This window comes from Leptosomus discolor, unplaced genomic scaffold (assembly GCF_034619465.1).
Source record: "Leptosomus discolor isolate bLepDis1 unplaced genomic scaffold, bLepDis1.hap2 HAP2_SCAFFOLD_71, whole genome shotgun sequence".
Lineage (NCBI taxonomy): Eukaryota > Metazoa > Chordata > Aves > Leptosomiformes > Leptosomidae > Leptosomus > Leptosomus discolor.
In genome coordinates, this window is record NW_028237910.1 from 132880 (window position 1) to 254775 (window position 121896).

The 121896-nt window shown below is 49.6% G+C and overlaps 1 protein-coding gene across 1 annotated transcript; it reads left to right on the forward strand.

Annotated features, from left to right (window-relative positions):
- The first annotated feature begins 65341 nt into the window (after positions 1–65341).
- LOC147412381 (acrosin-like) lies at positions 65342–118315 on the forward strand. Its single transcript, XM_086481424.1, has 6 exons — positions 65342–65424; positions 65737–65937; positions 66276–66541; positions 66828–66973; positions 67465–67714; positions 118212–118315. Exons 1-6 carry the CDS (start codon positions 65354–65356, stop codon positions 118313–118315), a joined length of 1038 nt encoding a protein of 345 aa, XP_086337550.1. The 5' UTR covers positions 65342–65353.
- Positions 118316–121896: the final 3581 nt, after the last annotated feature.

Here is a 121896-nt window from a genome sequence, read left to right on the forward strand (position 1 = left end):
TGGCTGGTGTATTTGTTAGTTCCAGCAACTGCCCTCTTAATGCAGAGATTGATGGCAGTTCTGTGATCAAAGCTGGGATCAGCGTCCCTGGTTACGTGTTCTTACTTGCTTTTTCTAACTCTACGGCAGGGCAGAAGAATCACTCTGCTGCCTCTACTGAGGGCAGAAGAATCACAAAGCTAGACCAGATTTTGCTCAGTGGCCATAACACGGCAGTGGTAAGTCGTCGTTGTTAAAGGCCGCGAGCATTTATCTTCTGTACCTGTAAATCCATCGGCCGTCGAGTTCAGCTACTTCAAGCTGAGCTTTCCGGCAGTTCTGTTACAGAAGCTGTTTTCAAGTAGTTTTGGGGGCGTGTGTGTGTGTCAGTGATGCTGGGAAGGGGATCTTACTGCCTCACTTGGTACATGTTACAGCGAACATGAAAGGAGCGTGGCCCTTATCTTATTTTGGGGAATGTTTTTCTGGTCTTCAGGTGCGCGAGGGAATCCCCGGCTTTGCTGCCCACTCTGTGGGCTGGGTCGTACGGTGGCTTTTAAGTGGTGAGCAGATGTTTGCCTGCAGGAGCGTGCAGGGTGGGATCCAGCTGCGTTTCATCCACCGCCTTACGGATCAACACATTGGCAGCCGTTCAGATGCTTACAAGCTCGCCAAGTCATCTGGCGGTGATGATGATGCCACGTGATGCCCGGAGAGATGTACCTTCGTGTGCTCTGAAAGGAAACCTGGAGGTCTGCTGGGTCACAGCAAATTGGAAGTGCTGTGATTCTTAGTTTATCCTGTGCCGATGCATGTAGATGGGTACTGAAATGGGAATGAAGTCTTGGAATTCTGCAATTGCGGAATTCTGCAATTTCCTAAATACCGCAAAAGCGGAGCCAGGGTCATTTTTTGCTTGTCTGCAGAGATGGCTACAAAATCTGGACTTGTTGCCTGAGGGCATGCGTGATTATGAGGGAGGAGAAGAGGAAGACTGACTTGAGTCCGAGTCAGCTCTGTGTGAGTAAGGAATAATCTCCATTTTGCTGTCTTCCCTGCCTTGCACCTCCTCCCAGTGTGACTGAGTAAGTGCCATCCTGACTTAATTTCAAAGCCTTTCTCCACTTTGGTTACCATTCTGCAGCCTTAAAGGATAGCGCATGTTCTGCGTTCTTGGGGGGGAGGTAAAATTACGACGACGCAGTTGAGCTGGTGCTCTGCTGCCCCTGGAGCAGAAGCTTGTGATTCTTGGAGTGCGAATTTTCAGCCAGACACAGGTCTGTTCCCGTGTTAGGGCTTGTGTCTCTTCTGGGGACGCATCTTCCTGTGCCAGGAAGGCTCTGCTTTAGGCTGTTCCTTACTTCAGTCCCAACAGCAGCAAAGCTCTTTACCTTCCGGATTGCTCAGCTCCAAAATCACTTTCAGCAACACAAATCAGAGAGGCTGCAAGTGGAAACAGTGTTTTGTCTTTAGATTTTATTTCATTTAATTTTGTGTTTATTTTTGTGAATCTATTACCGAGCCAATGCTCCCGAGCACTGACACAACACCCATGTGTCACCAGGAGAAGGCTGATGCGCTCTTCAGTTCGGCTGTAAAAAACATCCCTTGCAGCCTGGTGGTCCAGAAAGGAGCAGTGGGGGGTTATGTCATTTCACGTTTGGGTTATGTTTAGAGTTTAGGTTTGGATTTTAACTTCCTATTTCAGGGTGAGCTTTTCGGTTCATGTTCTAGCCCATGTTGAGGGTTTGGGTTTGCACCTGAGCTGCCTGTTTCAGAGTGAGATTTTTGGTTTCGCTTTTAGTTTCAAATTTAGAGTTTGGGTTTGCATCAGACCTTCCTGTTTCAGGTGATGTGCGGAAAACGCACTCCCCAATCTGTGAGACTGTAAAGTAGGTATGTGTATTCAGCGCTGGGCAGCACGGGGAGCAGCCCCACCAAAATCGTGTGCACCCCAACACGGCAACTTGTCTCTGATTTAAACGGTCAGATGCTACATATACCTAAGGTTTCCCAGTACACCTATACATAGGCATAACCTGTCCCTGCTTTGTATTAAAATTAGTTCCAAAAGGTCATTTCCATAAACTCCTCCTAACTGCGCTTGCGCAGTGCCTCCTTGTGGTGGTCGGCGGGGGGGCGGGGGGGGGGGGGGCACAGGTAGGGGGGTCGTGGAGATGAAGGCTGATGGCTCCTCTTTGCCACCGCTACTAACCCCTTGAAGGCTGATGGCTCCTCTTCATCACCGCTAGTAACCCCTTGTTCTTGCGCAGACTCAGTTGCTCCTTGGCTCTTGCTCAAACCGTAGGGTTGGTTTCAGTCGGTTCTTGAGGCATCCCCCAGGTTCTTATCAGGAACTATCCTTGTGTGGAGCCATAAATCTTCATGATTCTGTGAGTTTATCAGGAATTGTCTTTTGTAAGGGGCCACAACATTCCTTGCTTCAACTAGTTTGTACAATAGTCAGCAAAATATTAAGCGGTATCCATTAGCCTGATTCTTTGGGTTACACAGTAATCTAGATCATCATTAAGCAATAATATTTTCACCAAGATTTCCTTAGCCCCTTCCCTCACAGGAGGAGTTTTTTGGTTCGGGTTTTAGCTTCAAATTTAGAGTTTGGGTTTGCATCTGACCTGCCTGTTTCAGGGTCAGCTTTTTGCTTCGGCTTTTAGCTTCATATTTAAAGTTCAGGTTTGTGTCTGATCTGCCTGTTTCAGGGTGAGCTTTTTGTTTCAGGCTTTAGCTCACCTTTAGACTTGGGGTTTGCATCTGAGATGCCAGTTTCAGGGTGAGCTTTTTAGTTCTGGTTTTTATTTCACTTTTAGAGTTTGCGTTTGCATCTGACCTACCTGTCTGAGTGACCTTTCTGGTTTGGGCTTTAGCTCACCTTTAGACTTGGGGTCTGCATCTGAGCTGCCCGTTTCAGGGTGACCTTTTTGGTTCGGCTTTTATCTCAGAAGAAGCAAACAGGTTTGGGTTCAGCCTGATGCTGAGTCAGCTGAGTGCACCGCAGCTGGCAGGGTGGCAGTAGGCCTGTGTCCCTGGTTTACAGGCTGAAAATTCCCAGCTTCCTTAACCTCAACTGTTGATTAGGGCTCCTCGAGAAGCCTCAGGTCAACTGTGAGGAAGGGAACTGGATTTCTTATCTCTGATCAAATTCACATTCAGCGATTCCTGCCCTTGCCCAGATTATTTGAGATGCTCTTTTTCTTCATACATGCCTCGTCTGCTGTGGGAGTTGAGATCAGCACTTGGAGCTTCAAGGCATTTTCAGGTGTCTGAGTCAAACTGCAGGAGGTTAAAATCAGGCACCTGGAGTTGGTCCCATCTGTGTTCACTCCTGGAGTCTTGGGCAGAGGCTGTTGCCCCTGAGCTGGGAACAGTGAACAGCTTGTGATGGATCACCTGAAGTTCCCCAGTTCCCAGCTGGTTTTATGAAGGTGAATCATCCCCAGCAGGGACAGGATCCTTCTGCTGTTGTGTGTGGAATCACAGAGTGCAGCGAGAGCTCTCAGCTGCATCCAGACAGGAGAGCTGATAAGCAAGGCCTGTGTTTGCAGGTCAGGTTTTAGCTGATGGCACACAGTAGCTGTTGGGTTTAATAGTCACATTTAGACCCCATCCAGGGAGTTCTGCGAAGCCTGGAAACCAAAGGATGCTCTTTCACATTTTTCTGAATGCTTGTTTAGTGCAAGGAACGCAGCAGCTTCCGTTCCTGACAGGAGTTGAAATACCTAAACGTACTCTAAGGGCATTAAAGGATCGTTGATCATAGAGTTAACACCAGTCTGAATGTAGATATGATTCTCGTTTTCCACGTGTAGAGCAAATGCATCCCCTGTTGCTCACGTTCTTTCCAGCCGAAGCAGAACTCACAGGAATGAACCATTTTCCAGCCAAGAGTGGCCTGGATATTTCTGTGACGGTGTTTGTTTTCTCTCACTGGGATTTCCTTCCACCAGGCATATGTCTGGGGCCTGAGGGACAAATACTGGTGCGATAAATATCCTTTGAAATGCTGGTTAGACCTCCCCAGTTCCAGTTTTAAGAAAACCCAACAAACCAAATCCCAGGCATTTCTGTTTGCTTTTGCATTTATTAACCACCCTGCATCAATTTTCTTCAAAACTGTAGCCATTTTCCAAATGCTGCGAATCTTTTACAGTCTCCGGCTTCTAAATCATCCATATGTTGTTCTGTCATGTATCTGGGTGCCCCGGATGACTTTAGGGTCTCATTTTCACAGACTGCAGCTGTATGCCAAATCCCTTCTTGTTTCTGGGTGCGTTAAAGAAATCCATGAGCTTGTTGCCCCTTTGCAGCTACTGCAAACACTTCTTTCCTTTGTACTGTCCTTGTTTTTCTCTGCCAGCTGGATCACAGGAAAGCAAAAGAGACACGGCAAGAAGGTGCTTCAGCTTCCCCTAGATCTTTTTCTGTGGTCGTAGAACTGTTTAAAAGGTGCAGTACCCAGCTACAGATGACTCTGCTGATTGGAGTTCTGTGAAGAAAGGAGCAGCTGAAAGAGTTCCCTTTGTCCTGGCACTCCTGTTTCACAGCCAGGTGAATGGAGCTGGAATAAAATTCCCAAGGCTGGCATGGGTGCTGTGTTCCTTTACCGCAGGAGAAGGGACGTCCCTGGGGCAGCACCATTTAACCGCAGTGAGGACAGGCCCTCCGGCTCACCGCTGTGCCCGGTGCCTGAGGGCAGCTGCAGAGGGACGGGACAGGACTGATTTTGTGACACTTCTGTTGTGGGAAAAGTAGAGAAACTTCCTTTTATTGTTTTTACTCTAGGATAGTTCATTTGCCTTTTTAGGCCTGGAATTTTTCCTCTGTGTTTAAGAGGATAAGAGCAAAGTCCCTTTGGCCACTGTCTCTTTAAATGCCAGTAGTGCAGAGCTGTTCTTGTCATGGCAGACGTTTTTATGGAAGACTCCTAGATCTATTTCTGTTATTATTGCTGTATATTTGAGACATATACTGGAAGTTTAGGTGCAAACGGTTCAAAATGTTTTTCTTGCGTTTCTAAAGAACGTCTTGCAGAAGCAGAATGAACTCATCTGTCCAGCTTCTCAGCATGTGAGACCTTGGTTCCAAGTGAACTGCCCTGGATAATGCTCGCTCCATGTTTTGCAAAATTCTGTTCTAATTCCTTGGCCTGAGGTCTGTCAGGAAGACTTGCTGATCTGGAATTTGGAGACTGCTGAAAGACATAGTTGCGGTGGCTCCTGTCTGCCCAGTTACGCTTTTTCTTCATAGTATATTTGTGTACGCAGCTTACACGTTTGTGTAGAAAATGAGATTCCAAATGTTTCTGTTTATCCAAGGAATAAGCTGATGGATCTACTCTTTTTTTTCATCTGGTTACCATTTTTATCTAGAACAGGGCAAAAATCTGGACTAGGTTTGTTTTAAGGAAGCTGTACTTTAGGGAGCAGTGAGTACTGCAGGGATGCATTTTATGTAATCATCCTTTGAAATAATACAGCTGGCCCGAATTCACTCTTTAAAATAGCCAGTAAAGTTGGTGTCAATGCATGGAGAAACAAAATGTGCTTTTGCTGATGGAGTTCATACTGAGTCAGCCACTGCAATCAGCTGTCAAGGCAAGATCATGTTGATGTTGGAGTAGCTGTGGCTGCATCAGTTTTTTTTTTTGTAGGTATAGAAAAATCATCTCTAACCCTCTGCCAGGGAAGAAACTGGCACCGAAGACTGGGCCTTAAAAAATGGGCTCTCTGTGAGCAGTTCTGGGTAAGAAAGAAACAGGTGGAGTCTCGTGTTTCTGTTCTCTCTAGGTGACGTATCTGATAGCGACCAACGGGACACCAGAGCTGCAGAACTCCGAGCAACTGTGCACTGAGTTTCGGGCCTTTTTGAGCTGCTGCCTGGAGGTGGACGTGGGCAGGCGAGGGTCTGCCCAGGACCTTCTGCAGGTAAAACGCGAAGCGGCTGCAGGTGAAAGAGCTGCGCTGTGTCCTGGTTTTGTCATCAGCTGAACTCGAAGGCATCAGATGGAGCCCCCTCATGCAGCCTGGTCTGTACTTGCAGGCCGGTAACGGGCTTTGGTACCGAATGGAAGAGGCCTCAACAGCCCTTCCTGACACCAAACCGGTGCTCAGTCAAGGCGCTTACGTACTGTTTTGTCAGGTGATAACAACTACCGGTCGCTGGGCAGGGCGGGACCTGCACCTCTGAGCACACTGACGTATCTGGTGCCCACGTGGAGGGGACAGCAGAAGTGACCCTGGACTGCTCTTCCGGACCTGCCTGGGTATAGCCCGCGGGCATCTGGAGAACCAGCGTGCTTGTGAGGTCAGACATACTGCATTTGGCTCCCGAGGAAAGGCACAAAAGATTTCAGCCACGTATTTCAGCCATTAACTTTGAAGTGCACTGCAGTTAGACAGGTCGCTGTCCTCGGAGTCTCACCATCTGCTCCAGCCTTGCAGGCTCTTTCACCAGTGGGTTCCTGAAGCCACACTTGAGAAGACAGGCCTTGTTTTCCTAGATTTCTTAACGCAGAAAGCAAACAGGGTATATAACTCTCCCTTAGGAGAACTTGAATAAGCAAAAATGGGGGGGAAAAGATTTGGAAACACAGATTTATTAAAATACAGGGGCTGAAATATTTTACCTGTTCATGTTATGAAAAACCCCCTATTTTATAGGAGAGAAGAGAGGGCACAGAGGATAGATTATGTAGCTCAACATACTTAAGGGGCGGGGGGCTTCCAGGCCATGCTGCAAAGGTAAAGTTTGAAGTCAGTCTGTGGCCTCAGTCCTTCCATCAGTGGGGCTAAATCCTGAGGATTTTTGTTGTTGACGATTGCAGAGATTCACTCCAAAGTTGAAGCAAAGAGCGACCGTGTGTCTTCCTGTAGTAAGTGGTGCCTGTGTAACAGCCAGGATCTGACTTACTCTGTGTCTCGGATCTCCTAAATGTGTGTTCAGCCTAGAGGATGATGACCCATCTTGCTAAAAAGCCTCTTTAGAGTAGAACTGCTGCTTCAGGGTGATGACTCGGGTTAAATGGTTCACAATTTAAGAAAACAACCTTCTGAACACCACTTGAATTCTTGGAGCTGAGCATACATTTTTATTTCCGCACTAATGTGCAGTAAGCTTTGGTTCATTTATTTTAGGGGAGAGAGCGGCTTTGCAATGGCATCCGCCAGCTCCCTCAACACTTGTGGGTGCATCCCATCAGGGCCCATGGATTTGTGGGTGTCTAGTTTACCTAGAAGATCCCTAACCCAATCCTTCTCAACCAAGGGGTAGTCTTCCTTTCTTCTGACTTCTTTCCCTAGTGCCAGGGTCAGGGACTCCTGAGGGTCAGCTTTAGTAGTAAAGACTGAGGCAAAGGCAGCACTTAACAACTCCACCTTCTCCATATCCTCTGTCACCAGGGCACCCGCCTCATTCAGCAATGGGCCCACAGTTTCCCTCGTCTTTCTTTTGCTGCCAATGTATTTGAAGAAGCCCTTCTTGTTGTTTTTGACATCTTTGGCTAGCTTTAATTCCAAGTGGGCCTTAGCTTTCCTGGTTGCATCCCTGCGTTCTCTGGCAGTGTTTCTATATCCCTCCCAAGTGACTAGCCCCTTTTTCCACCTGCTGTACATTTCTTTCTTCCCTTTGAGTTTTACTAGAAGCTCCTTGCCCATCCAAGCAGGCCTTCTGCCTCCTTTGCTCCACTTCTTCCTCATAGGAATGCACCCATCTTGAGCTTGGAGGAAGTGCTGCTTGAATAGCAACCAGCTCTCTTGGGCCCCTCTGCTTTCTAGAGCCCCAGCCCACAGGATTCCTCCAAGTAGTTTTTTGAGGAGTGTCCTGGTTTGGGCTAAATCAGAACTAATTCTGTTTTAGTGCTTTAACTTTTCAGTTAAGTCTCCTCTAACTACCAGCACTTTCTGAAACAGCAGCCTGTTTTTCCAGACAGTGACTGCTCCTAGCAGTGATAAGGCCTGGTGTTTATAGTTCGTACCAAGGAATGGGATGCAGAGAGGCCCTTGCTTATACTTGTTCTTATGGCGACCAAGGTCACTGCTAAATCTTGTGCCCCATGTTGGGGTGCCAGGAGTGAAAAGAGTCGCACCTACAGGGAGGAGCGAACTGGACAGGTGACCCAAACCTGACCAACAGAGTATTCCATCCCATAGACGTCATATTCAGTATAAAGCTGAGAGATCACGAGGGTCTCGTCCTTTCGCTCTTCTTCGATGGCCGACATCTGAGGAGGACTGATCTGTGCATCCCTGAATCCAGCGCCTGAGTCCAGCTCCTGCATCCTGTCCCTGTCTGCTGCCGAGTCCAGCCTGGGACTGCCCCAGTGTCAGCCCTGCGGTGTGGTGGTGACGTATTGTCATCAGGGTGGGGGGGAGTTGGGTTCGGTATTGGTTTTGTATATATTTGTACATACTGTATATATTTCATTTTTTTCCTTATTCTTATTATTATCTTTTCTTTTATTGTTATTGTTCCATTAAAGCTGTTTTAGTTTTCTTTTCCAAACCGTAAAGTCTCTCTCCCTTGTTCTCTCTCCTTTTCCCTTTTGGGAGGGGAGAGGGGTTAGTAGAGAGCGTCTGTCATTCGTTAGTGGCTGGCCCAGCCTCAAACCGTGACAAGGAGGCTGAAGTTGGCTCTCCAAGTCCAGGGTTGCCATCCTACTTAGTGCCCTGCTTCTTCCGTGCAGGACCCTGAACTCCACCATCTCGTGGTCACTACAGCAAGGGTGCCCCCAACCTTCACATCTCCAACCAATCCTTCTTTGTTTGTCAGTATGAGGTCAAGCAGCGCCCCTCTCCTCATTGCTTCCTCCACCACCTGTGTCAGAAAGTGTCCTCAGTGCTCTATAGGAACCTCTTGGACTGTGGCTGCTTGGCTGGGTTGCTTTTCCAGCAAATGTCAGGGTAGTTGAAGTCCCCCATGAGACCCAGAGCCTGTGATTGTGAGGCCACTTTCAGCTGGCTGTAGAAGGCCTCATTGACTTCCTCCTCCTGGTCAGGTGGCCTGTAGTAAACACCCACAATAGTGTCACCCACATTAGCCTGCCCCTTAAGTCTCACCCATAAGCTCTCAACTTGTTCCTCCCCTAGGCAAAGCTCGATACATTCCAGATCCTTTTTCACAGAGGGCAACTCCCCCACCTCGCCTGGCTGGCCTGTCTTTCCTGAAGAGCCCGTAGCCATCCATGACAGTATTCCCGTCATTGAGCTGTCCCGCCATGTCTCCGTTAGTGCTATGAGATCATGGCCCTGCAGCTGCACACAGATCTCTAACTCCTCCTGTTTGCTCCCCGTGCTGTGTGTGTTGGTGTACAGGCATTTTGGGGAGGTAACTGAGCATGCAGGTTTCCCTGGAGGGACGGAGGAGGATCTACCATAGCTAGACATGCCCTGGAGGCAGCTGGCCTTCTGGTTTTCTTCTGGAGAGGCAGCTGTGGGACACTTGTTGTTGCTCTGCTTTGCCTGGTCTATTCCCCAGTCAAATGAAACGGCAGGGGCATTGCCACCCTGGACCCCATGCCTGGGCGCATTCAGTTTGAAGCCCTCCTTACCAAGCTGGCTGGCCTTTTACCAAAGATACCCTTGCCTCTGCCAGACAGGTGAACTCCATCCCTCCCCAATAGGTTAATGCCAAAGGATGCCCCACTGTCATAAACCCCAAACCCCTCACAACGGCACCAGCTGCACAACCAAGAGTTGATGTGCATTATCTGTTGATTTGCGGCTGCCTCTTTCCCCCTAACTGGTAAAATGCAGGAAAAGGTAACTCGGGCACCTGAATTTTGCACTGTTGACCCCAGGACTTTGTAGTCTTCTTTGATTCTACACAGGTTGTGACTTGTTAGGTCATTCATGCCCACATGAAAGAGGAACAGTGGGTAGCAGTCCATGCTCTTGACAAGCTGTGGTACCTTCTCAGCTCCGTCTCGGATCTCACCCCTTCCCTTTTGTTGCTGCTAGGTGTCACTCCTTGGCGCAGATGGTTTAGAGCGGGATGCTGATGGAACCGAAGAGAAGTCCTCAGAGCAACGAGCTCGCCGACCAGTGAATGCGTTTTTCTTGTTCTGCAAACACCATCGCGCTCTCGTGCATAAAGAACACCCTTGGCTCAATAGCCGTGATGCAACCAAGGTCCTGGCGGGTCGGTGGGCTGTTGTAGAGACAGAAGAAGAGCAGAAATACACTAACATGGCCAAGGAGGTGTGTTCTGCCGGGATGTAAAGGGAGTTCATTACCTATTTGCCTGTTTTCTGTTTCTGTGTGTATTCAATGTTTTCTGTGAGGTCTTCCTCTTCCCCGAGTTCCTCAGCTTCCCCAGTGGGATTCTGGTGCCCAGAGCAGCTGCTGTTCTTGCTTTGAATCACGTGGTCCTTCGGACCAGAATGAAAAGAAATTGGTCTGTGTACACAAACTAACCTGGCTCTAGTAGTCATTGGCACAAATCTACGTATTTTGTGGTAGATATCACCTGGTAATTCCTGCGGTACGAGCATTAACACGGGGATAGTGCATGGGCAGGGGCCACTGAACACAGTAACATACAGTTCAGTGTCAGCTGACCAGTGATCCTTCGCTCAGGCTGTGCATTTGCTATCGGTAATACAGGTTGCTGTTATAATACAGGTGGACAAAAGAAAAAGCGTAGTCAACAAATGTAGTTGCTTTTTACTTTTGATGCTAAAGAATTTAAAAATTCTTAGTGTTTCATGAAGTACTCTCCCTATGTATTGTTCCCCAGTTTCCGACAGAGCAACGTTTCGTGAGGCAGAGTCCGGTGTCTGAATCAGAGAGCAACCCATTGTCAGAGTCCTTTAACTGGGAGCAAGGAAAAGAGATTTATCCCCATATTTCACAAAGTATCTTTAGGTCAACTTCAAATTTAAATGAGGCCTTTTAAGAAATAGCTTGCTTGGTAAGCTGGCCCCAAGAAGGCTGCAGATCTCAGTAGCAGAGTGAGGGGGACACAGCCAGGCACTCAGGCTGATAACATCACCCCAGAACAGATCCCTGTAGTTACCCGTGTGATGTAGATTGTGGGTAACCACTGAACTCGATCTTAGGAAAAATGATGGAGGGCCAGTCAGAAGGAAGGACATCTCTCATTTGTCCAGCAACGGTGGAGCGCTACAAGAAGCACAGAGAGCTGTGAAATGATGGAGAAACCATTCTCTGTACCTGTACCTGTCACCCGAAGTTGTCTGTTACTGTTAACACACGGGTACAAGGTTTGGCGGTTCAGTACTTTGTGTGAGAACGGAAGAGCCCACAGGGAAATTGAAGTGTTCTGCATGGCAGGTCATTTTTGAAGCGGGGTCTGGAATGCCTCTGTAGTTCCCTGTCTGTGACACAGTGTAGAAATACTTGAGTATCAGCTTTGTCCAGCTGTTCCTGGTTTGTTCTGCATTCCCACTCACAAATTGGTGATGCTTCCTGAAAGGTGTGGGAAAAGGGCAGTTAGGAGATCCATCACTATTTTTCTTAGCCTTTTGTCTTGAATGAAGGAAACTCATTCATTAACAAGGAAAATAATTGCAGGAGTTCTGCATGGAGTGACAGATTTGAAACTATTAATGATACTGCTGTAGAAATCATTGCTCCTGTAGCGATTTATTTCTTTTTCTTGGCATGAAGAACAAATTGCATACTCACAGTCAAAGCAAAACAATAAATCTAAGTAGTTTGCATCATTACAACTGGTTCCAAGAACATGTAGAAGAGAGATAGCATATAATTTTTATTCTTTAAACACCTGCCCTGGAGAGCTCGTGCTGTGCCTGTAGAACTCAGTGTTGGCTTCTGTTGGTGGTTTCCTTAGCAGCAGGCTTTCTATTTGTATCCTGCAGACTCCCTTGATCAACTTAACTTTTAAAGTTCCACGATCTAGGATATAAGCCCATTAGCTGAGAGGATTTATCAAGTGGAACCACAAGCGTTCCTGCCGTTCGTTAGCGTTTCCCTTCACCGAGGGGAAAATGAAATCTGGCCACTCATAAACATGCTCCAGCGTTTTTAGTTACTCCCATAACAGGGGTAGTGTTCTTCTGTTAACTCTCACAGGGCTTACTGGGAATATCCAGCTGCCTTGGAAAATCGCCAGCCAGGTTACGGTTGCTCAAGCCCCGTTTCCCTTGCGAGAAAGCCCGTCGTTTTTAAACACGGCCGTGCGTCAGCAAGACCCCGGCAGTGGGGATTGTTCCTGCAGGGAGCAGCCTGATGAATCCCGGCTGCTGCTGCTCAGTGACGGAGCTGGACGGGTCTGCCCGTGAGTGCTCGGCCAGCGGTTCCGCAGGTACAGGCAGCCCAGCTGGGAGCTCCTGTCCTTGCTGTGCTGCTGCTTTGGCAGCCGCCTGCGGTAGGAGGGGACAAGTGTTGCCCTCCCGCAGTTTGCTCCCTCCCCTTTGGGGAGGGCGGTTGATGTTCAGCCCTGGCTTTGCAGAGCAAATCCATTCATACAGCAGCTCACGTGAACTGCTCCTGTTGGGAACCGATGGAAAGCTGATCGCTGCCTTGTCTGGCGAACGGCAGGCGTTCCGTTCTCCTGTGATGGACAGCCTGTCAGCTCGTTGGATTTCTCTGTGGAACAGTTCAGTTACTCGAAGCAGCAAGGCTGATACGAAGAGCTCACTCACCTCATTGCTAGCGGTTCTGTGCTTTCCACTCTGCAGGCTGGAAACGTGATTCCTGCGTGGGCTGTGGCTTTAACGAGGGGAGGCAAAGCTGCTTCGCTGTGTATTTCCCTCCCATCTCTTCCCTTACCCCCTCCTCTTCCCTTCCCTCCACCAGGCTATTTTTGTGGCGTACTGAGCTCCCAAACCGAACTGAGGGAAAGGGGAAAGAGGCGAGGTGAGAAGTGTTGCAGTCCTCGGGCTGCAGATTAAAGACACGGGCCCTATTCAGAAAAGGCGGGGGGTGTGGGGGGGTCAGCGGTCCCTGCAGGGTTTTGTTGTTTACAGCCGTTCCTGTAAATCCAGGCTTTCACACGGCTGGTTCACTCGGCGCTGAGCTGCTTGGCCACTGAATAGTTTTCCCCCTTGCTACAGCCTGCAGGCAGCAAATGCCGGCTGGCAGGTTCAGATGGAAATGAAAGCAAGCGACGCATGTGTGATGGTGATCCTGCCGCAAGGCGTGCGGGGTGTTGGGCTGGGAACCACTGCAGGGACTCCATCAGAGGGCCAGGTTCCCGGAGCTGTTTCTGTGTGGGACACCCAAGGGGTTTTCTTCCTTCTGCACGTGTTTCTGTGCAGGCACACGCGTGAAACGTAGGTGCTTCTCTGTGCCGTGGTGGGGCCTGGCGGCAGCTGGTGGGTGGGAACATGTGCAAGCCCAGGAGAACTTCCTGCAGCTGCCCTGCCGTGTGCTTCAGGGTAAAACCGCTCTTCTGGTCCTTTGCTGCCATCGAGAGCTGCTGAGTGCCCGGGAAGGTGTTGGGTGTTGGGTTCCTCCTCCCTGGGGTCAGCACTGGTCCTTGCTGGGTGGCCTCCCACAGCAGCCAGTGCTGTACACCCCTGTCAGCCATCAGGCAGACATCTGCAGCAAGATCAGCAAGATACTTGGAAAACATCGCTGTTGCAGTTTGTGAACGAAATAGGTCCCCGTCCTTCCCCTACTCCCCAAACTGTTGAGAATCCAGAGCTTTTCCCCCACCCTGCTACGTGTAGCCTGGCTTTGTTTGTTTTGGTGCCTGCTACCACGAATATAGCAAACAAGTGAGATGTGTGCGGTGTGCTCTGGGCCAAAGAAAGTTTTAAATGGTCCCAGTTTATTGTACACAGCCATGCAGCACGGTACATTTGGAAGGAACGCTGGGATGATGTATCAGAAATTACTGAAAACAAAATGATACTGGTAGTGGTTTACATTTGGTGCCTGGTTTGGGAAAGCATATACTCAAATATTCTAAAATCAGATCTATTAGAGAACAATGAGTGCAAGTTAAGGAGCATCATGATGCATTTATTGCTAAATGTATGTTTTAATTGCATTCAAACTAGAAAGTAAACCAAGATTGTACCTGCAAAATTACTCAAATGGTGTCTGTTTCCCAGAGTGAGCGTACAAGCACTGGAGAGCAGCTTGCAGGACCAGAACTTCAGCCTGCTCTGGGTGATAGAGCCTCAGGAGAGGGAAGAGAAAACCCACTTTTTTAAATACAGCTCTACTGATCTTATTATTTCTTCTTATTAAATTGTGTTGTCAGTGAGACTCTCGGCATGTGATTGAACTGTTAAAAATCAAGATATTTAAGGATTATTTACTGTATTAAATCCTCTTACAAGGGGTGCGCTCTGTTGCCCTGTGAATAGTATAATGCCATGACTGGCATAACGCGTCCTTTTCCTTTTCTTTTCTAGCACAAGGATGAATTTATGAAGGCAAATCCCGGGTACAAGTGGTGCCCAACAACAAACCAACCTCTGAAAACCAAGACATCCGCTGTTAGAAACAGGAAAAAGCTGCGAGCCTTGGCATCAGACTCTGCAAAAGATTTACCAAGCCAGAGGGAAGTGACAGAAAGTGAAGAAATGCCCCAGTTTAACTGGGGGATGGCGGGTGAGATTTCCATCCATGTTACTCAGACGCAGTGTCCTTGTTTTGTTGGAGGGTGGGTGTGGCATTGAAACAGAACTGTGACACCGCTTTGCCTTACTGCACATGGGACTGCCGTGCAAATACCTTTCCTGTCCCTAATTAAGCTGCCAGGCTCTAGTTAAACCTCTGCATAACAACTTTCTAAAATTTTCCTTCGTGCATGATTGCTGTCGGGTGTCGAGTCCAGATCTATGGCGGCATATCATAACCCACACTGCCTTTGGGGTCCAGATTTGGTTGATTTTTAATCCCAGCTTATCTGTTAGAGATGTTCATTTTCTCATCAAAAAGGAAAATGCTGGTTGTGTGCATTCTGTTTCACTGTCACAGAGCGGTGTTCTGTCGTTAGGAATTTGCGTTTACGAAAAGAACTTATGGGTGTCTGTGAAGTTGGAGGTGTTGACATTCTTGTGGATGAATGTACAGGTAGAGCTAACCTTTATTTAACCTGTATTTAAATCAAGAGAAGTGTAATTTAATTTCACTTACAATATGCTCTTTTCCCCATTATACCTTGGAGGGGCAGATTCGAACCTTTGAAACATTTAAAAAAAATAATAATCTGTGAATAAGTGTAGGTGAAGTGCCTGAACTGGTGAAAGGCAGATCATCTCTCACTGATACCCACAAATAGAACTGTTGCAACCACGACCTGGAAATACAGAGACATTAATGTTAAATACTGTCAGCTTAAGAACATAACGGTCAAGGTAGAATATAATTTTTCCCCCACCATCCTTTTTTCTTTTTTTTTTCCTTTTTTTTTTGTGCTTTAAAGTTTGTGCTTTAAAGTTTCTGATTTTATAAATACTGATGTATTTGAAACTTTGACGTATCCTACCTGGTTTATGACAGCTTATGTGGCAGATAGGACTTTTCTGCTTAGAGAGGTCATGGGCTGGAGGGTGGAAAATGCTTTTCTGGAATAGGTGTAAAAGGATAAAAAGGCTTGTAAGCCTTTTTGCTAGTATAGTGGTTGTGAAAATTCCAGTCATGAAATTCCTTCTGGCTATGAAGGAACTGGGAAATGTGATCAAAATAACGTTTTTCATGATACCTAGTTATGATATATGGGAGACCCATTCTAAAAATCGCAGTCCCCTTCATCAGGCCTGCTTTTGCTCTCAGAAAGTAACATTTATGGTCCTTAAGGTTTATTGGCATAACACAAAGAACAAGGAATAGGTCCTGATCCGCCAGTCTGCTGTTCCCCACTGCTCCTGCTGGGCTATCCCAGTGTAGAGTTTCTGAGTACAGAGAGGTCTTGAATCAAAGTAGAGGTCAGAGAACGTCAGAATTAATTAGAAACTAATCTTCTCCGTTGTTTTATCTACAGAGCCATTCACTTCTGAAGACGGCCCTTTTGTGCTACATGTGATTTAATTGATTGATTGATTGATTGATTTACTGCAGGCTGAGTCAGAGAGTGTAGTAATTGCCAGGGTCTCACCCTAGCCCTAATGCCAATGAGTGCTGGCTACCGCTTAGGGATAACAACAGCTCCTGAAGTCACGGCAGCTCCTGACAGAGATGTTGGCACATCCAAATCACGACCAGGCTGCCACGCCAAAGGGATGAGCGTTTTGTCAGCTGTGTGCCAGTTCATGCTGAATCTGGTTTGTGGTGTTCTGCTCCCCTCAGCTTCCTGTGATAGTGCAACTCAACGCTGACTCTTCTATCCAGCACAACCTCTTTTAAAACCCAGGCTGTATACTAGCTGATGAGCTAAAAGGTAGCTGAACTACCTCAGAAACACTTTCACCTTTGACATGTCACTGGCTGTCTTGCACCTTCAAGGCATGTAGCTTCCTTAGGACAGGGATTATATGATTCCAGAATAATTCCAGGAAATTTGTTTTACTTGTTGGTAACTGTTAATCCTGTCTCGATGGCTTTTTGCATATTGCATTTCATTTTGTAAAATAGAATAGAGAGAGAGTAAGATCTTGCTTTCTTTTTTTAAAATCCCCCAGAGGCCAGATCTCTCCTCTATTTTGGCATTCCAACAGGAACCACTCCACCTTTAAGTTTCTCATGCTGACTTATCATTGTGTCAAGAACCTGAGGTGTGGCACCAGCACCGGGCTTCTGACCTGCAGACCTGCTGGTGGTGTCCTTGCTCGTCCGGCCCAGGAGTTGTAGCTGAGCAGGTTTTCCTCATGACGTGGCTCACCTGTGATGTGTTGGGGCAGAAGGCAAAGACCATTGCTGTTTGCAGGGGGGTGTTACCGGTGCAGCATCTGCCCTCGCAGCTGCAGAGCTAAGTGGGCAACAGCTTTCCCATATGAATGTGCAAGATTCCCAGTGCTTTCACATTTCTGCATCAGGAGAAAACCTTCTGGGCCAAAAAGCTTTCTAGTGAGGCAAAGAGTGGAAAAAACACACTTCCTAGAATAGCCAATATCCTGAGAGAGATGCAGTTTTTGTTTGTAGAGAGAAGCTTCATTCTGCTCCCAGGAGGAAGTTAGTTGAAACTGGTACCTGCTGGCCTTCTTTCTGCATAGTTCTTCCTCGGTTCTTTCTTTCCTCTGATGGAAAACCTGCCGTGATGGACAAGCCATCCTGCCGAGTTTCTAACCAGACCAACACTAACAGAGTATGTCATTCCCAAACAGTGAGGTGCTTCCAAGCTTCATCAGTAGGAAAAGCTGTTGAGAAAGTCACGAATCATTTACCATTCTGCAACTCAAGTTCTTGACTATTTTCTCACTACTGTTGCTTTAACTGTGAATTGCTTTAAAACAGCACTTAAAGCTTGTAATTTTTCATACCAGTAAGTTCTTGGTGCCATAAGAGAAACGTTGTGCTGAGACGGCCCTACAAACAGGTGGCAATGTTGGTATGTATGCGTTTTGTCTTCTCTTAGATGAAGTTACTGTGTCATTTGAAACCTTAGTGGAAGGATGTTTGGTTTTCTCAGGATCAGACATCTAAGTGCCAGCCCTCTGCTACAGCTGCAGCAGAAGTATTCAAGTTGCTTACGCACCAAAATAAACTTTCCCTTCCCACTTAGCTGTCATTTTTTTCTCCCTTCCTCTTAATTTTTATATTTAAATGAACAGTTTAAGTGTTTGCTTACTTGGGGAGACCCCCAGTGCTATGTTTGTCCTGTTACAATAAGCTACTTACTTGAAGGGCAGAGACCCCCGAGAAAACATTTAGAAGGGGGAAAGAATTTTAGAGCCATAAGCTGGATGTGCTTCAGCTGGACAGAACTGAAGAGGGGGGAGGAGACCTGCAGGTTGCTGAAGGGAAGCATTTGAGAGCAGCCGGGAGACACCAGTGTGCTGTGGGGATAAGAAAGTGCTGCCCTGCAGTGTGTCAGGGGGAGTGTTTTCTGGAGCCCTTGAGAAGAGTTATTGCCCCTGAACAGCGCCCAGCTGGGCTGATGTGGTTTCCCTGCTGACCCTTCATGTACCAGCAAGACGAACTCCCCCTGGAAAAACTGGAGAGGAGAGCTGCAGGGATCGCTGGGACATGGGGGATGGACCTGTGTGATGACACCAGGAGTTCTTGATTTGCTTAGGCTAGAAAAGCAAGTGGAAGAAGAGTGGGGTGAGTGCTGTAAATGCAGACGAGGGAAATAACGCTTTAGGGAGAACAGTTACTAAGCTGAAAGGTATGGGCACCAGAAAAAATGTGTACCGCCTGGCCCTGAGTGAATTTAAGCTGAAAACTACAAGAAGACTCATAATGGTTAGAAGATTTGGGTTCTGCAACGGCCTTCCAATGGGAATAAAGAAAGGAGAAAGCAACCAGCCAACCCCTTCTTGCTTAATACGGAGTTCAGTAAGTCTATGATGAGCCTGGAGGTCTCTTCCAATCTCTCCTTCCTCCGAAAGAACTGTCTCTTCAGGCATTGTTTTTCAAGATACGTGTTCCCTTTTCACTTTTTCATTGCTCGGATGTCCCTTGTTTGAAGGACTGAACTGTTTGCTGATCAAGTATTTTGATGGCAAAAAGTGCTCTGCTGACAGGATCACTTCACTTGTGGATCGTGCTTCGGGACTTGCTGAGCCTTCCCATTTTCTGTCTCTATTTCTTCCATCACTGCTTGTTACTAGATCCTACTCTTCTGACAGTGCCTTGTCTCTTTGTAGACACGTAATACCTTTTGTTCCCTTTTTTATTTAAAAGTAAAAGGTTTAAAAAACCAAACCAAACCAACAAAAACCTGTACACCTTCTACCTGTTCATCACAGCAGCGGTTTGAAGCCAGATGCTCTTTAGGCTGTGTTCTTAAGAGGATGAGCCACTCTTCTGTCCTTGAGACAATGGATGAGCTTGGGTTACTCACATGGCCTTCCTCTGCTGCTGTTCACCGCTGCTCTAAGAGGGTATGGAAGAACCTACCTGGTGTCTGTGAGCGTGAGGTGCTGTCTGAGGGAGCCCTTTTGGCAGCATCTCTGGTATTGAATTAAACAGCACCAGCGAGTGCTCCCGTGAACTGGACCTTGATCATCTGCAGCGCTAAATCATTTGGAGGTTAACAGTTACAGGTTTGGCCAATGTCATTTAAAAAGCTCAACAAATTCCCTGGCACCACTGACGAGTGGGAAGGGGCCCAGGGATTTCCCAGGGGGCATTTTCAACACAGCTACTCTGCACCCAAATTTTGCACAACAAAATGCCACCAAATGGACAAGAGTAACACCTTCAGGAATGTCAGGCATCACGAGTTACAGTACTGAAGGGGTACACAAGTTCCTTCTGAGCCCACTTTGTTTGGGTGCCTTTTCTAAAGATGAGAAAAAATGTTCTGCCTTCATCCCAGGAAAAAGAATGTCAGGAAAAGGCAAATCCTCAAATCGTGAAGAAAAGTGGCCTTTTCCACGAAGTGGACCGAGTGGGAACAAAAACCAGGAAAAGCCATTCAGATTCAGTCGAGTTGCGGATTAACACTGTCCGAAGCTTTAGTTAGGTCAGTGTGGTAACTGAAGTGTGAGCTCTCTTCATTGCAGCCAAGGGAACTGCATCCAACATTCAAATAATCACAATCAGTCAGAATTCCTGAAAATTACCGACCCCACTGGGCTGAGCCATGTTCTGGGTACCTGCTGCTTGTGTACCAAAGTAGTTCCTTTGAGATCTTTCCTGGGTTACACTACCATAAACAGATTTAAATGACATTATTTACTCACTTTAAAAAAAAAAAAAAAAAAAAAGCACAATATTTACCCACTCAAGAGGTGGTGAAGAGGGTTACTTATATTTTGAGAGCACTTTGCAAGCAGCATTTAATGTTCTGTGTAGGTGTTCAGTCATCCTAAACAGAATTAGACTAGAAAGAATGATCTCTCTGCCTGCTTGGAAAGATTGCATATGGAGGAAGAGTAAACAGCTTTCTAATACTGACAAATAATTGTGATAAATATATAATTTTTCCATTGTAGAGACAAGATGTTTAAACTGCTCGCATTCACTGTGAAGAAATTAAATATATTGGAAGAATAATTAATGATTACAAATGCATTAAAACTTAGCAAGGCTCCACAGAATTACTTTTCCATTATCTAACTTCTCCGGGGTGTTAAGTGAATAAAAGCAGAGACATGTTTTTGTTTGTTGGTTTTGGGGTGTTGTTCCTCGCCCTCCTCCCCAACTAGGGCTGTATGCTTTAGTGTGGTATATTTTGGAGTAAAAGGTGCCAGAACAAATACAAAGCTAATTCCCACCCCAAAGCATCAGGTTTTAGAATATCCCCAGAAGATTGAATCATTTGACATTTGTCTTCTGGTTTGAATTGTTGTTGTTTTCTTTCTGGTGTAAGGACTTGTGTGTGAGGTTTATTTACTGGGTTTATTGTCCTTTTTTGTTTGTTTCCCTCGCAGAACAGACACATTTCCTGTATGAATCTGTGCAGCGAACAGAGCTGAAGTCACCAGTCTGACATTGATTTTTTTTCCCTAATTTTAATATATGCAGCTGATGTAATCCATGTGTACTGACTGAGGAAGGCAGAGGCTGCAGTGTACGTTCTCATCACAAAGCTGGATTAACATATACTAGTTTGGTGCTTACAGTGTGTTTGCGCTGCTTCTTTCCCAGACTCATCCCAGAAGGGTTTGGGCTGGAAGGGGCCTCCAAGGCCACCCAGTGCCACCCTAGGCAGGGACACCTCCCACCAGCCCAGTCGCTCCCAGCCCCGTCCAGCCTGGCCTGGAGCCCTGCCAGGCAGGGGCAGCCCCAGCCGCTCCGGGCAGCCTGTGCCAGCGCCTCGCCGCCCTCCCGGGAAGAGTTTCCTCCCCGCATCTCACGGGAGGGAAGCGCCCCGCAGCCCCCAGCCCCGCCGCTGTCCTGCAGGGCAAACGCCCCCGCAGCAGCCCCGGCCCCGCGCCCGGCGCCCCGCTCCGGTCGGAGCCGTTTCTGCCCGCGCTGCCGGTGCCGCCGGGAGCGCGGCCGCGCGGTTCCCTCGGCTCGGGGCCGGCGCCGTCGGGCCCCGGGGGCCGCGGGAAGGGGCTGCCAGGCCGGGCGGCGGTGCCGCCGCGGGGGAACCCCCAGAGCGCCCGGCCCGCCCCCGGCCCGCCCGTGCCTTGGCCGAGCTGGGCTCTGCCCACGGGGCGGGGGGAGAGAGCCTGGGAAGGGGCAGTGTCCTCCTTCCCTCTCACGCCGCTCCTGCTCCTTCCCCCAGCCCCTCCTTGCCCTCCTCCGGGGGGGGCAGAGCGGCAGGACCCGGGCGACAGGGCCAGAGCCCCTTTCCGGAGGGGCCCGGGTGGTGAGCGGAGCGGAGCGGAGCGGGGAGGTCGGGGCGAGGGGGCGGGGAGCCGCGGGGCCGCCGGCTGCGGCGCGGGGGAGAGGGGAGAGGGGGCCGACTGCTCCCCCCTCCCGTGGGGAAACCAGTGCTGGGGACACGGGGCGAGGAGGGGAGGGGGGGAGCGCCGCTCTCCCGGGCTCCGCGGCGGCAGTGGCCCCCGCGAAAATCAAGTCCCGGAGCTGTCTGGAGATCGGGCGCGCAGCAGCCCACCCACCTCCCGCGGCCCGACCCGGCCCCCGGCCGTTGCCCCTCCAGGCGTTTCCCGGGCCGGACCGGGATAATCGACGGCGGGGCCGGGAAGAGGGGACGAGCGGGCGGGGAAGCGCCGCTGCCGCTAAAGCTCGTCACAGCGGAGCGCCGGGTCGGCACGACAGCGCCGGCGAAGCGCTGCCAGCGGGAGGGGAGGGCTTCGGCCGGCAAGTCGCGGCCGGACGGGATCGGGCCCCTCGCCGGTCCCGGGGAGGCCAGCGGCCGCCCTGCAGCAGTCGCCTCTCGCTCGGGGGCACCCGCGCCCGTCCCCGCCGCGCCCCCTGCAGAGCTCCGCCTTTTACGGCGGCGCCGGGGGGGGCAAAGAAAAGAGGGGGCTGCGAGGGGTGCAGGGGCGAGAGCCCCCCCGCCCGGGGCGCGGCGGGAGCATCCCCGGCACCGGGCAGCCCTGGCGGATGGTGTCCGTCCGCCCCGCAAAAGCCCGGGAAGGGCAGGGTGGGCAGCAGCGGCAGCCCCGAGACCGCCCGCAGCCGTCCTGGGGCGGGCGAGCCCCGCTGGCGCTGCCCCGGGACGGGGAGGCGAGGACGGGCGGGTCCCCCCGCGGGAGCTCGGCCGCCGCCGGCCCCGCCGCCCCCCTCCCTCCCTCCCCCCGAGCGGCGGGGACAGCCCGGCCGCCCGCCCAGAGCTCGGCTCTCCCGGGGGGCTCCGGGCCGCCCCTGGCAGCGGGGCTGGAGGAGCAGCGGGGCCCCGGGCGGGCTCAGGGAGAGCATCGCTCCGCTCCGCACCCGGCCCCCGGCCCGGCCCCGAGGAGCGGCGCTGAGCGCGGCTTCCCCCGCCTCGGCCGGAGGACTCGGGTCTCACCGCGCCTCGGAAGGGGCAGCGGGATCCGCCGCCGGAGCCCGCGCGCGGTGCCGGCCTTGCCCGGGACAGCGAGCCGCGAACGGCCGTGGGAGCCGGGTCCCGCCACCGGCAGCCAGAGGAGCCGCGGGGGAGAGCGGGAGGCCGGGCTGGGAGGGCGCGGGCTGCGCAGGGGGAGAGAGCGCAGCGGCTGCCGCCCGCCGGGGCTCCTGCCGGCCCGCCGGGAAAGGAGCCCCGGAGCCCGGACAGCGCGCTGGGTGCGCCTGACGTCACCCCGCCGGGCTGTTCGCCCTTTTTTCCCCTCAATCTGACCAAGCTCAGCAGCAGCTCGTACACAGGAGTTACCCTTTTCCTCCAGCTGTCGAACAGTCGAATACTGTTTTGTTGTTACCTTTGTCGTTGAACTACGAATTCCCGTGGATCAACGGCCAGAAAGTTAGAAGAATTGGTGATTCGGGACTTCAGTACCCCTGGGGAAATAAGGAAAAAGGACGGTGGTTCAGCCCGGCTCTTCCCTGTCTGATTCGTTACTATTATTCTGTCTGGTGATGTGGATGGACGGGGAGACTCACTCCGAGCCCAAACGAGCCGGTTTATAAACACCACCGCCTGAAGGGCTTCGTTTATACTTTGTCAAACCGACAAAACGGTGGAGACGCGCGGGGACAGCGCGATGGCGGGACCGCAGGAAAGGTCCTGTAAGAGCACGACCGGCTTGTTAATTGATTAATGTTTATTGAGTGTAAATATTTGGTAAAGTTTTTAGGAAAACTAGCTTTTCTAAATGATTAGACCAGTCAGCAGGGCTTTTGAATAACGCATCCCATTAAATACATCTAAATATCTCTGTAGCGATTGCTTTATTCGCAGGGCATCCCTCGCACCTTTCTCTCCCGTTCATTTGTTTTTCCGCCGCCGGCAGCCGGTTTCTTCTTGGCGCGTTCGCCTGAATATCAGGATCCCCAAATACGTGTTTCTCCCTGTACTTATAAACCGAACGTTTACAGAAAATGCTCTTTCAGCCTTGAAATCGGAGCGGTAATCACTTGGAAATTTCGAGTCGGAAGCGAAACTATAAAACTAAGGGGAAACCGAACTGAGCGCGTATACATTTTGCTGGTTGGTGACTTCTGGTTTGTACACAGCATTTAATTTAGACAGATTTGATTAGAGACGTATTTTCCCCAATAAAAGCCTTTTCTTTCTGTTTCAAATTACAAACGCTTTTCTCCTCCCTCCCTCCCGACCCCCCGGCCCCGCGCCCCAGTGCATGATTTTCACGTTTCCTTATTTCCACCGGAAAAAAGGCGATTATTTCCCATCGCTTTCCCCCATCCATCCTCAATCTCGCTACAAAAAGAACTGATATTATTATCACTAATGACGCACCTGAAAGGCGCCTGCGGGGCGCGGGGTGCCGGGGAGCCCGCTCCGCTCCGTCCCCGGCCGCGCTCCCGCTCGGGGGGGGGGGGGCGAGGGACGGCCGAGCTCAGGGGACACACCGAGGGGGCAGGGCCGAGGGCTCGCACCCCGAGGCCCGAATCCTTTTAACGACGGCGCGGCTCGGCAGTGACCGACTCCGGGCGGAGCGGCTGCCACCTCCCCCCAAACCGCGCTCGGCCCCTCACAGACACCCCGCTCTCTGCCCGCAAACCGCCCGCGCCAGCGCGCCCCGCGGAGGCGTGCGGAGAGCGGAGCGCTCACGGCAGCCGCTCCCGCTGGCCCTTCCCACGGACGCGGGGCTCGGGGGGTCCCGCTGCCGCCCCCGCCTCCCGCCCCTGCTCCCCGCCGCTCCCGGGGCCGGTCCGCCCGCGGCAGAGCCGAGCCCGGTCGGCGGCTGGGGGCGCCGGGCGGGACGTACCGGGCGCCGGGCGAGTCCCCGCCAGCTGCGGCTCCGCTGGGAGCGCGGAGGCGGGCGGGGCAGGGCGGGAGGGAGGAGACCGGCAGGGCGGGGGTTGGGCTGCGGGGGCTGGACCTGTCACTGCTGCGGCCGTTCGGCACCCGAGGCCCGTGCTCAGCCTCCGGCCCGGCAAGGCTCCCCCCGGGGGAGCGGGGACGGTCCCGCAGCTCCACCGCGGCGGGCGGCAGAAACCAGCGCTCCGCGCTCGGCACGGAGCCGCCGTCCTGCCCGGCACCGGAGCGCCCCGGGGGCAGCACAGACAGCTACCGCGGCCCTCGCTCCGCACCCTGGAACGCAACAGCTCCGCTATTTCAGTCAGAACTGCTGACAGTGAGGGAGAGTTCAAATCCGTGACAGACAGAGGTGCCTCTCTCAAATCGTCCTTCGCCGGCACAGCCCGGCTCACGCACGGGCAGACCAGGCGCCAGCAGGGGCTCCCCGGGGGCCCGCTCTGTCCCGGGAACCGCGCTGCGCACCCCTCTCGCTCAGACGGACACGACCAGCGGCAGCACCGCGGGGGCCGGGGCGTCTCTGCGCGTTCGCCGCGGGGAAAGGAGCTTCGTCAGCGCCTGGGCTCTGCCCCAGCCGATGCTGAACCAGACCCGACGGGACCTCCTGGGCTGCAGCATCTCCCCCCGCAGCGAGGAGCAGGCGAGGCGCAGCGGCTCCCGGCCGGGCTCTCACGCAGAGAGTCGCGGAGAGCGGCTGCAGCCTCCCCTCGCCCCGCGGGGAGAAACTTGACCAACTTTCGCAGTGTCGCAGTCCGGGGCTTCTTCCAAAGCGCCCCCACCCTCCTTCTGCCCTCGCAGTCATAACCCCTCCGTTACCCTTCCCCGCTCTTTGAACAGCAAAACCCACAGCCCGCGCCTCTTCCAGACCTAAGCCCCGCTCCCGCTCGGCCGAGGGCTCCTGCCGCCCCGCGGGCACGAGCCCGCACCCCGGGCAGCGGAGTCCGGCAGCGCCCGCCCGCCGGGAGCCCCGCGACGCCGCCGGGGCCGGGGCTCTCCAGCAGCCCCCAGCGAGCAGCCGGTGGCTCCGCCGCTCTCCGCCGCCCAGCCCGGCCGCCAGCCCAGGCCCGGGCCAGCCCCGCTCTCCCCAGCGGCGGCCCCCGCCGCGGCAGCGCCGCCCCGCCCCCGCCGGCCCTCCTCCAGAGCCATCAGCACCGCTGGCACCGCACGTGACGTCAGCTGTAAATTCCAGACCCGACTGCCGAGCTGCAGGCATTCCAGTCACAGCCTTGTCAGGCTCATAAGCCTTCACGGGCTGTTTCACCGCTGTCCTCGGCTCCAAGATCCCTCCCAGCACTCCCACCAGCACACCCTTTCTTCTTGAAGGCTGCTACAAAGGGAACCAAGGAAAAAATCGTGTTCAAAAGCCCAACCTAAAGAGTGAGCAGTAAAAGCAAACCCCAAAACTGTTAAGATAATCGCTGTTCAGAGGACAAATTAGTTTGCAAGGTGCCTCAGGCACCAACGGTTTGGCTCTTCCCATAACTACCAGGAGCAACCCCGAATGCAGGCAAAGCTCTCAAGGGCAGGGTAAACAGCTTGTTGTTCTTTGTTCTCATCAGCCCCACTCACCCACTGGTTAGATACCCTTGTTAACTGAAACGGGACTTCAAGAGTTAACTGTTCATTCTCCTAATGGTAAATGCTAAAGGAACATTGTCATTTAAAAATCTTGCAAATATTCTTTACTTGAAGTTTGTGGTTTACGTTAAATAGGTGTATGCTGGTGACTGGCTAATTATTTGAAAGAGCTCCAGGACATATTTATTACTTCCTTACCAAGCAGCCAGCAGACACCTCATATAAAACGAGAACAACAGAAAGCAGGTCAGGGAGTTTCATCTCCCGAACCAGGACTCTTTTTCTGGGAAGACATTCTGCTCTACAGGCAGAGGAAGAATGAAGTGTTACACACAGATAATTATTGTTTGATCCCCAAACTGCACAAGTAAAACACAGTTGAATTATTGATTAAATGAGCCTTCAGTGTACATGAAAGCATAAAGTGTAAATATTTCCTGAACTGCCAGAAGTTCAGCCGTCTGACAAATATCAAAAAACATGGGGAAATGGGAGACTGAACCTCCCCCCCTTCTGTCCGCTCGTAATGCAGCAAAAGAGAAACCACAAGATCAAGTTGATCTTCAGCTGCTCGGCCAACAGGAAGAGAAAGTGCCTGTCACAGAGCCCTGATATCGTCACCTTGACAAAAGCTCCTCCACTGGGTGACACTGGGGTATCATCTCTAATCTGGTACAGTCAGTCAAGAAGGGCTCTGAGAGACGCACGGCCAGATTGGAATGAATCCTATCTGATAAAGAGGAAAATGAAATATGAAGACAACTCATTCATTTACAGCCCGAGCAAGGAAACCCACCAACTCACATTAAATGCTGGTAATACTACCAAGGATACAGTCACAATTATAATCTCAGCCATAAACAAACATACTCTCATTCAAAATTTCTTAGCTACGTACAATTACAAATAACACGTTATAATGACCCATGAGATTTCCAATGAACAGAATCGCTGTTAAGCTCCATAAGAGAGGCCACACAGAGTAACTCATTGTATCTTTCCATTTTGCATAGTTAAGACCAGAATGAACTACAACTGTCAAAAGAGAACAACAATCATTTACTAACATACAGCCGAATAATACCAGTCCAGTTTGGAAAACAGGGAGTACATTTATGTGACATTCTAACTATTTCTGAAAAAAAACCGGCCTCACCACAAGAATGGGACAGCCCTACACACATGGACATACAGAGTTGATTTTTTTTTTTATCAGAACAGAGTCTAATTCTCTGTTTAATTAAAAACAGATATTGATGTGCATAGGAATATGTGTGTGCATACACCACCCCCTTACCCCACCCCCCACCCTCCCAGCATGGAATTCAAGTTTGTGAGAAAAGATGAACCACTTACTTCCCTAAGCTTTCAACCTGTCCCAGGCAGGCTGAAAACCAGTAGCTGTGTGCTATCCCAGCGGAAGGCTCTAACGGCTGGAAGGCTCACACGAGAACAGCACTGCCGCAGGAGCGGGATTCTGGCTCCGGTACTGAGGGAGCACGTTGCAGGGCTTTCCCTTGAGCTTGCTGCTGGATGCTGGGTGTCCCAGGAACACAATTCGTTGGCTTTGCAATACGCAGCACCAGGGACTCCACACGATACTGCACAACAGGTTGGATACAGTCACTGTAATTTCAGAAATGCAGAGTAAACACGGCTGTATCCAACTGTGCGAGTACACACTCACATTTCCTGAATTTAAAGTACGGACAACCAGTTTTCCAAAATAAACAGCCACGCTCTCGCTTTTAAGGTACATTTTCTATCACATACGGTGGAACTTTTCCATGTGTTTCCTCATCATTTAGCCCTAATAACTGAAAATCAAGTACTTCTAATTTTTACCTATGGAAAAATAAACACCCAACAGGCTGCAACAACATGTGCGGATGGCCATGCTGCAGTCAGGGAACAAGCGTTTACTAAACTGTATTTTTGCTGGACTTGCAGAACACTGAAGAAAACACAGTATAACATGCAGCTGGTGAGCATTTTCCCGGTCATCATTCCAGGAAAGAGGCACTACATTATTATTTCAACATCTGGGAAAACAGGGAAATGACACGGGAGCTGTGTCAGCTGGTAATTGTGCCTCCAAGCTTTTAACCGTGAGGAGTAACTAGAACGTGCTTTGCAGCAAGAGAACTAAGGGAAGAATCCAAGTTAGCCCAGTTCAAAAGTCTGCTGCTTTGCTCTGGGTATCGTGCTTTCTGCCTGAGGATGCCACAAGTAGTATAGGAAGCATAAAACCCCAAAAGTTTAAGAACTGTCACCTTGTTCGAGACATCACAAAATGTTGCATGTGGAGGTAGCAACATGAGAAAAACCAGCCCTATTTATTTATTACTCAATGCTTTAGTAAGGCTTTAAAAGCCCTGATAGTCAGGTATTCACTGTGTCCATTCACAAGAAAAAACAAAGTAGCTGAAAATTACACACATGGGTGGCAAAGGACTGAAAATCCCAAAATATCAAAGAACAGCCCCATGTAATCCTGGTTCTGTTCTTTGTAAGCAACTCAATCACTGCTCAAAAGCCCTCTGCCTGACGCACTACACATTCAAGTATTGTACTGAATGGCTTCGGTATAATTTCTTTAACTCTGACGTTATCAATGAACTCAGAGAACCAACAGCTTTAACCAGACCCTGCTACCTCACAAACAGGTTGGGGTTTGAAAGCGTAGCTCTGCAGCAGCATGAGCTGCTGCTGCTGCCTTGTACTAAGCTGTGTCCAGTGCTGAGCTCAGGTGTGTGATGAGGTGCTCAGGGACTGGATCTGGCAAGAGCGAGGGGTTTGGGTTGGTTTTGTTTTCTTTTTTCTAGTGTTCAGCAAGTTCTTCAGTCATCTGACTAATAATCCCTAGGTGTATGACCATCTCCCTGTTAGATTTGTTTAGTCTACTATGGAACAGTCATGATAGCTTAATAAAAGAAAAATCCACCTTTAAAAAAGGTCTTGTAAAACTTCATATGAGATAAAAATATACGGAAAACAAAATATCTGAAATCTGTTCTTAGTGCTATTCCGTTTCACATCTTTTCCAGCTAAGGAGAAAAGGAGTATCTACATAAATGGCAGTGATGATTCTTCTGAGAAAAAAAATTATTTGAGGTGACTGGGAATTGCTGCAACTGCTATTGTTGTGATCTGGAAAGTTTCAGTGGGAACAAAACCTGAGTGCACAGAAGGAAAGAGCAAAGAGCAGTCAGGACAGAACATGCAGCCTGTTTCTGTGCTCACCCTCACGCAAGGCCATCTGAGAAAATGACAGGAAGGACAGGCTCTGCGGGCTGCAGCCGTGACCGCTCAAGCACCCCTACGTCAGCAGCACGCCAGCCTCCCCTCCCTGGCCCTAGCTCCATGTTTCTCCTCCCTCGCTCCAACAGCAGCACTTTTCGGGGAACGTGGTGAACCGGGTCAGGGAGCTGAACTGGCAAATACCAACTGAACACCACCGGGGTTCTGCGGCCAGGGCCGCCCCTCGCCCAAAACACAGGGCCAGCACCAGCAAGACCAACAAGAACCTGCACTGGGGCATGAGGTGATCCAGGCAACTGCAGTCAAAGGGATAAGATGGCAACGCTCTTGAGTTGGGTTGGAGTGTTAAGGACCGGCAGCTTCAGACACTCCCGTTTCGGGCTGGCTCAGGACAACGCTGGTCTGCTCAGGACAGCAGTTTCCAAGTTGTCTTTTTGTCCACAGAAGTTGGCCAAATAATCAGTCCTGGTCAGCTCAGCTACAGTCTGTTAAGACAGAAAGCAGAAGGAGGGTAGGAAAGAAGGAGGAGGGCAGGAAAGAAGACAACAGCAGCGCAGACCACATGAGTGAGAGTAGTTGTCTCTCGTTTCAGGTGTGGTTCAGGGCTCATGAGAAGCCATGAAAACAGTCTAGTTGGTCCAGTCCCTCGGAATCTGGGCAAGAAAAGCCCTTGGTATTGCTGGAAACTGCTGGGGTCTCAAAGGAAGAGCAGTGTAAGTATCACTCTGTCCTGCTCCCGCTCCCTCTAATGCTGGTATCGAAATAACAGAACCACACACGACTTGCATGACACATGTCCTTAATAAAGCCAGAGCCCTTCTTGTCTTACCATCAGACCTCACCCAGAGGTCTGCTTCACAGCACATGTCACTCAGAACACACTTGATGCAGCTTTGCCTGCCCTGGAGGAAAATCATCTCCTCTTTCTAAGACGCTCTCAACTTACTGGTTATTGTTTTAAAAAGCATTCATTCTCAGACTCAGTCAGTAGAAGAGACTCACTGGCATGATTACCTCTGGGGCACTCATTGTTAAAAATAAACAGCTATTTTTAACCTCTGAGACTAACCATTCAGTCCATTAGTACCGCTTTTGAATGCCCTTCCTTTACATTTCATGTCATGCGAAACAGTTTTCTGTCACCTTATGAAAATACACACACTAACTGAAAAGATACTGGAGAATGATTGTATAAAGACTGTTTTGCTTTTGTGAAGTGTAAGGAAAACCAGATCTTACCTGGGAGCCCCTTGTTCATACGTGTAAGAACTGAATGCCAAAAAGTCTCGCCATCTCACGCGTTCCCTCAATCCAATCCAGTTTGTCTGACAACTGCAGATCCCCACGGACCCAGCCAACAGAATGATCAACCGCTTTCCATGTATGAAAGGCAGCGCCTCGTTATAAACCATCAGGACAGTGTTGCTCTTTCTACTAGTAACAACGTGGTTTTATGACAGCTTGTTACAAACCAGCAAACAAAATTCCCCCCAGGACATTCTCACACGGCTCTTTCAAAAACGTGGCACACACAAATAAACACTTATGTATTCTAAAGATAGACACAGACTGTGCTACAGCAAACTGCTGTTAAGGCCTATCTCAATGACACACTTTGTACTGTTTTCCCCACTCCCCCAAAGGACTACTGAAACAGAAACTCCAGTTGCTCTTCCCCTGTTTACATGGTTTTTTAACTGAGCGGACTTTGGTGGAACAAAACCCTTCAGTATTAACAATCCAAACAACTGTTAATATAACACCTTCTGTATTAACAACACCTATCTCAGCTGAACATAGATTTATAATTTCAGCACTAAACCAAGTTTCCACCGAGTTGCAAAGTATTTAACTTGAACAGAAATCATCTGTATGTCACAAATGACGCTCAGATCAGTACTCAGCTTTATGAGCTGTTCACACCACACAACACCAAATCACTCCAGCAAAGAGTGAAGCCCAGTGTGATACATGTCATATAAAGGCTGTTTTTAAGCCGCTGTAGTTACTGCCTTAACATCTCGCACACTGTTTTGTTCTCCTTTGGAGCCTAGCTTCGTTGGCATGCACCGTGAAGTAAAACAGAAACCTGGCAGTTCATTAAAAGTCTTTCTGAGGAATAGTACATACAAAATAAATACCTTCCAGAACTTCAACATGGTCCATCTATTCAGATACCTTGGAACTGGGACTGAGCATTTGCTTTGGTTTTGTGTACTTTAAACAGAAAAATACAGAGAGATGAAATATTGAGGGTACAACGACACAACAGAGCACAGCACAACAGCAGAGTAAATAAGCTCATGTTGCTGCATACAGACTGTTCCAGTACCTGAGCTAAACTGATTATTTCTCCCTATGCTCACTTTAGCTCACACGTATTCCCATGTTAAGAATCTGGCCTTAAAAGGAACAAACAAACTGGATCAATAGCTCCACCCATAGACATCTGCCTTATTATCAAACGAATCAGACAACACTCGGAGAGTAAATAAAGGAAAACGGTGATGAAGAACATGAAAGCCCACGTTTTCAAAAGGGTAATTCATTAGATGCACCTAGAAAAACACAGAGGCTGCGTTAACCTGCGTCATGTCTTTCATAGTCAGAGAAATCCCTACTTTTTAAAAACTGTGACAACTCAATTTATTAACTTTGTATTAGGATTCTTTGCTAAAAAAGGTAAACATACATACGTAGAAGTCCCGAACTATTTACAAGTCAGGAAAGAATAACCCTCATCAGTTGAAAAGAATACGCTGAATTAAGCAAATCACAAAGGTCAGGTCTGAATTTGGTCAGAACAGGACTTCTAAGGACTGAACCATCTGAGTATTAAATGTAAGGTCTTAAACAGCAAAGCAATGAATAAGTCTGACAGCTTAAAGGAAGTTCAAGTAGTTAATTTCGTAAAAGCACCACACTTGACAAGTTGCGAAAACGGGTAAGTTGTTCTCAAAACCCAGAAAGGAGTGAAAAGGAACATCATCACGTAACATGACTAAAAGGTAAGGGCTTCAGTATTTTACATCCCAGTGACATGCAAAACCCAGTCTGACCCAGTGGTAGAATGCTCTATTTGAAAAGGTGTACAAACAGAGAACAGACAGTTACACAAGTTACATGAAATGTTCAACAAAATCTACTACAATTAAAAAAACCCCAGTCAGTCAAATACATTAACCTTTTGAAACTTTACCTCATTTCTCATCGTTCTCCAAACATTTAAGATAATTCACCCAACAACATTGATTTCACTCACTGTATCTGACCCAAATTCATCCAGCTCAGCCGCAAATCGGTTCTCTTCATCTAAAGACATTAAAAGAGAACAGATTTAGGCAAGTTACAGGACAGTCAAGACCAGACCAAGCTATCCTTCTTCCAATTTGAGCTCTCTAGAAAAATAAGAATTCATAAAGACTGTCACCGATTGCTCAAGATTGTGTATTTACCAGTCTTCCACACAATCTCCAAATAACACTCCCCCCAGGTTTTCCTGCTCTTGCACATCCAAGATAACGCTTCCTTCGTTTTCATTGAAATGGTGTCCATGGCAATATATTTTCCATAGCAAATATATTGGTTAAGCAATGCCCAATGTTACTTCAGAGCTAGCTGCATGCACATGAGTGCACAACATAAAAAAAAAAAAAAAAGTTATTTCTGCCCTGAAGAATTTCTAACTCAAGGTTTTACTTGTAAAGTGAGTTCTGGATAGCCCAGACGGAAAGCAAGCTCACACTTACGGCATGACAGTTTTGAGAGGAGCTCCTCAGTGTCAACATTTCCTTGTCTTTCTCCTGCAGCTCAGGCAGAAAAGAATACTTACCTTACAAGAACATGAGTTCTTAGAAACATTTTAAGCGTTACACATTCCACTTCTGGGTGTGCATCTACCTCCTGTCACAAGAACACCAGTCCTATGAATACCAGGGCTGTGGAGATCACACCTACGTCCTGCAGGCCCACTCCAATTTTATGTCCCAAGATGTTAAGGGCTACAACCCTGGTTCCCTTCGCTAGAACTGAACCCATGTTGTGTGGGACTTCACAACTGCAGGGAAGGAAGCCCAGCTGTGAAACACACAGGGACATCGCCGTTAAGAACCGTGCAGCTCCCAGAGAAGTGACCTTTCTTCTTTGAGGAACTCTTCATCTGCACCCCAATTCCAGCATCTTGAACAACGGCTTCTGTCACAAAGGCGGGTACTATGGAGAGCTTTGCTGATGGAACTAAACGCATCAACTGCAGTGCAGACACAGCTGTCCTGCAAGGCACGAGCTGCGACTCAGCCTTTGAGATCCAAAGCAGAGACACATTAGTTACCTGTCCCAAACGGAAGAGATTGCTCAGCTGTACTTCTACAGCAGAGCAGGAAACCTTGGTGATCACTGGAGGGCTAAGAAACTTTTGACTGCAACACTTACCATTTCTCTTACCAAAGAAAAGGCAAATCTTGAAGTGTGAGGGGTGTCACGGTTTGAGGTTGGGCCGGCCACTAATGAATGGCAGACGCTCTCTACTAATCTCTCCCCTTCCAAAAGGGAAAAGGAGAGAGAACAAGGGAGAGAGACTTTACAGTTTGGAAAAGAAAACTAAAACAGCTTTAATGGAACAATAACAATAAAAGAAAAGATAATAATAAGAATAAGGAAAAATGAAATATATACAGTATGTACAAATATATACAAAACCAACACCGAACCCAACTCCCCCCACCCTGATGACAATACGTCACCACCACACCGCAGGGCTGGCACTGGGGCAGTCCCAGGCTGGACTCGGCAGCAGACAGGGATGGGATACAGGAGCTGGACTCAGGCACTGGATTCAGGGATGCACGGATCAGTCCTCCTCAGATGTCGGCCATCGAAGAAGAGAGGAAGAGACAAAGAGCGCGAGACCCTCGTGATCTCTCAGCTTTATACTGAATATGACACCTATGGGATGGAATACTCTGTTGGTCAGGTTTGGGTCACCTGTCCAGTTCGCTCCTCCCTGTAGGTGCGACCCTTTTCACTCCTGGCACCCCAACACGGAGTACAAGATTTAGCAGTGACCTTGGTCGCCATAAGAACAAGTCTAAGCAAGGGCCTCTCTGCATCCCATTCCTTGGTACGAACTATAAACACCAGGCCTTATCACTACTAGGAGCAGTCACTGTCTGGAAAAACAGGCTGCTGTTTCAGAAAATGCTGTTAGTTAGAGGAGACTTAACTGAAAAGTTAAAAGCACTAAAACAGAATTAGTTCTGATTTAGCCCAAACCAGGACAGAGGGGTCACAACTTTTTCCGAACAGCCTTCAATACCTCCGAAGACTGTACCAGAGGCACTACTATTGCAATCAGTGCATCATCTCCATTTGAGCCATCAGGGGAAGGTAATAACAAGGTTCATGCAGTCAGTTATTATTCCTGAAGAACAAATTGGAGACCTTTGTGCTGGAGGAAATTTGTGACCTTTGACGGCCAATTCATATTTAAACTGCCATGTGTTCCTGTTTTCATATATTAAACATTTAAAAATTCACCAAAGTCCAGTTGACAACAACTTTCAACTGAAGATGCAAATCCGTTCTCATGGTTTTCTGTCCTTGGGAGAAGTCTACAAGTCAGACCTTTTCTGAACAGGTCACAGGTATTAAAAGCACCAAAAAATTCTGAAGGCATCAAAAGAGTGCACAGATGTTCAAACCTCAAGGAAGGAGTGTGTGAACACAGCTCTTCTGAAACACCGTGTTCTCCTGGCCAGGCACGCAGGATGCCAACAGAAGAGATGCTGTTGCTCTGCTGGGGAAGCCCAAAGATGCAACTACCCCTGTATCGGGTTCTATCAAGTACCCAAAAGCCGATGCTTCAACAACAGGGTAAGCAGCCATTGATAATCTCTCTAGAACTCTCCCAGCTTCTAAGCACTTGCAGCTTCCTGGGCCAGGCATGATTCTGACAAATTTAATAGTTCCCAATGGATTTTTCTTCAAAGACTTTAACTCCTCTTAAAGCAACACACACTTTAAGCATTTGTACTGTCTTGTGGCAAGGAACTCTGCAGTTCAACAACCCATGGGTGAAAAATCAGCTCCTATTCGGTAGCTGCCATTTGCTGCCTTCATTTGATGAGTTCTGGCGCTTGCATTGGAACAGCCAATGCATATTTCCCTTTAAATCCCTCAAGATTTCCCAGGCTTTTACCTTCCTTACCCAGTTTTGTCTGCTCTGGAATCCTAACTTACCAGACACATTTGGATTACCCGTGTCACCTTTATCAGTTCTCCTATATCCATTTTGATGGGGGAAAGGTTATGAAGAGGCTACAACTGCAGTTCTTTGAGGTGCGAGCACACTACAGATTTTTACATTTACATTTATTGGCTTATATTTTCCTTGCTCCGTAATTCCTAACATTTAATTTTCTTTCTCAACCATTACAGAGTAACAGGACCAAGTTTTTAGCAGGATCACAGGAAAGCACTTCTTATTTCATGGCTGCTTAGTTTCTGTACAGATCTTTGGCAAGAGCCCTGACAAAAGCAGCTTTTTCAGTTGTTTTGATTTTTAAAATCCTATCTCCCTCATCACCATCATCTTCATGACTGAAAAAAGCTACAAAAAAATTTTTGTGACAGTTTTTAATTTTACAAAGTCATCTTGAATCTTCTCGGGTGCAACACATTTCTCTAGCTGTTCACTAACTACATTCTTCAGAATGAGAGCTTCTGTTGATTGGCTAAGTACAGACACTAGGCTTAGCACTCTCCTAGATCGCTTTCCCCACGTTTTCAAGAAAAAACCCAAACAGAGATTTTTCTGAATGCTGGAGGAACGCAGCGGCACTTGGGCCAGTAAAATTTGCCCACAGTACAAGCGTGGCTATTGAAAGTAAGGATTTTATTGCAAAGCTGCTGACCAGGACGAGGGCTGCTCAGCAGCATCTTCATGTCCTCGTATGCCAGACAGAGAAACCACGAGTAATGTTTATAGCAGGCAGCCTGAACGACATCTACATATGGCTGAACCCAAGGAGAAGCAAGAGAAGGTTTGGTAGCAGAAGCACCTCCAACACACAAAACCTAACACACATGACTTCCAAAAATCAGTCTTGGTTCATGGATACAGGACACACACAGCAGCGGCACACACAAGGAATTTAAGAATGCAGAAAACACGCAAAACCAGAATCCCATTGGTATTTCAAAATTTTCTCTGTGTGTGTGTGATTGTACCTACAACAACACAACAGCAACAACAACAGAGAAGAGGTCCTTCTGTAGAAATACTCGGCATTGATTTTTTCACTTTATTCCAGGGTAACACCATTAGAGTGGTGCTGCAAAGCCAGTGAGCTCTCCTAAGAGCTCCAAGAGACAGAAAGCACAATCCTCCCCACAGATTTTACCTAAATCCACAGTACTTGGGGTTGTAATGGGTAACTACTGATAGTTTGTTGATCAAAGGCAGTTGACCGAGAAGAACAAGCTCTTTGTATGTAGAGAAAGATATTGTGAAACGTTAAACCTCACTGTTATGTTCCTATGTTATCGCAAGAGTACAGCTAACTGCGAGTTTGAACAAGCCTGGAGGGGTCACGTAGACAGAAGCAGCTGGAGGTTTCAATAAGCCTGGAGAATCAGCCGCCACAAAGATGAAAGGGGCCCCTCAGCTCGCCTGAATTTGTGAGCTGTAGGTGAAGCTGCGACTTCCCTCGGCCGCCCAGCGCTGCTTTGCTTTCCTACCTTAATCAATCGGAAATGAATAAGTTATTGCTGTATTGATTGACTCTTAGTTTGACTATAACAGGGTCAGCTATTTGTATACAGCGCAGATCAGCACAAGTCAGTAAGCTCCGAGGTGACACAAGGAGCCTGACAGGGAACTGGTACTCAAATCTTTCTGCTTCACAAGTAGGGTCAGCACTCCGCGCTGCTGAGACTGAGCTAGAAGCAGTACTTGCCACCCAGACATCACCCCGCACCGATACAGAACTGAATCAGATTGATGCCGTCGGTTGATATTTAATGTACTTTTTTTTAGGTTATGGGGGAAGATCTGATCAGTTTACCTGCCCTCCAGGATGTTACAGGCCTGGAAGTCAACCTGGTCGTCCAGCAGCTCACATGACCAAAGCAGCCATTCTAGAAAGATCCATGGCTGGCTGTAGGAGGAGGCTACCACTTTAACAGGCAGTTCAAAACCACTTCAGATCCCCTCTCCAAAACTCTTCTTTGCTTAAATATTTGTTTGAGCTGTTTTTTGTTCTTTCCACGGTCTTCTTCAGTAGACTACAACTTCTCATCACTTCTTCACAAGCTCCTAACACAACCTAACAAAAATATATCTTATTATCCTCCAGAGGAGCAAAGTGCATCTTTGGGCTCTCCTCTGAGCCTTCTCTATTTTTCCAAAATACTTTAAAATACATTGGAGCAGGAGTCGGACACAGCGCTGATCCCATCTGTTTCACAAACGCTACCTTCAACCTCCTCAGCATTCGCCTGTTATTAATGTAACCAGAAACGACATCAGCTCTTTCAGCATCACTCTGATATTCATTGAGCTGCTTGTCTGCAACGTCCCCAAATTCTTTTCACAGTCACTGTTTTCTACCCCAGGGACACTGCTTACATTCTTTGTTCTCACAAACAACATCCCCCTTTGTTCGAATACCCAAACTCTGTCAAGTGATTTACATACCTATGGATGACTGCTGCACTGTTTGACTTTCTGCAGCTCTCTGCCTTGCTATAATGGTGAATTCTATCAACATTATACATTACCGATACAAACTAATTTCACCGTCAAGTATAAAGAAATATTATAACCCGTAGCTTCTCATGTGAAATATTTATGTTCTTTAAAGGGATGAAAAACCAAACGTCATTAAACTTTTCTAAAAATCAAACTCCAGCTCTTACTCTGCAGCCACATAACTCAAAACAAGTGAAAGCACATAAGTGAAAGACATGCTCCGAGTTATCAGAAAAGTTCTACTTTGAATTCTGTACATTGCCCTCAGGATTTAAAAAAAGAAAAAAAAAAAAAAATCACCAAGCAGCTCTTCTGTGTCCCCTACTCTCAATAAATTACTTTCATTAATTTTATTACAGCTAGAACGAATACTGCTGTTCACCAAGCCAGAAAGAGCCAGTACGCTTATACTTCATGGCACATGGCTAAAGAACAATAAAGCTATAAAACAAACAGTAGAAGAATACAAACATAGAAATGCATCAATAACAACACCAAAAACACATGTGCAAAAGCATGCAAGAATTAATTTGTATCACAGAGCTCAAAACCCCTCAAACTGGACACAAGACACATTGTATATTAAAACCGATAACATCTGTAACTACGTACATTTTATCCAGATGTATGTTGGTTACAGCCCGTGGGGGTGTGCGTTCAAACAAGGAGCACTCCAGTTGAAACGTCTGCATTCTAAAAAGTTTCACCTGCAGGAATAAAAGAGCACTGTCAAACTCAGATTTTTTCTTTTTTTTTTTTTTAAAAAAAAATTTTCACTTGTGTTGAAGTATTCCTAGTTTAGAATTCTTTGGTGCTCACTGCAATCACCAGACCTGACAAACGCAACCCTGCTGCAGGGATACTCTGCATGCTAAGTGAGCTGTGAAACGCCCGTAATAAAATGTAACTCAACCCGAACTATGCAACTAAACGTTGCCTGTTTCCCTTTCTTCTATGGCTGAAGCTTCTTTCATCACTTACTGACTTAATAGTATGTCTCTCCTCAGACTCAGACAGTTCTTAGCAGGCTGTAATGCCTGAGGGCAGCAGCTGCAGTCCATCAGCAGGAGCAACCCGAGTGCAGCTCTGTCAGCTGTACTGAATTTAGCCCTGAATTTCACCCAGGTAAAATCCCGGTCCTTTATCCAAACACTTAACTGTCACCATTTCCCTCTTGGAAAACGGATACCAAAAAACCCTCAGCAACTGAACACCACAAAACGAGTAAAACTTTTTGATAGGGTCATATTAGGAGACAGCCATAAACCTAAACTGTTTCCACTTCAGCAACTTGCAAACAAACCCTTTCCTTTTAAAGTAAACCTCTTAATGATCCAATTTGAATGTGTAACAACTTACACTGAGGTTTATGTTTGCTGTAAGCCATTAACATCATTCCAATTAAATGCTTTTAAATGTTAAGGAAACCATGTCTAACACAAACCTTCGTAAAGAAAATCAAACCAAGGAAATGGAAAAGCAAACAGCCTAGAATTACAGAGTTTTTCTAAATCCAGCTTGTGACAGAGACCATCTCTCCCAAGCAGGTGCAGAACAAGTAACTTCACTTTGGTTTTGTCAAACAGATCAATGATATTCATTCAACACTGAGGAAGAGCTGAAAACTTGGGTTTAGTTTTGATTCCATTAATTTCTACTACGTGGAAATGACTCAGGTATTCCTTCTTGTCATTGAAGACAACAGAATGAGTTAAAAAATTTCAACAAAACAAGGAACAAAATCTGAAATAGAAACTAGTTGGATAAACCTATTTTAATGCAGGTTTATTAAATGCAGTTCTTCTGTCACAGAACAGATTGACAGAACAGTCGAGTTTGGAAGGAGCTTCTGGAGACCATCTAGTCCAACCTCCCTGCTCAAAGCCTATGACCTCGTCTAGTCTTTCAGTTGGCTTTGGATTTTTTTATTTGACTCCAGTTTCTACACAAAGGTATTCTGACAAGTGTTCAAGCCATCCAATCACAGTTAACCTTAAGCCCAACAACAAAGAAGCAAAAGAAAAGGTAAGTGAAGGTAGTTTTTCTTCAAGGCAATAAATACTATTAAACATCACCAATTAACATGTGTACGCCCTGCAACTGAAGCATCCTGAATTGACAATAATTATAGCAGTAAGTCTAAAGTTTTACAATACTTACTTCAGAAAAAGCAATTCCAAACCTAAGACTTTGAAGCTGTTTAGTTTAATATCCACCTACACCTGTTCTTTTACTCATTTTATTGACTCTATCAGCCTGTCAGGGCTCTACGTTTTTCAGAATGCAAGATGTATATAGATATGGTCCTACTTTCTATCTCAATGAACAGTGACACAGTAAAGTACTCGGACATTTCAGATCATCACTCCAAGCTGGGCTAAAAACTGGCTGGATGGCCAAACACAGAGAGTGGTGGTGAAGGGAGTTCAATCCAGCTGGTGGCCGGTCACAAGGGGTGTCCCCCAGGGCTCAGCATTGGGACTGCTCTGGTGTAACATCTTGATGGATGAGCTGGATGAGGGGATCGAGTGCTCCCGCAGGGAGCTTGCAGATGACACCATATTGGGTGGGAGTGTCGATCTGCTGGAGGGCAGGGAAGCTCTACAGAGGGATCTGGACAGGCTGGATCGCTGGGCCAAGGCCAGTTCCACGAGTTGCAACAAGGTCAAGTGCTGGGTCCTGCACTTCGGCCACAAAACCCCCAGCAGTGCTACAGGCTGGGGAGGAGTGGCTGGGAAGCTGCCCGGCAGAGAGGGACCTGGGGGTGCTGGTCAACAGGCAGCTGAACGTGAGCCGGCAGTGTGCCCAGGTGGGCAAGGCGGCCAACAGCATCCTGGCCTGTGTCAGCCATGGTGTGGCCAGCAGGAGCAGGGAGGTGATCGTGCCCCTGTACTGGGCACTGGTGAGGCCGCCCCTCGAATGCTGGGTGCGGTTTTGGGCCCCTCAGGACAAGACAGACACGGAGGTGCTGGAGCGTGTCCAGAGAAGGGCAGCGAAGCTGGTGAGGGCTCTGGAGAGCAGGTCTGATGGGGAGCAGCTGAGGGAGGTGGGGTGGTTTAGTCTGGAGAAGAGGAGGCTGAGGGGAGACCTTATTGCTCTCTGCAACTGCCTGAAAGGAGGCTGGAGTGAGGTGGGGTCGGTCTCTTGTCCCAAGTGACAAGCCATAGGACAAGAGGAAATGTCCTCAAGTTGTGCCAGGGGAGGTTTAGATTGGACATGAGGAAAATTTTCTTTACTGAAAGAGTGGTCAGACATTGGAACAGGCTGCCCAGGGAGGTGGTGGAGTCACCATCCCTGGAGGTGTTCAAAGACGTACCCATGTGGTGCTCAGGGTCCTGGTTTAGTGGCGGGCTTGGTAGTGTTAGGATAACGGTTGGACCTGATGATCTTAAAGGTCTTTTCCAACCAAAATGATTCTTCTATGTTGCGCCAGGGAGCTTTAGATTGGACATCAGGATAAATTTCTTTACCGAAAGGGTTATCCAGCATTGGGACAGGCTGCCGAGGGAAGTGGTGGAGTCACCAGCCTTGGAGGTGTTCAAAAAACGTGTTGATGTAGTGCTTCTAGACATGGTTTAGTGCGCATGGTGGTGTTAGGTCAACGGTTGGACTTGACGATCTTAGAGGTCTACTCCAGCCTAATGATTCCATGATTCTATGATCACTACTGGCACAGTTTTAAGAATGGGTCAGTTCATACCTCAGAGCTATTGTTTTAAGCTCTCTGACAGCTCAAGCAGACAGTGTGTTACTGGATTGACTTGGTTTTGGTGTTGAATGTTTCCTGGCAACTACAACTACAGAACTGGTTCTCATTTGAAAACAAAATCAAAAACACAGGTCTACCTCTGTTCCCAAGATACTTTCTTTTATGTCCCCTGGGATTGCTGCTATTATTCTAAGAAGTTTGGCTTTACACAAAATCTTGCTTAAATTGAAGATGGCAAGGAACAGCATATATTACACAAATCTGCACACAAAGTTCCAACAGAACTTCATTGATTCAGGTTGTGAAAATTTATGGCTACTGATCACCATGTTCAGAAAAAGGAATCAAATAGCTACACAAGTTCACTACAAATATTTCAAATCTTACTGTATTAAGCCTTTGAGTGGAATGGATCATCAAAAGCAACAGGACTGCTTAAAGAATGGAAGAGAACTTGCATTTCCAATGCACTGAGAAAAAAATTATAACCACCATCATCATCATTTAGTCGGATCAAAGTAAGTCCTCGCTTTTTATCTGTTATCTGTTTAAAGGCTCCATATTTAATAACAGAACGGAGGACTTCCCACATTTAAGATACCCAGAGGACTTCATTAAGCTCCTCAGTACAACCTGACAACTGAAATAACAACATCCAAACAAAACACAGACATCTCACTGCGTTACTCAAAGGTCCATGGGGACTAAGGGTTTCTGTACAAAAGCCGGGGTAGTACAGATCTGGAAAAAACCAAAACCCATAAAGCACACTGGAGACTTTTTGGACTAAATAGTTGCCAAAGGAAGGTGCAATGGAGAGGGGATAAAACTAAACCAAATACAATCCGTTTAACTCCCAGGACACTCTACACTTTGTAAGTGAACAGGACAAAGTCTCCTTACCACAGCAGCAGGTAAAACTTGGGGATAACACTATAGATTAGCCATGAGAGGTAGTTTTATGCATTTTATGCATATGAATATAACTTCTGATGAAGCTATTACAAAGTAAACATTTGAAGCCAGTTTATTCCCTACTAGTTGGTTTTCTGTAGTGGTTTTATTGCTTTTTACCCAAGGGCTTACAGAAATAAACATTAATTAGGTCTTTTTTTTTCCGCTGATGGCAGAATACACACATGGTAATCTGCCCAAACCATTGTTTTCCCATGCTACAGCTACTGGCATAGTAGAAGCTAGCCCTAAAAGAAAAAAAGAGAGGACTAGAAGCTACTGAATATATTTTCCTGTTCATTGTCAGAGAAGTGATTGTCTCGATCTCTTTCAAAACAGACTTTGCTTTATACCCGTGTGTTTAGATACCCTTGCAGCTGGTTACCCTATGGAGAACTCCAAAGATTAACAACCAAATCTGAAGACCCAGGTGAACCTTGTAAAACACCATTCAGTGATTCTGCACCTTCCATACTGGTTTTGTTCAGCCATGTGCCTCTAGTGGTATATTCTACTTTTTGTAGTGAGATGCTCTAAGAGCTTTTACCGGCACATTATGTCAGCTTACGTGCCCCGTCATGACAAGCTTGAGTAAGGAATGCACTTGAACGCCAAGCTATGACTTTTCCTAAAGTCACTGGACGCGACCAGATCCGAAAGCACGCAGGGTGTTAACGTCAACGGTGTGATACACTTTGCAACAGCCCTACTGCTCATTGCTTAGTGAAGACACACCTCAAAAGAGCACTTAAGTCTTCCTCAGAAACTATCACTGACATTTCCAAGAACTGAAAAGACAGGCTGTCTTTCTGAAGCCGTGCAACAACTTCATGCTAATCATCCAGTGTCAGGAGACAGATCAAGAAGTTGTACAAGTTCAGAAGTACAATGACAACTCATACCTCCAAGTTTTTTGTCCCCGAGGTCGGTTGGAGAGTTATCGCTGCAGTGAACTCACAGTCCACAAAGATCACTAACTAGTAAAATGTTTTGGGGCTGTTGAACTATAAAGTTGCAACTGTCTCTCACTCAAAATAAAAAGACTGTCAGGACGCACCCAGTTTTGTAAAGCAGTCAGAGTACTACTTAACTAGAGGCTCTAGTTTGAGACTGGAAAACTCTCTGTGAACACCAGTACCACAGAACACAACTATTCCCATTCTCGTGTTTCAGATTTGGAAGTATTTGCATTTTATTTCCAGTACTAATGGCATCACTTTTGTTCTAGCCAATTTTATTATTTTGCTGTCCTGGCTCCCGGTCCTTTTGAGAGAAAGGTTTCATTCAATCCTTTGAACAATAACGATGAGGTTACTAACAATGAGTTTAAGAAAGAACTGACACACATAAACTTGTTCAGGCATCCAGAACAAAAGAACCTGGAAGTGTTGAGAGCAAAGTTCAGGACGATGAAGAAAAGGATCTATTTTTCATTTGTAATTAGACCAAGAAGGGAAAATGCTATAGATTCAAATCATTTAGATCAGATTACCAGTGCAGCACTGTGCCAAATTATAAATTAGGACTTTACTTCATTTGACATTTTTATCGATATTAGAAGCATTTTCCAAAGCCTCAGTAGAAATTGATGGAAAAACCAAAATCTGAACTCTCACACCCTAACCATCAGACTGCTCTTCAGTCAACACTTACTCTTCCAGTGGTCATTCCAACACTTGGGACAACTGAAATAAACAGACTGTAACCAGGAATAAAAATCTGTGCTTTAAAAGTATTTTGCATAGTTAAGGCCAACACTTGACTGATTATTGCAAGTCCTGGCCAATTAACTTGAGTATATCAAAAGTAAAATAAACACAAAGTGCATTGAGAGCAAAGCACAAACCAACAGGAACTTCTCACACAGGTGACCGCCACAGCATAGTATTAATAGCGATGGCTGGGGCTGGGACAACCACCTGAAAACCTCCTATTGACGGAAAGTAAGACTAAGGCTTGTGCAACTCTACAGAGAAGCTGACCATTCAAATCCCTGGGGCTCTAGCCCTTTAAGAGACAAAGAATTCCTTTATTTCTAGGAAAAGCAGAAAAGAATTGCCATCGAAACCACCAGAAGACCTTGAGATCTAAAACCACAGGTCAGGCTATTTATTTTGTCGTGGCTTTGGTCAGAAACTCATTCATCAGTGTCACCGGGGTGTTTCTGCACTGTCCTGTTCTAAAATGTCCTCACGCGGGGAGGAATAACCCCATCCCTCACTGCGGGCTGGAGGCAGACTGTCTGGAAAGCAGCTCTGCAGAACAGGACCCGGGGTCCTGGGTGAAGCAGCCAGCAACGCGCCTCGGCCACAAAGGCGGCCAACAGTGTCCCGGGCTGCATTAGGAAGAGCACCAGCAGGTCGGGGGACGTGACCCTTTCCCTCTGCTCAGCACTGGTGAGACACATCTGGAGTGCTGGGCCCAGGTCTAGGCTCCCCAGTACAAGGCAAACACGGACATACTGGAGCCCAATTAAGGGCTTGGAGCATCGGACATACAAGGGAAGGCTGTGTGAGCCAGGATTTTGTAGCCTCAAGAAGGACGGGGGGTGGCGGGAAAGAATCTTATCGATGCGTATAAAAACCTGATGGGAAGCAGTAAAAAAGAGTGGGTCTGACTCACCCAAGTGGTGCCCAGTGAACGGACAAGAGGCAACAGGCACAACTGGAAACACAAGAAACTTAAAAAGGAAGTTTTGGGTGGGTTTGGTTTCTTTCTTTCGTGTGTGTTTTTTTTTTTTTTTTCCCCCCTCTTGCTGTTTGTTTTGTTTTTCTGTGAAGGTGGTCAAACACTGGAACTTACCCAGACAGGTTGTGGTGTTTCCATCCCTGGAGCTGGTCTAGGTGACCCTGATTTGAGCAGGGCACCTGGACCAACTAAATGATCTCTAGAGGTCCCTTCCAACCTGAACATTAATCTGAGGGTAAAAAACCCACTTCTGTGGTAGGAAACAGAGGAACAGATAATACTCACAGCAGAACTGGGTTGGTTTTCCTGCTGCTGTTTACACCTAACAGTAAAGATGATTAAGCCTCAGTACTACAAAGCTAATTCAAACAGCCTAAAAGTCAAAATAGTTGATACCAAGTATTTATAAAACCAGCTTTATTTTACCTCAATGTAAGAAACTGCCAGACAACCTCAGGCTCTACAGTTTTTAATAATGAATATTTACTCATGCATTGCATAAATATTATTACATCATATCTCGTATGTATGCAAAATCAGAACTACAATAAAATAGGTTCCTCTGTTTCAATATTGTATCAATTAACCCACTCATCCACTTAATTTGGAGCTGTAGATGCATCAGGTCACAACAGCTTTAACATCTCACATGCCTCTGTGCCTAAACAGGAACAGACAGACCATTCTAAATACAAAAAAACCCAACCCACCAACAACAAAAACCCCAACAAAAAAACCTGCTCTACCATAATAACTGGGTGAGAGGGAAAGATACCATTACTGCGCTTTTCTATTATGTTTTTGTCCTGCCTAACATCTAACGTACATATCAACACCTCACTTTCAAGATGTAAGTCAATAAAACACGCAGAAATACCTTCATCCCCAAGGTCGGCATTACACAACGTGAGTATAAAATGGATCACAACAAGGACACTGAACATGGCTCACATCTCAAAGAACACGGCTTTTTTTCCAACTCGGTAATTAATGCATGAGTAAACTACAATAAGTATTACATTCATTTTCCTAAACATTAAACCCGTTAGAAATTTGTTCTGACGGTCAGAAACACACTTGAGACATGGGAAGACTGTAACCCTGAGCCCATGGAGAAGGGGCAACGAAGAAGTGGGATGTGACATGAGGAAGTCTTGGGGGCAACACGGGCCAGGGGTTAGGACGTTCCCTTCTGCAGTGCAGCACCAGTGCCCGCCGTTGTAGGCAGTTTGTACCACGCTAGCGTAGGACCACCATAAAACCCCCACTTTGCAAGTCCTGCACAAGTCTCCCTTGTGACTACGCCCAGAGGTCTCCCCTCGCACGCTCACCCCTTCGCCACCCGCCCCGCAGGAACACACCTCCTGCTGTGCCGCCTCCACCCCCGCACCCACAGACTGACCCCCCAGGTGACAACCCAGGAATCATTTACAGCCACATGAAACATCTGAATTCGAATTACTTCACATCTCCAGCTTCTGACTAGCAGCACGAAATTCAGTGGCTTTAATTGTGAAACAACCTTTCCTAATTCTAAGCTGCTGAAATAGGCTGCTGAGTCAGCACCGTATAAAAACTTAAGTCTTACGCTAAAGGGGGAGATGAAAACACAGGAATTTGTGCCCCCCTGTGCTGCACAGTAATCCCACCCCGAAATTCCACTCCCCGTGGCTGAGCGTAGGCTGTATCTAACAGACCCCAGCCTGGCACGAGCAAACCTGTCCCCACGGCATTCCAGAAGTCTGGGCAGAGACGGACTGCTGCTCCTGGCCCCGGCAACTCAGACCCGGGGGTCTCCCTCTTCACCACCTGACGCTGCCCTTGGCAAGCGAGCCCTGGTTTGAACACCTCCCCAGCAACCCACCAGCACAACTGGTCTTGTACCAGAGAGCTGCCCTTTTTCCTGACAGAAGCAAGGGGCTCGAGGAACTGGAAGACCAGCAGCCAATTATCTTTCCTAATCACAAAACAACCCCGCAGACCTTTACTTCAGCTGATGGCAAACTCCTTCCGTTCACAGCTCAGTCCCTGCACAGTCCTCACCATCCTCCAGGAAACTGGGTGGGCCTGGAAATAACTGGGTTCTCTGGACATACACACACTCTTCACCTTGAAGGTGTACTGATAGCTACACCCACAAGGTACTGCAGGGGTCACAGCATACAGGCCTGTTCTTCTGCCAGAATAAAACACACAGCGCATACCTAGAAACCTGTACCGTGAACTCTGATCTGAGAATCAGAGCTTTTAAAATCCCCAGTTGCTGACACTGCTGAACTGGTAAAGCACGGTAGAGGTGTAAAGCTTTTCCAAGAAACTTCTCTGCCTACATTGTATTTACGTGCACAGGCTACAGGTATTTAGAGGTTCTTATTCGTGAGTGCCTAAATTTTAACCAAACCTTCTGAAGCACAGCAAGTTCTCCACTACTTCAGGGTTCTTTGTTTTCGAGGAGACTTTCACACTTTGACTCAGCCTGTCTCTAGCTAGATGAAGCTAGCCATTTCTCTCCCCCTTCATTGCCAAAAAAAACTCGTTTCATGACCCCCCGAAATGGAGGTGTTTGTTAACTGACCTGCTCCCGTCTCTCCAATCCCACACGTGGGACCAGTCCGTAAGTATTGCCTCGGGGTTGCTCAGCCACAGCTTTCCAGGCTCAGCTTCTCCTCGTCCACCAAGCATCTCGTAAAAAAAGACGTAATTACAAAAGTTACTGCCTTTGCAAAGTTGTGGGATTCTAACTGGGCAGAAAAGTTCCTCAAGTCATCATACTACCCAGTGTTACAGCACCCTCAAACACAGGGCTCAACTGGCGGTTCACAGGAAGGCCAAACACTCCTGCCTCGAGCACAGCCACACTCAGAAGCACGAGGAACACCTTTGGGGGCTGTAGCAGTTTGGGCTGTCTAATTGCAGTCCACGGGCCTCAGTCCGTTAGAGTTTGCATCCAGCAGCGTGCCTGCCTGGCTACATCACCCCTGAGCCATGACTCTTCCCAGTCCTTCTCCCTCCACCTCTACCAGGAGAGTTGTTTCAAGGGACATAGGAAAAGTTGTGTTTAAAAAAATCCAAACAAAACCACAAAACAAAATAAAACAAGAGATAATTCTAAAGCCTCACTGATTGATGTGAGCGAGCTTAAAGCTTTGCAGAAATTTCAGGCAAAGCACCTAGAAACTGAAATGGCTATTTTTATCTTCTTTGCTGGAGGCACCTACACAAAACTGTTTAGAAACTCCACCCAAAAGGGAACGATTCCTAGGTACTGCCTTTTGATTTGGGTTGAGGTTTGGGAAACTGTAGAACAGTAGGTACACCAGAGACATCAGAGAGGACTTCTCTGAAGGAAGGTGAGGCTAAGAACGCTTCTGAACACACTGCGAATGGTCAACAGAGCATCAAATTGTGACTGCAGACAGTAAAACAGTGTTGAGTCCTTCATACCAAGTAAAATACCATCTCCCCTCAAAACCCACGCCGACAAGCAGCAAGGGTTACTGACACTGGCATTACTGAAGCTACAGAGAACTGTGCCTGCTGCAGCTCAACAGCTGAAATTTTTACCTCACCTACAAAGCCAAAAGCTAGAACATTATCTTCCCATAGAACATGTTTACTTGCCACTTAAGAGGCCACCTGAATTCAAAACTATCGGCTCTGTTCCCGCAGCTTTCAACAGCGAGGGTTCTCCTAAGGAAAACCCACTGTGTGCTGTAAGAAAGCACAACCAGGGGCATTGATTGTCATTTTGCTTCAGTTAAACACAACCGCATCTCCGAGTCCAACGATTCAGCTCTGCCCTCCCTCGCTTCCCGGCGAGGTGACCTCGAGTACGGCGTCAGGGCCAAGGTGACAAGTCCCGAAAGCTGCGGCTTCCCAGTTCAGCTCCCAGCCCCCACGGTCTGCAGTTACGGCAAGGGCCGTCAAGCACTTCCCTCCCTCCCTCCCTCCCTCCCTCCCTGCCTCCCCCCCCGGCAGCGCCGAGATGAAACCCTCTCACCTCCACCCCGCCGCGGCCGTCCCCGGCAGGCGGCTCTCCGAAGGCACGGGGCGGCCAGGGAAGGGGAGCGGTCCCGGCGGCAGGGACGCAGAGAGCGGGACTGGAGGCCCCGCGGGCGGACGCCGCGTTACCTCGCTCCCCTCCGGGGCCCCGCAGCGGCGCTCCCGCCGGGAGAGGCCTCCCGGCCGCGGGGCTGCAGCTCCCTCGGCCCGGGCCGGGGCTGGTGTCGCGCAGCCGCAGCGCCGGCCCCGCCGCCGGACGGCGAGGCGGCCCCGGCAGCGCCTCTTCCCCCGGGCTCTCACCGCAAGTGCGAGCGGCGCAAGAGCGCAGGCGCCGGCGCGGCGCGGCGAGGGCGGCCCGGGGCGGGGGGGGTCGGGGGTCGGGGCCGGGGCGGCCCCTCCGCTGCCCGGGGGAGGGCGGGCGCGTCCGGGCCGCGTCTCCCGCCGTGCCGGCGCCTGCGGGAAAACGGTCCCGGGGCTGCGAGCGTCCCGCCGGTTGCTTCCGCCTTCGGTCCCCGCTGTGGCGATGAACGCGCTCGCGGGGCGGCGGGCGGGAGGCACGCGCGGCTCCGAGACAAAGCCGCGATCGGGCACAGGGTCATCGGCCACCGCCGGGGCTTGGGGCCTGACCCCCCCCTCTGACGAGGCTGCAGAGCTGGCAGGTAGGAGGTGCCCTTGGGCCAGCGCCTTGTAGCTCCTTTTTAGCTGTTTTTCATCTCCAAACGGAGCGCGCGAGCTGGGGAGGCTCGTGTGGCGCCGTGGGGGATGTGGCTGGGGAGCTGACGTAGGCAGGATCTCCCTGCGGTTCCTTCCCTCGGGCAGAAATCAATCTGAAACTCGACTTTCCCGGGTGAGTTCGCCTTCCCGGTGGCAGCGTGGGATCCAGGAGCAGCGTCGTGAGTGATAAACCTCATGTTCGCCTCCGTGGTCAGAGCTGAGGCTTCTGCTTACCCGCTTCAAACACCACCCCCCCCCCCCCGCCCCCCGTTCTTTTTTACCTTCCAATCTAGAATTTATTTTCGTCTGTGAGAGAAGGGGAAAGTACTGTTTCTGTGAGGTACGTAGTGGTAAGGGGATGGCACGACTTGCAACTGAGGAAACGGTTTCAACCATTGAGTCTTGACGGTGCTGTAAGCCTTTGTGTTCTGTCTTGATGGTCACTGCTTTTTAAACAAGATCGAGCTCGTTTTATACTTTAGATATAGGGAGGAAAGGATTGTAGAAGAGTTGGGACAACAAGAGGAGGTACCTCATCCTACTTACGGGAGAGGGAGTGGGGAGACGGAGTGGTTTGCGGGGGTGTTTTTTGTACTTGGTATTGATGTCCTCAACTTGATTGTCATTTAAAAATGCAGCCAACAAATGAACCAAACCCAAAAACCACAACCAAAACCAACCAACCAACCAAAAGAACCCCATAAAAAAAACCAAACTGGTTTGGATTTTGCGTTTCAGTGGGTTTTTTTTCACTATGGTGAAAATTCTTGTTTTAAGACAGCTTATAGTAGCTTCTCAGTACCTCCCTACTTCTGGCAAATTTGGAAAATTCAAGCCTTGTTCTACACCTATTATATTCTTAAGTTTAGGCTGTAGAAGTTGTAGGCATTTGAGCATCTGAAACTTGGGCCATTTTTTGGTTTAAGTATATGTTTTAAGAAAGTTTTAGTCATGTGTTTAGTGCCATTTGTGTTCAGAAAAATCACAGAATCACACGCTCTGCTGACTTGTGCGTCTGTATATCTCTTTAAATGTGTGTTTTGAGGCTTAATTTGCCTCTGCATAGTTAAAATCTTGATGTTTACCCAAAGTGAGTTTTTCTTGAGGCCACTTCACCTCCAGAGCCTGGGAAGCATTTGCTGAAGCAGTGCTGTAACTGACTCAAAGAAAACTCACTGACAACTCAGTGTTATTAAGCAGGGATTCTGTATTACGGTGCCGGGCAGCACGGGGGATGGCTCCTTCCACCCGTGCTCCAACGGGTTAGCAAAACACATCAGTTCCTATACACAAAAATCATACGTTTGTGAAAATGAATTTGTGAAACATACCTTTGTGTAGAAAGTGGAGTCAAATTAAAAAAATCCAAAGCCAACTGAAAGACTAGATGAGGTCATAGGCTTTGAGCAGGGAGGTTGGACTAGATGGTCTCCAGAAGCTCCTTCCAACCTCGACTGTTCTGTCAATCTGTTCTGTGACAGAAGAATTGCATTTAATAAACCTGCATTAAAATAGGTTTATCCAACTAGTTTGTATTTCAGATTTTGTTCCTTGTTTTGTTGAAATTTTTTAACTCATTCTGTTGTCTTCAATGACAAGAAGGAATACCCGAGTCATTTCCACGTAGTAGAAATTAATGGAATCAAAACTAAAACCAAGTTTTCAGCTCTTCCTCAGTGTTGAAAGTTTTACAAGACTTTTTTTAAAGGTGTTTTTTTCTTTTATTTTATTAAGCTATCTTGACTATTCCATAGTAGACTAAACAAATCTAAGAGGGAGATGGTCATAGACCTAGGGATTATTAGTCAGATGACTGAAGAACTTGCTGAACACTAGAAAAAAGAAAACAAAACCAACCCAAACCCCTCGCTCTTGCCAGATCCAGTCCCTGAGCACCTCATCACACACCTGAGCTCAGCACTGGACACAACTTAGTGCAAGGCAGCAGCAGCAGCTCATGCTGCTGCAGAGCTACACTTTCAAACCCCAACCTGTTTGTGAGGTAGCAGGGTCTGGTTAAAGCTGTTGGTTCTCTGAGTTCATTGATAACGTCAGAGTTAAAGAAATTATACCGAAGCCATTCAGTACAATACTTGAATGTGTAGTGCGTCAGGCAGAGGGCTTTTGAGCAGTGATTGAGTTGCTTACAAAGAACAGAATCAGGATTACATGGGGCTGTTCTTTGATATTTTGGGATTTTCAGTCCTTTGCCGCCCATGTGTGTAATTTTCAGCTACTTTGTTTTTTCTTGTGAATGGACACAGTGAATACCTGGCTATCAGTGCTTTTAAAGCCTTACTAAAGCATTGAGTAATAAATAAATAGGGCTGTTTTTTTTTCATGTTGCTACCTCCACATGCAACATTTTGTGATGTCTCGAACAAGGTGACAGTTCTTAAACTTTTGGGGTTTTTATGCTTCCTGTACTACTTGTGGCATCCTCAGGCAGAAAGCACGATACTCAGAGCAAAGCAGCAGACTTTTGGACTGGGCTAACTTGGATTCTTCCCTTAGTTCTCTTGCTGCAAAGCACGTTCTAGTTACTCCTCACGGTTAAAAGCTTGGAGGCACAATTACCAGCTGACACAGCTCCCGTGTCATTTCTCTGTTTTCCCAGATGTTGAAATAATAATGCAGTGCCTCTTTCCTGCAATGATGACCGGGAAAATGCTCACCAGCTGCATGTTATACTGTGTTTTCTTCAGTGTTCGGCAAGTCCAGCTAAAATACAGTTTAGTAAACGCTTGTTCCCTGACTGCAGCATGGCCATCCGCACATGTTGTTGCAGCCTGTTGGGTGTTTATTTTTCCATAGGTAAAAATTAGAAGTACTTGATTTTCAGTTATTAGGGCTAAATGATGAGGAAACACATGGAAAAGTTCCACCGTATGTGATAGAAAATGTACCTTAAAAGCGAGAGCGTGGCTGTTTATTTTGGAAAACTGGTTGTCCGTACTTTAAATTCAGGAAATGTGAGTGTATACTCGCACAGTTGGATACAGCCGTGTTTACTCTGCATTTCTGAAATTACAGTGACTGTATCCAACCTGTTGTGCAGTATCGTGTGGAGTCCCTGGTGCTGCGTATTGCAAAGCCAACGAATTGTGTTCCTGGGACACCCAGCATCCAGCAGCGAGCTCAAGGGAAAGCCCTGCAACGTGCTCCCTCAGTACCGGAGCCAGAATCCCGCTCCTGCGGCAGTGCTGTTCTCGTGTGAGCCTTCCAGCCGTTAGAGCCTTCCGCTGGGATAGCACACAGCTACTGGTTTTCAGCCTGCCTGGGACAGGTTGAAAGCTTAGGGAAGTAAGTGGTTCATCTTTTCTCACAAACTTGAATTCCCTGGAGACTTTAGCATCTTTTCAGAGGTACTGAGAACCCTTGGGTGTCATTGGAAACCAGGGGCAGGTGTGAATAGCACCATTTTCTGCTACACAATAGAGATGATAAAAATCTAGGGGGGGGCGGGGTATGCACACACATATACCTATGCACATCAATATCTGTTTTTAATTAAACAGAGAATTAGACTCTGTTCTGTTAAAAAAAAAAAAAATCAGCTCTGTATGTCCATGTGTGTACAGCTGTCCCATTCTTGTGGTGAGGCCGGTTTTTCCTATTGCTTCAGAATAACTTAGAATGTCACATAAATGTACTCCCTGTTTTCAACACTGGACTGGTATTATTCGGCTGTGTGTTAATAAATGATTGTTGTTCTCTGTCTTGGTTTGAAAAAGACAGGTGTCTGTGGAGGAAGGCAGGAGCCTCCCTTGAAATGGAGAGTGCAACCCCCTTCCCTCCAAACTATTATAATTTTGAAATTAACGGGCCTTCAGGCAAAGATATGGGGAATAGGAATAACAGTTCTTTACTAATATGTATATATATATAACACAAGGCAGGGAAAAAACAAACAACCCACTGGTTTACACTGACAGAGTCAGGAATACAACCTGACACCCTGTTAGGGTGGCAGTAGCAGTCCGATAAGATGCTGGCTGCAGTCCTCCTGAAGTGATGGGTGTAGTTCTGTGGAAGCAGCAATTAGGTAAAAGAGTCTGGTCTTCCTCCGAAGGTCCAGTGGTCGGCAGGTAGCTCTCGTCCTCTGGAACTCAGGTGGGGGGAAAAGCTCCTCTGGGAATCCAGTGGAAGAAAGGCGGCTAGCGTGTTCAAAATCTCCGTTTTTATTTGGCATGGACTGCTTGGCTCCTTCCCCCCCCCTCCCCGGGCGGAGTATCTCACAATGGGATGGGGAGTCGTGAGGCAGTTCCTTGATGGGCCATTAACAGGAGATAGCCCAGGAGCGAGTTACCGATGGGTCAGGCGATAAGGCATTGTTGTGCCCATTGACAGGAGATAGTCCAGAGGGGGGGGAGGCAGGGAGCACCGCCCCACCTGGTCTCAACAGCTCCTGAAGATGGTAATAGAATATATTTTTTTTCTTTTGGCACATTTTACACTGTAACCCAGGACATAATCCACCCCTTATTCTATTACCATCTACACCATACCCAACCCAATGCCCCCTTACAGATACATATATACATATATACACAATGAAACCTTACACAGAGTTCTCACTTAAAATTAGGTCTCCTTGTGGTACACAACGGGTTTCCCCATTTTTCTGCATTACCCACCAAGTGTAACCAGGTCCTTGAGCAAAAACAACCCCACGGAGGGGTGTGCCTTTGCCTGATGTGGGATTAATCCAAACAGTCTTTCCTAACATACCTCTCGTGTGTACCACAGGGACTTTATCTCCGTCCACTGTGTGCAAGGGTCCAGACTGGGCGGGACCAGCTCGATTGATGGACCCTCGGGTATTGACCATCCAGGTGGCCTTTGCTAAGTTCAGTTCCCAATTTTTGAAAGTCCCCCCTCCAAGTGCTTTTAGGGTAGTCTTAAGTAGCCCGTTGCACCGTTCAACTTTCCCGGCAGCTGGTGCATGATAAGGGATATGATATATCCATTCGATTCCATGTTCTCTGGCCCAAGTGCTTATGAGGCTGTTCTTGAAATGTGTCCCGTTGTCTGACTCGATTCTCTCAGGGGTGCCATGTCTCCAAAGAACTTGCTTTTCCAGGCCCAAGATGGTGTTCCGGGCAGTAGCATGAGGCACAGGGTAGGTCTCCAGCCACCCAGTGGTTGCTTCCACCATGGTCAGCACGTAGCGCTTGCCTTGACGGGTTTGGGGAAGAGTGATGTAGTCAATTTGCCAGGCTTCCCCATACCTGTACTTCGACCATCGTCCACCGTACCACAGAGGCTTCACCCGCTTGGCCTGCTTGATTGCAGCGCAGGTCTCACAGTCTTGGATAACCTGGGAGATACTGTTCATGGTTAGATCCACCCCTCGGTCCCGTGCCCATTTATAAGTGGCCTCTCTGCCTTGATGGCCTGAGGCATCATGGGCCCATCGAGCTAAGAACAACTCTCCTTTATGTTGCCAATCTAAGTCTATCTGGGACACCTCTATTTTTGCAGCCTGATCTACCTGTTCATTGTTACGATGTTCTTCGTTAGCCCGACTCCTGGGGACATGAGCATCTACATGACGGACCCTCACAGGTAGCTTCTTTACCCGAGTGGCAATATCTTTCCACTCATCAGCAGCCCAAATTGGTTTTCCCCTACGCTGCCAGTTGGCCTTTTTCCACCTTTCCAGCCAGCCCCACAGAGCATTGGCTACCATCCATGAATCAGTATAAAGGTAGAGCTTTGGCCACTTCTCTCTTTCAGCAATGTCCAGGGCCAGTTGAACGGCTTTGAGTTCAGCAAGTTGACTTGATCCACCTTCTCCTTCAGTAGCTTGTGCGACCTGTCGTGTGGGGCTCCATACGGCTGCTTTCCACTTCCGGTTCATCCCTACGATGCGACAGGAACCGTCAGTGAAAAGAGCATATCGTGTTTCCTCTGCTGGTAGTTGGTTGTACGGTGGAGCTTCTTCAGCCCGCATCACTTGTTCCTGCTCCTCTTCGTCAGTGAGGCCAAAGTCTTCACCTTCCGGCCAGTTCGTAATTATCTCCAAAATCCCAGGGCGATTTGGGTTTCCAATACGGGCGCGCTGTGTGATGAGGGCAATCCATTTGCTCCATGTGGCGTCAGTGGCGTGGTGGGTGGAGGGAACCTTTCCTTTAAACATCCACCCCAGCACCGGTAGTCGGGGTGCCAGGAGGAGTTGTGCTTCGGTGCCAATCACTTCCGAGGCAGCTTGGACTCCTTCATAGGCTGCTAGGATTTCCTTCTCTGTGGGAGTGTAGTTGGCCTCAGACCCTCTATAACTTCGACTCCAGAATCCCAGTGGTCGGCCACGAGTCTCTCCAGGCACCTTCTGCCAAAGGCTCCAGGACAAACCATTGTTCCCGGCCGCAGAGTAGAGCACGTTCCTCACCTCTGGTCCCGTCCTGACTGGGCCAAGGGCTAGCGCATGAGAGATCTCCCGCTTGATTTGGGCAAAAGCTTGTTGCTGTTCAGGGCCCCAGTGGAAATTGTTCTTCTTGCGGGTAACCAGGTACAGAGGGCTCACGATCTGGCTGTACTCAGGAATGTGCATTCTCCAAAAACCTATGGCGCCTAGGAAAGCCTGTGTTTCCTTCTTGCTGGTTGGTGGAGACATCGCAGTGATCTTATTGATGACCTCGGTGGGGATCTGACGCCGTCCGTCTTGCCACTTTACCCCCAGGAACTGGATCTCTCGGGCAGGTCCCTTGACTTTGCTCTTCTTGATGGCAAAACCAGCTTCCAGGAGAATCTGGATGATCTTCTCTCCTTTCCCAAATACTTCCTTTGCTGTGTTCCCCCACACAATGATGTCATCGATGTACTGCAGATGTTCCGGAGCTTCACCCTTTTCCAGTGCAGCCTGGATCAGTCCATGGCAGATGGTGGGACTGTGCTTCCACCCCTGGGGCAGTCGGTTCCAGGTGTACTGTACGCCCCTCCAGGTGAAGGCAAACTGAGGCCTACATTCTGCTGCCAGAGGAATGGAGAAAAAAGCATTGGCAATGTCAATAGTGGCATACCACTTTGCTGCCTTGGACTCCAGCTCGTACTGGAGTTCCAGCATGTCCGGCACGGCAGCGCTCAACGGTGGAGTCACTTCATTCAAGCCACGATAGTCCACAGTCAATCTCCATTCTCCGTCAGACTTGCGCACAGGCCAAATGGGGCTGTTGAAGGGTGAGTGGGTCTTGCTGACCACCCCTTGACTCTCCAGCTCGCGGATCATTTTGTGGATGGGGATCACGGCATCTCGATTCGTCCGATACTGCCGGCGGTGCACTGTCGAGGTGGCAATTGGCACTTGTTGCTCTTCCACCTTCAAGAGTCCTACTGCAGATGGGTTTTCTGATAGTCCGGGCAAGGTGTTCAATTGCCTAATGCTCTCTGCCTCCACAGCAGCTATCCCAAATGCCCACCTGAGACCTTTTGGGTCCTTGTAATAACCGTTCCGGAGGAAGTCTATGCCCAGAATACACGGGGCCTCTGGGCCAGTCACAATCGGATGTTTCTGCCACTCCTTCCCAGTAAGGCTCACCTCGGCTTCCAACAGAGTCAATTGCTGCGATCCCCCCGTTACCCCGGCAATGGAAACAGGTTCTGCCCCCACATGTCCCGATGGCATTAGGGTACACTGCGCACCAGTATCAACTAACGCTTTGTATTTTTGTGGCTCTGACGTGCCAGGCCATCGGATCCACACCGTCCAAAATATCCGGTTTTCCCGTGCCTCTCCCTGGCTAGAGGCAGGGCCCCTCTAGCACTGGTTACCATTCCCTTCCTGGACATACATACTAGAGGTTCCTTCAAGGGGATCTGTCAGATCATCCTCCCTTCTGTAATATCTGGCAGCTCGGTCCTGGGAGGTTGAGGCTACCTTCACTTTAGTGTTACTCCCCCGGTTAGTGTTTCCCTCCTTGAGTTGACGCACCCGTGCTGCCAGGACAGAAGTGGGTTTCCCATCCCACCTTCCCATGTCTTCCCCATGGTCGCGCAGGAAGTACCATAGCTCAGCTCGTGGGGTGTACCCTCTCCCTCTAGCTGGGGGACGTTGGGCTCCGACTTTGGGGCCTGTGACTTGTACTGGTGCCAAATGGGAACTGCTCCTCCTCACCTCCTGCTTTATTTCCCTCATCTCCTCTTGTAGGCTCTTAATCACAGCAGAAACGTTAGCCTGCATTGGGCCATTGATCATGCTTTCAAAATTTCTAAGCTTGCTCGTGACAGAACCCACTGTCTCTCGGTCGTTATCTGCATTAATCATTGCAATGAAGGTGGAGTATTCGGATGGCCCTAGAGTTGCCAGATTCCACAACATTTGCCCTGTGCACCTGACTTTGTCAGGGTCATTACCATGCTGTCCATCCCTCCCAAAGAGTACCTCCAATACTGCCACTTCTCTCAGCTGCTGGATCCCTTCCTCAAGGGTCTTCCAGCGCATTCTATGATGGTGCTCCTGCATTCTCTCTCTGTGGACAAACCTCTCTCTCACACTCATTAAAAGCCGCTCCCAGAGGGAAAGGGTCCCTGGCTCCCTTACAAATACCAGATTGACACCTGAGTCCTGAGTCAAGGGTCCCAAATTCCTTGCCTCACTGCCATCCAGTTGCACACCCGTACCCATAAGATCCCAGACCCGAAGTAACCAGGTTGTAAAAGCCTCACGCCCCCGCCGTACGATGTCTTTGTGCAGATTACGGAGACTGTCGTACGTCAGGGACTCTGTGATTATCTCAACCACTGGCTCGCCTGCAGGTTCTGAGGGCCCTCCTTTCTTAACTGAGTGGTCTGATTTCATCTTAGATTTCCTCGTTTCCACAGGGGCGACTGCTGCTGGCTCTGACTGCCCTTGCGTTTCAGCTGGAACCTGGACGGTTGTAACGTCTGTGGGTTCTACTGCTGCACCATTAGACTCTCCCTCTTCAAGGCAGGAGGAGGGATTCCCAGCAGCTGAAAGAATGCACTCCTTCAGCATCTGGCCCATCTCACGTATCTCCTTCACCCAATCCGAGTGGTTCATTTCTGATGTGAGCTGTGAGGCAGGGTCAGATTCTGGAGCAGCATTCCTAGTCAGGGTAGTTATCCAAGCCAATCTCCCCTGATCTCTGAATACTGAATAAAACAGGATTATCAGCAACACCAGCCACTGTATGATATCATTAGCACTTAGGAAAGCTCTGAATCCTTCGAAAACTGGTGGAGTAGACCCAAAGAGCTGGGTTAGGGGTTGGGAGAAAGTTTCTCCCGGTGTCATTTCCTCACAGTAGGTACCATTATTAAAGTAACCCCAAAAGCATACATTTAGTGTTTGATAGCTCCGAATCCATGTGCCCGCCTTCCAGAGGAAGTTAATAAGCCATGAATTCCTCACCTTATTAATCCATAAAACAAACTGGATAACAGTCACGGTAGCCTTAGTTATAGGACCCATGTTTAGATAAGGGCCTGCAAATGGGAGAAATACAGCCACCACCACATGCCACACGAACCGGGATAAGCTAGCCCACATGATGCCACTTAACAAGGAATCTATATCCAACGCACAAGAACCGTTATTCCTTTTATCTCTCGATGCCCTCGAGCCCCACGTTGGGCGCCAAAATCTGTCTTGGTTTGAAAAAGACAGGTGTCTGTGGAGGAAGGCAGGAGCCTCCCTTGAAATGGAGAGTGCAACCCCCTTCCCTCCAAACTATTATAATTTTGAAATTAACGGGCCTTCAGGCAAAGATATGGGGAATAGGAATAACAGTTATTTACTAATATGTATATATATATAACACAAGGCAGGGAAAAAACAAACAACCCACTGGTTTACACTGACAGAGTCAGGAATACAACCTGACACCCTGTTAGGGTGGCAGTAGCAGTCCGATAAGATGCTGGCTGCAGTCCTCCTGAAGTGATGGGTGTAGTTCTGTGGAAGCAGCAATTAGGTAAAAGAGTCTGGTCTTCCTCCGAAGGTCCAGTGGTCGGCAGGTAGCTCTCGTCCTCTGGAACTCAGGTGGGGGGAAAAGCTCCTCTGGGAATCCAGTGGAAGAAAGGCGGCTAGCGTGTTCAAAATCTCCGTTTTTATTTGGCATGGACTGCTTGGCTCCTTCCCCCCCCCTCCCCGGGCGGAGTATCTCACAATGGGATGGGGAGTCGTGAGGCAGTTCCTTGATGGGCCATTAACAGGAGATAGCCCAGGAGCGAGTTACCGATGGGTCAGGCGATAAGGCATTGTTGTGCCCATTGACAGGAGATAGTCCAGAGGGGGGGGAGGCAGGGAGCACCGCCCCACCTGGTCTCAACAGCTCCTGAAGATGGTAATAGAATATATTTTTTTTCTTTTGGCACATTTTACACTGTAACCCAGGACATTCTCTTTTGACAGTTGTAGTTCATTCTGGTCTTAACCATGCAAAATGGAAAGATACAATGAGTTACTCTGTGTGGCCTCTCTGATGGAGCTTAACAGCGATTCTGTTGATTGGAAATCTCATGGGTCATTATAACGTGTTATTTGTAATTGTACATAGCTAAGAAATTTTGTACATAGCTAAGCCCTTCTTGACTGACTGTACCAGATTAGAGATGATACCCCAGTGTCACCCAGTGGAGGAGCTTTTGTCAAGGTGACGATATCAGGGCTCTGTGACAGGCACTTTCCCTTCCTGTTGGCCGAGCAGCTGAACTTCAGCTTGATCTTGTGGTTTCTCTTTTGCTGCATTACAAGCAGACAGAAGGGGGGGAGGTTCAGTCTCCCATTTCCCCATGTTTTTTGATATTTGTCAGACGGCTGAACTTCTGGCAGTTCAGGAAATATTTACACTTTATGCTTTCATGTACACTGAAGGCTCATTTAATCAATAATTCAACTGTGTTTTACTTGTGCAGTTTGGGGATCAAACAGTAATTATCTGTGTGTAACACTTCATTCTTCCTCTGCCTGTAGAGCAGAATGTTTTCCTAGACAAAGAGTCGTCGTTCAGGAGATGAAACTCCCTGACCTGCTTTCTGTTGTTCTCGTTTTATATGAGGTGTCTGCTGGCTGCTTGATAAGGAAGTAATAAATATGGCCTGGAACTCTTTCAAATAATTAGTCAATCCCCAGCATACACCTATTTAAGGTAAACCACAAACTTCAAGTAAAGAATATTTGCAAGATTTTTAAATGACAATGTTCCTTTAGCATTTACCATTTGGAGAATGAACAGTTAACTCTTGAAGTCCCGTTTCAGTTAACAAGGGTATCTAACCAGTGGGTGAGTGGGGCTGATGAGAACAAAGAAGAACAAGCTGTTTACCCTGCCCTTAAGAGCTTTGCCTGCATTCGGGGTTGCTCGTGGTAGTTATGGGAAGAGCCAAACCGTTGGTGCCTGAGGCACCTTGCAAACTAATTTGTCCTCTGAACAGCGATTATCTTAACAGTTCTGGGTTTTGCTTTTACTGCTCACTCTTTAGGTTGGGCTTTTGAACGTGATTTTTTCCTTGGTTCCCTTTGTGGCAGCCTTCAAGAAGAAAGGGTGTGCTGGCGGGAGTGCTGGGAGGGATCTTGGAGCCGAGGACAGCGGTGAAACAGCCCGTGAAGGCTTATGAGCCTGACAAGGCTGTGACTGGAATGCCTGCAGCTCGGCAGTCGGGTCTGGAATTTACAGCTGGTGTTACATGTCGTGACTCCGCTGCTAATTGTTCTGGAAGAGTGCCCTGCACTGAGGTGAGCCTTGCAGGTAAAAATGCAGAAAAACTGTGGAAAAGGCACTGTTAATAAAGCATAGTCAGATAACACAGTAGTATTATTTGAAACATGTTTAATGTAAATACCTTCACAAAAGCTGGTTTTATTTGTAGTACTGAAAATCAGCAACTTGGGATTTATTTGCAATCCTTTCTTTAAAAAAAAAGTCTTTTATTTTTTATTCTTCCCATAAAAAGAGCATTTGGAGTTGGCATTTCTGTAGAACTCTCTCCAAAAGTAGATTACAGTTGTAAGAGCGGAAATAAAATAAAACACTGTGGCTGTTTCATGGTTTTCATAAAAGGAAGAATCAGAAGAATCCAAAAACCAGATAAAATGATCCTAAGCAATCTTGTCATGCTCCTTACACTGCTACCATGCCTAAAGACGTTTAAACCAAATTTTCCTTTATTTTAATTCTTAAGAATTTGTGATCACCCTTCCTTTAATTTGTGCTATTTTGGGGTAATGTAAGCAACCTTTTTATTTATTATATGCATTTAAACCCTTAAATAAAATATATTGTCTCAATATAGTAATTTTCGTAAGCAAAGTTGGACTGTGTTTACCAAGAACTAGTACTGGGTTTAGCAGTAAAGATTTTCAGTTTATTTTTAATTTTGTAGGTTGGGGATAACCCTTTCCGCAAAGCCAGAGAAACGCTGGAGCACGCGATAAAACTGGTGAAGGACACAAAACCCGGGGTGCTCACTTGTGTATGGTGATAGGGCCAGGCATTAACGGTCTGCCTCTCACAGCGTTTTAAACCGTAGTAGTTCTTCATAGATCTATTTTTCTTTTGTCTCCACAAGGGAAATTTTTGATACTGAAAGGAGTCTGTGGACCCTCTTTGGGAGGTTGCTTACTGTCTTGCAGGATATGCAAAGTAAATAATATTTATTTCCTTGGAGTTTCTTTTGGGACTCTTAGAAAGAACTTTGAGGGTTTCCTTTCCTTTGAAAATTATGTGGAAGAGAAAGAGGGGGATTTTTTTTTTCAGGTGTGAATTAATGTAAGTCTTCTTTATTGAATTAATATTTTTGTGCCTGCTTCTGATGAGATTTTCTTATTTTGGAAAATAGAGTATTTATGATCCAGTAGGCATTGCATGTTGATACTCAGAGCAAGGCACTGTTTTTAAGCCTCAAAAGTGGACACAATTCAGAAGCGACCACCAGAGCATACAACTAGATGATCAGGCGGCCTGAAAGACATCCATATAAGTATCTCCCATCTCTCAGTCTAGGATACACTCTGGGCATAGCCATCTCTGGTGTTGGACTTGGGTAAGTTTCCAGCCATGGGAAACAAGGCCTGTCTGGCTGTCCTTCCTTAATAACCTGTGAATCCAGTGAGTGAGTTCAGCCAGATTTCCTGAAAGACTTGAAATTTCAAATATACTAAGTTCATAGTAGCTTCAACAACCAAAAAAAAATTGTTGGAGAAAGGAAGTAAGATCCTGTTGCTGCCTGTAGTGGGAAGAAAGAGCTCTTTCTAGTTGTTGTCTCCTGGGCACTCAGGTTTTGCAGTGACTGGGAGCAGTCATGTCTCTGCCTCCCCAGAGAATCACAGCATTTGTCGTGCCTCTGGCACTCCTGATCTCATGCTGAACGGAAGTTTCTGAGGTTTTGGGCTTTTCCAGCTGAAGGAAGGGAACAGAATTACTAACAACATCCCTGCCTTGCCACCAGGAAACTATAGCTTATAAGTTTCAGGAACTATGTGGAACAGATTTGTGCTTGTTTCCTGGGTCTGATTTCCCACAGCATGTTCGTACTCTTGACAGGAGCCACGAAGGAGCAGTCTTTTAAGACCGGTCCAGAAACAGCAACAAACCCCAAACCTGTTGAACTGAAATGTGAAAAGGTAAAAGGAAAATACTTTGCTTCAAGTGTGTTGGGTGAAATCATGATTATCCTAAAAAAAACCAAACCAAACAAAACAAAGGAAAAAAAAAAACAACAACAAAGAAAAAAGTGTTATGCTTTCTAAAACAAAAAATAGAAACTACATCCGTTAGCTTAGAGATTTACAAGGATCTTTCCCTCAAAACCATGTTTTTACTGACTGATTTGTTCTTGCCTAAATCCCATCTCTTAGTTGTGGGAGGACATTTATGAAATAAGGGACATGTGAACAATCCAGCCTTTTCAGAGAGCCTGGGCTGGGACGTACCGGAACTGCTGAAAGCATAAACAACTTCCGGTGCAGGGGGCATCAACATCTTGCAGGTGCAGGAGAAGAGACAGCCGCCATTAATGACGCAGTTTTAATTCCTGAAGAAGATGGGTGTGAACATCTGTGAATGTGACTTGAACATGACTCGCAATATGGCCAATCGGGTTGGACTATGGGCCGATTATTTGCGATGAAGCCAATCAGTATTTATTGGGTGTGGTCGAGGGTTATATATTGCACTGAAAAACACGGAAATAAAGGTTCACTTGTTAGATCACATTGATCGTGTCAGTGTCCTCACGCAGCTCCCGCACTTAGTTATTGGCTCTATCTGACATAGGGGAAACTTCTAGCAGCTTCGTACAGAAGCCACCCCTGTAGCCCCTCAGCTACCAAAACCTTGCCATGCAGACCCGTTACAGTGCCTTCTGTCTGTCCACCCAAGCCAGGATGACGGCAGGAAGCTCCCGCACCTTTCACGAGCTTGGAGGCTGCCGTTCTTCAAGCCGCTGCTGTCTCCCCTCCAGGGACCCGGCCCTGCTCAGCAAATGCCACGCACGGTGGCTGGTTGCCGCTGTGCTCCCGTGACTGCCCTGCGCTCCAGCACGTGAGCAAGGCAAGGCTCCGCCATACAGCTGCAGAAGGCGGACTGGTGAGATGAGGCTGGTGCAGGGCTTCCCAAAGCCGTGGAGAATGACATGTGCGGCTGAGAGCAGGAGGAGCATCCTTCTCTGTCTGGAGCTTCAGCTTGCACGTCCTGGGCCGCACGAACCAGGCGCCCCATCGCCCTTGCCAGGGTTGGCTCGGAAGGGCGACAGACCTCCTAGACAGCGAGGACAGGAAGCCTGCCAGAGGGTGTTGCTGTGGCTGCCCTAGCCAGCGTGGACTGTGCTGCATCTGTGTTTCACTGGGCTTTGTGCAGGGAAGCTGGCCCTGCTTGGGGATGCTTGGCTTGTTTGGCTGCACATCGCTGCTTGCCTGCCGCGGCGATGGCCGGACTGGCTCTTCAACACCCAACAAGTGCGTCCTGCCCAGAGCAGTTATGTTCTCTGGTGTGTGGGTTTTGGGAAGGACCTGGAGGCGAACGGCTGCAGAGAGCAGGGTGGCAGTGAACTTCCCAAAGAGGCCGTGCTGCCACGCTTGCTCTTTTCCTGCTGGCTGTGAGCAGGCAGCGCTCAGAGGCAGGCGCCGCTGCCTGCCACGGGGCCCGCACGCCCTCATCCTGCAGGCAGAGTGTTCAGCAGGGGTCCGTCAGGGGGGTCCGATCCCAGCTTCTGCCTCCCCTCCTGCTTAGAAACCCCCCATGTTGCTGACACCCCCACCTCCACCCCCCCGAGAGGTCACCATGCCCCACGCCCAGAAACGGCGGCTCTGTGACATCAGCCCCAGGGCCAAGGGCACCTCAGGCAGCGAGACTGCTGCGGGCAGTACATCGACAGCTGCACTGGAGGCAACAAGACCTCCTTCTTGCAGCTGACACGTGCTGCTGGCAGCGATGAAATTGCTCGCCCTCCTCGTCCTGCTGGCCGTGTGCCGGCCTGCGCACGGCATGTGGGACAGCTGTGGGTAAGTGGGTCGAGGCTCTGGGAGGGAGCTCGGGCAGCCCTTGACGGGCTTTGCTGGAGGGGGCCCGCGTGTGCCCTGTGGCCACCCCACAGCTTCCCGAACCCGTGTGGGAGCCTCAGCTCCTTGCCAGCACCCAGGCTGCTGGCACAAGCCGTCTACGGGGCTGAAGCGGACAGAGGGCTGGAGGCACAGCCACGGGGTTCCCTGGCCCTGCCGTCCGTGCAGCCCCTCGGGGGGAGGGAAGACGGCTGACCTTCAGCCTCAACAGCAGCACAGCCGTCCAGCAGCACACTCATGAGTTTCTTCTTACAGCGGGACCTGCGGGCTCCGGCCCATGGCGGCTCCCTCCGGCACGTCGCGCGTGGTGGGTGGCACGGGTGCCCAGCCAGGGGCCTGGCCCTGGATCGTCAGCATCCAGAACCCCTGGAAAGTGGGCACGGGCCACGTGTGCGGCGGGTCCCTCATCAGCCCGCAGTGGGTCCTCACAGCAGCCCACTGCTTCGTCGGGGCCAGGTAAGGAGGAGCAGGGAAGGGGGCTATCCCCACAGCACCAGCAGGCGCCCTGTCCGCAGCCCCACGAGCTCCTACCATCCCGGTGCCTTGCAGTATGCCCAGTGCCAGGGCACTGGTGAGCCCAGCTGAGAGACTGCTCCGCAGAAGGCTGGGCTCGTGCCACCGCTTCCTAGCAGCCTCCAGCTCCACGTTCCTGGTGCCCAAGGCGTGCTAGGGCAGTGGCACCCTCCGCAGTGCTGCTTTCCTCCCTGCCTTGGGAAGCAGAAGGCAGGGAACTGCGGGGCTGCTGCAGCACGTGGCTCCACTCCCTCTCACCGCTCTCTCCATCTGCCTTCCAGGCACGTCACCATGTGGCGCGTGGTGATCGGGGCCACCCACTTGGCTCAGCCAGGCCCTGAGACCCAAGTGCGCAACATCAAGCGGCTGGTGGTTCACGAACACTACCGTAACAGCACGGAGAGGAACGACATCGCCTTGCTGGAACTGGACCAGCCTGTCCAGTGCGGCTACTACGTACAGCTGGCCTGCGTGCCCGACGCCTCGCTGAGAGTGTCAGAGCTGACAAACTGCTACGTCAGCGGCTGGGGTGCCACCACGGCAAGATGTGAGTTCCCAAACAGTGCTCGTGTCCCGAGGGCAAGCTCGGCACGCTGGGGAGATGGGCTGGGCTTATGGCAGCAGTGGCGGCGAAAGCCAGAGTCGGGCTGTGGGGACGTACGGCCACGGAGAGATGGGCCCGAGCCACTAGCCAAGGCGAGACAGAAGGGCAAGCCCGGCACAAGGCCTCTGCAGCGGCAAAGGCGAGCCCTAGGGAAGGGCTTCGCCCACACAGGGGAGGAGAAGTGGGAACAGAAGGGCTGCTGGCTGCTAACTCCTTCCTGTGCTCACAGCTGGAGGATCGACCGCTGTCCTGCAGGAGGCCCAGGTCCCCCTCATCGATGCCAAGCTCTGCAACAGCAGCCGCTGGTACAGAGGGGCCATCCACCCCCACAACGTGTGTGCCGGCTATCCGCAGGGCGGCATCGACACCTGCCAGGTAGGAGCGTGCTCCGCGCCAGCCCCCAGCAGCACAGGCAGCCCTGTCGCCAGCGCCCAAACGTCCCCCGGCGCGTGTTGCGCCTGCCGAGTCGCCCTCCCGCCGCTGGGTCCCCACCGCTGTCGGGGCTCGCCTGCCCTTCCCTGTCTGCAGGCCCTTGCCCAGCGCCCGCCTTGTCCCAGAGCCCCAGCACTCTGCCCAGAAAGGCCACCCAGTGCTCTTGCCCCAGCCCAGAGCTCCGGATCCCAGTCCTGGAACGTCCCCCTTCCACACCTCCAGGATCCACTGGGGCAGACAGGAGAGCGCCCGACCTTGCAGGCCCACCAGCCCCTCCCGGACAAGGTCCTACAGGCTCCAGCACCTGAGCAGAGCCTTTCTGGGCAGTGGATACGGCTCTGGCAGGTGCTGGGAGAGAGAAGGGGCCAGCCACAGTGCTGCTGGAGCCACCCAACAACACTGGAACCCCCTCTCTCTCCTCCGCTCCGCTGCAGGGGGACAGTGGTGGTCCTCTCGTCTGCCAAGACAAGCACGCTGCCTACTTCTGGCTCGTGGGGGTGACCAGCTGGGGGAAAGGCTGCGCCAGAGCCAAGCGGCCCGGAGTCTACACCTCCACGCAGCACTTCTACGACTGGATCCTGGCGCATATGGGACTGCGCCCAGCAGGAACGGCTGCTCCAACGCCACAGCCAGTCTTCACCTCAGCCCCCGTGCAGAGGCCAAGGCCGATCCCAACCCAGTCGGGCAGGTTTAGGCCCTGTCAGTTTCCACGGCAGAAGCTGCTGGAATTCTTTAACCTGCTGCAGGAGCTCCTGCAGGTCCTAAGGGGGATAAAGGCTTGAGCAGCAGGAGGAACAGGAGCCAGTGCAGGCTGCAGAGTAGCACCACCCTTTCCTCCCGGGGCAAAGCCTGCTGAGATCCAAAGGCAGCCGCAGTGCCAGAGGTCTGCTCTGTCCTGCCCACGCTCCTCTCCGGGCACACACTTGCTGCGCTCGACTTAGTTCTTGAAATAAAGTCACCAGTTGTCACAGTTGACCACGCTTCAGTCCAGTTCAGTCTCCTGTGCAAGGCAAGGACTTCCACGGCAGGCCCTTGCGGCAGGAGGCTGCGGGCAGACAAGTCGGGCACAAAGGGGAAGCGTCACACCAAAGGGCTGAAACGGTGCCTGGACAGAGGGGAGGGGGCTGGGAGCCCCCATGGGATGGAGAAGACGGGTCACCGAGGCTCGCAAGAGGACAGGAGACAACAACGTGCCACGCAGACAGCTGTGGGGGCACGCGTTAAGGCACGCAAGCCCGTGCTTAGGGCCTGGCTGGGGTGGTTTGACCCTGGTTAGATGGCAGGTGCCCACCAAAGCCACTATCACTCTCCCCTTCCTCAACTGGACAGGGGAGAGAAAAATAGAACAACAGGTTTGTGGGTTGAGATCAGGACAGGGAGATCACTCGGCATTTACCCTCATGCGCAAAACAGACTTGACATGGGAGAACGAATGTCACTTATTACCAATTAACTCAGAGAGAAGCACTGAGAAATAAAACCAAATCTTAAAACACCTTCCCCCCACCCCTCCCTTCTTTCCGGGGCTTAACTTTGATCCCGATTTCTCTCCCTCCTCCCCCCCAGCGGCACGGGGCGGGAGGGAACAGGGAATGGGGGTTGTGGTCAGTTCATCACTGTTGTTCCTGCTGCTCCTTCCTCCTCAGAGGGAGGACTCCTCACACACTTCCCCTGCTCCAGTGTGGGGTCCCCTCTCAACAGCAGACAGTCCTCCATGACTTCTCCAGCGTGAGTCCTTCCCAGGGGCTGCAGTTCTCCACGAACTGCTCCAACGTGGGTCTCCTCCATGGGGTGCTGTCCTTCAGGAACCGACTGCTCCAGCGTGAGCCCCCTCATGGGGTCACCAGCAGCAAACCTGCTCCAGCGTGGCCTTCTCTCTCTCCCCAGGCCACAGGTCCTGCCAGGAGCCTGCTCCGGTGAAGGCTTCCCACGGGGTCACAGCCTCCTTCAGGCACCCACCTACTCCAGTGTGGGGGCCCTCCACGGGGTGTAGGCAGTCATCTGCTCCACCGCCCACGGGCTGCAGGGGGACAGCCTGCCTCACCGTGGTCTTCACAGGCCGCAGGGGAATCGCTGCTCCGGCGCCTGCAGCATCTCCTCCCCCACCTTCTGCACTGACCTTGGTGCCTGCAGGGCTATTCCTCTCCCATATTCTCACTCCTCTCTCTCGCTGCAATTGGTGTGTCACGGTCCACTCCGTGGACTCGTGATGGTTCATTTGCTGTGATCTGAAAGTCCAAAATTAAGGTGACCATGCCAAAGGGGTTTGCTACAATCAGACAGCGAAACTTTATTGTTTGCCCACAAAGTAGTGTGTGATAGGGAAAGAGGGTGAAAGGAAAGGAGAAAGTAAAGTGAAAAGAGGACAGAGATGGATAGCTACCACCACGGGTCCAAGGCGTCCCTATGGTCCCAGGTCCAGACAGCATCCTGCTGGTCCTAACGATCATCATGATCCTTGGTGGGGGGAGCTTCCAAAGTTCGGGTGCTGAGGAGCCCTTTTTTATGCCCAGCAGCAGCCCTTGCTCCTCCTCTATATCTCCGCCTCTTCTTGGCTCCATCGATGCTGATCGTTCCTTCTTGATTACGGTTCTCAGGCTCGTCCCTGGCACCGGAGAACAGCACAGCACTCGTGAGACAAAACAGAGCCCTCTTGCCTCCAGCAAGGCTCCCTCCTTTGGCTGTTATCTCCCCCCACAAGGTTTCTAGAAGGGAGAAGCAGATACCAGCATCTCTTATCCTTTTGCTGTTTTCTGCCAGATGAACAAGTTGCTCAGCTCTCGTCCTTGCTCTGTCCGGGGCACAATGACCTCACAGGCCTGGCATTCCCTTCCCAGGATCAGCAACTGCTGCTCAGGCAGCAGACAAAAATGTCAAATGTGTTTGACAATGCTTCTCTGGGCAGTCTGGGGTGCAACCACGAGTGCTTGGCTTTGGAACGCGGAGCTGGTGGTATGTTTTGCCGCTGTTGAGGAAGGTGCAGGCCTAAAGATGCTTGGGAGTTAGCCTGGTTCTCAGCTACTGCTGGACTTTCCCCTTTCCGCGTGAGCTCAGTACCCAGTTTCCCGGTCTCCAGGGGGTCGTCTGGACGTGTGTTTGGTGGTGGTTCATGGTGTCCTGCTGCTGTCTCTGGCAATCTGTTACATTGCTCATGGAGAGGCTCTTGTACTAGTGCTGTCAAGGTGTCGATTGCAAAATTTACAGACTCTCCTTCTCTGAGATGAGAGTCCAGAAATACTAATGGCTTCCCAATTGGAAATGCAGTTTGCTTTTTGTTTTGAGCAGTAGCGTGTTTGCATATGCTGGACGTCGATACATACAGATTGTATCAGTGTTGGAAAATATTCTTTGGAGCAGCACGTGTGGTTTCTGTTTATACAGGTCTTCACCTGAATCTGCTGGGGTTTGGTGACTGAAATCATTTGCACTACTATGTTATAGACTATTTTGAATTGATTTTTTTTATTCCTCCCCCCACCCCCAGAAACGGCACTAAACCAATTGATGACTGACATACAAAGTAACTTCCAGTGCCTTGGTCTTCTGCAACCCTACTGCTGGGCAAAGGGAGAAGCTTGTGTTGTAAGAGGACCAGATGCCATGTGGTATCGAGGTAGAGTTGTAGGACTCAGCAGTGCCTATCTCCAGGTAAGTTTGATTATATGGGGGGAGGGGGCATGTGTGTATGAACAGGCGCACGTGTATGTTAAAAAAAAAAAAAAAAAAAAAAAAAAGGCAAATAATCCAGTCGTCTACCGTCAGTTTATGATCACACCTTTTTTTTCATTCAGCTGACCTGACTATCCAGATGCTCATTCTGCTTAAAAGTGTGGTAACTGTCCGGATGTTAATGTTTCTGTTAAAGATGAATTCTACGTACCTATCTCAGTTGTCACAATCTTTCCTGTAGTTTTCCTGGTGATGATAGATGTTCTTAAGTAAAAAGCTCCCCTTGATCCCCTGTAAGTAATCCCTTGCAGGTTTTTTCTTCTTTTGCTGTTGGTGTTACCATGTGTGGAACGCTTTGAAAATACTTGGGTTTAGCTTCCCCCCACCCAGAGAGTCAGGGCTGGCTGTGTGTTTTGAATGCTTTCTGCTGCACAGGTACAGAGCTCCTTTTTCGAATGAGCAGTTAATCCTACCTAAACTCTTGAGTCTGCTTGCCCTCTTTCAACGTAGATTTGCAAGTCTGACTCCAGCCTGGTTCACGCATTCTTTATGTCTTTCACTTCTAAACTGCTGTGGGTTATTGCACAACACGTGGGGTCTCTTGCAAGACAAGTTTGGAAAGCGAACTTCTGACCTGCCATAGCGTTTTTTTAATCCTTTCCTTCATTTCCACCTCATCACATCACCTGCTCTCAGCAGACCGTTATTTTTTCCCCCAGAGAAGTGAATGCTGTCAATGAACGAGTTCTCTGAGTAAACTTGACTGAATTATTTCAGGAAAGCTTTTCTTTTCCTATAGGTACAGTACATAGACCATGGTTACATGGAGAGGGTTATTCCGTGTCTTCTGTATCCAGCCGCGCTGTATGCTGGTGTTCCTGCGTTTTGCATACCCTGTGAGCTCCACAAGACAGTACGGGTGAGCAACGGTGACTTGGAAGAGGTTTTAGCTGATAGTTACTCAAACTGGTACGCTGTTGAGTCCCACCAAGGTTGAGGCTAGTTGCTGGCGTGTTTTCTTGCCTGCGAGGATGGGGAGAACAGCTGGAGGATGGTTTCAGCAAGGCAGGCTTTTACCAGGAGCCGCCGGATTGCTTTATGAAGTGACCATGCTTCAGAAGCAGCTGTCCTTGGAATTAAATCTTTGTGAGAGGGGACGCTGCGGTAGTTGGCAGGATGATACTCAGGAGTGGTAGTTTGTTTTGCAGTAGCAGCGAGAAGAAGGGGGGCCTGGATTTCTTAATGCAAAATAGCCAGAAAATTGTCAGTCTTCAAGTCCTGCAAAAGTTTCTGTCATTCTGCAGGTAGCTGTGAAGGAAACCCTCTGTTACCGCTGCTCAACTCATGGGAGTGAGTGGTTTAGGGGTTTTGTTAGTCGGTAATTGGTATGTAAACAACGTTCTCGGGTGTCATCACACCTTAGTCCCATTTGAATGGTGCATTTAGTAAAGGTGAATTACTGAAACGACTGGGTCACTTTTGAACTTGTTCTTAAAGAAAACCTTTTTATTGCTGGGAGCAGTTCAACTGATAGATTCAGACAGACAGGCTTATCGGCCTGGGGGTTGGGACGCAGACAGATATTGCAGGGAAACACAGAAGTCTTTAAAGTGTCCTGTGTTTCCTGTTGTCTGTTATCTCCGAGTGTAATTCTGTGTCTTTGGGTTCTGCTTTGGGTGATTGTGCACACAGACCTTGTTAGGCCTGGGGTAAAGGTCAGCCTTGGCAAGCAGCGTCTCTTTCTAAGCCACTTCAACGTCTGAACTGGCTGGTGGGCTTTGTCACACGGAAAGTTTTAGTGTCCCAAAGAGCAGGTAACGTTTAAACTGTTGTAGACAAATCAAACCAGTGATGGGTGTTTTCAACCAAGTTTTTCAATGATAGTCGCCTATTTTCATGCCCCTGTGTTGAGGCTGGTGTGGGGCTTAGTGTCAGCGTCTTAATGTGTGGTGATTTTCTTGCTTTCACCCAACAGATTGGCAGTTTTCGGCAGCAAGGTGCAGTGGATTGCCTTCAAGAACTACTTACACATGAGGAGGTTGAAATCCATGTTCAGGTAGCTTAATGTATTCATGGGTGTGGAATGAGGCTTACTTTCTGTTATCTTGCTTTAATTTCCTTTTAACTTGCATCAGGAATAATAGGTGAAGGAGTACAGCAGTAAATGTGTTGCGTAGACAGATCAAAATCCCAAACTAAAGTTTTCTCCCGTGACTTTACCTTTGTTATAGTTTTCAGGCCCGAAATGTGTCCTTTAGAGGTCAAAAATGCTTTTTGGTGCTGTTTGTATTCTGTGTTGTCATTCTGACAAGCATCCTACCTACCACAGCATAAATTCTTGTAAATTCAATTTTAAGTTATTAAAATTGGGCGTAATCGAGTATGGACATGCTTAAATTAACGTATGACACTACAGGGAAACAGATAATCTGTATTGTCTGAAAACCTGCAATTTCAGATAATTTAATTTCTAATGGTATATTGTGGAAGAGAAGGGTTTATCGCTGAGTGAGCGAACGTGGGATGGTGTTTCAGTGTTAGACCGAGTGGTCGGGGCTGCCGTTCCAGGGACGGGCACGTTCCCATTTGTGTCGTTACCTGACGTTAACGACCATCCTTGGGGGTTTCGTCCTGTTGGCGAATGAGTGGGGCGCGCGTAGGACTGACAGTTTGGAACTTCCGGGTCGCTGTTTCTAAAACCTCAGTCACACTGTGCCTGTTCTAATCTTACTTTGTCCTGTGTAAGTAGGAATTACCAGATAACCCGTGGGGCAAATTGTCCGTCAGCCTGTATTTTGGTGGAACATCGCTTTCTTCCTTCATGGCATGTCAGAAGTTCTGTGTTGCTGAAGAGGGTCAGGACATAACAAAGCTGGTGAGCTTTTTTGTGTGTGTAGGTATGTCTCTTGCTGCTGTCCCTCTGACATTAAAAAGACTGCTCAGTTGCTCGTCTCTGCTTCAGAGGATCGTTTTCCCCTTCAGAGGACGCTGCTGTCACTGCTGATGTAATCGTGGCGTGCATGGCAGTGATGCAGTTAGAAGAATCTCTCAGCGTGCGTTAGAACTGAGTAACGGTGAAACCTCAATGGTGAATCAGTCTCTTGTTGCGTTTTGGTAAAGTCAGCACGTGACATGCGACTTTCTGCAAACTGTCTTGAAATGGGATTGTACCCTTAGAACAAAAATGAAATTTGGAAAACAGCCACCAAGCTGCATAAGGCGGTTGTAAGCAAGGAGCATTCGGAAAGCCCGGAATGCTCTCCGCAAGGCATGTAGCATTAAGCAGACCCGATCCAGAAATAAGCGGTTCAGAAGAATGTGTAAGAAAATGAGTGTTGGAGGTGTTCATTTGTGGACCAGAAAAGGGCAAGGCGTCCAGAGCTCGAGCTGGTTCTGGGAGCCGAGCCTCGGGAACAGCAGAAGGGGGAAGCCTGCAGCTCTGAGAATGTTCAGCCGCGATCAGCTCTGGGTTTAGCTGCAGAGAGGCTCAGCAGCCCTCCATCCTCACAAGCCAGCTGCTACGCTGCGTTGGCTGAAGATACCGTTACTATGTAAAGTACAGCCATTACCCATGTTATTATTTTATAGTAACTTTACTTCCTTGCTTCACATGCGTGTTTTCGGGTAGGTAACCTGGTAAGGACTGTGGTCTGTTCTGGGAGTGTTGTCGTGCTGTTAACAGTGGTAATGAGCTGCTTATGCAGAGCCCGCTACACCGGTGTCTTGCTTCAGAGTGTGTTCCTGTCTGCGAGATGCGCTTCTGCTGAGCTGACAGGCGAGTTCAGGAGCTGGTCTTTGTTACCGTAGCACCATCCCAGCTTAGTCATTAGCCAGGAGATTCCCTGGCAGGCAGTAGGGTGTTGGAGAGCACCCCAGAACCCTGGGCGTGGTGAGCTCACGGCAGCGAGTCTCGTCTCGTTCTGGGTGAACGTGTGCACATGAACGTGTCTTCATGTGCATACGTGTAGGTACAGGTGCTGCCTTGTGCTCCTAGATTCAGGCCTGGGGGACTGTGACCTTGCTTCATTTGACAGACGAGTTTTTAATCTCTTTGTTCTGAGCTGAGGTTTAACTAACCGTCATTTCTAGAATTACTTTTTCTACAGCAGTTGACGACAAACCCTTTCCAAGCGTCTGAGCCAAAATAAGTCCCCAGTTCCTCCTACGGCCTGTTTTTGTATTTAACCACGCTGCTTGTCAGCCCCTCCGTAGGGAGGTACTTGAGGTCTGCAGGTTTTAAGCTCATGATCTGAGCGAGCCCTTGGCCAGCCTGGTCCCTTGTAATCTGTCCCTGGAAATGGCAATGCTGGCTTTTGGAACAGTCCGTCAGCTCGGGTCGGAGGAGAGCTGTGCTTCAAACTGCTGTTGACACCCTGGGCACGTTCATTCAGTGAGCCCCTGCCTTCTGAATGACAGCCAAGGCCGTGCTGAACAGACTTGACGCACAGCCGTTTGTGATGGGACTGACTTGTAGTCGTCTGAGCGCTTCCAGCCTCACCAGGAGCTGTTCAGCCACCAGCCGTTCTAGGAGGGACCAGCGTCTCCTCAGGCAGAGGGAGAACCCTTTAGGCAGAAGCAGCAGCGTGCGAAGGGCTGGTTCCTTCTCCTCTGATTCCACGTGGGCTTCCATGGTAGGAGAGCAGATGCTGCAGTTGGTGTTGCAGCACTGCCGGCAGCGTTGCAGATCCCAGCACTGGGACTGCGAGGTGGTTGGGCCCTGCGGCTTGCAGGAAGGCTTATTCCTCCTGTCCCTGTTCCCCACTTTTACACAGGCAGTTAATTCCCTCTGGAACCGGTGATCTGTATGACTGAAAGACCTGCCCGATCCCCTGAGCTGTTGTTTCCTTGTTAGAAATTTATCAGGCCAGGCCTGGATGAAGGACGGGGCTGTCACGTGACTGTGGCCGTATGCTGAAGGCCAGCTGTGTGGGTCGTGGGTCCCGCCATCTGTGACACCAAGAAGACCTGTTCTGTGGCTGATGTTCGCAATAAGTCCAGTGGAAAGGCGTTCTGCAAACACCTGGGTAGAAAGCCCTTTCTGCTTTCCTTTTGTCAACAGGAAAGGGAAGTCTACGGTACCCTGTCTGTGTCGGGGAAGTACAGAATCTGAGACTTGCCGGACTGTCACTTCGATCTTCCTCACCCTAAAGACGTCTTTAATGCCTCAGCCTACTGGCTGGGCTCATGTAGGCTGCTCATGGCCAAAGCTTTGCGTGTGGTGAAGGAGGTACGAGGTGACACGCTGCCCTGCAGCCTGCCCTTTGCTTTCTTTGGATTGAATTCCTCGTGCTGAAAAGTGCTCCTGTGTTGCCTTATTAAGTGTGCAGTGTTAGGTGATGTGTGAATTATCTATTAAACATTCAGGGTTTTGGCTGTGGCTTCAAAGATGCATTAAGGAATGCGAGGCCTTTTCAGGTGTTTCAAGAACAGGCACAAAGGCGGAAAGGCAGAGGGACAGCCGTTTGAAATGGGTAGCTCCTTGAGAGGTCTTGGCAGGACACGTTTTTAGGGTCAGTGTTTGCAACTGGGCTGTCCACGCCCCGGTGTGGCAGATCTGGCAGTAAGCACCCTGCTGGCAGCGAGGAAGGGCTGGTAACACAACAGCAGAGCTGCGAGGGCAGTTTTTCTTTCAGACGCGCACGAGAGGTGACCAAGGTGCCCGGCTGGGCGATGTGCAGTGCTCTGTTGGGAACAAGCAGGAATTTCAGAGGAATCTTCAGAGCCAGGTGCAGTCAGGTGGCCCGTCACAATATTCCTGGTGGTTTGGCAGAAATCTGGCACTTTGTGTGTGTCTGTGATCTAGTTAGATGTCCTTTCTTTACCGGTATTTATCAAGATGGGTTTGTTGGGTTTTTTAAGCTGTTTTATTTTGCAGTTATCGGTATCTGATTGCTTCCACTTTTTGTTTTGGGCAGAATGAAAACTGTTCAAGTAGATGTGTGAAAAATAAAATTATTTCAGAGAAATTGTGCCTTTTGTTACGTATGACATTAAAGTACGAGAGAGGACAGGAGCTGTACCCCGGAGCTATGGTCCAGCTGAGCTATGTGCTATCCATCCTTACTTTAAAGGCATAATGGAATGTGCCAAGGTTGATTTTGTCCTGAGCCAAGTGAGCGCACGGCACGTAGAGCTGAACCTGTACAATATAAGGGTCTAGAAGACGACAGACCGGAGCATGCTGTGCTGCCCAGACAATGGGTATCTGTACCCTGCAAAGTCTGTGATCTGTTTTGAACGTGGGATGATGCTGGCGGCTAAGGAGTCAAATTATCCTTTGCCTTTCTCGTAAGGGATAGCTTGCTCTGGCAAACTGCAGTAGCCTTGGGCACGGCATTCGGGTTAATCCGTGCAGGTAAATTGCTGTTATCTTCATTTTTCTTTCTAAATATTTTCTTTCTTTAAAGGGAATGCCATATTCAGTGCACTTTTGAATTAACAGCAGCCAAGTTAGCAAGTCAGTGTGTTAGGACCATTTCAAAGATAGATGCTTTCTATTTTAAAAGTGTTAATTAACTAGTTCTGTTCTGTTATCTTTTAGCTTAAGTTTTTGTTGGAAATGTTGATTAATATCTTTTTCATCAAAGACATGCTGGTTACATTCTCCTTTAATACATAACTCCTTTGTGCCAGGAATCATACCAAAGCTAGTTTCCATTTTGTTACTAAACATGATGCCTGACCAAAACCTCTCTTGGTCTAGGAGCTACTCGAAGAAGACGTTCCTGGTTTGCCTTCGTACCTGTTGCCACCGCTACCTGTTCCAGGAGATCCCTTTCCTGTCAGAGTCACCCATGTGGTGTCCCCTGAGGAGGTACATTTTGTGAACATCTTGGATCTGTTGCAGTCAGGAAATGTTGCAGTCCCGCCCTGCTGGTGAAAAGGGCGGGACAGCTAACAGTTTTAGGTGATAGAAAACAGTTGGTAAGGTGGCAAAAGGCTGCTGAGTTGTTGATGCAGATGGTTGTGCACTGCAGCTGTCTGCATTAACTCTTGCTTGAAATACCCTCTTCAGTGAGGGCGGAGAAATACTGACCGTTTCCCTGAAAAGATAACTTTAAGAATTACAGTACTGCAGTCTGGCGCTTACCTTGTATCATCAGAAAATAGGTCATTGGATTTTCACTTGGTGGAACAATGGTGATTTATCTCTTCCTTGTCCTTCAAAGGTTAAATTACTGGAACATTGTAAAGTGAGGTGAACATTTTCTGCCTGTTACAGTTGTATTTTACGTCTAAGTGATTGCTTTAAATTCAGCACCATGGCCTAACAGAAATTTACCCCACCAATTCACGTGACTATAAGTATTTTTGGGGGGGGGGGGGGGATGGCATGGCATAGGGTGTGCCTATCCGTTAGTACCCTGTACATTATCCGGGATTGATTTTCCAGGTAGGCAGCGATGAAGTTGTAACCAGAAGTCCAAGGGCAATCAAGAGAGACTTCAGGGTCTTGGGAGGAGTGGTGAAGGGATCAGGAACACAAGTAGTGTTCTCCTTTCCTTCCAGTTGCAGGGAGTGACGAGGGAAGAGACAGGAACAGCCATCAGATGAATACTTGGCTCCGAGCCCTGTGTCACTGGCAGAATTTTGGGGGTTTTGATCACAGGACCCCAGGCAAGTTGTTGTTGTTTTCTTACCGGAGAGGAATATAAAATGTTTTTGAAAACAAACCAACCCAACAAAACCCCGGTGTGGTGTTTGAGCTGTGGTTGCTCCTGAGCATTAGTCTGGGAAGTACATAGCCACGTGATGTCACATCGAAAAGGGATTGTTCGTGTAACGTTACAGGCCTTTGCTTGCAAAATTAAAATAAAGAAGAAAAAAAAAGAGAATGGAAAAAATAATTGATTTTACTTTAAGATCTTAGAGTCAGGTCTCAAAATAAGTCTGTTAGGGTTTGGTTTGGTTTGGCTCTTTGTATACTGCTGAAAGAAAAAAAAAAAAGATGAAAAATTTTACTTCACAAATTCCTCACGAAGTCTTGTTTAATGCGGTTGCTGTTTCTGATGGTCGTTGTCTGGGCTTTAATTCTTCTGCATAGGCATAGGGGGAAAATCACATATCTGAGGGTTTTTAATTCTTGTAATGCCCAATTTAGAGGTTTCTATGAACTTGTCCTCTGGCCTTAACAGTAGTGGGGAGCTGTCAAGCCTGAAGGGCACTGCTTTTGTAGCTGTAAGAATGGTAACACCTGCCTTGTCCAAATACTGCTGCTGTAACAGAAATAACCCATCCGTTCTAGTGAAATCGGTTTTGTCTTGATTCTCAAGGGAAAGAGGCTCCAAGTTAGACATCCTAATAGTATGTCTTGCATGTGTGGTTTTGTGATCTGGTTTTACAGTGCTATTAAATTAATAATTTGCTTTCAGTGCTGAGACTTGTTTTCGGAGTTTATGTTTTCTTCCGGGAAAAACAGAATAATCTTTCTTTTGCATGGTTAGACTTCCGTGGTACAGAAAGCTGTTTAATGATCTTTTCTCACTGAAATGTGCACCTGTCAGCAAGGAAGTTGATTAAAAATAAATACACCTTCTGCATGGTCTAAGTAGAGCCTGTCCCTCAGCACTGCTCCAGCAAAGACCCTTCGGATGAGAGGGGTGTCGTGAGCGCTGGCACTCCCCGCTGGCCCTCGGCCTTCACTCCAGCTGCACTTCCATGGCCAGGGAAATACCAGGTTTGGGCACACGGCCCCGCTGCTGGGGCAGGTGCTGCTGGCGGCAGCGGGGTGACCCGCCTCGTCCCGAGGAGCCAGCAGGGATCGGGGCTTGCGCTGGCAGGAGCGGACCAGACTGCAAGGAACGGCGCGCCGGTGGAGACGCCTGGGGTTGGTGCAGCTGGGCGGTCCCGGGGGTTTTTAGGGCACAACCCAGTGCGGCTTCGGTTCAGGGAAGTGTTTCAGCGAGCCTGACCTTTAAATGATGCAAGTGTCCACACTGAGCTGAGCGTGGTTGCTCACACACTCCCCATGAACTGGGAGTCCAGCATCATCCTGGTCAGCGCTCCTGACTGCCGAGCTGCACCGACTCCTCCCCGTTGTATCAACGTCCAAAATGATTTTACTCTTCTGTGGCAAATCACTGCGCCTGGAGCAGCCCCCCACACGGCGGTATGACCGGAGCTTTGGTCGGAAGGGAAGAGCGATCGAGTGGGGGGTTTCACCGATCCCCCGCTGTGGCTCGTGGCCCTGCCCTGAAAAGCCCCGGCAGCGTCCAGGGGTTGCCAAAGTGTGGCGGAGAGCAGGTCATCCCAGCGCGGCCAACCCCCCACCAACCGGCCTCGGCTGCAAAAGCCTGATCGCAGAGCTCAGTAGCCCGTTTGGCGCTTGCCCCCCGCTCATGAGGGAGGAGAAACCGCGCCCAGGGGGGCGACCACCAGCCCCCCCGCCCCCCCCCCCCCCGGTCCCGCCGGTGCCCTCCGGCGGCGCCTGGCACGCGCGGAGGTGGCTGCGGGCCGTCGCGGGGCGAAGAAGCCGCCCCCGAGCGCCTGGTGCGGGCCCTGCCCCGCCCTGCCCAGACCCTCTGCCGCGACCACGGCCGCCGGCACCGCCCCTTCTGCAGCCCCCGCCCCGCCTCTCCGCTCGCCTCCGCGGCCCGAACCTGTCCCCGCCCAACGCGGCCAGGCCGGGGGTGTTCGGGGGGCAGGCGGGGACGTTACGGTGAGTGGCAGCCGCCGGCCCGGCCCTCCGCGGTGAGGGGTCACCCCCACCCGAGCCCCAAAACCAGCCGGGGCTGGGGAGAGCACTCCCAAGGCGCGACTGGGAGAACTGGGGCTGCTGGAGTTGTTGGGGGAGGGGGCAGGGAGGTGAGGGGGAGGTGGGTTTGTGTCTCAGTTTCCCCTGCTGACAGCAAAGCAGGATCCCATTTGCAGGGATGAGGGACTGACTTTTCCTCCCGCCCCGTGCCTCAGTTTCCCCTACGAGGCTCCTGGGAGCCCCGGGCTTGGTCCCCACTGAGCTCTGGGGCTTCTCACCCTTTTATTTCCCTTAAAATCTCCTCTTTTTTTTTTTTTTTTTGTTTTTTTTTGTTTGTTTGTTTGTTTGGGCTTGTTTTGGTTTGGTTGTTTGTTTTTTAAGCTATTTAACCCAAGGGGGCAGTGGCCCTGCCTGCTGAGGCACGGGTGCATCCCCTGGGCTGGGGTGGCAGGGGGTGGGACACAGGTCTGTCCGCATCCCCGTGCCTCAGTTTCCCCTGCCAACAATAAACGCTGCGTCCTGCGAGGCCGTGGCCTCCGCGTCATCTTTTGTGTCTCACCCTGCCTGGGTGGTCCCCCAGCACCAAGGCACCCATGGATGTGGGGGTGCAGGATGAGAGATACACCCTGGTTTGGGGGTGCAAGTTGTGGAGTTAACCATATTTAGGGGTGCAGGGTGGGGGATTTAACTGGACTTGGGGGTGCAGGTGGGAATATAACCAGATTTTGGGGGTGCAGGGATGGGAGAAACAAAGATGCCGCAGCATCCACCCCGACAGCCTGGCTCAGTGGCACCTGTGTGTGTGGGGGTGTGTGTGCTGAGTGCCCTCTAGTGCCGCTTGAAACAGCCCCGAACTCCCCATTTCTTCTCTGTCCTTTCTGCTCTGTCTGGGTTTTCCTGCCTCTCTTCCCCTTTGGACCGGGGTCACACGGGGGAGGGGAAGAAGAGACTCACAACTGCCCATCCTCTTGTTTGTCACCCCCCAACATACAGGCAGATGTTTCTTTTCCTTTTTCTCCTTTTCCTCCGCACGTGGCATTAACATCTCTCCTTCTAATCCACATTTTTTCTCAGGGTTGGGGTTTCGGGAGCTGGGGGTGGATCAGGCCCCTGCAGCTCGCTCCTGCGCTGCCGCAATCGAATGTGCCCGGCACGGCTCAGGGCCCGCTGCCAGCCGCAGCCAAGCAGGGCATCACCGAAGGGACTGGTGACCTGGAGAAGAGACAGACCATAAGCTGCACCCATTCACCCCGTAACGCTCCAGTCCGGCCAGTCCGTAAGCCTGATGGATGGTGGTGTTTAATTAAAGGTTATAGCAAACTGACTGGTAATAGCCCGTCCCTGACAGCTCCATCCCGAGGGTACCCTCAGTGGTAACAGCAATACAGGCGGCCGCCTGTTCGTGGGTGGCCGCTTTGGGTGGTAAGGACCTGGTTTTTATGATTCCCGTAAGAGAAGAGGTGGTTGTACTGGTCATTTGCAGCCATCCCATGGAAAGGGATCTCTCTTGGTAGCAGTGGAGGTGGTGTGTGGACTGACCATGGCTACAGCTGTTAGAACTGCCTCTGGAGACCAGGCAGGGCAAGCACAGAGAAAGTGGTTTAGTATTTTACCCACTCCTGAGTGCATCCGAAGTGACAATGGGCCACATTTTATGGCCACAGCGGTGCAGCAATGGGCTCGAGGGGAGGGCATCAGGTGGGTGTTCATCCACGGTCTCATACTCAGGCTGACCATGCAGTCAAATGAACCCTTGGTTTGATTGAAAGATGTGCCGATGTCTGACACTGTAACTGGGATGTACAGCCACCACAGGCGGTCTTTATTGACAAGAACCGCTGGGGGCATCATGGAAACCCCAAAATTTGAGCGTTTTGTCCTATGGGACCATTGATGGGCATCGCCCCTGTACCAGATGATAAAAGGGACACTGTGGACATACGTGGGCCAACCTGTAATGGTGAGGCTGCCCTCCCTCGGCATTGTGCCCATGACCCTGGCGAAACCCAGAGGCATATTTGCCTGGGAAGCCCTGGATGGGAGTGGGAAATCCACCGTATTGGTGCCGGTGGATAATCCCTGACTTCTAACCCTGAAGCCCAGTTTCCAAGCTGAGGCCAGCCGTGTTGTCTTACAGGGACAGCGGATCGCCCTGGTGTCCCTGCTGGCCATGGTGACAACCAGGACCTGGATGACCGTGTGGTGGCAAAAATGCCAGTGGGATTCACCTGAGCGATGAACTTATTCCTTCCTACCCGCTCATGACACCGTGGGGTGGGGACTGGAATGGCACTACCCTGCATTTCAACATTCCCAGGGCAACAGCCGAGTGTGGTGCTCAGTGGAACACAATGCTGTGTGACCAAAGGAGAAGGAGTGTGTGGAATAGGGCTGCATCCACATCCGAGATGTATCGATGCCACCTCGGGATCAGACCAACGAAATGAAGAAAGTGGTAAAAGTCTGGGAGGCAGTTGTTGCTGTACCGGGGACTAATGGGTCGGAGAAAGTTTTGGAATGTTTGGATTTTAATAGGTGACTGCAGTTATGATTATTGTAATTTGTATTGTAATAAGCCAGAGTAGGCGTGCAGTACTGAAACCTGTTAATGGTAGAGTGCACCCCCTTGAAACCTGTTCTGTCCGTGTTGGACAGAAGGATAATTGAGGAATGACGATCCACAGCGAGCACGAAAGCTCCCCGAGGTCACACTCGCTTTTAACGCTGGAGGCAAGAGGTGGCTGCACGACCGCTCCCAGGAAACCAGTTGAGTAACGGCTGTGGTCATGGGTGGGTTGTGGCAGATGCACCTGCCCTGGCAAAGAGCCAACATTGACAGGGACTTGCCAAAGACAACGATCGGAGTTCAGCCGGTAAGATCTGATCATGGCGTTTACCTCACGGTTTTGGCACTTGGCCCCAGCTCATGAGAGGTGACCCCAGCCCGAGCCGAGGGGGCGCAGCCGGAGCCCAACCAAGAGGTGCTGGGAGCCACTCCGGGCCTCCGGGGAGCAGCGGGGCTGCGGCCAGGGACTCTCCCGGGGGCTGGGATGTGCCCGAGGACGCTGCCCGGGGCTGAGGGCCCTCACCCCCCGGGGGCATTGGGTGAGTGGAGACCCTGCAGATTCTGTCCGTGAGCAAGCCCTCGCCCGTCGGTGAGTGGTTGCAGGGTCGGGGCACCGGGTGTGGGCCGGTTCCCCCTCTGTGAGTGGGGTCATCGTGCCAAAACGATCGATGGTGAAACTTGGGCATTCTTGGGCCAAGCCACGGAGTGTGATATTCCCAGCTGACCCCGAGCTGTACTGCACTCTGGTGGAGTGCTGGCTGCGTGGGGAGGGAATAAATCCCCGTTCTGAGCGGCTGCTCCGTCCGGTTTGTAGGTACCTCCAGGACATGGGGATGCTGGGTCCCCCTTGTGCTCCCCAAATTCCTGACCCCCCCCCCCCCCAAGCGAGCGCTCGGCTGGGGCTGTCGCTGCCCCAGGCACAAGCACCTTGTAAAGAGCTGAATTAGTTCTGTGATTCCTTGCTGTAGGCAGCATTCAGGCTTTGTGAACCTTCATCCATTGCCTCACACCTTGGCATGGATGACTCAAGGCAGTCGAGCACCGCGCTACAACACAGTGTTAATCGATCGGAGCCTTTTCTAATCTTTTTCCCATTTCCACTTTCAAGCAGCAGTTTATTAGTTCAGTGCTCTGTAGTTTAGAGGGGGGTTTCAAATCCTCAGCTGTCAGTGAAAAATCCATCAAACAGCTGAGGTAGATTACCTTATTTTAGTCATCTAAGAAAAAAGAATCTTCAAGGTAAAAGGTTGTGCTGTTGGAATCCCTGCCGTGGTGAAACACAGCAGAGGGCTGGCTTTAAGAGTGCGGCTGTCAGTTTACTTGGTGCTTGACTTCCTCTGCAGTTCGCCTCAGGCCATTCTTCTTCCCTCCTCATCTGATTTTCTCTCCCCCTCGGAGTTCAGAGGCAGCAGCATTAGCAGCCCCCAAAGTCTGCTCTGCCAACCGCTCTTCTATGTTCATGAGCCAGGACAGGGGAGACGGGGGGACAGGTTCATGCTCCGAGCTTCTCAGCAACGGGGGAGGAAGCACAGCACAGCTCAGCTCAGACCCTTCTTCCACCTCACGGGCACTTTGAAGCTGACCTGTCTTCCGAACTCCTGCAGTACCTGCAAGCTCAGTGCTGCTGCCAGTGTCTGCTCCAGCTCTCCAGTGCAGTGGGTGCTGGGAAATGCCACCCTCTCGCCCGGCAGAAGGCACTGGCTTCCTTCCCCTTGTCCCCCCGCTCCTCCTCAGGGCAAGCGAGCTCTGCCCTCACTGGGTCCGTGCATTGTTACCCCAGGGGCACCCCAGCTTGCAGCAGTGAGACCTGCGCTCACTCACAGCTGGGAGGGGCTTGGAGGGGGGGGGGAGGCAGTTCCTGGCAGTCCTGAACGTCAGCTCGTAGCCAGTGCCGGGCTAAGTCCCTTTCATGATCATCAATAAGCAAGTCCTGTTTGGGTTTGGTTTTTTTTAAATGATAATAAGGAAAGTGACACATGAGGTGCAGAAAAGACTCTACAACCTGCAAGGTTACACAGTAGGTGTGTTTATTGCGCGCAGATGCACGGGGGATCACTCCTCCACACACGGGCATACCCACCGTGGCCGCTTGTCCAGGATTTATACAGTTAAAACATCACCTATTTCGAAACGCCTGTACATATTCATGATCTATCCCCGAAAAGGCAGTTCCTTCTGGTCACTCCATTTCCATAATCTCCACCTCAGGCTCCTCCTCGGGGCGCTTGCGCAGTTCCTCCTGGTGGTTCTGGGCAGGGGTCTTCAGGGATGAAGGCCATAGGTCTTCCTCGCTGTGTACTCCTTGCCTCTCCCCTGGAATCTCTAATTTGGCTGAGCTTGCAGTCCCAGACCAGTTTCAGCCTGGTCTGTCCTTGTGTGCACACCTGGCTATCTCCTCTTTGTTCTTGTTTAGAGATGGATGTTAGCGAGCCCTCCTTAGCCCTTAGCTCCTCCTGCCTTTGACGCCTTTGAGCCATGAATTATGTCCTTGTTTCTGTCCTTTCTGTTTCCCTTATCAGCTTCTTTCTCAAGCAATTTGCAGGGGTTAGTGACTAATTGCTTACTTGCCTGTATGTTAGTTCTGGGAAGCAAGTTTTAATAGTTTTAGCTTTTTCTATGTAGCTCCCTATTAATATTTTCGATATATCTTTGGTTATAAAATGTATTTTCTATATGGCCCCCTATCAATTCCCCCCTTTTCTGTTAAGTGAATTCTTTTACTACAGCCGAACACAATGTTCCTCTATCTAACATTTTTAAAATACTGACTAGACTCAAGTTTCCATCTTAATTGGTTCTTTTTCAATTCATTGTAGGAATCCCCTGTCTTAACCATAAACTACATCAGACTGTTATACAAAGGACTATAAACAAAAGGATAATTGTTATCATTGTGACAAACAATTGCTTTAACCATGTTAGATTTGACAACCAAGAGGTTAGCTTTTCCCACAGCTTAGGAAAATCCCAGGAGGTGCTTTCTTCACACAGGTGTAGTGAATCCAGGTGCTTTGTTCTCTGATCCTAATTGCTGTGAAAGAGGTGAGAAGCACTTGATATGGTCCTTCCCACTGTGGCTCCAAAGTTTTCTCTGTAAGAAACTTAACACACACATAGTCTCCAGGCTGTATGTTAGGCACTGGCCCATCCAAACCCCTGCATCGGGTTCCAAACAGCGGTTTCCCAGTTTTACAAAGCTGTTTCCCTAATGTCACCATGTAGGAAGTCAATCAGTTCTTCACCAACTTGTGAAGAGGTTCCCTTTTGTACCGCATAGGGTCGTCCATATAGAATTTCAAATGGGCTTAGCCCTTCCTTAGCTCGGGGTCTAGTTCGTATCCATAGCATTGCTAGGGGTAGAGATTGTGGCCAGGCCCAATTGGTTTCTTGTCCTAATTTAACAATCTGTTGTTTAATCAAGTGATTCATTTTCTCCACCTGGCCACTGGATTGTGGCCGGTATGGAGTGTGTAGTTGCCAGTCTGTCCCTAGATGGTGGCTTATTTGTTGCACTATTTTGGAGATAAAGTGCGGCCCTCTATCTGAGGACATCACTGCTGGGACTCCAAACCTGGATATGATTTCTTGTAGCAACACCTTGGTCAACTCTCGAGCTTTGGCTGTTCTGCATGGGAAGGCTTCTGGCCAGCCTGAAAAGGTATCACTTAGTACAAGCAAGTATTTACACCCTCCTTTTCTAGGAAGTTCCACAAAATCAATTTGCCAGTGTTGTCCCGGACAATTCCCTTTCCCAATTTGGCCCATTTCTGGTTTGGGGACAATTTTTGGATTAGTCTGGAGGCAAAGGTCACCTTGCTGAGTCACTTGTCTGACAGTGGTGTATAAATTTCGAGCCGTCACGTGTCTGATAAGGTATTTGTGTAATGCCTCCGCCCCCCAGTGTCCCTTCTTGTGTTCCTCCCGGACCAATGGCCAAACCATATAAGAGGGGACTATGAGTTTCCCATGTGATGTTATGGCCCACCCGTCCTCATTGGATGTTCCTTCCAAATCTGTGATTAACTTTTGATCCTCCTTAGTGTATTCTGGCTTACCTTCTAGGGTTATCTGTCCGTCTGGGACTAGTGCTCCCTCCCCACCTTTACCATTTCTTTAGCTGCCTGGTTTGCCTCTCTGTCCGCCAGTTCGTTTCCTCTTTCCAATTCGGTGCTCACTTTCTGGTGTGCCCTGATGTGCATAATTGCCACCTTTTCAGGAAGTTGGACTGCATTTAAAAGTCTTAAAATTTCCTTCACGTGCTTGATAGTCTTTCCTTGGGAGTTCAACAGTCCTCGCTCCTTCTAAATTGCTCCATGGGCATCTACCACTCCAAAGGTGTATTTAGAATCAGTCCAAATATTCACAGCCTTTCCTTCGGCCCTCTCCAGGGCCCGAGTGAGGGCTATGATCTCGGCCTTTTGCGCTGAGGTGTCAGCCGGTAGTGGTCCAGATTCTATTACCTTTTCCGTAGTGGTGATGGCGTACCCGGAATGTTGTTTTCTGCCCAGAACATAGCTGCTCATATCTGTGAAGCAGTGCTCTACCCCATCCATGGGGGCATCTTTGAGGTCGATGCGGCTAGAGTACGTGGCCTCAATCGTCTCAAGGCAGTCGTGGTCCACTGGTTCTCCAGTCTTCCCACTAAGAAATGAAGCTGGGTTGACGATGTAACTGCCATGGAAACATGTCGCAAATAATAGTTGCTGTTGTTTACCATGGAAACGCTCTCAAAATTGTAGGTGCCATGGAATGCCATGGAACGCTCTGGAAATCCTATTTGCCATGGAGTGCCCTAGAAACGCACTGGAACTATAGTTGCCATGGCATTCCACAGAACGGTGCAGAACTTCTATTTGCCATGCAATGCCATGGTATGCTCTTGAACTTCTAGATGCTATGGAACGTCATGGAAACACATTGCAAGTAATACTTGCTGTTAAATGCCATAGAAACGCTCTGAAAGTTCTAGTTGCAGTTAAATGCCATGGAACCCTCCGTAACTCCTAGTAGCCATGGAATGACGGAGAAACACTCTGGAACTTCTAGTTGCCATGGAATGCTATGGAACGCTCTGAAGCTTCTAGTTGCCATGGAATGTCATAGAAACTCTCTGGAAGTACTAGTTGCGAGGTAGTGCCATAGAAACACTCCGGAAATATTAGTTGCCATGGAATGCTCAGGAATGCTCTGGAAATTCTAGTTTCCATGGAATGTAGTGGAAGGCTGTGGAACTTGTAGATGCAATGGAATGTCATGGAAACACACCACAAATAGTAGCTGCCACGGAATGGCATAGAAACGCATTGGAACTACTACTGACCATGTAATACTATGGAACGTTCTGGAATATCTAGTTTCCATGGAATGCCATGGAACACAATGTAATTTCTAGTTGCCATTGAATATCATGAAATGCTGCAGAACTTTTAGTTGAAATGGAATATCACAGCAAGACATCTCAAATAATAGTTGCCATGGAATGCCATAGAAACGCTCTGGAACTACTAGTTACCATGTAATTTTATGGAACACACTGGAACTTCTAGTTGCCATGCAATGCCATAAACCGCTGCAAAACTTCTAGTTGTCATACAATACCATAAAAACGCTCTGGAATTAATAGTTGCCAAGAAATGACATGGAACCCTCAGGAACTCCTAGTTGCCATGGAAAGTCATGGAAACACATGGCAAATAATAGTTGCATTGAATGACATAGAAACGCTCTCAAAAGTCTAGTTGCCATGGAATGCAGTGGGACCCTCTGGAACTCCTAGTTACCACAGAATGACGTAGAAACACTCTGGAACTTCTAGTGTCCATGGAATGCTATGGAATCCTCTGGAACTTCTAGTTGCCGCGGAATGCCATGGAACACTGCGGAACTCCTCATTGCCATCAAAATGCCATAGAAATGCTCTGGAAATACTAGTCGGCATGGAATGCCACGGAACACTGTGGATCTTCTAGTTGCCATGGAATGTCATGGAAACACATTGCAAATAATAGTTGCCATGGAATGCCATAGAAATGCTCTGGAACTACTAGTTGCCATGGAATGCCATGGAATGCTCTGCAACTTCTAGTTGCCATGGAATGCCATGGAATGCTCTGGAACTCCTAGTTGCCATGGAATGCATGGGACACTGCGGAATTCCTAGTTGCCATGGAACCCCATAGAAATGCTCTGGAAATACTAGTTGCCATGGAATGCCAAATAAACCCTCTGAAAATATTAGTTGCCATGGAATGTCATAAAAATGCTCTGGAAATACTGATTGCCATGGTGTCCTGGGTTACAGTGTAAAATGTGCCAGAAAAAAAAAAAAAAAAAAAATTCTATTACCATCTTCAGGAGCTGTTGAGACCAGGTGGGGCGGTGCTCCCTGCCTCCCCCCTCTGGACTATCTCCTGTCAATGGGCACAACAATGCCTTATCGCCTGACCCATCGGTAACTCGCTCCTGGGCTATCTCCTGTTAATGGCCCATCAAGGAACTGCCTCACGACTCCCCATCCCATTGTGAGATGCTCCGCCCGGGGAGGGGGGGGGGGGGGGGGAAGGAGCCAAGCAGTCCATGCCAAATAAAAACGGAGATTTTGAACACCCTAGCAGCCTTTCTTCCACTGGATTCCCAGAGGAGCTTTTCCCCCCACTGGAGTTCCAGAGGACGAGAGCTACCTGCCGACCACTGGACCTTCGGAGGAAGACCAGACTCTTTTACCTGATTGCTGCTTCCACAGAACTACACCCATCACTTCAGGAGGACTGCAGCCAGCATCTTATCGGACTGCTACTGCCACCCTAACAGGGTGTCAGGTTGTATTTCTGACTCTGTCAGTGTAAACCAGTGGGTTGTTTGTTTTTCCCTGCCTGGTGTTATATATATATGTATATTAGTAAAGAACTGTTATTCCTGTTCCCCATATCTTTGCCTGAAGGCCCGTTAATTTCAAAATTATAATAGTTTGGAGGGAAGGGGGTTGCACTCTCCATTTCAAGGGAGGCTCCTGCCTTCCTCCACAGACACCTGTCTTTTCAAACCAAGACAGATTTTGGCGCCCAACGTGGGGCTCGAGGGCATCGAGAGATAAAGGAATAACGGTTTTTGTGCATTGGATATAGATTCCTTGTTAAGTGGCATCATGTGGGCTAGTTTATCCTGGTTCGTGTGGCATGTGGTGGTGGCTGTATTTCTCCCATTTGCAGGCCCTTATCTAAACATGGGTCCTATAACTAAGGCTACCGTGACTGTTATCCAGTTTGTTTTATGGATTAATAAGGTGAGGAATTCATGGCTTATTAACTTCCTCTGGAAGGCGGGCACATGGATTCGGAGCTATCAAACACTAACTGTATGCTTTTGGGGTTACTTTAATAATGGTACCTACTGTGAGGAAATGACACCGGGAGAAACTTTCTCCCAACCCCTAACCCAGCTCTTTGGGTCTACTCCACCAGTTTTCGAAGGATTCAGAGCTTTCCTAAGTGCTAATGATATCATACAGTGGCTGGTGTTGCTGATAATCCTGTTTTATTCAGTATTCAGAGATCAGGGGAGATTGGCTTGGATAACTACCCTGACTAGGAATGCTGCTCCAGAATCTGACCCTGCCTCACAGCTCACATCAGAAATGAACCACCCGGATTGGGTGAAGGAGATACGTGAGATGGGCCAGATGCTGAAGGAGTGCATTCTCTCAGCTGCTGGGAAACCCTCCTCCTGCCTTGAAGAGGGAGAGTCTAATGGTGCGGCAGTAGAACCCACAGACGTTACAACCGTCCAGGCTCCAGCTGAAACGCAAGGGCAGTCAGAGCCAGCAGCAGTCGCCCCTGTGGAAACGAGGAAATCTAAGATGAAATCAGAGCGCTCAGTTAAGAAAGGAGGGCCCTCAGAACCTGCAGGCGAGCCAGTGGTTGAGATAATCACCGAGTCCCTGACGTACGACAGTCTCCGTAATCTGCACAAAGACATCGTACGGCGGGGGCGTGAGGCTTTTACAACCTGGTTACTTCGGGTCTGGGATCTTATGGGTACGGGTGTGCAACTGGATGGCAGTGAGGCAAGGAATTTGGGACCCTTGACTCAGGACTCAGGTGTCAATCTGGTATTTGTAAGGGAGCCAGGGACCCTTTCCCTCTGGGAGTGGCTTTTAATGAGTGTGAGAGAGAGGTTTGTCCACAGAGAGAGAATGCAGGAGCACCATCATAGAATGCGCTGGAAGACCCTTGAGGAAGGGATCCAGCAGCTGAGAGAAGTGGCAATATTGGAGGTACTCTTTGGGAGGGATGGACAGCATGGTAATGACCCTGACAAAGTCAGGTGCACAGGGCAAATGTTGTGGAATCTGGCAAATCTAGGGCCATCTGAATACTCCACCTTCATTGCAATGATTAATGCAGATAACGACCGAGAGACAGTGGGTTCTGTCACGAGCAAGCTTAGAAATTTTGAAAGCATGATCAATGGCCCAATGCAGGCTAACGTTTCTGCTGTGATTAAGAGCCTACAAGAGGAGATGAGGGAAATAAAGGAGGAGGTGAGGAGGAGCAGTTCCCATTTGGCACCGGTACAAGTCACAGGCCCCAAAGTCGGAGCCCAACGTCCCCCAGCTAGAGGGAGAGGGTACACCCCACAAGCTGAGCTATGGTACTTCCTGCGCGACCATGGGGAAGACATGGGAAGGTGGGATGGGAAACCCACTTCTGTCCTGGCAGCACGGGTGCGTCAACTCAAGGAGGGAAACACTAACCGGGGGAGTAACACTAAAGTGAAGGTAGCCTCAACCTCCCAGGACCGAGCTGCCAGATATTACAGAAGGGAGGATGATCTGACAGATCCCCTTGAAGGAACCTCTAGTATGTATGTCCAGGAAGGGAATGGTAACCAGTGCTAGAGGGGCCCTGCCTCTAGCCAGGGAGAGGCACGGGAAAACCGGATATTTTGGACGGTGTGGATCCGATGGCCTGGCACGTCAGAGCCACAAAAATACAAAGCGTTAGTTGATACTGGTGCGCAGTGTACCCTAATGCCATCGGGACATGTGGGGGCAGAACCTGTTTCCATTGCCGGGGTAACGGGGGGATCGCAGCAATTGACTCTGTTGGAAGCCGAGGTGAGCCTTACTGGGAAGGAGTGGCAGAAACATCCGATTGTGACTGGCCCAGAGGCCCCGTGTATTCTGGGCATAGACTTCCTCCGGAACGGCTATTACAAGGACCCAAAAGGTCTCAGGTGGGCATTTGGGATAGCTGCTGTGGAGGCAGAGGGCATTAGGCAATTGAACACCTTGCCCGGACTATCAGAAAACCCATCTGCAGTAGGACTCTTGAAGGTGGAAGAGCAACAAGTGCCAATTGCCACCTCGACAGTGCACCGCCGGCAGTATCGGACGAATCGAGATGCCGTGATCCCCATCCACAAAATGATCCGCGAGCTGGAGAGTCAAGGGGTGGTCAGCAAGACCCACTCACCCTTCAACAGCCCCATTTGGCCTGTGCGCAAGTCTGACGGAGAATGGAGATTGACTGTGGACTATCGTGGCTTGAATGAAGTGACTCCACCGTTGAGCGCTGCCGTGCCGGACATGCTGGAACTCCAGTACGAGCTGGAGTCCAAGGCAGCAAAGTGGTATGCCACTATTGACATTGCCAATGCTTTTTTCTCCATTCCTCTGGCAGCAGAATGCAGGCCTCAGTTTGCCTTCACCTGGAGGGGCGTACAGTACACCTGGAACCGACTGCCCCAGGGGTGGAAGCACAGTCCCACCATCTGCCATGGACTGATCCAGGCTGCACTGGAAAAGGGTGAAGCTCCGGAACATCTGCAGTACATCGATGACATCATTGTGTGGGGGAACACGGCAAAGGAAGTATTTGGGAAAGGAGAGAAGATCATCCAGATTCTCCTGGAAGCTGGTTTTGCCATCAAGAAGAGCAAAGTCAAGGGACCTGCCCGAGAGATCCAGTTCCTGGGGGTAAAGTGGCAAGACGGACGGCGTCAGATCCTCACCGAGGTCATCAATAAGATCACTGCGATGTCTCCACCAACCAGCAAGAAGGAAACACAGGCTTTCCTAGGCGCCATAGGTTTTTGGAGAATGCACATTCCTGAGTACAGCCAGATCGTGAGCCCTCTGTACCTGGTTACCCGCAAGAAGAACGATTTCCACTGGGGCCCTGAACAGCAACAAGCTTTTGCCCAAATCAAGCGGGAGATCGCTCATGCGCTAGCCCTTGGCCCAGTCAGGACGGGACCAGAGGTGAGGAACGTGCTCTACTCTGCAGCCGGGAACAATGGTTTGTCCTGGAGCCTTTGGCAGAAGGTGCCTGGAGAGACTCGTGGCCGACCACTGGGATTCTGGAGTCGAAGTTATAGAGGGTCTGAGGCCAACTACACTCCCACAGAGAAGGAAATCCTAGCAGCCTATGAAGGAGTCCAAGCTGCCTCGGAAGTGATTGGCACTGAAGCACAACTCCTCCTGGCACCCCGACTACCGGTGCTGGGGTGGATGTTTAAAGGAAAGGTTCCCTCCACCCACCACGCCACTGACGCCACATGGAGCAAATGGATTGCCCTCATCACACAGTGCGCCCGTATTGGAAACCCAAATCGCCCTGGGATTTTGGAGATAATTACGAACTGGCCGGAAGGTGAAGACTTTGGCCTCACTGACGAAGAGGAGCAGGAACAAGTGATGCGGGCTGAAGAAGCTCCACCGTACAACCAACTACCAGCAGAGGAAACACGATATGCTCTTTTCACTGACGGTTCCTGTCGCATCGTAGGGATGAACCGGAAGTGGAAAGCAGCCGTATGGAGCCCCACACGACAGGTCGCACAAGCTACTGAAGGAGAAGGTGGATCAAGTCAACTTGCTGAACTCAAAGCCGTTCAACTAGCCCTGGACATTGCTGAAAGAGAGAAGTGGCCAAAGCTCTACCTTTATACTGATTCATGGATGGTAGCCAATGCTCTGTGGGGCTGGCTGGAAAGGTGGAAAAAGGCCAACTGGCAGCGTAGGGGAAAACCAATTTGGGCTGCTGATGAGTGGAAAGATATTGCCACCCGGGTAAAGAAGCTACCTGTGAGGGTCCGTCATGTAGATGCTCATGTCCCCAGGAGTCGGGCTAACGAAGAACATCGTAACAATGAACAGGTAGATCAGGCTGCAAAAATAGAGGTGTCCCAGATAGACTTAGATTGGCAACATAAAGGAGAGTTGTTCTTAGCTCGATGGGCCCATGATGCCTCAGGCCATCAAGGCAGAGAGGCCACTTATAAATGGGCACGGGACCGAGGGGTGGATCTAACCATGAACAGTATCTCCCAGGTTATCCAAGACTGTGAGACCTGCGCTGCAATCAAGCAGGCCAAGCGGGTGAAGCCTCTGTGGTACGGTGGACGATGGTCGAAGTACAGGTATGGGGAAGCCTGGCAAATTGACTACATCACTCTTCCCCAAACCCGTCAAGGCAAGCGCTACGTGCTGACCATGGTGGAAGCAACCACTGGGTGGCTGGAGACCTACCCTGTGCCTCATGCTACTGCCCGGAACACCATCTTGGGCCTGGAAAAGCAAGTTCTTTGGAGACATGGCACCCCTGAGAGAATCGAGTCAGACAACGGGACACATTTCAAGAACAGCCTCATAAGCACTTGGGCCAGAGAACATGGAATCGAATGGATATATCATATCCCTTATCATGCACCAGCTGCCGGGAAAGTTGAACGGTGCAATGGGCTACTTAAGACTACCCTAAAAGCACTTGGAGGGGGGACTTTCAAAAATTGGGAACTGAACTTAGCAAAGGCCACCTGGATGGTCAATACCCGAGGGTCCATCAATCGAGCTGGTCCCGCCCAGTCTGGACCCTTGCACACAGTGGACGGAGATAAAGTCCCTGTGGTACACACGAGAGGTATGTTAGGAAAGACTGTTTGGATTAATCCCACATCAGGCAAAGGCACACCCCTCCGTGGGGTTGTTTTTGCTCAAGGACCTGGTTACACTTGGTGGGTAATGCAGAAAAATGGGGAAACCCGTTGTGTACCACAAGGAGACCTAATTTTAAGTGAGAACTCTGTGTAAGGTTTCATTGTGTATATATGTATATATGTATCTGTAAGGGGGCATTGGGTTGGGTATGGTGTAGATGGTAATAGAATAAGGGGTGGATTATGTCCTGGGTTACAGTGTAAAATGTGCCAGAAAAAAAAAAAAAAAAAAATTCTATTACCATCTTCAGGAGCTGTTGAGACCAGGTGGGGCGGTGCTCCCTGCCTCCCCCCTCTGGACTATCTCCTGTCAATGGGCACAACAATGCCTTATCGCCTGACCCATCGGTAACTCGCTCCTGGGCTATCTCCTGTTAATGGCCCATCAAGGAACTGCCTCACGACTCCCCATCCCATTGTGAGATGCTCCGCCCGGGGAGGGGGGGGGGGGGGGGGGGAAGGAGCCAAGCAGTCCATGCCAAATAAAAACGGAGATTTTGAACACCCTAGCAGCCTTTCTTCCACTGGATTCCCAGAGGAGCTTTTCCCCCCACTGGAGTTCCAGAGGACGAGAGCTACCTGCCGACCACTGGACCTTCGGAGGAAGACCAGACTCTTTTACCTGATTGCTGCTTCCACAGAACTACACCCATCACTTCAGGAGGACTGCAGCCAGCATCTTATCGGACTGCTACTGCCACCCTAACAGGGTGTCAGGTTGTATTTCTGACTCTGTCAGTGTAAACCAGTGGGTTGTTTGTTTTTCCCTGCCTGGTGTTATATATATATGTATATTAGTAAAGAACTGTTATTCCTGTTCCCCATATCTTTGCCTGAAGGCCCGTTAATTTCAAAATTATAATAGTTTGGAGGGAAGGGGGTTGCACTCTCCATTTCAAGGGAGGCTCCTGCCTTCCTCCACAGACACCTGTCTTTTCAAACCAAGACACATGGAATGACAAATAAACCCTCTGAAAATATTAGTTGCCATGAACTGCCATAGAAACGCTCTGGAACTACCAGTTGCCATGGAATGCTATCGAATGCTATAAAACTTCTAATTGCCATGGAATACCAAATAAAGGCTCTGGAACAACTAGTTGCCATGGAATTCTATAAAACGCTCTGGAACTTCTAGTTGCCATGGAATGCCATGGAACGCTTCAGAACTTCTAGATGCTATGGAATGTCATGGAAACACATCGCAAAAAATACTTGCTGTTAAACGCCATAGAAAGGCTCTCAAAATTCTAGTTGCCACAAAATACCATGGAACCCTCCAGAACTCATAGTTGAAATGGAATGACGTAGAAACACTCTGGAAATTCTATTTGCCAGGAATGCCATAGAAACGCTCTGTAAGTACTAGTTGCCATGGAATGGCATGGAACACTCCGGAACTTCTAGTTGCCTTGGAATGCCGTGGATCGATCTGGAACTTCTAGTTGCCATGGAATGCCATAGAAACGCTCTGGAACTACTAGTTGTCATGGAATGCCATGGAACGCTCTGGAAGTCCTAGTTGCCACGGAATGCCATAAAAACACTTTGGAACTACTAGTTTCCAGGTAGTGCCATAGAAACGCTTTGGCACTACTGGTTGATATGGAATGGAATGGAACGCTCTTGAACTTTTAGTTGCCATGGAATGCCAAATAAACCCTCTGAAACTATTAGTTCCCATGGAATGCCACAGAAACGCTCTAGATATACTAGTTGCCATGGAATGCCATGGAACACTCTGCAAATTCTAGTACCTATTGAATGCCAAATAAGCCCTCTGAAAATACTAGTTGCCATGGAATGCCATGGAACGCTCTGGAACTTCTAGTTGTCATGGAATGCCATTGAAACGCCCCTTAATTACTAGTTGCCATGGAATGCTGCGGAACGCTCCGGAACTCCTAGTTACCATGGAATGCCATAGAAAGGCTCTGGAACTACTAGTTGCCATGGAATGGCTATGGAAACACATCACAAATAATAGTTGCCGATGAATGCCACAGAAATCCTCTCAAAATTCTACTTGCCATGTAATGCCATGTAATGCTTTTGAAATTCTACTTACCATGGAATACAATGGAATGATCCAGAACTTCTAATTCTAATGGAATGTCATGGAAACACATTGCAAATAAGAGTTGCCATGGAATGCCATAGAAACTCCCTGGAACTACTAGTTGCCATGGAATGCCATGGCATGCTGCAGAAATTCTAGTTGCCATGGAATGCCATAGAAACGCTCTGGAACTACAAGTTGCCATGGAACGCTATGGAACTTCTAGGTGCCATGGAATGCAATGGAACGCTCCTGAACTTCTAGTTGCCATGGTATGTGTAATGGGTCTGCCTGAGAAGCACCCCTCACCGTGCTGTGCAGTGGTAGCTTGATAATACACCAGTGTTTTGACTAGTGCTGAGCCGGGCTCACACAGCACCAAGGCTGCTTCCCCACCATTTCCCCAGTAGGCTAGGGGTGGGTAAAAACTTGGAGGGTATATAGCCAGGACAGCTGACTCAGATTGTGCAAAGGGATATTCCATACCACATGACGTCTGCTCAGCAATATAAGCTGGGGAAAAGAGGAAGAAGGGGGGGACATTTGTTTCGCGTTTGTCGTCCAGAGCAACCGCTACACGTACCGGAGCCCTACTTCCCAGGAAGTGGCTGGACATCGCCTGCTGATGGGAAGTAGAGAATAAGATCTTTTGTTTTGCTTTTGCTTCCGCATGCGGCTTTTGCTTCATTAAACTGTCTTTATCTGACCCAAGTGCCCGTTGTTATACTTTGTCTCCCCTGTCCAGCTGAGGGGGTGAGAGTGATAGAGTGGCTTTGGTGGATACCTGGCATGTGGCCAGGGCCAAACCACCACAGTATGCGATAGAAATGCACTGGAACTCCTAGTTCCCATGGAATGACATAGAAATGCTCTGGTACTACAAGTTGCCATGGAATGCAATGGAATGCTCCGGAACGTCTAGTTGCCATGAAATGGCATGGAACGCTGCAGAACTTCTAGTTGCCATGGAATGCCATAGAAACGCTCTGGAACTACTAATTGCCACAGAACGCTATGGAAGACACTGGAACTTCTACTTGCCATGGAATACCATAGAAATGCTCAGGAACTAATATTTGCCATGGAATGCAATGGAACGCTCCAGAAATTCTAATTGCCATATAATACCATGGAACGCTCTGGAACTACTAGGTGCCATGGAATGCAATGGAACGCTCCAGAAATTCTAATTGCCATATAATACCATGGAACGCTCTGGAACTACTAGGTGCCATGGAATGCTATGGAACACATTGGAACTTCTACTTGCCTCGGAACCCTCTGGAATTTCTAGTAGCCATGGAATGCCATATAAACTGTCCAGAACTACTAGTTTCCGTGGAATGACATGGAGTGCTCTAGAACTTGTAGTTGCCATGGAGTGCAATAGAAATGCTCTGTAACTACTAGTTTCCATGGAAGGCTATGTAACGCTCTGGAACTTCTAGTTGCCATGGAATGACATGGAACGCTGCGGAACTCCTCATTGCCATCAAAATGCCATAGAAATGCTCTAGAAATACTAGTTGGCACGGAATGTCACGGAACTCTGCGGATCTTCCAGTTGCCATGGAATGTCATGGAAGCACATCGCAAATAATAGTTGCTATGTAATGCCATAGAAACGCTCTGTAATTACTAGTAGCTATGGAATACCATAGAAACGCTTTGGAACTTCTAGTTGCCACCTAATACCATAAAAAGCTCTGGAACTTCTACTTGCCCTTGATTAGTGTGGAACGTTCTGGAATTTCTAGTTGCCATGGAATGCAATGGAACGCTCCAGAACTTCTCGTTACCATGGAATGCTATGGAACACACAGGAACTTCTAATTGCCACGGAAACCATGGAATTTCTAGTAGCCATGGAATGCCATCTAAAACGTCCAGAACTACTAGTTGCCATGGAATGCAATGGAACGCTGTGTAACTTCTAGTTGCCATGAAATGCCATGGAACGCTGCAGAACTTCTAGTTGCCATGGAATGCCATAGAAATGCTCTGGGTCTACTAGTTCCCATGGAATGCCATGGAAACACATTGCAAATAACAGTTGCCGTGGAATGCCATAGAAACGCTCTGGAACTACTAATTGCCACGGAACGCTATGGAAGACACTGGAACTTCTACTTGCCATGGAATGCCATAGAAAGTCTCTGGAACTTATATTGGCCTCCTAATGCCATAATAAACTCTGGAATTACTACTTGCTCTTGATTGGTATGGAACACTCTGGAATTTCTAGTTGCCATGGTATTTGATAGAAACGCATTGGAAATCCTAGGTGCTATGGAATTTCATGGAAAAACATCGCAAATAATAGTTGCCATCGAATGCCAAATAAACCCCCTGGAATTACCAGTTGCAATGGAATGCCATAGAAACGCTCTGGAACTACTAGTTGCCATGGAATGCAATGGAACACTCTGGAACTCCTACTTGCCGTGGAATGTCATGGAAACACATCACAAATCATAGTAGCAATGGAATGCCACAGAAACGCTCTGGAACTACAAGTTGCCACGCAACGCTATGGAAGACACTGGAACTTCTAGTTGCCATGGAATGCAATAGAAAGTCTGTGAAACTTCTAGTTGCAACCTAATACCATAAAAACCTTTGGAACTACTACTTGCCATTGAATGGTATGGAACGGTCTGGAAATTTTAGTTGCCATGGAATTCAAAGGAACATTATGAAACTTCTAGTTGCTATGGTATGTGATAGAAACGCACTGGAACTCCTAGTTGCCATGGAATGCAATGGAACATTCCGGAACTTCTAGTTGCCATGAAATGCCATGGAAAGCTGCTGAACTTCTACTTGTCATGGAATGCCATGGAAACACATCGGAAAAAATAGTTGCCGATGAATGCCACAGAAACCCTCTCAAAATTCTAGGTGCCATGGAATGCCATGTAATGCTTTGGAACTCCTGATTGCCATGGAATGGAAAGGAACGTTCGAGAACTTCTAATTCTAATGGAATGTCATGGAAACACATCGCAATTAGAGTTGCCATGGAATGCCATGGGATGTTGCAGAAATTCTAGTTGCCATTGAATGCCATAGAAACGCTCTGGGACTACTAGTTGCCATGGAATGCAATGGAATGCTCCGCTACTTCCAGTTGCAATGGAATGCCAAATAAAACATCTGGAACTACCAGAGGCCATCGAATGCATAGAAACGCTCTGGAACTTCTAGTTGCCATGGAATGCAATGGAACCCTCTTGAACTTCGAGTTCCCATAGAATGCAATGGAACGCTCCAGAAATTCTAGTTTCCAAGGAATGCCATGGTCAGAAGAAGCAAATGCATTGGGCTTTGGTGTTGAGGTCAGAAGAAGTAAATGCGTTGGGGTTTTCCGTTGGTGTTTGTCGCTGGGTTTTGGCATTGGGTTTTGCCATTGGGGTTTGGCGTCGTGATCAGAAGAAGCAAACGCGTTGGGGTTTGGCGTTGGGGTTTGGCGTTGGGGTCAGAAGAAGCAAACACGTTGTGGTTTGGCGTTGGGGTCAGAAAAAGCAAACGCATTCGCGTTTTGGCGTTGGGGTTTGGCGTTCGGGTCTGGTGTTATGGTCAGAAGAAGGAAACGCGTTGGGTTTTGGCATTGGGATTTGGCGTTGCGGTTTAGTGTTGGGGTCAGAAGAAGCAAACAAGTTGGGGTTTGGCCTTGGGGTTTGGCGTTGGGGTCAGAAGAAGCAAATGCATTGGGGTTTGGCGTTGGGGTCAGAAGAAGCAAATGCGTTGGGATTTGGCGTTGGGGTCAGAAAAAGCAAACGCGTTGGGGTTTGGTGTTGGGGTTTGGCGTTGGGTCCAGAAGAAGCAAACTCGTTACCGTTTGGCGTTCAAGTCAGAAGAAGAAAACGCGTTTGGGTATGGCGTTGGGGTTTGGCGTTGGGGTCAGAAGACGCAAACGCATTGGGGTCTGGTGTTGGGGTCAGAAGACGCAAACATGTTGGGGTCTGGCTTTGAGGTCTGAAGACGCAAACACTTTAGGGTCTGGCGTTGGGGTCAAAAGACCAAAACGCTTTGGGGTCTGACGTTGGGGTCTGGCGTTGGACTCTGGCGTTGGGGTGCGGCGTTGGGTTCAGAAGACGCAAATGCGTTGGGGTCTCGCGATGGGGTCTGGCATTGGAGTCTGGCTTTGGGTTCTGGTGTTTGGGTCTTCTGACCCCAATGCCAAACCCGAACGCCAAACACCAACGCCAGACCCCAACGCCAAAACCCAACGCCAAACACCAACACGTTTGCGTCTTCTGACCTTAACGCCAAATGACAACGCCAAACCCCAAAGCCAAACCCCAACGCCAAACCCCAATGCCAAACCCAACGCGTTTGCGTCTTCTGACCGCAACGCCAGACCCCAACGCCAGACCCCAAAGTCAGACTCCAACACCAGACCCCGATACCAGTCCCCAATGCGTTTGCGTCTTCTGACCCTAATGCCAGACCCCACCACCAGACCCAAGGGCCAGACCTCAATGCCAGACCTCAATGCCACACCCCAACGCCAGACACCATGGCTTTTGTGTCTTCTGACCCCAACGCCAGACCCCAAAGCGTTTGCGTCTTCTGACCCCAAGGCCAGGCCCCAACGCGTTTGCGTCTTCTGACCTGAACGCCAGACCCCAATGCCAGACCCCAACACCAGACCCCAACGCATTGGCGTCTTCTGAACCCAACTCAGAACCAAATGCGTTTGCGTCTTCTGACCCCAACGCCAGACACCAAAGCGTTTCCGTCTTCTGACCCCAACGCCAGACCCCAACACCAGACACCAACACGTTTGCATCTTCTGACCCCAACGACAGACCCCAATGCCAGAACCCAACGTGAGACCCCAACGCCAGATCCCAACGCGTTTGCGTGTTCTGACCCCAATGCCAGACCCCAACGCGTTTGCGTGTTCTGACCCCAACGCCAGACCCCAATGCCAGACCCCAACGCGTTTGCGTCTTCTGAAACCAAAGCCAGATGACAACGCATTTGCAACTTCTCACCCCAACGCCAAACCCCAACACGTTTGCAACTTCTGACCCTAACGCCAGACCACAATGCCAGAATCCAACACCAGACCCAACGCGTTTGCGTCTTCTGACCCCAACGCCAGACCCCAACGCCAGACCTCAACTCCAGTCCCCAACGCATTTGTGTCTTCTGACCCCAACGCCAGACCTCAACTCCAGACCCCAACGCATTTGTGTCTTCTGACCCCAACGCCAGAACTCAATGCGTTTGCGTCATATGTTGCGAGCGCCACCCCGAAAGTCAGACCCCAACGCGTTTGCGTCTTCTGACCCCAACAGCAGACCTCAACGCATTTGCGTCTTCTGACCCCAACGCCAAACCCCAAAGCGTTTGTGTATTCTGACCCCAATGCCAAACCCCAACGCCAAACCCCAACGCCAAAACCCAACGCAAAAAACAAACGCCAGACCCCAATGCGTTAGCGTATTCTGACCCCATCTCAAACCCCAAAGCGCTTGGTGTTCTGACCCCAACGCCAAACCCCAACGCCAGACCCCAACGCGTTTGCGTCTTCTTACTGCAACGCAAGACGCCAACGCCATACAACAACGCGTTTGCGTCTTCTGAACACAACGCGAAACCCCAATGCCAAACCCCAACGCGTTTGCATCTTCTGACCCCAATGCCAGACCCCAACGCCAGACCCCAACGCCAAACCCCAACAAATTGGCGTCTTCTGACCCCAAGGCCAGACCCCAACGCGTTTGCATCTTCTGACCCCAAGGCCAGACCCCAACGCATTTGCGACTTCTGACCCCAACGCCAAAACCCAACGCCAAACCCCAAGGCCAAACCGCAACGCCGAACGCCAACGTGTTTGCGTCTTCTGACCCCAATGCCAAACCCCAACGCCAAACCCCAAGGCCAAACTGCAACGCCAAACGCCAACGTGTTTGCGTCTTCTGACCCCAATGCCAAACCCCAACGCCAAACCCCAATGCGTTTGCGTCTTCTGACAAAAACGCCAAACCACAACGCCAAACCTCAAAGTCAAACCACAACGTGTTTGCGTCTTCTGACCCCAACGCCAAACCGCAACGCCAAACACCAATGAACGCCAAAACCCAACGCCAAACTCCAACACAAAACCCCAACGCGTTTGCGACTCCTGACCCCAACACCAAACCCCAATGCAAAACCCCAACGCGTTTGCATCTTCTGACCCCAACGGCAAACCCCAATGCCAAACACCAATGCGTTTGCGTCTTCTGACCAAAACGCCAAACCCCAACGCCTTTGCGTCTTCTGACCCCAACACCAAACCCCAACGCCAAACCCCAACGCGTTTGCGCCTTCTGACACCAAAACCTGACCCCAAAGCCAAATCCAACGCGTTTGCGTCTTCTGACCCCAACGCCAAACACCAACGCCAAACCCTAAAGTTAAACCCCAATGCCAAAGACAAACGCCAAATCCCAACGCCAAACACGAAAGTGTTTGCGTCTTCTGACCCCAACGTCAAACCCCAACACCAAACCCCAATGTGTTTGCGTCTTCTGACCACAATGCCAAACCCCAAAGGGTTTGCGTCTTCTGACCCCAATGCAAAACCCCAATGCCAAACACCAACAAACGCCAAAATCCAACGCCAAACCCCAACGCCAAAACCCAACGCGTTGGCGTCTTATGAATCCAACGCCAAACCCCAACGCCATACCCCAACGCGTTTGCGTCTTCTGAACCCGATGCCAAAGCCCAAAGCATTTGCGTCTTCTGACCCTAACGCCAAACCCCAACGCCAAAAACTAATGAATGCCAAAACCCAACGCCAAACCCCAATGCCAAACCCCAACGCGTTTGCGACTTCTGACCCCAACGCCAAACCCCAACGCCAAACCCGAACGCGTTTGCCTCTTCTGACCCCAACGCTAAACCCCAACGCCAAACCCCAAAGCCAAACACCAACGCGTTTGCTCCTTCTGACACCAACACCTGACCCCAATGCCAAACCCAACACGTTTGCGACTTCTGACCCCAATGCCAAACCCCAACGCCAAACCCCAAGGCCAAACCGCAACGCCAAACGCCAACGCGTTTGCGTCTTCTGACACCAGACCCAAACCCAACGCGTTTGCGTCCTCTGACTCCAACGCCAAACCCCAACGCCAAACCACAACGCGTTTGCTTCTTCTGACCCCAAAGCCAAACTCCAATGCGTTTGCGTCTTCTGACCCCAACGTCAAACACCAACGAACGCCAAAACGCAACGCCAAACCCCAACGCCAAACCCCAACGCGTTTGCGACTTCTGACCCCAATGCCAAACCCCAATGCCAAACCCCAACGCCAAACCCCAAAGCCAAACCCCAACGCGTTTGCGCCTTCTGACCCCAACGCCAAACCCCAACGCCAAAACCCAACGCGTTTGCATCTTCTGACCCCAACGCCAAACCCCAATGCGTTGGCTTCTTATGAATCCAACGCCAAACCCCAACGCCAAACCCCAACGCGTTCGCGTATTCTGAACCCAACACCAAACCGCAACACCAAACACAAACGCGTTTGCGACTTCTGACCCCAACGCCAAACCCCAATGCAAAACCCCAATGCGTTTGCGCCTTCTGACACCAACACCTGACCCCAACGCCAAACCCCAAAGCCAAACACCAACGCGTTTGCGCCTTCTGACACCAACACCTGACCCCAACGCCAAACCCAACGCGTTTGCGTCTTCTGACCCCAACGTCAAACCCCAACACCAAACCCCAATGCGTTTGCGTCTTCTGACCCCAACGACAAACCCCAACGCGTTTGCGTCTTCTGACATCAAAGCTAATCCCCAAAGCCAAACCCCAACGCCAAACCAGAACGCCAAACACCAACGCGTTTGTATCTTCTGACCCCAACGCCAAACCCCAACGCCAGACGCCAACGTGTTTGCGTCTTCTGACCCTAACGCCAAACCCGAACGTGTTTGCCTCTTCTGACCCCAACGCCAAACTCCAACGTCAAAACCCAACACGTTTGCGTCTTCTGACCCCAACACAAAAACCCCAACGCCAAACCGCAACGTGTTTGCGTCTTCTGACCTCAACGCCAAACCCAACGCGTTTGCGTCTTCTGACCCCAATGACAAACCCCAACGCGTTTGCGTCTTCTGACCCCAACGACAAACCCCAATGCCAAACCCCAACGCGTTTGCCTCTTCTGAAGCCAACGCCAAACAACAACACCAACCTGAAAGCGATTGCGTCTTCTGACCCCAACGCCAAACCCCAACGCATTTGTGTATTTTGACCGCAACGTTAAACCCCAACGCCAAACCCCAAGGCCAAACCCCAACGCCAAACGCCAACGCGTTTGCGTCATCTGACCCCAACGCCAAACCCGAACGCGTTTGCCTCTTCTGACCCCAAGGCCAAACCCCAACGCCAAACCCCAACGCGTTTGCGTCTTCTGGCTCCAACGACAAACCCCTACGCCAAACCCCAACACGTTTGCGTCTTCTGACCTCAACGCCAAACCCCAACGCAAACACCAACGATTTCAAACCCCAATGGAAACCCCAGTGCCAAACCCCAACGCATTTGTGTATTTTGACCGCAACGTTAAACTCCAACGCCAAACACCAACGCGTTTGCGTCTTCTGACCCCAACGCGTTTGTGTTTTCTGACCCCAGTGCCAGACCCCAACGCCAGATACCAACGTGTTTGCATCTTCTGACACGAAGGCCGGACCCCAATGCGTTTGCGTCTTCGGACCCCAAGGCCAGACCCCAACTCGCTTGCATTTTCTGACCCCAACGCCAGACCCCAAAGCTTTTGCATCTTCTGACCCCAACGCCAGACCCCAACGAATTTGCGTCTTCTGACCCCAACGCCAGACCCAAACGCCAGACCCCACAGCCAGACCCAAACGTGTTTGCTCCTTCAGACCCCAACGCCAGACCCCAACACGTTTGCATCTTCTGACCCCAATGCCAGACCCCAACAACACACCCCAAAGCGTTTGCGTCTTCCCACCCCAATGTCAGACCCCAACGTGTTTGCATCTTCTGACCCCAACGCGTTTGCATCTTCATACCGCAAGGCCAGACCCCAACGCATTTGCGTCTTCTGACCCCAACGTCAGACCCCAATGCCAGACCCCAACGCGATTGCGTCTTCTCACACCAACGCCAGATCCCAACGCGTTTGCGTCTTCTGATCCCAATGCCAGACCCCAACGCGTTTGTGTCTTCTGACCCCAATGCCAGACATCAACACGTTTGCGTCTTCTGACCCCAATGCCAGACCCCAATGCTTTTTCGTCTTCTGACCCCAACGCTAGACCCCAATGCCAGACCCCAACGCAAGACCTCAATGCCAGAACCCAATGCCTGACCCCAAAGCGTTTGCGTCTTCTGACACAATGCCAGACCCCAACGCGTTTGGTTTTTCTGACCGAAACACCAGGCCCCAACGCCAGAATCCAACGCCAGGCTCTAACGCCTGTCCCCAACGTGTTTGCATCTTCTGACCAATACGCAAGGCCCCAACGCCAGACCCCAACGCCAGACCCCAATGATAGACAGCAACACGTTTGCGTCTTCTGACCCCAACGCCAGACCACAACGCAAGACCCCAACGCAAGACCCCAACACCAGACCCCAACGCGTTTGCAACTTCTGACCCCAACGCCAGACCCAAACGCGTTTGCATCTTCTGACACCAACGACAGACACAAACACGTTTGCGTCTTCAGATCCCAACGCCAGACCCCAACGCGTTTGCGTCTTCTGACCCCAACGCCAGACCCCAATGCGTTTGCATCTTCTGACCCCAACGCGTTGTTGTCTTCTGACCCCAACGCCAGACACCAACGCCAGACCCCAACGCGTTTGCTCCTTCAGACCCCAGCGCCAGAACCCAACGCGTTTGCGTCTTCTGACCCCAAAGCCAGACCCCAACGCCTTTGCGTCTTCTGACCCCAACGCTAGATGCCAGCGCCAGACCCCAACGCCAGACCCCAACGCCAGACCCCAACGCATTTGCGCCTTCAGACCTCAATGCCAGACCCCAACGCCAGACCCCAACGCCAAACCCCAACGCGTTTGCGTCTCCTGACCCCAACACCAGACCGCAACGCCAGACCCAAACAGCAGACCCCAACGCCAGACCCCAATGCGTTTGCGCGTTCTGACCCCAACACCAGACCCCATCGCCATACCCCAACGCCAGACCCCAACGCCGGACCCCAACGCGTTGACATCTTCTGATCCCAACGGCAGATGCAAGACGCAAACGTGTTGGGGTCCGGCGTTGGGGTCAGAAGTCGAAAACGCGTTGGGGTCTGGCGTTGGGATCAGAACGCGCAAACACGTTGGAGTCTGGCGTTCGGGTCTGCTGTTAGACTCTAGCGTTGGTATCTGGCGTTGGGATCAGAAGACGCAAATGCGTTGCTTTCTGTCATTGGGGTCTGGCGTTGGGGTCTGAAGACGCAAACGCTTTGGGGTCTGGCTTTGGGGTCTGGCGTTCGACTCTGGCGTTGGGATCTGGCGTTGGGGTCAGAAGACGCAAATGCGTTCGGTTCTGGCATTGGGGTCAGACATCGCAAACGTATTGGTGTCTGGTGTTGGGGTCTGGCGTTGGGGTATGGCGTTGTTGTCAGAAGATGCAAACGCGTTGGCGTCTCGCGTTGGGGTCTAGCCTTATGGTCTGGCGTTGGGGTCTCGCGTTGGGGTCTGGTGTTGGGGTCAGAACGCGCAAACGCTTTGCGGTCTGGCGTTGGGGTCTTGCGTTGGGGTCTTGCGTTGGGGTCTGGCGTTGGGGTCTGGCATTGAGGTCAGAAGAAGCAAACCCCTTGGGGTCTTGCGTTTCGGTCAAAAGACGCAAACGTGTTGTGGTTTGGCGTTGGGGTCTGGCGTTGGGTTCAGAAGACGCAAACGCGTTGGGGACTGGCGTTAGGGCCTGGCGTTGGAGTCTGGCATTGGGGTCTGGCGTTTGGGTCAGAAGACGCAAACTTGTTGGGGTCTGGCGTTGGGGTCAGAGACGCAAACGCGTTGGGGTCTGGCGTTGGGGTCAGAAAACGCAAACGCGTTGGGTTGTGGCGTTGGGGTCTGGTGTTGGGGACACAAGACGCAAACGCGTTGGAGTCAGTCATTGGGGTCAGAAGACCCAAACGCGTTGGGGTCTGGCGTTGGTTTCCGGCGTTGGGGGTCAGAAGACGCAAACACGTTGGGGTCTGGCGTTGGGGTCTGGCGTTGGGGTCAGTAGACGAAAACGCGTTGGGGTTTAGCGTTGGGTTCAGAAGACGCAAGCGCGTTGGGGTTTCTCGCTGCGGTTTGTCGTTGGGGTTTGGCGTTGGGGTTTGGCGCTGGTTTTTGACGCTGGGGTTTGGCGCTGGGGTTTGGCGTTGGGGTTTGGCGTTGGGGTTTGGTTTTGGGGTTTGGCATTAGGGTTTGGTGTTGGGGTCAGAAGACGCAAACGCTTTGGGGTTTGGCGTTGGGTTTTGTCGTTGGTGTCAGAAGACGGAAACGCGTTGGGGTTTGGCGATGGGGACAGAAGACGCAAACGCGTTGGGATTTGGCGTTGGGGTTTGGTGTTGGTGGCAGAAGACGCAAACGCGTTGGCGTTTGTATTTGGGGTCAGAAGACGCAAATGCGTTGGGGTTTGGCGTTGGGGTTTGGCGTTGGGGTTTGGCGTTAGGGTCAGAAGACGCAAACGTGTTGGGGTTTGTAGTTTGTGTTTGGCGTTGGGGTTTGGCGATGGGGTTTGGCACTGGGGTTTGGCGTTGGGTTTTGTCGTTGGTGTCAGAAGACGGAAACGCATTGGGGTTTGGCGTTGTGTTCAGAAGACGCAAACACGTTGGTGTTTGTCGTTTGGCTTTGGCGTTGGGGTTTGGCGCTGGGGTTTGGCGCTGGGGTTTGGCGTTGGGGTTTATCGTTGGGATCAGAAGACGCAAATACGTTGGGGTTAGGCGTTGTGGTCAGAAGACGCAAATGCGTTGGGGTTTGGCGTTGGTGCTTTGCGTTTGGGTTTGGCGTTGTGATTTGGCTTTGGAGTCAGAATACGTAAACGCTTTGGGGTTTGGCGTTGGGGTTTGGCGTTGGGGTTTGGCGTTCGGGTCATAAGATGCAAACGCGTTGGGGTTTGGTGTTTGGGTTTGGTGTTGTTGTTTAGCGCTGGGGTTTGGCGTTGGGGTCGGACGACGCAAACGCGTTGGGGTTTGGCGTTGGATTCAGAAGACGCAAAAGCGTTGGGGTTTGGCGTTGGGGTTTGGTGCTGGGGTTTGGCGCTGGGGTCAGAAGACGCAAACACTTCGGAGTTTGGCGTTGGGGTTTGGCGTTGGGGTCAGAAGACGCAAATGCGTGGGAGTTTGGCATTGGGGCTTTGCGTTTTGGTTTGGCGTTGTGATTTGGCTTTGGGGTCAGAATACGTAAACGCATTGTGGTTTGGTGTTGGGGTTTGGCGTTGGGTCAGAAGACGCAAACGCGTTGGGTTTTGGCGTTGGGGTTTGGTGTTCGGGTCAGAAGACGGAAACGCGTTGGGGTTTGGCGTTGGGGTTTGGCGTTGGGGTTTGGTTTTGGGGTTTGGCATTAGGGTTTGGTGTTGGGGTCAGAAGACGCAAACGCTTTGGGGTTTGGCGTTGGGTTTTGTCGTTGGTGTCAGAAGACGGAAACGCGTTGGGGTTTGGCGATGGGGACAGAAGACGCAAACGCGTTGGGATTTGGCGTTGGGGTTTGGTGTTGGTGGCAGAAGACGCAAACGCGTTGGCGTTTGTATTTGGGGTCAGAAGACGCAAATGCGTTGGGGTTTGGCGTTGGGGTTTGGCGTTGGGGTTTGGCGTTAGGGTCAGAAGACGCAAACGTGTTGGGGTTTGTAGTTTGTGTTTGGCGTTGGGGTTTGGCGATGGGGTTTGGCACTGGGGTTTGGCGTTGGGTTTTGTCGTTGGTGTCAGAAGACGGAAACGCATTGGGGTTTGGCGTTGTGTTCAGAAGACGCAAACACGTTGGTGTTTGTCGTTTGGCTTTGGCGTTGGGGTTTGGCGCTGGGGTTTGGCGCTGGGGTTTGGCGTTGGGGTTTATCGTTGGGATCAGAAGACGCAAATACGTTGGGGTTAGGCGTTGTGGTCAGAAGACGCAAATGCGTTGGGGTTTGGCGTTGGTGCTTTGCGTTTGGGTTTGGCGTTGTGATTTGGCTTTGGAGTCAGAATACGTAAACGCTTTGGGGTTTGGCGTTGGGGTTTGGCGTTGGGGTTTGGCGTTCGGGTCATAAGATGCAAACGCGTTGGGGTTTGGTGTTTGGGTTTGGTGTTGTTGTTTAGCGCTGGGGTTTGGCGTTGGGGTCGGACGACGCAAACGCGTTGGGGTTTGGCGTTGGATTCAGAAGACGCAAAAGCGTTGGGGTTTGGCGTTGGGGTTTGGTGCTGGGGTTTGGCGCTGGGGTCAGAAGACGCAAACACTTCGGAGTTTGGCGTTGGGGTTTGGCGTTGGGGTCAGAAGACGCAAATGCGTGGGAGTTTGGCATTGGGGCTTTGCGTTTTGGTTTGGCGTTGTGATTTGGCTTTGGGGTCAGAATACGTAAACGCATTGTGGTTTGGTGTTGGGGTTTGGCGTTGGGTCAGAAGACGCAAACGCGTTGTCATTTGGTGTTGGGGTTTGGCGTTGGGTTCAGAAGACGCAAACGCGTTGGGTTTTGGCGTTGGGGTTTGGTGTTCGGGTCAGAAGACGGAAACGCGTTGGGGTTTGGCGTTGGGGTTTGGCATTGCGGTTTGGCCCTGGGGTTTGGCGCTGGGGTTTGGCGCTGCGGTTTGGCGTTGGGGTCAGAAGACGCAAACGCGTTCGAGTTTGGCGTTGGGGTTTGGCATTGCGGTTTGGCGCTGGTGTTTGGCATTGGGGTTTAGCGTTGGGGTCAGACGATGCAAACACGTTGGGGTTTGGCGTTGGGGCTTTGCGTTTGGGTTTGGTGTTGTGGTTTGCCTTTGGGGTCAGAATACATAAACGCTTTGGGGTTTGGCGTTGGGCTTTGGCATTGTGTTCAGAAGACGCAAACGCATTTTGGTTTGGCGTTGGGGTTTGGCGTTGGAGTCATAAGACGCAAATGCGTTGGGGTTTGGCGCTGCTGTTTGGCATTGGGTTTTGTCGTTGGGGTCAGATGACGCAAACGCGTTGGTGTTTGGCGTTGCCGATTGGCGTTCGGATTTGGCGTTGGGGTTTGGCATTTGGGTTTGGTGTTGTTGTTTGGCGCTGGGGTTTGGTGCTGGGGTTTGGCGTTTGGGTCAGACGACGCAAACGCATTGGGGTTTGGCGTTGGATTCAGAAGACGCAAACGCGTTGGGGTTTCGCGTTGGGGTTTGGCGCTGGGTTTTGACCCTGGGGTTTGGCGCTAGGGTTTAGCGTTGGGATTTGGCATTGGGGTTTGTTTTGGGGGTTTGGCGTTGGTGTTTGGCTTTGGGGTCAGTAGACGGAAACGCGTTGGGGTTTGGCGCTGGGGTTTGGAGTTGCGTTTTGGCGTTGGGTTCAGAAGATGCAAACGCGTTGGGGTTTGGCGTTGGGGTTTGGCTTTGGGGTTTGGTGTTGGAGTTTGGCGCTGGGGTTTGGCGCTGGGGTTTGGCATTGGTGTCAGAAGACGCAAACACGTTAGGGTTTGGCGTTGGGGTCTAAAGACGCAAACGCATTGGGTTTTGGGGTTGGGATCAGAAGATGCAAATGCGTTGGTGTTTGGCGTTGGCGATTGGCGTTGGGATTTGGCGTTGGGGTTTGGAATTTGGGTCAGAAGCCGCAAACGCTTTGTGGTTTGGCGTTGGGGTTTGGCGTTTGGGTTTGGCGTTGTGGTTTGGCTTTGGGGTCAGAATACGTAAATGCTTTGGGGTTTGGCGTTGGGCTTTGGCGTTGTGGTCAGAAGACGCAAACGCATTGTGGTTTGGCGTTGCGGTTTGGCGTTGGGGTCAGAAGACTCAAACGCGTTGGGATTTGGTGTTGGGGTTTGGCGTTGCGGTCAGAAGACGCAAACACGTTGGCTTTTGGCGTTGGGGTTTGACGTTTGCGTTTGGTGTTGTTTGGCGCTTGGGTTCGATGCTGGGTTTTGGCGTTGGGGTCAGACGACGCAAACGCGTTGGGGTTTGGCGTTGGGTTCAGAAGATGCAAACGCGTTCGGGTTTGTCGTTGGGGTTTCTCACTGGGGTTTTTCGTTGGGGTTTGGTTTTGGGGTTTGGCATTGGGGTTTGGCATTGGGGTTTGGCATTGGGGTTTGGCATTGGGGTCAGAAGATGGAAACGCGTTGGGGTTTGGCTTTAGGATCAGAAGATGCAAACACGTTGGAGTTTGGCGCTAGGGGGTGGCGCTGGGGTTTGGCCTTGGGGTCAGAAGACGGAAATACGTTAGGGTTTGGCGGTGCGGTTTGGCTTTGGGGTAAGAAGACGCAAACACGTTGGGGTTTGGCATTGGGGTCTAAAGATGCAAACGCGTTGGGTTTCGGGTTTGGGATCAGAAGATGCAAACGCGTTGGTGTTTGGCGTTGGCGATTGGCGTTGGGGTCAGAAGATGCAAATGCGTTGCGGTTTGGCGTTGGGGTTTGTCCTGTGCCTGTACGCAGACCCTGATGAATTGGTATTCCTGCACCCAAATTATCCATCGCCTGCTCTGTTACTAAGTCGTAATATTCTAATTGCCAAACCTCACGGCGTGCCGAAAATAATGTTGTTTTCGTTAACATTTTCCAATCATGTGGTGTCATTACATATGCCACCCACACTGCCTCTATTAATGCTACGGTGAACACATTTTGTAATCCATTTTCTGTAATAGTTTTTTTTTTTAAAGCTCTTTAGAAACCTGGTGAGGCAAACCCTCATTAGTTGGGAACCGGTTTTATTTCTTTTTAACAGGGAAGGCAAAAGTAAAATTAGCCCGTTTTATAGCTGCTTCTTTACATTTCTGCGCTGCCGACTCGATCTCGGCTAACTCCTTCAGAAAGGGATTAGCAGGTGCTGTAGACAATATAGAACGTAACAGCGGTGGTGGTGAAAATTACAGCAGGGGGGTGGGGGGGGCAGTGTCTCTAATAGCTGAGGAGGTAATGGTAATAGAGGGTATAAATCTGGTTCCCCCTCTGCACTAAGCAGCCCAGGGTCAAAAGGGGCTTCAGTCTCAGAATTATTTGGGACAGCTTTAGCTCGATCATATATATTTTGGCCCTTTGGCTCCCGTTTCTATCTTTTTTCTTTTTTTTTTTTTCCCCCTTTTTCTAACAATAGCCTCTAAAGGTTTGAGCTGCTCCAACATGGAGTATAAAAACTGCCGTGTCACAAGAACAGCATCAGGAATCTCAAAACCTAGCCCTTTAGGTGTCTGTAAGCATTCCTTTACTCGCTCCCACATAGCGCTATCAAGTGCGCCATCTACTGGGAACCAATTACGATGTTCTTTTACCAACAGCAGCAATCACATTAGATGGGTTTTAGTTACACGGTAACCAGCAGCACGCAATACCTGTTGCGGTGCTTTTTAGTGTAATTTAGCTCTTGCGAAGCCATCTGTCCCATTACAATGATCGTGTAGTTTTCCTGTTCAACGGGTGCAGGTGCTCCTATTTAAGGAAGGTAGCCACAAAAACCTTAGTAGAACTATAAAAAGCAAACTCGCCTGGAGGTTTTCCTCACACAGGGCACCTAGCTGCAGGTATGAAGGAGATGCAGACTTCGTAGACTTTTTCTAGGTATATTCTTTAATCGGCACGGATGTGCGGCATAGCAAAGGAAGCTCTCTTGCTTCTCTCTTTCAAGCAATTATACAGAGCGAGCTCATTCCTGAACTAAAAAGCCAAGAGGGATGTTTTAACATTCTTCCCTGGCGCGCCTGCGCTCGTGACTGTTTGTGGTTACGTCCTCTCTCACGCATCCTCCCAGGCGGTTTCCAGCCTGGCTTTTTTGTATGCTCAACATTCATTTTGCCATGGGGCTTGTTTGGAACACCTGGTCTTTTATCATGTTTATTCTTATATGTTGAACATTAGCTTCCCGCTTCTATTTTAGTCTCAATCAATCTTCCGTAGTATTGGCACTGCGCCCACAAGGTAGCAAATTCAAAAACTTGTTAGGGGGAGATTCAAAGTGGAACATAAAAAGCCATGGGCTAAAGTTTCTAGGACAGGAAATTCAGTAAATGATAACAGAAATAAAATTTTTAAAGCAACATGGTACAGGACAGGAAAAAACTAAATCAAGGGAAAGGGAACTAGATAAATGGAGACATTAAAAGAAAATTTAAATAGCCAGAGAGCAAGGAAAATGGAAAAAGAAATAGGGAGCGCAAACTGAATAAGGGACAAAAGAGTCAAATGTGACGGGGCATGTGACAGACAAGAAAGGATTAAAACTCAGGGATAGTCAGCTTAACAAAAGGAGACAGAGAAGGAAATCTGAAAATGCAAAAAGCTACAGTATGGTCATCAGACAACTGAAAATAAGAGACGGCAAACTAAATTACCTGTACAGGTGTAGAAACGCTTTTTAAAGCCAAGAGATTGAGAGGAAAAAAATTCAAAAACAGAGACAGCAATCTAAATTAATAGAGTTGTGGGGGAAAAAAAAAATCATAAAAGAAGCACAGGCTGCAGGACTCATGGGAAGGAAATAACAAACAAACGTGTTAGCTGGGACAAAATTAAGCACAGAAGCCACATGAGGCAAGACAAGCAAACCTAAAAAATAAAGGCTGAAAAAAAGAGACACACATCAAAAGTAAATTCAAAAAGTGACCGGGTACTCAAGAAACTGGAAACTATTAAAAAGAAGGGTAGAGAGCTGGGTCAAAGGAGAGGGAAAAAAAAAGTGACTAGGTAGAGGACAAAAAAAAAAAAAACAAACTTAAAAACACCACCAGCAAACTAGATAAAAGCAGACACAGAAACAAAATTTTTAAAGCCAAGAGACTAAGACAGGAAAGAATGGAACAATAGTCAAAATAACAAGAGAGGAAAGAACAAAGAGCCACAGCAAAAGAAAATGCCAAGGTAGAAAGAATATCTAAATAGTCAGGGCGTAGAGGAACGCACAAAATAATTTTAAAATGTGTCAAAATTAAGACAGCAAATGGGATCTAAGGAGACACAGTTTTAAAAGGAAATAAGACAAAAAAAATTAAACACAGTGATGGAGAACAAAAATGGATTAAAAAAAAGTAAATGAAAGAGCACTAAGGAAAGAAAGGAAATAATAAAAGTAGGCATAAAAAAATAAAAGATATGGTTACTAGGGAAATGAAAAAAATATTAAATAGGGACAGCAAACCAACAACAAGTAGAAAGAAAATGTGAATAACATCAGCACTAAGGAAAACTAAGAAATAATTAAAACACCAGCAAAGGGTATAATCACTGCTACTCTCCATTTCTTTCTCCTCATTTGCCCCAGTTCTCCCTAGTTTCCCCATCTTTGCCTCCGTTGGCCCCGGTCCCCCTCCCTTCTCCTTTTTATCTCTGTTTTCCCCCCATTTCCCCCCTGTCCAGTGTATGTGATGCTGAACCTGGGCCTTTCTTACAGCTCTTACCTGGAACAGACTACTCTGGTTCTCTCTGTGACTAAAGCCCAATGCCCGCACATCCAGCCAGCTGCGGAGCTGCCACCACCAGCAGCACCAGTGGAGCACCCACCCCAGAGCAGAATGAGCTCCCTGTTGACTTACCAAGAGCGCCACAGCATCCATTGGTCTTTCCTTAACCCCGCCGTCACCCTTGCTCCATTCCCAAGCGCACTATGGCTTCTGCCAGACTATCCCAAAGCACACTGAGCTCCCTACTAAATTGCTGAGAGTGCTGGGTCTTTTCCGGGCTTCTCAAAAGCCCACCAAGTACCCTGCTGCCTTCCACCATCCAAACTTTGGCAGTTATCTCTGTGCAGACCAATTAGGACCCAATTAGGTTAAAAAAAAAAAAGCAAGTGGAAAAAAAATATCCCCTGACTGGGTTTTTTTTTCTTATTAGAATATCTTGGGTTTGGGTGGTGTGTTTGTTTTGGGGTTGTGGTTTGTTGCTTTTTTTATACAAGGCCTAGAAAAGAAAAATACCTTGACTTCAGCTACAACATGTTAACAACGCTTACATACTACCACACAACCAAAGCCAGACACATGCACAACGCTCACTTCACCTACCCTATAAACCACCCCTCCCTCTCCGCTCTGCCATTCGCCCACTGCTTGCCACCACAGGTCTGCGGCTCTCCTCAGGAACAGGGTTCCCGCTGGCCTCCAAAATCGCCCTGCCTTTGAAAACCCCAGCCCGAGGCCCTCCGCAGTCCAAACATTTACAATTAACAGTGCCACACAGTGATAGGGACTGGGGGAAAAAAAAACCCACACAGACAGGGCAAAAGAAAAAAAAGAGACCCGGCACCGTACGGTGCAATGCAGTCTTAGATCACAGTCAAGACCCAGCGCAACACAAAGCTGTATGGTGCGACACAAGACCCAGCACGACACAGAACCATACGGTGTGACACAGTCTTAGACAACAGTCAAGACCCAGTGCAACACAAAGCCGTACGGTGCAATGCAAGACCCGGCACAACATGGAACCGAAAAGTGCGACGCAGTCTTAGACCACAGTTGAGACCCCGTGCAATACAAAGCCGTACAGTGTGGCACAAGAACCCCGTGCGACACGGAGCCGTACGGCGTGATGCAGTCTTATGTCACAGTCAAGACCTGGCGTGACACATAGCCATAGTGTGTGATACAAGACCCAGTGCCATAAGGAGCTGTATGGCGCGACACAGAGCCATAGAGTGTGATGCAAGACCCTGTGCAATATGGAGCCAGAGTGTGATGAAATACGCAGCCGTACGGTGCAACACAATCTTAGATCACAGTCAAGACCCAGCATGACACAGATCCGTATGGTGTGATGCAGTCTTAGATCACAGTCAAGACCCAGCACAATGTGGAGCCATACAGTGACACGCAATAGCAGGTGTGACACAGCCCTATGGTACGACAGAGCGCCGTACAGTGCAATGCAGTCTTAGACCAAAGTCAAGGCGTGGTGCAATACAGAGCCGTAGAGCACGACGCAAGACACAGCACAATAGGGAGCCATACGGTGCGACGCAATCTCAGTCCACACAAGCATGGTGCTGCAATGCAAGATGAATACAACGCCATGCCATACAGTGTCCTACAAAAACAGAACGCTACAGTGCAATACCGTATTAGGTGACCATCAGTACAGATACAGAGCAATACAATACAAAACCAGAACAATGGACATGTGAGAAGCTGGGCTTTAAGACTTAAGCCCATAAGGGCACCAGGATGAAAAGCTGTAGGGCAGCTTTATGGAAGTGGATTTTTCAAGAGCAGATCGTACCCGCCCACATTGCCTCTACAAGGGCGACCCTCCAGGAACATTCACAATGTCAGGCATGCTTTTGGCTCCGATGAAAATAAATGCTCAAGGGGCTTGATAGCGAAGCGGCAAATCACCTGAAACCCTACTGACACACGTACCAAGCGTAGAGAGCCCAGGGGGCGAAACAGAGACCTGTGGAAGGCATCGTCTAAGAGATGGAATGCAGATGACAAATGACGCTAAGCCACGGACACGGGCTGGAACGGCCCTGCTCCACACACGTTCGCATCCTGTGTAACAGACCCCGGGCCCTCTAACCGCTCTCAGACTTAAGCCACCCCTAACAGCCTTGTCCACAACTCCAAATTTAAATGCCCTGCTAGCCCCAGCCACCCACCGCTTTTTGCCCCTTGACTTACCTTTCAGAGGGCAGGGTCCAGAATCCCTCCTCATCAGAAGCACACGATCCAAGTGGGATGCTCCTGCATTCACCAGGTTCTTCATCGCTTGCAAGACAGAACGCCACCCGTCACAGACATGCCACACCGCATTCATCTCTACCCAATGACACCCACCTTCTAAGTGCTGCGCCCAAGAAATCAGATATCATGTCCAGCATCTCCCACGGAAACCAGAAAACTGATGAAATATATCACCTGTTACACTCAGAAGTTACCATCCGCTCTGCAGTTCCTAGCCTGCCGCTCCTCTCTCATCCACCGACTCGCCTCAAACCCTCGGCCCTTTGAGGAGAGCCCACGGGGCACCCGCAAAGCCCAAGACAAATGCTTAACAGAGTCACCACGTGATCCTCAGCGATTCAAGCTTAACTATGCCGCTTATCGAGTCTCTTGCCTTTTCTCAACGCGCTCTTCGTCATGCGACTTCTCCCACCCCAGAAGGAATGCGGCACCTGCCAAAGAAACAGAGGAAAGCGTACACTAAGATACCGCCCAAAGCCTTGGCTCGCTTGAGGCTCTTTCCCTCCGTCTTGGTCGCTTGACCGGCCAGAGTCAGATTCTTTAGTCTGCCTGCCCCCTGTCAAACTCAAACAACGGGGTATTATTCTGGCTACATCAATAATATGACATATCAAACTGCTACCATAGCACAGTGGTCATCGCGCACGTTGCCAGAATTTGCTCTAGCGTGGATCTCTCACTTGACATTTTGATCCGCACCTAGAAAATAAAAACAAATCAGCGTAATCTAGTCAGAACCACTGACAGTCACGTCGCATCTCTGATATCAGACACCTGCCCACCTTTGTCCGGCGCTCGACTTTCCTCTTCTCTCGCCCTTTGGCGTGGGGTTCGTCGCTCCACATCTGAAAAAGCGACCCAAACAAACCCTTTAAAACAGTTACCTGCATGCTGACCGGTACCTCGATGAGACCCAAGGCCTATCTTATTTTTGCATGTGCCTTCTAACTACAGCATTAAAACCACTAATTGAGCCCCACGTGTGCTGACTGCCACAAACTGCTGCTCCCAGAAGGTGAGACTCCAACCTGAGACGCACCCGCAAAACTCTGCAAGTCACTGTGGCAGCTGTCTACAGCTACTTGCCTGGAGATGGACTGTACGGTCTTCACCAAAATAATCCGGGCGGATCAAGTTATCACACGACAATAGAGTTATGCTACCCTGCCTTTAATATCGCTACACTCCCAGGCAAGGCAGATCCAACCCTGACATGAAGTCCAACAATACACACCAACACCATGAGAAACACGATCATGAGGCACAATAAGACCACAATCAGATGTGACTCGAGTGAGGAAGATGCTGCAGGCAGAAAAGCCCTATGGAGCCTCAAGGGAGGAAATTCTTCGCAGTCATCACAGAATAGAGTCGAATGTAGCGGTCCGTTACATGAAGTTATGGTCAAAACAGAAGACCGATGCACGAGAATCCTGACTTTGAGACCTACAAATGAGGAATGCCCAGAAACTCAAGAGATAGGAGACCGATCCACGTCTCACGCTTGTTATGCAAGAAAAGAAGCATCTGACTGACCCTATGCCGATGAGGCTGGGCATTCGAGATGCCCAGGATGGCACCCGAGATGCCCATCTTGCTCCTTGAGCACAAAGAGCAATGAGAACCTCGAAACCAAAAAACATCCAGGACACAGAAGATTGACTAGACAAACCACACAAGAACACAGAGACAGGCTGGAACTACCTTGCCCAGCACACAACACTTGTGTTGAAAAGTAACCCAGCTCCCTTTAACTGTCCAAAAGCAACTGCTCCTGGACAGCCCTCTCCCCTATACTAACTCTAAAATTCCCTCCCCCAAAATCCTAACCTTATCGCCCCACAAGCCACCCCCACCAACCCCAGGACCTGTCCCATAACTTAGCATTCAAAGGGCCAGGGTCCAAATCCATTCTCAAAGGAAACACATCAGATCAATGGGACACTCCCCTGGTATCCATTTCTTCTTTATCATCTGCAAAATCCAAACAAAACAAAAAAACCCAGTCCTGGCAGATAGCATCACAGCAGTCACGAACAACCTTTCCCACAACACACACACCGCCAAAAAGCACCGTGTCATTCCACTCCTCAACTGCTCCTCACCTGTTCCAAAGCTGGACACTGTAGCCATCATCACTTATGGCACCTGGGATACTAGGAAAGAAAATTACTGTTGTGCTTACGAGACATCACCAGTCCCATGATCCTCCTCGCTAATAGCCAGCTCAACTCTAATGCTTGGCCGAGTCCAGAGGCGGCCCACACAGTGCCTGAAAAAACAAAGATAAGCGCTTAACCAAGTTGCCATGTAATATTTGGCTCTTGGATGCTGACCCAGCACACAGCCTCAGCTTCTCGGACAGTTCATTGGCATGCAGCTTCGTCCTTCCGAGCCCATGTGTGGCACCTGTGAAAAACAAGGCAAAAAATGTGTTCAGAGCTACTGCCCGAAATAGACGCTTGTCCACAGCAACTCCTAGCTACTGCTCCTTTACCTCGCCTCCTCCCTGGTCCGGTCTCCGTCATTTTGAGTGGCCACATTGAGGCTCAGGTACCACCTGTAAAACACAAACAACAAGGGACGCCTAAAACTTCACCGACAATATGAAAACTGAAAAGTAACTGCTACTTCACCCACTAGCCACAGCTCACCTTGCCAGAGTCAGCACCGGCACCAGCATCCCGCTTTGCACATTGCTGTGCATGTTCAAATTAGAAAAAAGAAAACCATAATGTAGCCACATAGCCACCGGTCACAACTTCCCTCCAACACCCTGCACCGACTCACCTTCTGACAGGGCTCTGCTCACCACCTCTGTTGCTCTTCAGAGAGCTACTTGTCCCTCTGCATCCAAAAAAAATTTGTTACACAGCTTACCCAGGTGCCAATCAAGAGCTTCCCAATTCCAGAGCTCTCATCTCTGCTTCAGAGTACCACCTAGAGGCCAAGGGCAGCCTGCCATTCAAAACAACAGACCCAGCTTAGAGGCACACACACAAGTCTTATCACCTTTGAGATGCAATCTGCTTCGCTCCCACTAAACAACCCCTCCCAGAAGGCTCCCATCCTCTGTAGAACACTCCCGAAATGACTGGCCGCCCAGCCTGCCACCGGCTACTCAACCCAAGATGACTGTACAACTGTTGCCTAAACAGTTTATGGATATCAAAATGTTAACCAGAGACACTTATCACTATACCACCTACCCCTGACTCTACAGCCCCGGGCAGAGCAGCTCCAAGCCACACACACACAGACAAAGGGAGACCAATGCTACACAGAACTCTACAAATGAGGTGACAGAAAGATGAGAGAAAGCTATCGGCAAGAAGGATGACTCCCAAATGAGTTGCGTAGTCGGGCAAGACGACCTACAGAGCCGTAACGCAAGGTGAGGAGTTTCTATGGCAGCCCCAGAAAAAAAAAGGCAGGAACCTAATGGCCCATTCCGAGAAGTTACGGTCAAAACAGAGATGACTGATGCGCAAGAAGCCTGTCTTCAAGACCTAAGAATGCAAGGATGCAGGGAAGAGGTCTCAGTCCGCAGAAACGGACAGCTAGCAAGCAGAGCTGCCGGTACAGCCCAGAGCCACGCCACAAATGAGGACGGCCTGGAAACGTCCGAGATGCAAGACAGATCCATGCTTGAAACTCCTCACGCAAAGAAAGAAATGCCCAACTAGCACTATGTCAACCAGTACAGGCATTTGAGACCACAGGGATGACGCCCGAGACATCTGGCTTGCTCTTCAAGTGCAAAGCGGAATGAGGACATTGAGACCTGAGAAATTTCCTAGACACAGTGAATGGACTAGACAAACTACATAACACCACAGAAACAAGCTGGAACTGCCCTGCCCATGCTCATCTGGTGCCAAAATGTAACCCACTCCTTTCCCTGCCCAAGGAGACGTGTTCCTGGACAGCCCTCTCCCCTATGTTAACTTTAAAATCCCCTCAGCGAAATTCCCAAACTTATCTCCCCCCTACCCCACCGCCCCCTACCTCCAGCACCTGTCCTGCAACTTAGCTTGCAGAAGACCAGGGGTCCAAATCCATCCTCAGCAAGAGAAACACGCCAGCCAAATGGGACTCTCCC

What these genes read in the sequence shown, in the direction of transcription:
- LOC147412381 (XM_086481424.1), top strand. Translation starts at nt 65,354, where the DNA reads ATGAAATTGCTCGCCCTCCTCGTCCTGCTGGCCGTGTGCCGGCCTGCG. An exon ending in CACTGCTTCGTCGGGGCCAG is followed by an intron (nt 65,938 to 66,275) that starts GTAAGGAGGAGC and finishes TCTGCCTTCCAG; the next exon opens with GCACGTCACCATGTGGCGCG. An exon ending in GCGGCATCGACACCTGCCAG is followed by an intron (nt 66,974 to 67,464) that starts GTAGGAGCGTGC and finishes GCTCCGCTGCAG; the next exon opens with GGGGACAGTGGTGGTCCTCT.